The 130,370-nt window shown below is 40.9% G+C and overlaps 2 protein-coding genes across 2 annotated transcripts; one reads left to right on the top strand and one right to left on the bottom strand.

The window, feature by feature from the left end:
- Positions 1-24,451: 24,451 nt before the first annotated feature.
- Positions 24,452-52,031, bottom strand: kif18a (kinesin family member 18A). Its single transcript, XM_068317157.1, has 18 exons — positions 51,929-52,031; positions 50,958-51,297; positions 48,877-49,034; positions 48,539-48,643; positions 47,943-48,053; positions 47,606-47,803; positions 44,196-44,372; positions 44,015-44,089; positions 43,808-43,908; positions 39,203-39,365; positions 36,938-37,102; positions 35,359-35,480; positions 34,991-35,280; positions 34,112-34,168; positions 25,867-26,242; positions 25,639-25,731; positions 25,364-25,461; positions 24,452-25,096 (listed from the first exon to the last, which is right to left on the bottom strand). The coding sequence occupies exons 2-18, from the start codon at positions 51,265-51,267 to the stop codon at positions 24,960-24,962; spliced, it is 2,736 nt and encodes a 911-aa protein (XP_068173258.1). The 5' UTR covers positions 51,268-51,297; positions 51,929-52,031; the 3' UTR covers positions 24,452-24,959.
- Positions 52,032-52,202: 171 nt separating this feature from the next.
- mettl15 (methyltransferase 15, mitochondrial 12S rRNA N4-cytidine) lies at positions 52,203-119,648 on the top strand. The gene is made up of 6 exons (XM_068322906.1): positions 52,203-52,222; positions 55,075-55,347; positions 86,872-87,008; positions 103,457-103,648; positions 106,010-106,188; positions 113,816-119,648. The coding sequence occupies exons 2-6, from the start codon at positions 55,090-55,092 to the stop codon at positions 114,223-114,225; spliced, it is 1,176 nt and encodes a 391-aa protein (XP_068179007.1). The 5' UTR covers positions 52,203-52,222; positions 55,075-55,089; the 3' UTR covers positions 114,226-119,648.
- The last annotated feature ends 10,722 nt before the right edge of the window (positions 119,649-130,370 follow it).

The following is a 130,370-nucleotide window of genomic DNA, read 5'->3' as shown; positions in this document are numbered from 1 at the left end:
GGTGCGATACTTCACCTCCTTTGAGCGTACTCTCGGAAGTTTTAAGTATTTGAGTGAAATATTTTCTGGTGGAGGGAGTGTTATTAAAATGTCTAGCCAACGGGCTCAACCGGGGGATAAATATGAAGATGAGTTTTGTACCATTATGATCTTTGTGGTCTGTGAAAAAAAATCCCGAGATTTGTATCGATACTGATATTCATTAGAAGCAATAAACCCAGCAAAGAAGATGCATGATGTAAGAATAATAGCTGTAACAGTCGCAGTTCTGTTTTTTATTTGTTGGTTCATTTCCACTTGTTGTCATTTGGGGTGCAACTGTCTTCCCCCAAAAGCTGCAACCTTCCTTTAAGACACGATCGCATACGATTTAATCCCCTCCAGACAAGATGACAACAATGCCCAGCTTCAGCTTCTCAAATGACGACAGTTCAAAATGAATCACGCACAAAAGGTAGCGTTAAAGCCATTTTAACATAGTAGTCATCATACCTCCCTGTATACGTCTGGTAATTACATTTGGGCCCTGTTTGGTCTCTGGAATCATTACTAAAATGTAGTGTGCAAGCCTAAATTTTGAGTCTATCAGCACTTTCCCCCGCCTCGCTGTAATGACAACTATTAAGCGAAGATGCGTATCATTATTCTGTCTTAATCTCTGCTCCATAAATATTGATAACAAGAGTCCCACGTCATGTGTTACTAGTACGAGCTGTTAAAAATAGAAGGTCGGCTGATGGCAGGTTATCTCTTACTGTCAGATCCCAATGTACACCCCCCACCCCACCCCCACCCCCCCACCGCCACTGCCACATCATGTATCTACAGGAAGTTGAGCAGACGAAAACAACAAATACTCTAATTATATGGCAGTAAATCAAGCCTCCATACCTCATGGCGCTTTAATTCCCCCTTTAACAGTCCAATAAAATGTAGTTTGCAAAAATAAATAAAGAAACCACATATATAATGTATTGATTCATGTCTTGATTCATAATTTCCTCTTTCTACATCTGTCTTTCCCTGGTGCAGTTTCGTAATATCTCTGTGGAATGTGGAATTAACTATCAAACTCTATCTGTGACTCAGAGCTTGGGTCTTCAGAAGGTATTGCAGCCCGTTAAGAATCATCCCACTGCCACCATACTTCAGTCTGACGGCGAGTGGGGCGTTTGTGCTAATTTCGCTGTTCTATGTATAGTTGTGACGGACAGGGTCAGGATGGATGGTATTTGGGTTGCCCCAGTGGCTTAGCAGACTGGAATTGAACTGAATGTGCCGGTGGGATATCGAGGGTTTCTGTCTGGTTTTGCTGCGTGCAGAATCATCCATCTCTTTAAAGCAGTCATGTAAATTCTGCTTCGGTGCCCAAGGTAAAGAAACCTGGAGAGATGGGTGTGACATAAAAGAACAAATGTCCAAACTCCGTCTAACCCCCATCTGCTTGACAGCCGTTCACTACCTGACCTGCTTGGGCGAATTTATGGAATCTGGGTCTGCCACAAGAAGCAAAGAAAAAAAGGAGACTAATACACACAAGAAAATAGATTTAAAGTACCTATAACATTGTGGGGAAGTTTAATTTGTTGGTCAACAAGAAAAATGAACAGAGAAATATGTATCCGAAACTTGTCTCAGATCTAATATTGCCCCAGGACTGATTGGAATGATTGCGATACATTTTAATTCTGCAGAGTGGTGCACTGGAATGAGATTGTGTGCCAGTGTTTGTGTAAGCTTGAATGTCTATGGAGTGGTGCAAATTTGAATAGATGTATTTGCATCTTGTTGCTTAGCCAAAGGCATTATTGGTTCCCAGAGGTAGTGACCTGAAATTTTGCATGTACTGCAACTCTGCAAATGGTTGCCCCTTTATGCTAAGCCAAACATCGCTCAGTAGAACTATGAGGACTGACCTTTAGTGCAACACATGCACGCTATATGTAACACACTCTAATGGAAATGGTGGTGTTTGATGTTTGTCTCTCCTTCTTAACTCCAGGAGAAAGACAGTGTTGTCTGTCCTCATTTGGAGCATGATGGTTTAGGTTGTTTTGTGGTATTTTAGTCGTTTATCCAGTTTGCACCACAAGGAGAGCTAAAGGGTGCAAAATGCGATGCAACGACCAAAGAGATGAGTGAAATATCCAGTGCAGGGTGATTTTTTTTAATAGCATGCATTTGTACAGAAGTTATCGTGCAACAATGCAGCATGCAGACTTGGGATGTAGGTGTCAGATTGTGGGTTCAGATATTATGTATGAGTGCTCGGTCCAACGCCGCTGAGGTGGACTGAAGCGGCGCAGGCCATTGACCTCATACCAAATTTCAGAACTGGTCACCGAGCTGTCGGATTTCTTTTTCTTTGGAGACGAAATCACAGGTTTCATTAGTTCTGTCAGAGCATTTTGGAGTATACATTTCAAGCCTAACCTTGAGCCGTTGTTCATAAGTTGCTGTTAGTATCTGGTGTAAGACAACTTTAAATTATAAACTCAGAAAAGGTCACGGATGTTGCAAATACATCAGCCGCTGCTCAGGCTCTGATTTTTCAGTATTTTTCAATGGCAGCCATCCTTCTTGACCCCTAATCTCAAACGCCTAGAAGATGAATTCAGTCTTTATCTGCTTAAGTGCTTATTGGTGCACAGGAATTGATGGGGCAAGAGTTGTCAGTTACTTTCTGGTTTGTTTTTTTTGTTTTTTTGCTGCTTGTCTGATATAAAAGATAGCAACAGCAGCCTGCAGAGGAGACGGAGGCTTGTGACTTGGAAGCTGGCAGTTCAAATCCCTGGACTGACTGACGAAAGCTGTGTAGGGAAGCGACACTGTGCTCTGCCTCAACAGCAACTGTCAAAGTGCTGTTGCACAGAGCCACTGAAGTCCCACCGGTTCAGTAACAATGGTGAAAGACTGTGGCAGCTACGCTGGGAAGCTCCCAGGTGTGACTGTGTGAACTTTCTGTTCCCCTTGTCTGGTTAATTTACTGATTTTAATAATGTGGATGTTTGGATTTTCACTCAAAGGTTTGCTAAGAAAACACAAAGCAACATCTGGATGTTTGAATGGAAAGCCAAGTTATGTAAAAAAAAAAAAAAAAAGCTGGTGTTGTGGAAGTAAAACTATAACTTGAGGTGGAAATCTTTAAAGATTTAATCTACATATTGAGAAGCCGTTCTGGACGTTCTGATTACATCACAAAATCTTAATATGTTTAACAAATGCCTTAAAACTATATTTGAAGAAACAATATACTCTTAAGTGGGCCTTTTGTCAAGTATGTTTCTTCTGTTTTGACCTCAATCCATCAATTATTGATTTCAGATCACACAACGTCATTTCCTTTAACTTAGAAATAAATCCAGGAATGAAAAAAATGGATTGGAATATTCAAAATAATACTTGGTGGTTAATTTTTCTATGGGTTAAACTGAGAGGAGATATTTTATTTCTACTTCTTTTACTGTTTTAAAGAGCTTTTGATTAGAACACAGTGAACATATTGAATAAACTAATACATTTTCTGAATTTGAGAAATCAAACAATTTCCTGGCTCAAATGGAAAGTTGAATAATTCCCACAATCCACGGGGATAGCTAGACCATCTGGATTTATATCATCCTGAAAGTAGCCAAGATGATAGAAGCCTACTGTAGATATTGGTGTCAGAGTCGATGACAGCTAATAATTAGCAGCGCTACAGTCACTTTTGTGTAAACATAAATATCTTCAGATTAATTAATCTGAACCAGAACAACTTGACCTTATAAAGAGGAGGGGTTCAAAGCAAAAGTCAAACTTTCAGATCGATGTATCATCCACCTCTTTATTCTTTATCGAATTATTCTGATCACAAAACCTGGACAAACTGTCACGTGATCAGGTGACATTTTCTCATATCTGAACCCCACGCCCCCAACCAACGGCCATCAAAACACCTCATCTGCACAATAAAGTCTAGCGAGATTACTCAGACAGACAGTAGGCCCAAAATTAAGGTCTTAAAGGGGATAAAAGGTTTGCAGTGAATGGTGAGGGAATTGTTTAAGGTAACACAAAGGGGTTGCATATGTTGGCGAGGGACATATCCCCGCCAAAGTTCCTGTATACATCAAAGGGCTGTCTCAACTAAAAGCACACTTGTCAGAGGTGAACAAACTGCCTCCTTTGTGCCTTTTAGCAGCCAAAAGTCAGGCACACAAAGCCGTTGGATGTACGACACTGCAAAGAAGACACACTATTCAGATGACATGCTTGACTCTCTGGTGGTTTGCTGTGTGCTTTTGTCTGTCCTGACCAGGACAGATATATAATATCACTGGATCAAAATCCTTTCAGTTCCTTTTACTGCCTGTTAAAGACTCCCGTTACATTCCCTCCCCCATACACCCCACTATTCTTTCTTTTCTTAAACAAAGTCAACTTGATGAAGCCTGATAACACTTGCAGCCCCCAGGCCTAAATGACCAGAAATGAGTCTCGGGTTCGTTCAGGTTTTTGCACAGACAGGGGTCAAATGGACTGGATACGCTTTACTTTTGGCGTTCCTTTTCGTTAAACATCTGTCAGCTGCATCTTTTAAATTCCTGCAACATAAACCATTATTACTTGGGACAGTTTCTCCATTCCAACAAAATATAATAAAGTAGTTTTCTGCCCAGACATTGACCAAATGAAGACTCGTCAAACCTACATCATAATCATTCCATTGATGCTATAGAGGTTGCTTGTGTAATATACTAACTCTGTAACTAATTAAGATGCAGATCATTTCCTCTCTTTTGAGAAGAATTTATAAAATGAAAAACAGTGAAAAATGCCACTGTTTCCTATATTGGGAGTTGACATAAATTGCCTGTTTTGTCGAAACAACAGTCAATAAACCAAACACATTACATTAATTTTCACACAAAATCTGAAAAAAGAAGCAAATATTTTCATGTGAGGAGCTGGAAACAGTATATTTTGAAAATTGGAAGAAGAATCGACAATTTTTTCTGGATTATTTTCTGCTCTAATGTTTGATGATGGCTTTTTGTTCCAATGTTTTCATGAGCAATAAACACATCATTTACAGTGGTATTACATAATTCATAGTAGTACAACAGAATTCATGGTGATAAATTATTTACATCGGTAATTTACAAAGGAATTTACAAATTTACATCTACAAATTTACACAGGACGGGAACCCACAGGTTCCCGTCCTGTGGGTGAGGACCCCTTGAGAAACTGGTGGAGTAAATCTGATGGTCTCCTGACGAGAACGTTCTTAATCCATTCTCTGCCGCCTGATATCACATTAGAGCATCTCAGGCCAAAAACAAACAGCCACATTAGTCAAACTTCCCTCCATTAATTATGTTGATCTCCACAAACCCAACAGCTGCAGTGACAAAAAAGTATTTTTAACTTGAAGGTGGTCGTAAACGCAGTTCATTCAGATCAGGCAGAAACTAAATAAAAGTCACCAAAATGTCAGGGTTAGTATTTCCACTCTTTCACCAATCACAGACTCTGGTAAGGTTGCAATAAACCATTAATTCCCTTAGTTTTATGATTGCACTTTATTGCTCTGCATGCCGTTTTTCCCTAAAGTACATTAGTAACATATTCAGCTTGTTAAGGAGCTCTTTCTTTGACCTGCCAAGTGACGTAAATTGGTGTAATGCAATGATTAGTTTTTTAGCTATTCTTATAACGATACATTAAGTTTGATGGCTTCAGATGACTTTGAATTCCTTGAGTTGAACTCCTTGAGCGGCACGGTGCCATCGTGGTTCTACAATTGCTGTGTGGGAGGATCAGGCGGAGCAGATGGACAGAGTCGCTGCTTGGCGACTGACAGTTGTTAAAAGCTGGGGAGCTCTGGAGGAGAGAGCTGGGGCCAGAGCCAGAACTTCTGGAGGAATAAACACCATGGAGTTGTGCTGAAATGGTCTCCACTGTGACATGGAGTCCAGCACCAGCGGGAGGAGTGCTGAGGGTTTGTATTTTAAGTGTTTCACATCAGAAAGTGGATTTGTCATTTTAACTTCTCAACCTGTCTGCAGCATTATGATGTGCTGTTCGTTTTAACTGCTGACTAGAGGACAGTTTTGGGCAAGTTACTTGGAAACAGTGGTGAGCTAAGCTAGCAGTGACTGCACACTAAAGAAGGCTTTGCTACACAAAGAAAAATGTAATAAACTGGTGCTACGTTGAAGCTCATTTCTTTCGCTCTGAACAAAATGGTATCTCAATTATCAATAGTAAAACGTTCACTTAAACAGATAGCTGCATCCTCCACTCCAACTACCACGCCCCCAAAAAAGACCATCATATAATAAAGTACAAAAACAGGTACATGATGCAAGCATCATCCAACATCATCATCATCATCATCATCATCATCATCATCATCATCATCATCATCATCATCATCATCATCATCATCATCATCATCATCATCATCAGTGGTGTCCCTGCGCCCGACCTTCAGAAATGCTTGGGAGAAACTGGTTATGTAGACAACCACCCAACTTGATCAATAAAAGAATTGATCTGCTTATGAGGTGTTTTAGAAGAACCAGTGATGACCCCACCATGCTGCTGATAGAAGTAGTTCAACTCGTCAGAAAGAACCGAAGTGTGTGGTGAAAGCTAAGTTCAGTCAGAAGCCAGACAGAACACAAACACACAGGTGCACACAATCGCAGACACAGTTGGTACTTGCCATTGCTGGCTAGTTTACAGCTAATGTATAGGTATTCTGGGTATTCAGGGATGAGTAAAATCCACACAGTGAACCTCAAACAATTAATGGAAGGTAGAAAATTTGCTTCCTTTTCTGTCTGAACAAGCTATTAATCCTTATGAACACAGGGAGGAACAGCGGTTTCACAGGGAGGAACTCACATGCACTAGCATGCACAAGTGGCCAGATGGGCTATCAAAACAAAGAACAGCTAGCTCGGATTACAATACACACAGAGGGAGTGTGACTTTATCCTTAGCTCAGGACAACATTACTTCTCTATATCTTTACATGAGCAGTAATTATTTACTGCTGTCAAAAGAGTAGCTACAAGTTCCTGTTAATTTCAGTACAAAAAATACGGTTCAGACTGACGAAACTGATTTTTTTGTAAATATGCACTCATTCCGAACTTAAGCCTGCAACACAATTTCCAAAAAGTTGAGACAGGGCCATCCTCTGTCTTTCAACAAAACTGTCAAGAGTTTGACAAGTGACAACCTGAATTGTTTGAACTTGAGAACTTCTTGCTCGTTATAGCTTGATGTGCAATCTGGTTCCATTGCCATACTTGGCGCACTGTATATTTTCAGGGAAAAGACATACAGACCTCGTGCAGGTTTGTCTACTTGCCTGTTTTCTTTCAGAAACTGCACAGTCAGCATCTGTGCAGGATGTGGTTAGGTGCTACGTTATGATGCACAAGATATCCATGCAATGGGCACTATTACAGCCCTGCACCATCATAGACACTGATGAATGCTGTCTTAACACCAGCACGGACCAGTTACTGCTAGACTAGACTACCCATCATCCCTTCTACCACATCATGCTATCAATATTTTGAAGGCATCAACCAGTTTTAGGATTGACCGCATCGTCGTTCCTATTTCAGACGCAGATTCAGCTATTTTAACTGCTGACTGGACAGGATCAGTCCAACCAATGGGCCCTGCATCTGCAGCTAATTTTCACAGTGGGTTTTTGTTCATATGACATTTTGGACATCCAGATTCCAAGATCATAGACCTCTCTTCAAATCTGCAATCAGCGATTCTGACATTATTTTGCAGTTCAAGGAGCACCACTACATACCAATCATGTACTGTTAATGGTGTCCAACTTCAGTTTCAACCTGTTCAACAAGTACAGTAAGCACAAGTTGCTTTAAAGATTGCCATGAAGTTCAAGACGAGACTATCAGGACCTCCAAGAATTGTTGAAAATGAGTGAAATTGTAGACAGGACATTGGGAAAACTACATGAGAATGTTGTCAAGCATGTACATTCCCGACTACTGTCAGCAAAAATAGAAAGAGAACCACTTCAGTATTACACATCATCGAGGAACAAAGTCTACACTGGTAAAAGCAGCTCACCTGCCCACTAAGGTACGTACAATCCTGATCCACAGAAGCTGTGGTTTCAATGGTTTGCAGTTTTCTGTGCCTGATTCCTCACTTCCTAAACTGGATCCAGATGCATTTCCTCTGTCACTGAGTGGGGAGCTGAGAGGAGAGGCTGGTGTCATGCTAACTGGACTTTACTATGGCGCTGTGTACTGACAGGTAATGCATCAGGGGCATACTCTACACTAAGGGAAGGATTTGAATTGAAGCCCGTGGAATTCTGCCAGAGCTTTAGGTCTCGGGACTAATCTGTAAAACAGACATGCATGTAATTTGCCAGGGAGTTAGTCACTCATTTTAATGGTTAGTGCAATTCACTGGGAGTTCATACGTTTAATGATTTGTGTGATCTGATCGTTCTGGAGCAGTTCCTTTCCATATTGCCTGCTACATAAATGAATGCAAAGTGAAGACAGCTGCAGAGGCTGCTGCTCTGGCAGACCAGCATGTGTTAACACACTGAAGTGACTCTGATTACAAGACTCTGGATGGTACAGGTTACCAGGGAGATGGCGGTAAGTTCCATACAGCAGGTGAATGGTGGGGCAGACATGGAGCTCTGAACCATGGGAAGCCAGGATTCACTTTAAAGAATCGGCTGCAGTTTGATTCAAGTAGAATATGTAATTAAAAGGCAGGGGTCAATGGAAAACTCATTGTCTTCCTAAGAACTGTAACAAAAGTGGTTTTGCTGCTGCACAAGCAAAACCTGTTGCTGTTGCTGCTTCTATTAAAATGTTCTTACTGCCAGGTCTTGTGTCACTTCTGGCGGTTCTACTTCTCTCTATGAAGACGGAACCTGGAGCAGAGTGCAGTCTGGAGCAGTCTGGCTTTTCAGCTTTTGTGCTGGAAGGCCGTGTGTCGCCACTGGGCAGTGATGCAAAGATACCAGTACAAATCCAGAGGGATACATTGACTTTTGGGTGTTATACTGCAAGTTCTGTGTTACAATTTCCTCAGTCTTCAGGTATTAGCTCCTAAGTAATACCTGGTCCGGTTCCAGTGGTTTAGCTGAGGGGGAGGTGGAAATGGGAGCATGGTGTGAACTACCGATCCATAGTATGGACATCATTCTGGGGAATGACCTAGCTGCTAATGTGCCGCCTCCAACCTGTGGTATAAACAATGAGCAGCACTTCGCTGGTGTTTTCACTGCTTGTGCTGTGACATGGGTTATATGCTGTGTAGGAGCAGAACCTGAGCTGCACAGAGGTGAGGTTTTCTGTGTCATTGCCTGACCATCTCATATTTGTTTCTCACAGTGACTTACTTGGCTGCAGTGCTGTTAGGCAGCTGTTTGATCGAGTGTTTTCAGATATTGACAGGTAGAGTAACGTGAGAGGTTATGTGCTGCAGACCAAGGCGCAGGTGAGAAAATGGTTGTAACATGTCAAAATTTCATCTATCGAATTGTTGTTCTGTTGTTGTTCTTTCAAGAAGAGATGTTGAGGCGCAACCAGTCTGGGCATCTGGGTGTTCAAAGAAATGTGCAACTCTATTCTCCAGTACAACTTCTGGCTTCATGTAAAAAGAGATGTGTCTGGATGTATCAGACCATACCACATGTGACAGACAACTTGAAAACCCTAACAGACCACCAAACCTGCTCCTCTGGCCTCCACTCCAGCAATAACCCAACTGTGAGCACCCCTAGATTGGCCATGTTGATCCACCACCACTTTCAAAATCTGGAACTAATTATCAGCTTACAGAAATGTGTCAAGCAACAAGATATCTGACTGCCTATCCATGTCCTCGCAATACTGCTACGTCTGCGGTTAGAGCCTCGAAGCTTAATTTTTATCCATGGAATCCCAAAGGTGATCAAAAGTGATCGGGGTTTAAATTTCACTTTGCATTTGTTTGCTCAGGTTTTTTGAGCATGTGGCTGTGTTGCTCTAGTCTAGTAGATCCTATCTTGATGGCATAGAGATCATGTTTGACTGACTTCATGACTGTCTTCATACTTCCCAAAAGATTTGGTCAGGTTTATGCTTTTGAAAAACGTAAAACTGTCATGTGTTCACCTGATTCTTGTAGCTCCCAGCATGGACCATCCTTTTGTTCTGCAGGTGGATTCCAGGGATGTTGGTGCTGGCACAGTGCTGCTACAGCCGGACAGAAATGGTAAGGAGCATCCTGTACAATCAAGAAAAAGAGACCATAGCAATAGTCTTGCAGCAATTTGATGTATATGTTTACTCGGGTGTTCCATTGGTGGCTTATGCAGACCACAATCCACACACATTCCTCAGCTTATTGTTTTGCCCTAACCGCAGATTAACGAGATGGGCTTTGTTTTTGTAACCATACTATTTGGATATTCGCCACCTTTAGGGCTCCAAAAATGTTGTGGCGGACGCTTTGTCAAGGGCACCACGCCATTACGTAAGCCAATGTTTTCTGCGTAGATTTCCTACTCTCCTAATTCTTCATTCTGCTTCATTTAAAGTGTTTCTCCAGGTGCCGGGGTTGCTGGGTTACAGGGTGGACCTATGGGCTGATTTAGGGGGTCATTTCCAGTTGTGCTGCGGAGTATGTTTTTGAAGGAAATCATTTCGATATAAAATAAAATCAAAATAGGTAAAGTTAAACTGCATTTATGGAGAAATGATATATTTAATCCAATATAGAAATACAGTCCGCCCTCGTTACTCGCGGTTAATATGTTCCAGGAAACACACGCATTATAGCGACAAACTATGAACCCTCCCCATACTCATATTAAACCACTTTCTATCTGTATTACCTTTTCCCACACTCTTATCGACTGTTTAAAGCATTTTTGTGTCTCATGGAGGTGCGCTGCGTTTGAGACTCACAGAACGTAGCGCACTCCTGGATGCCGTCAGCCAATAGAATTAGCGTACGGTATCACGTGACTAACTACTAAAAATCCGTAATGAGCTGGAGTCGCATGTGTTGATGTGCGAATGCGCACGGGATTACTGTAGTTGTCTTCATTTTTTGTTTTTCATGTAATAAACTAATTAAGAGGCAGAACAGTTTTCTAAAATTTTGATTAAGAGAACTCTTGTGTTTAAAATTGTAGGTCAAACTATTGACTTAAAAAAATACCCCTAAATTAGACATAGTAGACCGTGAGTAGTTAATGACAGATGAAATTTGTGGCCTCAGGGTTTTGGAATAGGAAATTCAGAAATGTGGTTGAGGTAATATCAAGTTGACAAGGACAAAAACTAGAATTGTAGAACTCTCCTTAGGCTTCAATATGGTTGAAGGGATTTCCAGTCACCAGTGTGATATAAAGTTTCACGCCATTTATTTTGTGTATGAAATGTCAGAAAGAACGTTAACCATCTAGAATTTTTTTTTAGGATGTGAGTTTAGGTTTTTATTGCCCTTTTTTTAAAAAAAAAATCAGCATTTCTATGTTGACTGTTTCATTCACAATGTGACCCCACCCCCTTCTCACCCCGCCCCCCATCATATTTGCAATGGATGTGGGTGTTTTTAAATTACTTTTAAAAGTAATAGTTAATTACCATTCATCCTCTTTAGCAACTGAGGATACAAATGATTTTAGGGTTCACAATTCAACCTTTACCTAACACACCTTAAAAAATTCTATTTACACAAGAAACTAATTTCTGAGAAACTCTTGATTACTGACTAGCTGAAAATATCATATGAAGCTTTGATCACAGGAGAAGTGCAGGTATGTGTGCACAGCTGGGTAATCATAGTCTGACTTAAGTGGATTTGAATGATGATATGTGCTATTTTTTGCTTCACTTTTTTTTTTTCTATACCTTTGGAAAAAAATGTCACAGCACACCTAAACTCAGTCAGGAGCACAATGATAAAAACCGCTGCTTCACCTTGCCTTATGAGATTTTAGTGTGTTGGAATAAAGCAAATCTGAGTGAAGGCAATGACTCATCACCAGGGTCATTTGCCTTTCACTGAAAATGAGTGTGGGTGTCTGACGAACTTGCAATTATAAGCTGGTTATTGTTTTTTAATCACTGAAGAGAGAGAGAAAGGGTGAGAAAGAGAGACATAGTGTTTATGCTCATGCGTATTAAAAGTACAAGTGTGGGAGCATTTTGTGTATATATGTGTGTGGTGTGTGTGTGTGTGTGTGTGTGTGTGCGTGAGAGAGATAGAGAGAGAGACATTAGCCCACAGTGCAGTTTCCTGTCATTTGTGTGTAAGCTGTGGTGTTTGCTTCTATCCCACATACATTTAAGGGAGGAACACGCAAGTAGGCAGAGATATCATAAGTGTGGTGTACTGCGCATTTTTCCTGACTTCTTAAAGTTCACTCACTTTGTGAGGGCTGTTCTCAGTGGAAAATTTCACATCCACACAAAGCAGGTGTACGTTTGTGCAGGTTTTTAAAATTAAAGGCCGTGGTAGGCGGAAGGAAATTTAAGCTCTATCTACGGAAATCCAGCCCACATAGAGCTACAATTATATCCATGGTAATACAGTGGTACTTCTACTTACGAATGTCTCTACATATGAAATTTTCTACTTACGAAACGCCTCAACAGGAAAATATTGCCTCTAGTTACGAAATAAATTTTGTGTTAAGAAAGGTAAAAATACAATGTGAGCTGCTACTCGCAGCTCCCAAAGGTTCCTGAATGCAACATTCTTATAGCTGCTCTGCCATTGGCTGTTACCTATCATCTTCCTGACATCCCATTGGCTAAGAGGGACCTCTGTGTGTAGCTAGATAGGTGTCTATGCAGCGTCCTCGTCATTCGGCCCTCGACTCATGCGGTGTTCTGATAGTTTTACGTAAATATAATAACTTTTAGAGTATTCGCTATGGACCCCAAGAAAATGATGGAAAAAGACGAAAAGAAAAGAAGAAGAAAAGAGTTTTTTTGTGCATACAAACAAAGCAAGAGATCATAGAAAAGCATGAAAAAGGGATGCGTTTGGTCGATCTCGCCAAAGAATATGGCCGTAATGCATCTACAATCGCCACGTTATTAAAACAAAAGGAAGTTTAAGGAGTTTAAGGCATCTTGGAGAAGTTCAAAAGAAGGAGTGGAATTCACTCTTTTGTTCGGCATGGTGAGGCAAGAACGCATGAACCAAAGAGGGCAAAAAACAATGCGGGCAACAGTTAAAAGATAAATGACCGTCATTTTTATTCTTTACTGTGTTCTTTGTTTTTTACATTATGCACAACTCTCATTTATTGTGTAATAACCTAATTATAACATGTATTTGTTACATGTTATGATGGATTTCTATGCTTTATAAAACATTTATGTCTGAATTTTGGGGAGCATGGAACAGATTAGGGCATTTGCATAGAAAACGCATCTCTACTTACGAAAATTTTTACTTATGAAATTTCTTCCCGAACCAATTAATTTCGTAAGTAGAGGTAACACTGTACGTTATTTGAAGAAATGTGCATTGGATTTATATTACATGGCTATGAAAACCTGAAATTGATGAAAATGGATGCTTGTCAATTTTAACTTAATCAGGTTTTTTTTCCCCCGCAATTTATTTGGTTCTTAATTAAACAACTTGTAATTATAATTAGGGTATTGCAAAGTAGTTTTCGTGGAGGAGCTCTGTCAAATTCCTTAAGCTTTCAAGCAGCATTGTTCAACACGCATCTCTATAGTCTTTCTCTGCAAAACTGTAATTATTCACAAAAGTTTTCAATTTTTTATTAGTATCTGACTAAAATATAAGTAAGACTATTATTTATTTCTATCAGAATGAAGGAGACAAAATATCTCGCATGGGGTGTGTCCTGACGAAATCATATAAAAAAAGAATGACAATAATAGGACTAATGACATTTCATAAAGATTTGATGCTAAATCCTAGAACCACAACACAAAACCTTTGTGATCACTACCCGCAATCTCTAGAGCAACATAAGCTTGTGTTCGACTGACAAATCCCTCGACTGGCAACGGCATCTATTTTTTGACAGAGTAACCAAGTTGCTTTTTTAAAACTGTGACTGCAAATGTCACTGAACTTTAATGACGTCCAACAAAAACTGTGATTTTGTAGCAAATTTTGACCCAGACTGAAAAATTCAATCCAGTTTTTCAATGTTGTGAATTTGATATTCATGATTAGTTGTTGAGCCATACATATTTACTTATGTACGGCAGTACTGAGGGTAGTTTGTGACAGATGGCACAAAGTCAATAAAAATATTCACGCAGAATTGTTTTCATTGTTAAAGAACCTTCATAGCATGAATAAGACTGAATTGTTCACAGAATAAGTTATGTTGTAAAGTTTGACTAACTTAATATTTATGTTTATGGCTTCCTTCCTGACTCTGGATTTCTTTGAACATTCTTGGAAACATTTGGGATCATGTTAACACACATAACAAAAAAAGACCCAATTCTTACGGTACTCTTTCATGATCAGATTAATAGTGATGGCTTTGAATTATTTTGATCGTCACCTTGATTTGGAAGATTTCACTATCTTCCATTCTGGCACATTTGATATCCATCATTTCAACTGAAGGACTTGTTCTTTTCTTTCCGTTGCTTTGGTTGATTAGACATCAGCTCAGCCTAAGGTTGGATTGCGCTAAGCAGGGAAATAGGGTATCTTTGAAAAACTGTTTTTGGTCAAAAGAAAAATCACCACATAAAATGAGTAAAGGACTATAGCTATTTGTTTGAAAGAATGACCTTAGCCTGCGTTCATCAAAACACTGCATGCCGATAACAATTCACTGACCTTCGAAGTCTGCCGCCTGCCGTCATCATCCACATCATGTTTGTATTTTTATAAAAGACATCACTCACATCAAACCACTGTGTCAACGCCAACCTTTAAATATTGAACATGACAGAACAATCTAGCCATCCAGCAGACGTGTACTGTCCACCAGCCAACAGAGACCGGGTCCTCTTGTCAGTCAACGGGACTAAGTCATTCTTTTTTTGAGACTCTTGCGACTTACCCCAAGTGTCTCCCAGCTCAGTGGGGCCAAGGGTAACAACTCTCTATCCTTTTTTCTGCCTTCTCGGGTGTGAACAAAACCGTTCGTCCCGCCAACGCACTTCTAATCCTCTCATTTGCTCGTGCAAATCCTTCCCACTTCCTGTTTTTCATCCATTCAGAGGCTGAGCACTACACTGGATATTTGGACCCCTGAGGTGTTCCCTTGAACAGTGTTTACAAGTGTTGGAAGAGTAACCGTCTACACATTCCACAGGTAAGTACAGTATAGTGTTTATCAAAGGTTTGTCATCTAATAAGCTTCCCGGATGGTGTTAGTATTATAGCAAAGACCACCAGTGATTCCTAAACATCATTTGTTTCTAAAATGGGAAAAGGTCTTTGTACTGAATAGGGATGCTGCTCCCAATCCCTAACAACTCATTATCTATGTAAAGTATGTCATTGGATTGGATTCCGAAAGTTGTGATTGGGTGGGACGAAGTATAAGGATCAATTTGAAGGGAATTTTTGTCTATGGTTTAAATAAGGATACCAATTTCCTCTCTCTGTTTAGATAATCACCTCAGGAAATGTCATAAGGAAAAACTGCCCATCTCCTTAAGACAATCCTGAAAGCTTCCAGTTTGGAGTAACACACAAACACATGACATAGCCCATCGGAACAACAATGACACATGACATTGATCCTGTGTAACTACTGTGGCCAGCCTGGTTATTTTCTCCCCTTCTGTCCCCTTTATCCAAAATAGAGGGCTCAACAGTGATTGGAGGGGTCTAAATTTGCTGTACCCTCTCTATTACCCAATCCTTCAATCCCAAATCCAATCCCTTAACAACTGCATTCAGTTCACCACCTCGCTTCTCTGCAACCATGAATCCTTGCCTCTCCTCATTCCAGTGGATTCAGGACTATTTACAGCTGAGCTGACTGAATCCAACACTCTACCTTTACGGCCAGAGTTTATTTTAGAGTGGATAAGATAATTCCCTGTACTGCTGCATTGATTGTAGAGGCCTTAATGACAACACTGTTAAAAATAATGACTGTCTACATCTCATTGCCTCCACATTCAAGCTCCTGCATCAAGATATTGTATTTTCTGAATTGGACCTTTGCAATGCTTCCCATCTGATTGGACCTGGGAGAGGGACTTAGTGGAAAACCAAGTTTAATAACACTCTGGGAAACTCAGAATATTTGGTAAAGTCTTTCCACCTCGCTAACAACAAATTTTGTGCAGTGATATACTTCCAAACATGCTAAACTGATTTATGTACGTATTTATATCTGGATGACACCGTCATATTTTTCTGGAATGCTACGGTACCAACCCTGTGGGATTTGTCCTACAATTGCAATTGTAGAACAAATTGGTTGTCGAGGAAGTAAACTGCAAATTCCATGTGTTCTTTTTTGAATTCCCAGGGTATCATTAAAGAGCAGAGTACAGCGATGAAGATATCTAGACTGTAATGCAATAGTCCAGTTGCAGCCTCTGTGACAAAACTCATCTCTAATTTCAAAACTTAGTATTGCATCATACAATAGTAACTCAGGGTGCTCTATCTGGCCAACTGGAAATAGTTCTGCCCAAGCTTGATAATACTCTGCAAGGACTTACACCTTGATTGTGTTGTGTACCAGCTCAGTGGCCACAAGTGCCACATGCCTGCCTTAAGCGCTGCCTTTCAGGCACAGACACAGTCACTCCCACAAGTAACAGGTCTTACTTTATTGGACTACTCTTCTGGTCTGTCTGCTCTGGACCACTTTTTTTTGTGTTCCATGATCCTCACTTCCTTGTGAAAGGTTGCCTTGGAAGTAGATGTAAGTTAATTAATGGTTGGACTCATCTTCTCCATACAATAGAGGGTCATAGTTGAACCCCTGTGCATACTTCTCCATCTACATTTTTGCAGAGGAGGAAAACCTAAACTTGGGTGACCAGGAGCTTTTGATGATAATATTCCGACTTCAAGATGAATAAAAATTTATTATTTTTCTGTTTTGCAAATGACTTCAAATCCAACCAAACCAGACAAGCTTTGGATATTTTATTTTAACCTCAGCTATTATCCATGCAACGGAAATTTAAAACCAGACACATCATGTCTTGACAACTGGTCGGACAAGTTACCACTTAACAGCTGTTGACTGTTCTTCCTTTTTCGTATGGTGGCAGCAGCAACCTGAGCGTTGTAGACTCTAGTCTGGGAGGTGCGGCACTTCCAACACAATTCAATTTCCTTTTGCCTTTGCAAAGATGTTTCTCTTGTGCTGAGGACCACCAGCGCCTACTCGGCCAACCCACACCACTAAAGCCTATAGCCTCCAGCCTCTGTCAGTCTCTATCTCTAACTTCCTCTTCCTGATGATCTGCAGCTGTACCTGTAGATCCTCTGTCGAACAACACGAAACTAGCAGACCAAAGTATCCCACTCTAAAATAAATATATAGGAAAGGGTGTTCCCCCAAAACCTCTGCTTTTGAAATATCTGGGAACCTGGAATACAAGGACAACAAGGCAGTCGAGACTGCAACATCCCGTGAAGGGTAGGTCAGGGTACCCTGAAAGTAGTACCTGTAAAGTGCATAGCTTTGACCTTTCAGGATAGGTCAAAGCAATCCACTAACTTTAACCGTAGATCAAAGCTAGTGCATAAGTAGATCAAAGCATTATCTTTGATCTATGTTCTTACACTGGCCTTCTCCCTCGTCTTTCTATCTTATCCAGTTCCTGAGTGTTCAAAAGTTGAAATTTGACCTTGACCTAGCTTTCTCAAGGTCAAGGTCATCATCTCATTTTCATCCCCTTTGCTGGCTGAGTAATCTGCATTTTGTTTCATCTTTCTACCTGCAATGATTGCGAAGATATTTGGTGGACATTTGAACGAACGGACAAACACATGAACACAGACAATTACAATACAGTACATCACCTCTGTGAAGAGGGATGTAACGATACTTTCTTCCTTCCTGATAGCCAGTCTGAAACAGGACATTAAATACCAGGATTTATTGTCCAGTTGTCCAAGTCCAAGGATCAATACCATTAAATTATTGGGTTAAAATCTTCCAATATTTCTAACCACATTCTTGAAGCATAAATCAAAGAAAACTGGATCCAGTGTGCATATATTTGTGGAGCCAGTTTTGAGCTCCTACTAATGAAGCCTTACCGCTATTGCAGATTCAGTGAGAGAAATTATTGTTAATTGTTCAATGGTATAATGTTTTTGTACAGTTAATGATAGAACACCAACTTAACTGATCAAAGGTTAGGTTGTCAAGAACTTAGACCCTACATGCAATGGAAGCAATCTTGATATTAAAGGAACCAACTGATCCATGCATAGATGGATGGATGGATGGGGAGATGAATGGATGGATGGAGGGATGGATAAGATGGATGGATAGATGGATAGAGAAGATACGATCTGGCAGCCTTTCTTGAAGTTTGTAGAGGAAATGGAAGCAGAAATTTGACACAATAATCCACATACATTATTGAACTATCCTGTTTTTGTTTTATCTATTTGTGTGCGATAAAGGTTTGACTTTAATTTACTGGCAGGGGCAGATAGGTGAGTGGATTGGATGGATACTTGGGATTAGACTGTATGCAGTACACTGCTTGTATTTGCATGTTGTGAAACTTTTCAATAAACAGACCTTGATCAAAAAAAAGATTGCCACTTGTGAACTTGTCCGTGGGGTGGTGACATAGTAAAACACGTTACTTCGGAGATTTCGACCTCAAGGTGAGACTCGCTCGCCTGCGTTAAATAGCATCTCCTTCCCCTCTGTGTTGTGTTTGGGATTTTTTTTCATGCATGACTGCATTTCTACGAAAGCTGGTGAGCTGCTGTGAAGGAAGCTGTTTTATATAAAGTTTTCTTTTATTTTGATGTGAAGCATGTACACAGAGGTATTATGGTGAATTCATCTTTGGATTTCCATAGAAAACACTGATACAGATTCCAAAATGACTGGCGGGGGATGCTCCTTTTAGAACCCATTAATTGTCATTGTCTACCAGACAGGAGATCTGATCTGATTCAAATGAAAACATCTGTATGGGCAGATTATTTGCAACTGAACACTACGGTATTTTAAACAGGACTGATTAGGCTGTTGTGTGATCGTAGCGTTAAAAGGATGTCAGCACTGATCCAGGATCTATGATGCGGTTGAGGTTACACATTCTCCTACAGGTGGACTTCCTTCCTACTTACGTACCCCACTACCTGCCTACTGACCAATCTAACTTCTAAAAGCATTAAAATAAGGGAATCTCACAGAGTTTGACCAGCTTTTGGCTGTAACCTGTCAAACATTTGGATTACATGTGTGGTTCTAATTAATGAGTCACAGGCAGAATACACTTTATACAGGCATTAAATCTAAAGGCTAAAGTTCCTCCTACCATCCCCTACATCAGTTCATCTCCAGGCCACTGCCCAATGTCATTTACAAATAGTAAGAGTTTCAGGCATTTCATTGAAGCTTTTGTCCACATTGGGTGGTGAAATTAGAGTACTGTGAATGTAGACAGCAAATACAAACTGAAAACTGACAAAGGGAGGAAGTGCGGAGAAGTTTACGGAGAACAGGTGGGAAAGGCTGCCGGAAAACAAAAATCAAATCATTTGAATATCTGCATATTCCCTAACCATCCTAAAGAGGTGGAGCCACCCATCCACTCTGTTTCCTGGGAGTTGTGGTAAAGGGTAATGAGCACACACTCATGCACTGTACAACACCAGTGGGTTTGAGACTTAACCCCGTCTCCATGGCAGTTGGTGCGATAATGACAAATCTGCTCTTTCAATAAACAAAATAGCCAAAAAAAATCTGAAACCTGAAAACATATTACCGTTTCAGTCATCACATGTGGAGTACAGGAGGGACACAATATGATATTGTTAACACAGGAGGATATTCTATACTGTCGGCCTCACAGGTAGAATAAAATAGAGCTTGTTTGTCAGGATTTGTATTTGCGGTCTGTGGGTTCAGACTGTAAGTCAGAAAAGTACTTCAGTAATCTCTGCAAATCGTGAAATGTTTATTTGCAAGGCTACTTGCACCATACAGCTCATTCTCCCGAGGATGAGTCATCCACAGGCTACATACAGTACATCTGAGGTGGGCTTTGGATAAGCTCCTGCAGGAGACCAAGGGGCAGAGAACACTGCTGAGCCATCACAGCTGTACTGATTTTCTGTCACATTGTTTCACAACAGGAGACAATATTTGGTAAAGGAAACTGTAAATATCACCCATCCCCCCCCCCAACATAACTGGTGTACAAGGTCCTGCCAACCTGTTTTGATAAAGGGAGCCAGGTATTTGCTGTCATTGTTTCCTCACAAACACTCTGTGCTGAAGGAAATTTGTGGAGGGAGAACTGTGTTGTGCAGCGTTTCTGGAAACAAACAGCCAGATGAAGAAGTACGGCAAAGAATCAGACGCCTAGTTGTTATGTTGTGTCGCGAAATAAATCCATTCCTTACCCGTCCAAAGAAGGTACACACCTTGTAAGCTGTTGAATATATGTGATGCTCCAAACTGTAAATGTTCAGTGGTACCTCAAATCAGTGTTTGGACAACAGTAAACGCCCTTGTTGGCTTTGTCTGAGATTAAAATTTATGTTTAAACCACATAAGGCTTTGCCATTGACACAATTTATACTGTCTTTGTTTTCAAATAAGCATGCATTAATAACAGCTGATTTTACCTGCTAATTCATATATTTAAAACCCTTAAATGTGAATTGTTCAGTCCTAAAATATAAAGGAAGGAAAACATACTCATGACACTCACCTTAAGTGCCCATGAATACGTCCAAAATAACCTCTTAAAACATCTAGTCTGGTACAAAGAAGGAAATAAGACAGAGAGGCACTATGTTTTTCTTTAGTTTAAATCATTGTAATGGTCTCAAGCCATCAAGGCTTACCTTATTTAAAACTCTTGTTTGGCTGCTGTTTTGAGTTGTATCTCCAATTTTGTGGACAAAACACTTAATGTTTATTCCCTTGCTTCCGACTGTTGAATGTACCAGAGACAAACACATATCCAGCGTTGGCCCTGCTTTACTTACCAAATTCAGGGTGCATGCCAGGAATTTCCATAATCGACATTTAAATATTTGCATTTAGCATCACGGGTTGGGGAAATGAACAAATTCAACTCTTTTGAGCCTCACTCCAAAAGCCAAATTTTGGGATGAAAACTAAAATACTTGTAATTTTCTATGAGACTAAAGGGGACATATATTCTATAGTGATATAGTTATCCACGGATGAATCAATGTCCCCTGCAAGAGTTATGCAAAGGATCGTAAAAGACATCGTAAACAAATAACTATTAAATAAGAACTATTGCTCTTCGTGTTCCGTCATCACATTGACATGAGTTGTCTTAACTGTGTGCAAACATTCAGCATGCCTGAGAAGTTTCAGGTTATATAAACACATGATTTAGAGTAAAAGTCAATGACCAACGCTAAAAGTGGTGAAAGAACAGATGGTTCCAGTGTTCAGCTCTCGACCACCTATTTCCCTGTGATATATTGCTGTAGGATAACAGGTCTTCTAATTAGACAGGGGACTAGAAGTTCATCGCGGTGACGTGTTGCCTGGTGGGAGTCAGGAACAACGTAGGAGGGATTGTATGCTCACGTTTTCAATGCCGTAGTTTCTATGTGACTTCATTCAAATGCTGAATTCACCCAAATTCATTCAGGGTAACATTTTTTTTTTTCTGTTTTCCAAACCTAATTAAAATTGCTTCCGTTCTTTTCGCTGGGGTAACTATATGCAAGGGTGTGTGTGTTAAATGTGTGAAGGCTGACCTTTCCTTTACATTCGGAATTTCTACTTTTAGCAGCCTCTCTATTGAGTATGTTTATAACTACTCGTCTATGTCTGTGGGGTTCAAGCAAAAGGAATCATCACGAGATGCAGGTGAAAAGATTAATACAATGATACACTACTTCAAATTCAGGCAATGAAGATAAGGCATCTCCATGAGTTAACATGTGGGACCTGAGAGGGAAACGCTCCATTCAAATGTCACTCATCTTCTTAAAATGACAAATTAAGAGTTAGCAACTTTGTGAAAGACATGTTTTTACCAACAAATCACAACACATAGCATGCAATGCCTCTCAGGGAGGCAAGATAAAACAATGGGTCCAACATGATGTGAGATTCTACCTGCAGTTGCTAAGCAACACCCACCTCCAACCTCTCAATCTGTCCCATTGGTCAGCAGGAAAAACACACAAGGCATCCTATTGGCTAAGAGAAAGTTAATAAACTTTAGCCAAGACTTGCCTCCCTGGTGCGCACACACAGCTCTCTCTGTCTCTCTCTGTCTCTGTCTCTCTCTGTCTCTCTCAGTCTCTGTCTCTCTCCCTCTCTCTCCCTCTCTCTCTCTCTCTCTCTCTCACACACACACACACACACACACACACACACTGAAGAGATTCTTGTGAATGAGAGCATGAGAGGGTGTTAGTGCTTGCGCAGTACAGTGCTGATATATGCATTGAGCTCCTGAGCTAAAAATAAAGTTCACACTGAATGCTGTGCCATTGAAAGTTGCAAGACTGAATTCAAAGTGACAGTCTACTTCTCTCCAGACATAGCAATGAGGTCCCTCCCTCATCACAGATGCAGGAGGTATTTTTTGACATTTGTTTTTAGTATAGCATTCTAATAAAAGCTTGTTCAAAGCAGTTCTTCACCTCAGATCAGGCTAAAAATGCAACATAGGAATGCCTGAAAAACCTTTTGAGATACAATTCAAAAGCAGAATGCAGCAGTGGTTCCCGAATGTACCCCACAGTCCTACAGATGAACCAAATGCCCCTTCATCTGGAATTTTAGTGTGAGTTTATCAAGTCAACTGTTAATCCTTTTCAACTACATATTTAAGTCATTTATCTTCTCCATGTTCATCCACACAACTTCCACAGATCTATCACTTTAAAATAACTATCGTTGCTTCGGTAACAGCTTCAATCCTTAACCCATTATTCTTTAGCAGTTTCAACCATCTGTATTTTTCTCCTTACATCCTGTAAGGACAAATTATTATCAGTGTTTATTTGATAAGTTACTTGCACCATACTTGGGCCATTACTTTCACACCAGTATGTCAGGCATGCGAATATTTTCTACATAAAGGCATAATTCATTCTCGGTATCTTTGCACGGTCTTGCAAATACCCAAGATTTGCCAGTAGAAAGCCCAATTGTCACAAACTGGTATTAGCTGAAGTATTGAATTAAATGTCGGACAGCAGCGATTGAGTGGTGCCATCCTGTGAGGGACAGAACAGGAAGGCATGAGTCACAGGTGGATTTTTGAATTCAAGCCTTCATTTTGCCTCCCCTCAAAACATGAAAGAAATTAATCTGGCAATAAAAGAGGTGAAACCAAATAAATGTCCAACAGACCAGACCAATGAAACACAGAAATGGGTAACAGAAAACCTAAAACACACCATTAACCACCAATTTGTTTTTTTCAGTCAAACAATTTATCAACATCTGTGATCGCATGCGTCCCCTCCGTTAACTCGTTTGATCCAAGCAGATGCCTCACCTACCTCGAGTCTTCGTTCTACTTGAGGTTTCTGCCTGTTAAAAGCCACATTTTCCCTCCCCCACATCACAATCTCCTTGCTCACGGAGGGATTGTTTGAGTTGGTACAAACTCAACTCTACTTTTACAAAACTTTTTTGTTGCCATAGTAATAAAATTGACAACTGAACATGTAGAACACACAAAAACTGACTTAATGTTTGTGCTACACACACAGCTAACCTATATCTGATATAGGATATGTTGTACGAAACTGGGATTATTGAGATAATTTAGGTGTTTGTCAAAATATCATGTCATGGAAGCATATGGGTTCTCCAAATTCCTATGAGCCGTTTGGCTACAGACGCCTAACAGCGTTTTCAAAAGTGAATGTGGATGCAGTGTACCGTTAAATGGTTCAATACACTTGTCATTCAGAATCCCTGCGAGGCATCTGTAGAGACAAAAAGCATCCTATCAATCACTGCACTCAGAGGTTCACCTTTTCCTTCAGCCACATGAAACATGATTTTTCAACATGAAGAAAACAAGAAAGTTATCTTTGAGTTATTCTGCATGTCACTCTCAGGTCAATTCCATTTTTCTTGCCATTATATTTTTCACCTTCTCTGAGCCTGTCATAAACTACTAGATAATAGTTGGAACATCATGTAACATGCACTTAAATGGAAACCACAGCCAGACATAACATCAATAGCACAAAAATCCAAAAAATATATTTTAGACAAGACTTGATTTATTGAAAAACAGATTCTGTTACAGGCAGTTTCAAAATATCTACAGACCTATGTTATTAACAGTACAGAAGAAATTTATTACACATAACAAAAACAGCTAATTAAAGAGCACGTTCAGCTTTTTTTGTAAACTTTAACTTAAGGTCATGCATGGACTGCCTCTGATTTTAGCTGCCCTCATTGCTTAAGTGAAAGGTTGAAAATATAGATCTTAGAAAAACCATAGCATGTCATTCAATACATGAGAACACGTTATTTTTTCTGCTATTGTACATACGAGTTTCAAAATGCATTAAAAAGTGTCCAAGAAGGCATTAGAATATTAAACAAGTAACTATATATTTATTTACAGCCATGTTAAATGTCTTTGCAGTGTAACGGCAAATGAAGAACATAAAGTTGAATTTGAATGTTTCTTCTATTTACACAGGCATTTGTGTTGCACCATATTGGACGGATGAGGAAGGCTCCATCTGAAGACATTCACGACACAAAGTGGTGCGATGTTGTTTTACATCCGTTTGGTGACTAGTTTGATCTGTTGGGATGTTTTAAAGAAAATTGACTTGGATTTCTGAGGTTCGATCAGGCTGAGATTTCCTTCAGAAACGCTCCTTACAACTCGTCGAGGCTTGTTTTCCTCTGAACCTGAGGAAAGACAACAAAGAATAGTAACAAGTATGAACACAGGTATCCATTCCTGTTAGCTTGTGATGAAAACAAATGTCAAAGTCAGTTGGACTTCAAACACACTGAAACTTTGACTATGGTCCTTTCTTCAAGTACTGTTTTTTAATTGATTCAAACTTGGGCACAAACAAATATTCTAAAAATAGCATTAATATGATGTACTATTGTCAAAGTTTAGTGAAAGAATACCTTATACAACAGTAATTTCTCTGTATTGATACCTACCAGCATGGCGTCGCACCCTGAGAGGTCTCCGGGCCATTGAGGAATCTTTCTTCATACGTTTTGGGGCAGAAAACCCTTGTGCAAAGTCTTGGATGCTGCTAAAAATGCAAATAACAGATTTAAAATGCATATTCATTACCTATAACTTGATTGCCAACAGATAATGGTTTTATTTAGTCTAATAGCTCTGCATGGCTTTATTTTGGGTCGAAGTTATAAATAAGTTAAAGCAGAATGTTAAATGATTTACATGAATAAAAAAAGATCCACATTACCGATTCAGTTTACGTTTTCCTTGCGCAGCGGATGTCATGTCCATGTAGGTTGGGTTACCACGTCTTACTTCTTGTAAAGTCATGGTCTTCTCACTGTAGAACAAGTTTTACATTACCACAACAAGCAACATTTCCAGTTGAATTCAAAATATTTTCTTCAGACATTTATAAGGGAGAAAATAACTTATTAAACAACAGAAGACTAACAGTAGGGATTGTATTTTTAACCTTTTGGTAGGAATTTGGATCCCAGCATTGGCCTTTGGAGGATGGAGTAGCTGAGTAGGACCTGACAAACTGCTGGACTTGGAAGCCTGACAGGGGCTACCACCGCTTATTATAATGGTAGCATTATTCACAGTTTGGTCATCATTGTCCAGAATTTCAAAGGTCATGTTGGGATCCATGGTACTGCAGGAGCCCAGTGGCAGTGCATGAACAGTTCTTTGAGCAGGTTCTGGTGTGCACTGGAGTGGGAAAATTGCATCCTCGAACACTGGGGCCATGGCGACAGTCCTAGGACTTTGTGGTGGCAGTGACACACAAAGATTTCTCCTGATGGGCATCCTCGGCATTGGTTCCGTCTCAGTTTGATTTCCTTTACCTAAAAGAGAAATTCATCCATATTGAAAGAGCACATTTATGGATAACTTAAAAAGAAGCACTGTAGTCACAAACAGAGTTAATGCCATAAATGTCAAAGCAAGTTTAAGACAGGACAGTGTTGGATCTTTCATGTCAGATAATTCTGACATGAATTATCTGACATAGTCCAGACGATGGACCTTCAAACAGTAAAGCAACATTTTCATAAACCATTTTGCAAAGTCTATTTTGTTGTTTTACTAATTGAGATAATTGCAACACTGCATCTGCAGTACAGTGGATTGCATGAAATTCTATCAGCAGACATTAACCAGAAGGAAATTGGCATAAAGTCCACTTCAAGTCCCTTGTAGACTGATGAAATGTGTATTTGCACAGCCTTTAGCATTTCCGGTAATCCCAGGAACTCAACAACAATGTTTGCATGTCTGTGAAGACTGGGTATTTGGACTGTCTATTTGTTTTTCACACTGGTTTGAATTGGGTAGGATGGAGTAGGAAAAATGGAATGTCAGGATTCTTTCCTGCCCCGATCAGATTCCAGCATTCCTGGGCCAGAAATTGGGCTGGAAATGTGTTCAAATTACTCCATTTAGTCTGGCTGTAATTGTCCTGTTCTTTTTTCTGTCAGTTGCCTCAATTTTAACTTAAGAAGGATCTCGTGGGTTATGACTACTGGACTAGTATTTCCTTTAGAAACGGCTTGGCTCAAGTAAACTAGTGGCGGTAATACTTTATCATGTGACAACAGTGCCAGGTGGGCCCTGGAAGAATGGGAAGACACTGTCCTGTGGGAAACCACCTGAAGTGTTTTTGAACACACTATGTGACCTATAGTGAAAAAGGCCATCTTCCACAGGATAAGTCTATCATTTGGGTGAATAGTGAGATTCTCAGCCATCATGTGTGGATACAAGGTATTGAACGATGTCTGCCAACAGGAGTGTAGCTGTTGTGGTGGGTGATTTCAGATGCTTATTATGGTGTCTACAAAGAGTGTGCCTTCGTGCCTCTGCCTGTATATGACCATCGCCATAGCCTTCATCACATGAAAGACTGACAGAGTTGGGGCCCTTTACCACCTGGACAGTACTGTTTTTAGGTACAGGAGATGTCACAGCTGAGTGGGGGAGTGAGCTATTAGCTATTGAGCTCTTGATCATGAGCTGGAACATTCCCCCAGATGCTCAGGGCACTCCCTCTGGGTAATGCTACTCTAGGGTGCTGTGTTCCCTTTGCGGCATTAAAGCTCTTACCGCTTCCTCTGCGTTTATCATGAAGGCAGAACCACCAAGTCTAAGTGAGTATTCCCTCGCTTATTCGCGCTTCAAGATTGAAGGCTTCACTACATAACGAATTTTTTAGATTACAGTATTCCCTCACTTATTTGCGCTTCAAGATGCGTAGCTTCACTAAATTGCGGATTTTAAAAATTGTATGTATATATTGCATGTGGTCCTCGATAAGACGTGTTTCATCTCATCAAGGACAAAGGAGAGCAAGAGGCAAGGAGCAAGTGTCTCCCCATGAGCTGTAGTCACATGAGACCGTATGCCTATGCTATTGGCTGACAGCATCCCTGTGTGCACTGCGTTGTGAGACTCATGGTCTATATTAAACAGTCTATTGGAGTGTGGAAAAAGGTAATACAGATATATTACCTGACAGTCATTATACATAAATATTAAACTAAATATTTGGTCACTATATCGTGGATTTTCACCTTTCACAGGTGGTCCTGAAACGCATTATCCGCGAGTAACGAGGGCATACTGTAGATGGATTTATCTGTCTGGATGTTGTTGTCTGTCAGATGTAGAAGGAATTGAGGTCATTGGGGAGTAATGCTGGGCTGCTGTCTGCAACCTGAATGAGCTTATACAATAGGTGACAACTGTGTTCATTGCTAGCATGTTCTCAATACCTTGCCAAGTTTAGCAGAAGTTCACTTGTTTTAAATTTTGACTTCATATTTCCTTTAGGTAACTTGAATGGAGAACATGACCTCTTTCTTGTCAGAGATTTCCTTAACAAGAAAGTAATGTTTAGACATCCAAGATTCAACGGGGGTGGGCAAGACAAACTGTTTGATGATATTGTCCTCCCAGCATCTACGATGAGTCATTGTGAAGTTAATAATTGTTTTTGGATGAAGTTTAGAAGCTGTTCCAATCAAACATCCATGTCATTGACATGGCCTTCTAGTTGATGTTTTAATATCTGTCTTCAAGCAGTATGGTGTGGTGGATTTATTAGCTAAGCAATTGAAATAACTGGGTATAACTTTTGGATGTTTTCTCGACATCTTCTTTGGCAGTAGCTGAATTTGCTGTGGAATGAATGTGAACAAGAATGAAAATGAGCTATGGGAATTTCCTGTGGAGGTAAAAAGGATGCCAGAAAATGGTCAATCACTTTTCCCCGATGCCAACGGTTGAGCACTAGCATGGCAAGAAACAAATGCCACCTCCATGTTATTTGCCTGTGATCTCAATATTCTTCTCAAGCCTTAGAGAGGATCTGAGGCAATCTTCATTCAGACTGTCCTCAGCTTTCCTATGCAGCCTCATTTCAGTTTGTAGTTTTTAAGCTTTTAAGTATCGCAAAATGGATGGAGAGGTGTGTACATGGATAACTTTCTGACTGTGGTATCAGTGGTTAATCTGCTATACTTTTGCTATAAATTTGACAAATACAGTATCTCAGAATTGCATGGCTTCTCTTTTTGACTTGATTTCCAACAGAAATGCATCCACTCATTCAGTAGCAGTGGAAAAAATATGACGGCATAAAAGTAAGGATATAAATGCCAGTTGTGTTCTGTACAGCAATTTGTATACAAATAAATAGAAGTGATTCGCATAACAATTATTTAATAACTGCTTGCTTACCATGCATACACTTGACTACAAAGAAGGCGGACATGAAAATTAGGGGATTGCTAAAAGAACCTTGACAAATTATTGCAAATGAGAAGCAGAACATACAATATAATTATATGGTAGTGAACAAGCAAAATATGCATTTGTTATATAGTCAATCAAATGCTAACTGTATTAAAGTAACTACTGTACTCTCTGGACATCAAATAAGTTATGAGTCTGAATGAATTTCTCTAATTTGGTTGTGCATAGTTGAGGCATCAGTATCACCTCTCAATTATCATATATGACCCACAAGTGTGTGGCGGTATCTGCAGAAACACTGTCTGTGCTTGCACATACATATTATTTTTATTACTATTTTGTGTGCTGAGGGCTTGTCTATGTGTCAGTATTCATGCTGTGGGCTTTTAGCCCCCACCGAATAACACCGAAGGTTGGACGATGGTACAAAAGTGCAGTAACCAGGTTATATCCTCGTCTCCATCTCTCTCCGCAGCTCTGTCTGTGTCAGGGATGTATAAAGAGCTGCAGGTGCCTGTTTGACGTATGCTCGATCTGAATTTACATGAAAACCGGCAATGCGGTGCCATCCTGCAGGGTTGTGCGGAGGTGTGGCCATGTGTTTTTGTGCTATAAAATGCAGCGAAACAGTCAGGAATGATTCAGTATTTCGTTGTTGCCAATGCCGTTCTCTTTCTCTCCATTCATTGTCTACAGTGTTTGTTCCACTGCGACTTTCTCAAGCCAAGGACGTGGCGCCAACAAGCAACCAAATGCTACTTTCTGCGAAAAGTTTAAAAAATTTGTGAATCCAACCCGTTTCAAATCCACTCAGATATTTAACAGGCGTGCTCTAAATCTTTACCACATTCTTCTACAAAGTTTTATGAAACCTGGACTGGTGTTTCTTTGGTAGTCCTGCGGACGAACAGATAAACAATCATATTAGTCTTGTTACCCTGGCTTCAACTTCAAAATAAACATTCAGTCAAATAAATGAATCTGATGAAGAAGATGCATGGTCCCTGACTGGTTTTCAATTGTGTGTATGTCAAGCAAGTAGTGTTAGCAAGATATGAGTATGTTTAACATACAGTAGCATTTAAGTATTTTAAGGCCTGTATTTTTTCAATTGGATAAACGTTGCTGACATACTGTGAGACATTAATAAGAAGCAGGCCTGTCGCTCAAGCTGAAGCCAGAGTTTGGTACTGCGATTCAAATGACCCCAATGGAGCCAAAAATGTACTGTAATGCTCTCATTGCTGTTAAGTACCATCGGCCAAATATGCGTTTTCAGAGAGAAACGCTGCTCTGTAATATTTAGCTATTTTAAACTGCCAGTGAGGATTAAACCATTTTGTTGTTCAAAACGAAAAATAAAGCCAGAGAACTAGTAATAGTTTATCAATCCTCTGCCACATTTACTGTATGAAGCTGCTTAAGAGTTGAGTACTGACAGACGGCACACAGTAGAGGACAGTGAATAATATCTGGATATATTTGATAAACAACAACCAGAATGGTTGAACAGGCATTTATTAATGGCGGTTATTTCAAAGAGGAAAATTCTTTTGACATTCTTTTTTCAGGAAATGGGCAATGGAGCCATGCACAGTTAAATGCTTTCCATTAATTAATTTGAAAAAGTTAAATGAAATAATAATAAATCATATTTATAAGTATAAATGGAGATGAGAAATTTTATCCAGTGCTTTCTCAAATTGTCATGAGTCATTTACAAGTGACAGCTATGAATAATAATGCAGACCAGAATGAGGCTAAACCACGTTGTCTGCGTTACATTATGAACACAATTACAGTCATGGCATTTCTTGCAGAGGTGTGGTGAAGGTGACGGAGGAGGCTAAAAAAAGAAAAATACCAGCACATAAAGAAATTGCGAACATTAAATGCAAAGGTGAACGACTGATTTATACATTACCCAAAATATCCAATACAATATTTAGTTAATGTGAGTCAGACTTCAGACAGCACACTGAGTGAAGAGATGTATGAGTCTGTGGCAAAAGAGTTGTCCCTAGCAATAAATGGCAGCAGAGTTCCTTCAATCACATATTTTTGGCTTGTAGGGGATTAATACATGCATGAGTTGCTATTTCGGGTGGAAGCTGCACTGAATTAGGGTCGCCTGGTTGCTGCTGCCTGTTTTTTATAGTGCGCCTTTTCTGGTTGGTGGAGCAGGGGACTTTACGTCTGTTGACGTTCTTCCCTGCCCTGCTGTGGATCTGCATTTTCATGAATGAAGCTCAAGAGGGATTGGGAGGGTTAGACGCTAGACAGACAGAGAAAAACATTTGAGGATAGGAGAGAACGAAAGGCTGAATGGAGGAAGAAGCCAGACTATCATACATTTGAAGCAAAAGAGACAGCAAAATATAGGGAGGAAAAAGACATGGGAGAATGCAGAGTTATGAAATTGTACGGGGATATAAAAACACAATCAAACAGGCAGTGGGAGGAAGCTGGATGAAAAAATTCTGAAGCTGTTAATTAAAGAATGAGTGGAAGGGCTATAATCAATGCTAAATTGTGTAACCAGAAATATTGCTTCAGTGTGATCATTTCTGTGTCATTTGCTATTATTAAACAGTCCACAAATAGTTAATGCTCTCTCACAACCCCAACCCTCTCTAAAACCGGTGAATTCTGATTGGCTTTGCAAGATGCAGGGTGGAGTTATTTCTCATAACATGCTGCAGTGACTACCATTAACAGCTGAGGAAGCAGTAAGGGACTGACAAACAGCATCAGAAGAGGACCAGAGCAATGTGACCCAATGTTAATTTAAAATTTTATTCATTAAACACTGTGCTTTTATGCATTTTACTGCAGCTGAAAATCCTGCACACAACCAAGATGTGCATGTGTGCATTTATATATAACAACTACAATAGTGTGGAAGCTTTAGAATGAAATAAAAATGGTCAGGGTTGATTTCAAGACATGAGTTAGTGAATGCATCATGCATCAAATATAGGAATTTATTAAGAGATAAATGATATTGCTTTAATAACAATGCATGCATGCTGAATTAAAAGGTGATGCTTGTCTGGGACTTTCATAAAATGCTGCTCTGAGGTTGGATTACAAGCAATCATTTCACATTGTATTTAGATATTGACAAAATACTGAAACATTCATCTATTATATTTTACTTCCACTGGAGGTTGTGCAACATGACTCATACCCAGGTATTCATCATTTTCTATGCAGATAAATTTACACATTGCACATTCTCGGTAAATTTCAAGCATAAATTGTTTCAGTTATAGATGGGACTATTTGGTTGCATATACCGAATTATACTTTTGACAAATAAATACTTCGCAGGCATATCTGGCCATTTTTCTCCCTTACTTATAAGCCTAAAGTGGATTTTTAATTAAACCTAAAAATACTAATTATTGATGTATAAAGTATATTTACAAAGGATTGAACTTGTCTTTAGACTCTGCCTACTGTTGGACAAGAGTATTGTGTTGTTTGATTCTGCTGTGAAGACTGGTCTGTGGCTTCTCTGGTCCACGTCAGACCCTCCAGACACAAACCAGGTCCGTGTGATAAAAGCAGCCCCTCTTTTAGGTACCAGCCCCTGGTTTTTCTTTGTTGGCTGGATTCCCTCTTCTCTGAATTCCCTCATTCGGTGTCATGTTCACTTTCTTTCATGTTTGTTTGTGATTCTCTTGTGGAAATTTCCTGCTTGAATACATGCAAAGGACAGAATAAATGATAGAGAAATAGTGTTTTCAAATCACACAACCCTACTCTATTGTTCTCTGCTGTTGAAGGCATATTGTAATGGTTAATTAAAATATCTAGAATTCTTCATTCGCAGAAGGTTGCGCATTATTTACTGATTGAATATCCATGACTAATCTTGTAATTATTAAAATGGATTTAGTTGAACGTAAAACGCGTCCAGAAATGATTTTCAAACACAATATCAGAGCTCAGAGTTTGATGTAGGTGTGTCAAATGCTGCAAGAAAGTGATTCAAGGTTTGCCCTTTAGTTTTTTCTCCCCTTCATTTAAATATAAGAGGTCACCATAGTAATACAATTACAGCGAGTACAGGTGTTTGTGGAAAGATGACTGTAGACATATTGGCAAAGATAGCTTAGCTTATGAGGAAATAATAAATGTCAATTGAGCTTCACTGGTGTGTAATGCACAACGCAAGGCTGGAGGAAAGACCACACAGGAAAAAATGTGAAAACTCTATGAAAGAAGTTCACTTAATATAAGAAGTTGTGTGAGAAATTTAACGGCAGTGGTGACAAACTCCCCTGTGCTCTCAGGTTTCAGTTTTATGCAAGGAACTCTGGTCATCTGGCAGGAGTCGTTTTTTTCAAAGTTACATTTCCCACAATACGTTTCAATGAAATATAGACCACCTGCAGTAAACATCGTTACAGCCAATTTGAACTGCAGTATTTCACAAAGGTTTTTGTGTTACATTTCCCCAAGGCTTCCCTGTAGACATTTTTCCATCTGTAAAATTAGTTGTAAGTATTCACATCATTTCATTATTTGAGGTTTGGCTGGGACAGAATGTCTGCAGCACAACCATAAATCAAATTATATTACATGTCTGAGTTTTATTGTGTATTTTATATGTCTGAGTTCTATCGTGTATTTTACTATAAATAACAGTTATTAGTCTTAAAACTGCTAAATTGGTGTCAAGCAAATAAAAAGCAACATGGCAAATTAAATATTTAGGCTCATACAAAGTGACTGAAAATTGATATAACACGTTAAAAACAACTGAACACTTTGTGTTCCACTTCAACAAAACATGGAATAATCTCTTAAACCATGTTTGGGCAAGGGTGATGGATTGAGGTGTCAAAGAGGGAAAATTAGTGAATGATTGAGGGGGGGGTGGGGTGGATTATCAGGTAAGTAGAGGTTACCTGATAGTCACAGCCACACGGACAAGAGGAGAGGAGGTTTACCTTTTGGTGATGGAGCAACGTCATACAATGCAGCTCTTTTAGTGTGATCCTGTGCACCTAAGAATGACAAAACCTGTAAGTCTCAAAATCAAACATTACATTATCAAAAATGTACAAAAAGCTTGACCCACATCTGCTACCCTTACAACATTATGCTTCATTAATACTTTTTACATAACCTCCATGTTTTTAAAAAGAGCCAACTGCTTTTAATCGCGGGATTGGCATTTTAAAGTATGAAAAGTATTCCTTTGAAATTTTGATGAAAAGCTTCCTGGTATAAAAATTATGAAAAATGACTAAGGTGAAACACTTAAAAAAAGGCCCTGATTCATTGAGTTATCTTTAACAGACATTCAACTGGCTAAATTAATTAGGTTTCTATTTGGGCGGCGGCGGGGGGGTTCCTTAAAAGGATAAAGAAATCAAAATCTATTCAAAAGCCCAAGGATTATACATAGATGTGATTAAAGGTTTGTAGTAATAATCAGTTTCACAAAGGCCGAGACAACATGCGCTGCCTTCCACTGTGATGGCTACATTTTTCTAAGTTGTAGTGCATCATCTCTGGAGGCTGAAATGCTTGTTCAAGTAAACACATTTACTGTATATAATGAGAATGTAGTGAACTTTTTATAAAATTGGTAGCTAGCTGTCAACTAATAACTTGAAAGTTAGAGGGATAATTGTAAATAACAATTTTGAGAATTAATTTGATTTTGATATTGTCTAGAATAAACAGTAATTAAAATAGACATCTTCATTGATAAAGTAAATACTAATTAGCATAAGTAGTGTTTGCTAGCAAAATGAATGCAGACAAATAATTGCAAAGAAAGATAACAGAGAACAGAAGAGGATAAGACCATTATGACTTACTGCAGGGGCTACTCTGGTGGTAAAGTAGATGTGAGAAAGAGAGGACAGGTGCCAACTCGCCACGGGGCCTTGCAAATCCTGCTTCATTTGTGCCCTGCGATTCCTCTCCAGCCCCACCGCCTATGAGCTGCTGCCCCACCACTTCCTGGTCGGCCCAGACCACACCCCTCTCCCGAAACACAAGGTGCTCTAGTTCATGGTTTTCCTTCTCATCTGCTGCTGTGATCAACCCAGCCCCGTGTAGAACCAAGTAGTTTCGACTGTAAGCTGGTAACAAGATGTTCACCATTCTGAAATGGAAAGAAAAATATTATAAAACAACAACAAACTGCAGAACAAAACAACAGGCAAAATTATTGTCAACCTACTTTTGGATGCGCTTATTTTCCTGATCCTGTAGTGCGGTGAGTTTGACCATCTGAATGATGTGTTGTTTAAGATCATGTACCTGCAGATCTAGTCTGTGACATTGCAAATCCTTCTGCAACAACTGAACAAGGGGAGAAGTGAGGTCAGTGAGCATTAGTGATGAGGCAATAGGTATTCTAACCTAACGGCAGCCTGAATAACATCTCTGGTGGGCAGAACTTAAAACAGTAAAAGGTGGCTAGGGGTCAGGATACTAGCGAGACGATGCAAAGTTCTGTTTTCAGTCATGTTTCATCAGGAAACATGCCTGCTCAGGATAAGGGAGGAGAGGTAAAAAGAAGTCTGACGTAAAGAAACTACGAAACAACAGCGTAGAGAACATTTGACCGGTGGGTGCGTCACAGTTCTGGGTCAGTTCCTGGAAGAAAGGATAAAGAAGAAAAAATAACATGGCAATGGTTTTAGGTAACAGGCTGCTGTGTGAAGGATGAGTAAAGGGTATTGATTTATTCTCTTCAGTGATCCACGAGTGAGCTGGAGAAATAAAATGAGCACAGTTCTAATTACTGGAAGAACAGATGGGAAGAAAACAAAGACAGTCACGACACCAGTAGAGACTGCCCACCTTCCAAAATAAACAAACAAAAAAACACCAAGCAATGAGTTTTCAAGGATGCAACCCAAAACAAAGTTTTCATCCACATCTATTCAAACATATATATAACTCTGTCACAACGGTTAGGGCATGGCGTTTTAAGAACCTGTATCAACATACTTGCAGATGTTGGCTTAGCACAATTCTATGTCATTTAAAAACAAAAATGTTTCTACAAACAAATATTTATTTACTTTGAACTTACGTAAGGAATGAAATTCGTAACAACTTTTTCCAACATTTTTATATATCTTCCAGTTCTGGATATCTATATTGTTTAATAGAGAGTAGAACCCACTGATATGCGCTACTATATCGCTCTCCCCTTCAGTTTTGGCAAACCCATCTTTTTCAACTGATGAAAAATACATCACTGTGGCAAAGTCACCACAGACAGTAGCTTTAAAAGCTCTGGTATACCGCAAGATCTATCTGTTGGTGATAGGAGCAGACCTTTGTTCACAAGGAAAAAAACAACCGAACCCAAGTTTAAATCATGATGAATTATTATTCCAAATGTTTGAGTATATTTTGGTTCTACTCAATTCAAACACTTACCTGTTAGTATGGTTCATACTCACATTTGTTTTGATCAACTTGATTTCCTGTGTGCGTTTGTTTTCAGTAGTTTTGGAGGTAAGATATAAAAAAACATTGTCTGCATATAGTGATAATGTTAAGCATTCTCGAGCTATAATTATCCCATCTGTTTTTCTTGCCAGTGTTTCCACACATAGGAAATAAAAACTATTTTTCTGCCATTGTTGGAACCAAGTTTCTTTCCTGACACTCTACTAGTCATTTCCTCAAACACTATATGAGGGGTAAAAATCCCCACTTCTGCCAAACCTCTTCTGGTCCTTACGCAGAAAGGTTCACTGTTAAGCATCAGTAAGAGTGAAAGAGTCGGTTGTTATACTTACCACTGACGACTGATCATTCGACTTCAGCAACTTGATGTCATTCTCAACCCGATGAAGCCAACCATCATTGTCCAGGAATTGTGTTTCTGACTCCTTCAGACGTTTACAAATGTGTTGCTGCTGAGTACGCAAGCTGGCAATCTTCCTTTCGTGCTTACATGTGGCCTATTGAACGCAGAAACAACGGGTCATCCACAGGTCAACCTCAGTTTATACTACTGTATTATTTTCACTAACTATTCTATGCAAGCGGTTTAAAAAAATGCAAGAAAAGCCAATCACTAATTTTGTTACATCACACATATAGATGATCCTAATCTGAGTGTTTTTTGACTGTTGCACGAATTTATGGGTTGTACAGTCAATACAGGGCCTGATTGTTTTCCAGATTCTAGGAATTGGTAGGGTTAAGGAGGGCCACTATATACATATTGTATGTAGAGACTTGAAAATGTGTTTTTCATAATAGGACCTCTTTAAGCTAACAGCTCATTGTTGTAGACCTTCCATGTCTATTTAGCGTTCTGACTTAGATGGTTCAGTCCAGTGTACGCTGTTACAGTCAAATGAGTTTCCTTTGTCCTTTAGATGCAGTCAGACTGCTGAGCCCTGGCCTGAAAAGCTACCTCTCCTGTGTTGTGACTTGTTTGATTTCTCATCACAAAAACATGGTTGAAATGGGGAAGAAAACAATGTGATGTGTTCGCCAGTGTCTCCTATTGTAGCCAATCTTGAATGGAGAAAATGGAGAATTGGACTCCTACCTAGCCACTGGTTACTGAATATAGAACTGAAAGTTTTCATAGAACATCAAGCTCAATAGGGACGACGTTAGGGAAAATATACTTCCCTTTCTAAACTGCCAGAGATTGGGGCGATTGGAAGATTAAACATTAACTTTCATCAGAACCCTAAAACACAGATCGATATCTGCATTTTGACTCTTGTGATCGACTGGAACTATAAAACATTTTTTATTATTTTTTATATTGACTTTAATCCCCGAAGGGAAATTAGTGGCACACTCTAGTAAGTTAAAACATGCATATATATATGTCAGACCCTGAACACACAAACACACACTTGTACGCATACAGGGGGAGGTAGAGTGACGGGCAGCACCTTCGTGGTACGCCCAAATGAGCAACATGTAAGGGGGATGGCGCCTTGCTCAAGGGCGCCTCTGCAGTGCTCCTGAGGTGAGCTAACACCTCCCACTGTCAGCTCACACTCCGGGTGCTCTACCGCCCGCTCTACCACTGAGCTACTGCCGCCCCATTGGGCCAAGAAAAGCCGCGCGCTTCAAGAAAGAATTGAGTACACGTCGCTATCCAAAGAGGGTTTTAGGCAAGTCAGACACAAACCAGCAAAAGGACCAGCACAAAATCACAGTCATCCCACATTTGGTCATCCCACATTTGACTGCACTATCGGAGAAATTAAATGATTTAAACGTTTGCAAATGTGTTGCTGCTGAGTATGCAAGCTGGCAATCTTCCTTTTGTGCTTACATGTGGCCTATTGAACTCAGAAACAACAGGTCATCCACCATCATCCACAAGTTTCATCACAGCTTATACAGTGCACCCTCGCGCATTCGCGCATCAACGATTGCGAATCTACCTCATTGTGGATTTTTTGTAGGCAGTCACGTGATACCGTACGAGCATTCTATTGGCTGACGGCATCCGGAAGTGCGCTCAGTTCCGTCAGTCTCAGACTTTCGTGTAACAAAAAAGAGCTTTAAACAGTAAATGAGAGTGTGGGAAAAGGTAATACAGATAGAGGGTGGTTTAATATCAGTATGGGGAGGGTTCATAAACGTTTAAATTACTGTAAATAATAAGAGAAATAGATCGTGATCTCAATCACGGATTCCTCAATCCCGTGTGGTTCCTGGAACGCATTAACCACAAAGAACGAGGGAGCACCGTACTAATATTTTCACAAATTATTCTACGTAACAGTCTAAAAAAACACAAGAATATTTCATTGAACAAGTCATACAAACCAGGTATTTTATAAAGTTTTAAAACATATGCAGCAGTTTTAATGTCAGTTTTGGACTCTCAGATAAACAGCTCCTACAGTTTATACACTCAAACAACAGAGGCGGTCTGAATTGAGGAGCAGTGACTGTGTCCTGTGGTGGTGTAAATGAAAGGCTAAGACAACAATAGAGAACAGAAGTGGAATGATGACTCAGGAGCCGCTTTTCAATGGAGAATGATGGAACATGTGGATAGCAGCGTAAGCATCAGCTACCTTCTCTGTTTTTTCTTTGGCACAGAAGTATTGGACCAGCAGGTTGTCCTCCTCAGAGTAGCGCTGGCGCAGCTCATTCTCCTTCAGTTGCCTCTCCAGATCCAGCTGTTCTCGCCTGATTTGCGTCCGGCCCGAGAAGATTCGCTGCAGAGTATCCGACATCCTAGTGCAAGGGAGCGAGAAGGGCGAAGTTCAATTGTTGCAAACTTTATTGAAAAAGGAGCCCATTAGCAAATCTGAACAAAACTTAATTGTCAAATTTTACTGAAATTGCATCATGGATCTAAAAATGTGTACTGTAATTTATTTATTTATCTTACAGAACCCTGCATTCAACTCGAGCCAGGTTTGACATTGTAGTACAGTAGTTCTATTTTAGACAACAATACAATTTACAAGGTGCATTTAATTTGTACAGTGTATGTTCAGTCTGCTGTGGCTATCCGGCCATCCGTCCATATCTGGGGCCAGGTCGAGGAGGTAGTAGTCTTAGCAGGGGTGCCTATACGTCTCTCCCCTCAGACACTTCACCTAGCTCTTCAGAGGGGATAGATATTCAGTCTACTGTAGTCATGCACGAGAGAAAATATTTAACGCAGTTTGATTCAAACCAAATGTATAAGCAAACTTTTGTACAACATGTTAGGAGAACATGTATGTTGGTTGCTAGGCCAACAAATCTTTTGTTTAGATATTTAATACATCCTAAGCAGGACATGAGATGGATGCTAGCTGTATAGATACATTTAAATTGGCATTTCAGAGTTTAAAATAACACAATTCAAATTGAAGAGAATACCATACCAAGTAATTATACTATATTATATAACAATTATGTACCACAATTAACAAGTTATCGCTTGGATCAGTTAAAATGTAGAGCCATCTCAACCTTTAAATGACATTTAGAGCTTCCACAAGAATCCACATTGCAATAATCTAGATGCTGTTAGCTTTATGGTGAATATATGAATTGGGATAAGTTAAGGTGATGACTAGAATGAATGCAAGTGGATGTCTGCACAAGTCAAAAGCAGTAGGAGGGACGGCAGAGGCACGTTGGTAAATAAGAGCAGAGCTGTCGCTGAAATGTGACTGCACTCTTCAATGCAACTCCAGTGACGTAAGAGACATCGTGGTCTTGCTAGACTGCTGAATTTTTAATAGTATGAGACGCGTGCAGCCTCTATTCAGAGCCTCTCCCTGTGTGAGTTGTGAATTCTGATGACAGTGAATGAAATGTGTAGGAATGGGATTCATTCAGGATTTTCATTTCCCTAATCCCCAATCCAAATATCCAGTGAGATGCTACCGAGTTCCTTAACTCGACGGGATGTGACGAAAACAAAATACATTTGTGCGTATCATCTGAATAAAAATCAAAGCACAAAGACGCTGTTATCAAAATTAAATATGAAGTAACATCCGAATAAATAAGATGGTTTTACAGTAAAGTTCTACTATCTACTACACTGCATAATTGGGACAAACAAAAACAGATCATGAAGTTGAATTTTCCCCAAAAAACAAAGCCGACAATGGCAGCAGTTTTCAGTCTAGATCCTCGGGCCATGAAGCACATCTGTTTTTAATCTAAGAAGCAAAATAGTCACTTATTAAATACCCAGACTGAAAATGGGTAGTGCTTTCATTATATTTCAATTAAAGAATAATAAAATGTGTTCACAGACACAGGAGTCATTTACATCATTGCGAAAAATGTTTTACTAGATTCTCCATCATTCAGGCTGAGAACTAGTTATTTAAATACAAGCTGACTTCAACAACTGAGCAAATTTTGTGTCTACCTCTGAATGAGGACAATGCAACACACTTCTACCTTAGTGCTGGACATTAAGGTACCTCAGGGGAAACCCATCCCCCTCTACCCTTATCTGGATAAAATGGGGTGTTTTTACGCAGACGAGTTCTGGATATGTCAATTACTCCCGCCAATCACTTATTTTGTTGCATGACACATATAGCTGATCCTAATCTGAGCGTTTTTGGACTGTTGTATGAATTTATGAGTTGTACAGTCAATACGACGCCCTTTTGTTTTCCAGAGTCAAGGGGTTGGTAGGATTAGGGAGGAACACTACAATATACATAATGAATGAATGAATGAATGAGTGAACGAGTTAATTTATTTCCAATAACAAAAACAAAAATAACAATAATAAAGAATAATAAATACACTGGAAAGGTGTGAACACTGTCTGAAAGGGAGTAGGAAAAAGTGTAAACTTGTTAAGACCTGAAAATGTGTTTTTCATAATAGGACCTCTTTAAGCTAACAGCTCATTGTTGTAGACCCTCCATGTCTATTTATTGTTCTGACTTTGATGATTCAGTCTAGTGTACGCTGTTATAGTCAAATGAGTTTACTTTTTTGTCCTTTAGATGAAGGCGGACTGCTGAGCCCTGGCCTGAAAAGCTACCTCTCCTGTGTTCTGCCTTTTGATTGGGGGCTGTTTCATTTCTCATAACAAAAACATGGCTGACATGGGGAAGAAAACAATGCAATGTGTTCGCCAGTGTCTCCTATTATAGCCAATCTCTACAAGAAAATGGAGAATTGGACTCCTACCTGGCCACTGGTTATGTATTTTAATGACCCTAGAGGTGAAAGTTTACATAGAACATCAAGCTCAGTAGAGACGACGTTTGGGAAAATCTACTTCTCTTTCTAGACTGCTAGAGATTGATTTGATTGGAAGATTAAACATAAACTTTTATCAGAAATCTAAAACACAGATCGATACCTGCATTTTGACTCTTGCCAACCACTTTAACAAAAATCTGGAAGTTATTACAACCATATAACATTGAGCCAAGAATGTCAGGGCAAAGGGAAAATAAAAAGCCGTGCACCTCAAGAAAGCATTGAGGACACATGGCTACCCAAAGAAGGTTTTTGGCAAGTCAGACACAAACCTGCAAAAGGACCAGAGCAAAAACAGTCATCCCACATGTGGCCGCAGTATTGGAGAAATTAACTAGGATTTTCTTCAAGCACAACATCCCATTGCACTTCAAACCAAGCAACATACAGGGTGTGAAAGGGGGATGAACTTCAAATGTGTAACCCTAACAAATGCAGATGTGTTTGGTACCTCAGATGTGTTTAAATGCAGTATCTGCACTAGCCCGTTAGAACCAAAGAACCCTCCTGGGTGAGAGGCAAAAAGGCTTCGAACCCTGAACAGAAGTTCAGACGCTTCATATTCAAGCTCCAAAGTTTTACTAGAATAATACATTCTTCACCTGAAATTTGTCTGACAGTTCAGTAAATTATTGCCAAACTGTACCATCAATATTTTATTATCTGGCTGCTCTATGCAGGTTCACTGACACCGAAACAAATTCATACAATTATTTGACTTAAAAGTATATAAATTATGCACTATATATAAATTACAGAGCTGACACAAATACAATGTGTCCGAGCAACACACATAACAGACTCACAAAATAATTTGGTGAATAGATTTTTGTTTCTCTGTGAAGGTAATATTGTTTTTATTATGTGAAGCATTTCCTTCTGAAAGAGATACCGATGAACATTAGACTGTTATAGACAAAGGTAAATCAATGGGCTATAACAGGAGACAAAGGCAGTCTAGTCTGACAGAAAGGCAATGATGCTGCCAAAAAATCTATGATTGGTTCACCATTATGAAAGCGTATGACTTATATTAGTTTTCTGTATAAAAACAACAGACTGTCTTTCAGGTTGGGAACAAGTCGGTGCCGCATGTGAAGGACGTCAAATATCTTCAGTTCTTGTTTTTGAGTAAGTTGAAATCTAGGATTGACAGGTGGATTGCTGTATGTGACAGGGAGTAACGTGTTTGACCACTTCTAGAGTTTTGAGTACAAACAGAGGAAATGATATCATGGATACAAAGTATCAACATGTTTCATAGGGTGTTGGGGCCCTTAGGGCTCGGGTGAGGCTTCACACATCAGGACTGGTGTAGAACAGCCGTTACATTTAAAGGAGTCAGCTGAGGTGGTTAGGGTCTAAGGCAATTCTGCCAACAAAATAATACTTTATCTGCTAGAGTTTTGGGTCAAAATGGATTCATGTTCTGCTGATTCCACTGAGAATTGACACCAGACTCTGCTCTGTACCTTTGGAACTGTCAGGGAGTAATTTTTTGTTGCTTTCTTGTGTTTTAATGTTGCATGTAATCATGAACAACTATTAACACGCTTGTTGAATTGAAAAACTAAAGCCATAAGCCTTTAATTGAATTTCATTTTGGGCTTTTGTTAAACCATAAATTGTATGAAATACACTAAAGGTTAAATAACATTACAGGCAGAAAGGTCTCTTGAACTCTCAATATTGTTTATATGACTTGGACCACTAGACATAATTATGACCCCACAATATCTGTTCCAATCCATTATAAATGATTATGGATCTAAATATCTCAAGTCTCAGAAGCACTTTTAAAACCACACCACTGTAAATTACATCGCCAAATGCAGTTACATGCTCTTTCTGCATACAATCAAATTATCCACAACAAAAAAAGGACCTAACATTGAAATGTGTCTCACTTGAAACACAAAAACTTACTTAAGTATGCTTACCTTTTGAACTCTGCTTGTGTCTGGGAAGAGGTCGTGCTAGAAGTCCCAGGTACCACACTCTTATCCTCAAATGATTTTAATTTCAGCTTCAACTGCAGAATCTATAAGATGCAAAAGAACATTGGGAACATTAATCGGGTCATGTTCCTCAATTTCCTGGACATTATTTTTAACTGATGACTGTTTTTCCAGAGTATTTTAGTCTACCTCTTGACGTTGCTTCTCACATATTATTGCATACTGCCCAATGTGACTGTCCAGGCTTAAAACATTACTTTTCAGCTGAAAGATATGGAGAGTTAGAAAAGGCAATGACTTAAAAGGAATCTACATTTTTTTAGTTTAAAAAAAGTACTGTTAGCATCATAAAATAACAAAATATACTAACCGTGGACTTAATCTCCTTAGCCCTGTTGGCATATTTAAGAGTGTTTTGAGTGTCATCATATGACTTGCACGAGGGGCTAACATTGGCAATCATGACCGTCCTGCAGTTGCCACCCAAGCAGTCTTTAAGCAACCGTGTCAGCTTGCTGTCCCTATAAGGTATATGGGTTTTCTTGCTCTGAAACAAAGATATCAACATTAGCCCAACAGATAGAACATATAGATATTTGGATTCACCACAAGAGCACATAAACAAGACACACACACACAGACACACACACACAGACACACACACACACAGACACACACACACACACAGACACACACACACACACACACACACACACACACACACACACACACACACACACAATATGAATACGACTTGGTCCAATAATGTACAACTTCAATCAGCATTACACAAATCAACACGAAATATAGGAAAAACAGATTGCATTATCATACGACATGCAGAGGAGTTTAAATGCGAGGGGGAGCTTATCATGGGCCCATCACCGCTGGACACGTGCTTCAGAGAAATTTGGATAGAAAATGAAGAATGAAAGCGTTCCACTTAGAGTTAAAATGCTAACCTGGAGGCTAACTGAGTCTTTCTGCAATCTGTCTATAATAACGGCTTTGGTCATACTACAAATACTTGCATGGTTCACATTCACATTTCAGAAAAGATCACAATGAAGTTCAGTGACAAATGAGTGTAAAAGGATCTCTTTTGTGGAGTTCACATCCACATCTGCGTAGCTCCCTGGAAATACCCTAAACCTACATCTGGATTCACAGACCTCAGTTACAGAACTTGTCGGGTCCAGGGAGAGAAAATCTATTCTATCAGACTAGACGTTCATGCTAGTGTTGCTACAACTGGACAAAGAAAATTAGTTTTGATAATGGACCGATGATTGATAGATCTATTAACAAAACGTTTTTGTGAGTCTTCTTTGATTTTAGACAATAAATGAAGATTATTTGGATGCACTTCATTAGTATAAATATTTGAACAATGGCTGGAAATGCTAACAATGTAGCCGCAAGAGGACACAAGCCAGTGTCTTATTGTGCCGGTCCCAAGCCCGGATAAATACAGAGGGTTGCGTCAGGAAGGGCATCCGGCTGGAAATGCTAACCTATGGTTAGCTGAATGGTTACGAAAGGGCTTGAACAACGACAGGCATTAGATTTTTCTCTTCATTTCAATACAAACTGAGTGATGAGAAATGTTAAAAGGGCAAAACAGAAAGATAGCTTAACTTTGATGCAGGAAACCTGGTCATGTCTGAAAATAGTGACAAATTCATCAGAATAATGTATCTGAAATAGCTCAGCTATCTAGGTTCATTTGGATATGAATATGATTAAGCAAGGCTGGCATTATCAAATTTATCCATTTTACACAACTTTCTGAGAAAACCCCTTGTTGTGTGGGTGGGAAACGCTGGCCTTGCGTGGACGGAAGGCCAAAATGGAGAGAGAGGACGAGTCATCAAATATAAATCTATATTGCTAAAGGCCAATAACTTACAACAGAAACCTCTGTACAGCATAACACGAAGATGACACACTGAAAAGCCCAAATAGAAGTAGCAGACATACTTCTCATTGAAACGAATGGCATGTCAGCCCAACCACAAGCGGGGACATTCTTTTCTGTAAACAATGGCCACAATATGAACTGCCAACAGTCAGTACTGGAGCACCAAAAACCATGGGGAAAGGGTGGGGAAGGAGTGAAGATTAGTGGTGGGCGTTGTAGGTTGAGAACATCAAACTATGAGGAATGGTGGGCAGGGTATAAAACTAACTGGACAGTATCCATGAAAGAACACAGCTTAGCCCCCAAAATGAAGTAACTTGTTCAAGCAGTATCAGATGACAACATGGCTGCAACACATTTGCACAATACTTCCTAAAATCTATGTGGCTGCTTGCGCCTCATCCCTTGAGACTGTAAAATGAGAAGACTGCTTGACAGGTTAATGTATGCGACTGGAATGAAATAATACCCATATACTAAGCTGGCTCTTCACTTCCAAGGCTTTCTTTTACAAAAGGGGACTTGCGAAACCTTCATAGAGCTAGAAATTTCATAATCCTACGAATACACAACACCAATTTTCCATGTGTGTTGACTTGCTTCATACAGGCACAAAACTAAAATACAAAAACACAAAACAATTCATATGTTAGCCATTTGTGAAGTTTGGAAAGCTGTTCTCTGTATAAGCAATGCACTGCATCTGTGTACCTGTCTGGACACATCTGCAAGCAGTTATTTGTTGAAATGTGTTCAGACTGATAACAAGTGACAGCACATCATTATAAACAATTTTTTCATATTGTTGATAAGTATGTTACTCATGTCTCAAGCAATGCTACATTAAAGTAATGAATCGTTGATTTTACCTCATTTGTAAAGCAATGGTACAACAGTTTCAAAATAAATTTGTATTGTAATATTCTTCATTAGCAAGGGAACAAGATTGTTGTAACACACTGATCAAACACCGTTTAGTTTCTATTCTCAGTCACCTTCACTAAACAGGAAGTGTCTTCTTTGCATTCACAATTCTGGCTCTTACATCACTAGGCAAATAGCACAATTAAATTATTCATTTTTTTTGTCATCAGATCACTAATTTTGTATTCCACCTGTAAGTGAGACAGCCATTTGTTCCCTGCGAATAGAACGTGACATACTGCTTAATACAAAGGGAGGCCACATTTTCCACATTTGTTTTTTGCCCATGGTCTCATTATGATTAAGAAAATGAGTTCAAGGTTGAAAGATTTGCCAAGGTACCAGAAACTTAATAGTTTTCTAGGAATGACTAATCTCGGAAATTTTGAGCGTTTGCAACATAAGCCGGTCCTGTAAAACGTTGACATACATCCCTTGACTATTGGAGCAGTACATTGAACTTCTTGCCAAAATTACAGGGACATACTAAACCTTCATAACAATATGAATTCACAGGGGTGCTGTTCGTACTATACTTCTATATCGTTGCATGCATGACTCCATGGACACAATATGAGAAGTCTGATCTAAAGGAAAAGCTGTCTCCTTTCAGGCCCTCTTGGATCGAGCACAAAACTGGAAATGAGGAAGTGATAATCAAACATGAACTATAGCGTTCTATAGCAATTGGCCCAGTTTATTAGAACCCAGTATTTGCAACAGTCAAGCAGAAAAACAACTATAGCCAGAAATCTATTTTGCACATGCTATGATTTACCTAAAATTGATATATATAAAGTGTTCTTTCCTTAGATGGTGTATTACCATGATTAAAAATCATCTGTATTTGATTTTTCTGTGATTTTACTAATTAAAACTACACGGTTGTATCGGTAGCCCTGCAACACAATGTACTTTATATAATACATTCCTACCTTTGGGTCAGCAAGAGCATTGATAACATTTCCTAGGGCAAGGAGTGAGCGATTGATGTTAGCGCCTTCCCGCAAACGAGCCCCTTTAGCATTGGTGGTGCTAGCCCGCTCTGAGCCTGCCAGGTCAATCAGGCTCATTTTTGCGATGCAGACATGGGGATTGAGGCTGGCGGTTTTGTCCTGCTGTCTCAAGTATACCTGGAATAATGGATATGATACTGTCTTTCAAACTATTAGAAGGCAAACAGCGATAAATGTCACAAAAACTTAAATTCAAATTTTAGGGAAACACAAGACTTCAACATGTTTTTTTTTTTAAAGAAGTACAATACTGTACCTGAAAAACTGCATGGGAGCGGGAAGAGGTGGCGTTCATATCAGTTGGATGCTGTGTCCTATTGCGATTGCCGGAATCTAAAGCCTCCAGAATGTGCTCTGCAGATTTAGGCTATATAGGAGAAAGTGAAAAAGTAGATTGCATGTGACCCAGGAAAAGGCACAATTTAGAAACACAACAGGATGTCTGGCCATCATAGCAACAGAGCAATGAAGGGGACGACATTCAAGACTATAAATTAGATATTATAGATAGACCATGAAAGTACATTTTTAAAAATGTAATTTTACTGCAGCTTTGTGAATGTCATTAGTTACTGTAGAAGAAAACATCATAAAAATATAAATGCATCACAAACGTATGGTTTTACTAGGTTGATGGGTTGCTCGCTCTTTTTTTTGGTTCTTGTGGGATATACATGGTAAAATACATTTAGCTTAGTGGGTACAGCAGTGGAAAATGGTAAAAATGTTTTCTAAACTTTAAAACATGTAAACATAATCTTGTATACATGAAAAACACACTTATCAAACAAAAATGAGTATCTGGCCTCTTTAATACATTACACAGTGACAGAGGAATGTGTTGCTACATACCTGATGCAGTGTGAGGCCCTGAACAACCACTCCTTTAGAACTGTCCTCCCTGACTGCAAGAGGGCCTGCATTAGCCAGTAAGTCTCTGATCTGTTCATTGTAAACCTGTAAACAAACAACAAATAAAACTATGTAACAGCAGCAACTCTGTCAAAATCAGGGTCAAAACACAGGCAACATAAAGTGATTAGCACTAAAATGCCATAAAATGTAGTAATGTATCAATAGGAAAACAGAACAATATACCTTTTAAATGTGGCCATTGTAGAATTGTGTCAGTGCTGCATTCAATGCAGAAAACAAACAAATAAACAAACAATAAAGATTCGAATACTCACCTCAAGATATGAGACTGCAACTGCAAATTCTTTCTCCTCCTTGGCATCATCCATACGTTTGAAAAGCTCCTTCATTGTTTGGTACATGACCCCAGGTTCATTTTGTGAGCCCAACATCGTATGTGTCTTACCTGCTCCAGTAGCACCATATGCAAACACTGCAATTGAATTAAAAATGACTACAATTATTATAAAGCAACAATGGATTTATAACAGTACTTACTACAATTTAAAAAAAAATCAACATCCAAAACACAAGCACAAATAGCAATATGAGATTAGTGAAAATATCCTGGTTTAAGTGTGTATTACTGTTAATGAAACTACATTTTGGAAGAGCTGCAAGTTGTTGCGCTGTAGTATAACAGGTGTGCCTCTTATTTTATAAATCCCACTTAAATCAATGAGAATATACTAAACAATAGAAAGACGTCTCTTTCTTGTGCAAAATTATTAAAGCAACACCAACCACATTTTCCAAAACAACCACTGAAGGGGGAGTTGTAGCTGACATAGACCATTTTCAATGGGTCACAGATGACTCTAAAACCAAATCTTTTTTTTCCTTTCCATATTTGTATCAAGACAAGGCTATCATTTCTATCAAAGCTTGCTAATTGTGTTAACTTAAAACACTGGAACTGCAGGGCTGTGAGGAAGTGACTAGCAAATAAACCCTGGAGCTTACAATGTGAATTAACAGCTGCAAGAAGTTTCAATTAATGATTTGATAGAGTCGTCAAATCATGCAGAGGGAAGGAGAAAGAAAAAATACTTCAAGCTGGGTCTGTCTGCATATTTTGCTGGGGAGGTGGTCAAAATGACAAATGTTTACTTTCACAAAACACTTCTCTTTTTATTTCAGAGCCCCTGAAAGGGGATCCCTTTCCATTTTTACCCCCCCTTACCTCTGACCCTTAGAAGGCTGTACTAAAATGGATTATAACACAATATTAGTTATATTTCTCCTGATTCTCACCACTATGATTGAGCACCTCCTCAGCTGGGGTGGGTTTAGAAACACAGTTACACAGATAACTAGTGGAGCTTCAGCACCAGCTGGGGTAGTTCTCCACACTGTATGTCAACCAGTGCATTTAAAACAGCTGATTACAGCTGCTATTTATTATGCTATAGCCTTGGGATGGCGTAGGTACGATCAGTTTTGGAAGGTTGTAACACTTAATAATACAAGGGGTGTTTATATGCAGGAAAACAACAAGGCTGTGGTATCTTGTTAAAACATTTGTCATTTCGGAAGGAAGAAATGCAAGTTTAAATATCATATGGCTTGACATTGTTGTCTTTTTGGCTAATGCTAATTAGGCACCACAAAGAGTAGTCGCTGTAGAGCTACTATACCCATATGCTAGATTCCAAGCAATAACCACATCTACAGCTTTGAACTCAACCACTCACAGAGATACTTGATGCAAAAGAGCACCAAAGTGACTTCAAGACAACTCTGTTGGGCTACATAGAAAGAACACATGAAAGGTGACCTATTATTCATGCTATATTGTCTTAAAGAAGTCAGTCAACTGTTACGTGTTCTGCAGTTGTAATACTGAAGGAAGCATAAATATAATTTTAGAAATCAGCTCTGTGCGGAGTTCGCGTGCTCTCCCCGTGTCCGCGTGGGTTCTCTCCGGGTTGTCCGGCTTCCTATCACCTTCAAAAGCATGTGCTTCAGGGTGATTGGCCGGTCCCAAACTGCCCGTAGGAGTGAGTGTGTGTGTGCGTGTTTGTATATCTTTGTATGTGGCTCCGCGGTGCACCGGCGTCATGCCCGGAGTGTCCCCCGCCTCACGCCCTATGCCAGCTGGGATAGGCTCCAGCTCCCCGTGACACGCTACTGCGGATACAGCGGCGGTACATGAAAATGAATGAATGAATACTAAAGTACTAAGATAGGGTTTCAGCACAAATGTTTTGCATGGGATATCATAATTGTTATGTAAATCATCTTCAGTCACTTCTGGGCTATGGAGGCTCAGTTGTTGCTTTGCACTTCTATAAATTTCAATATATTTTTATGTCTGGTGCATATCTAATTTGTGTCACTTGTAATTAACTATTACCTGTGCAGTTAAATCCATTCATGACACTGTCCAACAATCCTTTAGTTGTGTTCTCAAAGACGTCAGCTTGAGTTGAGTTTTCACCAAAGACATGGTCAAAAACAAACTTAAGGTCTTTGTTAGCCTTCTTGTTGATATTACGATTCCTCTGTGACTTAAAGCATGATATGTCCTCTTCTTTGGGGTCAAATATGACCATGTGTGTATCAACAACCTGGACAACATTTCGACAGTTTTCACGTTTCTCGCTGTCACTGGCCGGCCTCACTCGGACAACCACCTTGACATGGCTGCACACATCCTTCGCCATTGTGGATCTACAGAAAAGACTTAAAGGTATCTAGAGGAAAAAACCCAGAAACAAATGTGTGTTATATCTTGCAAATACAAATACATTTCTTTAGTCGCCCTGAAACATTTATTTTACCTATGCTTGATGGATTTACCAATCAAGAGTCAAAAGCTCTTTATTAAATTATGAGACATACAAATGTTGTATATATGTAGACATACATATATGTATATACAAATACTGTACACACACATAAACATATCTACACTAAACCTATTGATAGAAATAATTCCAATTCAACACTGCAAAATGATAGTATAGTGGTTCACTAGTTTATTTTTTGCCGATATTGGGTGCTAGTTCTCAATCCTAGTGAATCAACTAGTAGGCTTCGATTGCAACAATGATTAGTGGTAAGCACCCATATTTTGCGGTTAATTACAAATTATTACTTTCCAGTCACAAAAAGTTACAAGTAATAAATAATGGAGGCACACTGTTGGCCAAATGCTAGCATAAACATTTTATATCACGTATACTTTACAATATGAGGGCTTAACGACTGACTTTGAAGTCGTTTTGCTAACGACTGCTAGCTAAATTAGCTGTCATATAATTTTCATTGTACGTTAGCATCCTTTTCTACACGTTGAATGCGTTGTATGTGATTGCGTCTTACCTTTTATTAGATGTGATTGTTTTTCATGTCATTAGTACGGTAGTGTTTTTGGATAAGACACGAGTAATTCGTGCCACAAAATGAATTCGGTAGCGAAGCTCTTTCACCCGAAGCTAACGCACCAAGCGCCAATATTTTCAAAAACAAGTCCTCTTCCTTTGTCGCATTAGATTGGATGTGGGCCGCCGGTTAGTGGGCGGGATTGTGTGACGTAAGTGACAAGTTATTGGGCGGAACTGTGTGACGTAAAGGACATGCTGCCGCAGAAGGCTGGGCGATGTCTGTTGGACTGCGGTAAGCTAGTGTTAAATGCCTGTGGTGTTGTACTGTTCTATTTCACACATCACATTAATTAAACCTTTTTTTAAAAATGTTTTTTCCCCCGCTCATTTAAAAGTAGTCGATGACAATTTGTGCCGCTTATATGGTTGCATAGCAACAACCTCATTCGATTGCTAGGTGTAAAATGTCCAGTCGAAGCGTTACTGCTAACTAGCATACACATGTGACGTAGAGCAACGAACACCCCACGGGTGTGCACGGGAGACCTGCTCGGACTCATGTGGTCGCTGGCACAGCCTGGTAGTGGAAGTTCACGTGTGCGAGTGATATCAGACCTAGCGTGAAACGTGAATTGTAATGCATTCACCATCACATTCTCCCACATTACCTCTGACGTCATAGAGGTGTGTTGAGCCAACTTGCTCCACATCAAAACAGCTTTCAAATGTAGTCAAGTTAGTTACCAGGGTGCCTATGTTTGGTTGCATGCCCTCAGTTAGGTTATTCACTTTTATTTATAGTTGGTAGTAAAATCAAATATGTAAAGTTAAGATGTAATCTGCTCACCCTCATTAGCTTAATGGCTAGTACACAAATTGGAAGACCTTTATTGTCAATTGCAGCAATGTTTATTGGCAATAAGTAGAGGATGTCTGTTTTAAGCTTAACCAAATGACAAGACAATATTTCAGCTGATCTTAGTAGATTTTTTTCCATCCACACCCAACATAAAACGCAACCCTGTTTTGATCTCAAAACATTGCCATTCATGAGAAAGCTAAATTTGGAATCATCAGTGGTCATTCCCAAAGGACAATGATCCCAGAACATACCTTAAAGCAAACTGGGACTTGGTTTCAAGAACACATAAAACCTTTTAGAGCAGCAGTTCCCAACCTTTTTGCGCCATGGACCGGTTTCATCGAAGACAATATTTTCACGGACCGGTCCTCATTTGCTCGATAATCGTTAATGACACCACGACAGCTGTAGTCTAATAATAAATCGTCCGCAGTGGTTTTATGTAAAATGCAGACATCAACAGACAATAAAGAAACTTTTTTTTCATAAAGTAATAACATCTCTGTAAACGAAATAATTTTAAGAAATAATTATATTAACTCAATTCAAGTGACTGCACTGATGAGGTTTATTTTGAAATATTGCAACTTACAATCAGTGCATTCAACGTAGGAGAAATTCTGATCATTTCCAATATAAGGGTGAACGAGTCAGTCAAATAATAATAATTACAATGATGAGAATTAGTGGTTGGGGACCGCTGATCTAGAGGTAACGGTAGACAATGACACCTGAAGTGTGTTGTGGACCTCAGGTCTACTCTGCAGTTTGGTTTTGTTTACGATCACTGCAGAAAATCCCGCTTCACAAAGACTGGAGGTTGGAAATGAAAGCAGGGTTTTTGATACTTTTTGGGCGATCTCAGGATAATCTGCCTTGACTTTAATCCAGAACACTGGCGCGGTTGTGGGTGCTTAATTGTGTGGGCTGATAACCTGTCACGTGACCGAGATCTGTCAAGCAGGACAGACGCGTGCATTCGTCTGTGTGTCATTCCGCACAGACACCACTTTTCAAAATAAAACATCTTTCAGACTCTGAAATGAAATGGATTTAACGTAAATTATTTTTTCCTTCTGTGCGGCCCGGAACCGAATGACCCACGTACCAGTACCGGTCTGCGGCCCGGGGGTTGGGGACCACTGCTCTAGAGTACAGTAACCAACACAGTTGCCTGACCTTGATTTCCATAGAAAATATGTAGTTTGATCTCACGAAGGTGAGTGAAGCAAATGAACCGTATGAATTTTCCTGTCCATGAGGAATGGGCTAAATTCCTCAAGATGAAATACTGTAGACCCATTTTTGGCTATTCATCATTCTTGCAGAGTATCGTAGGGGCAAAAAGTACAAGAGTTGCATGTCATAACTTTGGTATCGCCGTAAAAAAGTTGTATTTTATGTTCTACAGAGGAAAATACATTTACTGTATGGATGTATTTAAACTATTCTTGTATGATTTTTCTCATTTCAAAATGTTGACAAAATATTTCACTAAAGAATAGCTTACATTCCCTATTTTGTGTTTGATTTACAGTGTCAACAATATTTCATAATAGTATGCATTATGCTCTGTATGGAAACTTCAAAAGGCGTTACTTGCAGTATACTTTTTACTTAGTGCTATTGTGTGTGATTACTTTAAATGTTATTCCTGACAACAGTATAATAACTGCAAAATCATACAGTCTTTTGAGGCCCCGTCCACACCATGTCAGATTTTTTTAAAAACGCAACTTTTTAAAAACGCATCGAAAACAATTTGCGTCCACACGACTGCGTTTTCAAAAAAATCTCCGTCCCCACGTAAACGCAGCAGTGCGTTTTCGAAGACGGCTATAAGCATGCCAAACCATGTGGTGGTAGTATTGAGTCAACTTTTATCCAATAGGAATCCTCCGTGTTTTGTTGTCACTACACACAGGCCCATAAATATGACGTCACAGCGGTTTTCGTCGCAGGCAAGACGTCAGTGTTTTTAAAAAGTTGCAGATACGCCGTCCACACGACAACGCAGACCCAGCGTTTTTAAAAAAATCCACCTCGGCCAGCATTTTTAAAAAGTTGTGTTTTCGTTACGGATATCTGCGTTGTCGTGTAGACGGAAGGCGTAAAGGCAACAGAAAAGTTTTCAAAAAATCTGTCATCGTGTGGACGGGGCCTGAGATTAGCAGTTGTTTCATCTGATTTAGCTTCTGACAATTGCAAATCCTGCTTCTCTTAATTGGTTTAATTTACCTGTATTTCTGCTTATCTTGCTGCACAACTGTGTTTCTCCGTAGATCACTATAAGGACAATGATTTTCCATGTTGGTGTGCGATTCAACCCAACAACATATCTTGTTGTTCAGAGAGCATGGAAGGCATGTAAGTTAGGCATCCACTCTCCTGCAATTGGTGCATCATCCAGTCCTTTTCCTGGTCCTGGTCCTGGTCCTGATCCTGGTTCTACAGACAGATCTGAGGAGTTGTCATCTGTTTCAATTGAAAAACCTCCCCACACACCTGTCATGCTTAAAGAAGTGCTTCATTACTTAGACGTCCAAGTAGGTCAGGTGAGTTTGTATCCTTGTTATCTGTACAGGCCTCCTGTTGCCCTCAAAAGTTAATGTTTCCGTATTTAAATGTTCCTCCAAAAATGTCAGTAGTCACTCAGACCAAATGAAGGTCCAGATTAAGAATGCAAGGACCTCTGGGTAGAAACCTTTGTGGTCTCCAATTAATATAGATTAATAGATGAGGGCAACACAGTGGAGCAGTGGTTAGCTCTGTTGCCTCACATCAAGAAGCCTCCAAACGTTTCTTATTTGCGTGGTCTACCTCCAGTTGCGTCCTCAACGAGGGAATTTAATTTAGGAGAATTACTGAGTTTAAATTGCCCATACGCATGAATTGGAGAGTGTATGGTCTTTTTCATGATTGTTCCACCCATAGATGGAAATCTTTTGTCACCGTCTGTTTACACAAGAACAGCATTTTGAGGATTTAATGTGCAAAAGTTTGAAAATGGGCTCCTGAGAGAAAACTTTCCAAAATGCCACTGTACAGGTGCAGAACCCATCGGTTATCTTATTCCATAATATTGATTTTGAAAAGTTACTGCCTTGGCATGTCTCTGTTTTCATCCACACATTGTTGTGTCAACAGTAAGCGTCAAAATGGCGATGACCCGATTCTCTCTCCAGGAGAGCCTCACCCCAATTTCAGAATCGGCTGGGATTGGCTCCAGACTCTCCATAACTTTGTAGGAGAATACGATAGATGAATTGGTTAATAAACATGTTCCGTATGATCCGTACTATAAGGGGTCAATTTTAATACAACCATTATCCTTTTATTAAACTAAACAGTCTAAAAAAATTGTGACTTTAAATTATTCAGAGAATTAAAATAAGTTTGCTGAGGCTAAAATAATTAGTTAACACAGAATAGGAATATTCACAGGGAATACAAACACTGGTTTGTTCATTCACCCACAACAGTCTAATTACTACAAATTATGTATGTGGAAGCAATAATGACTATATCCACAGTCTGGTGTAAAGAAAACATTGGCTTCTGCATTGTCAGAGGAGCAGCAGCTAAAGTGACTTTTATACCTTCCTGGCATCTCTTTGAAGGGATTTTATGTCAAGAATATTTGTTTGCTATAACTGGCTGGTCGTTCACATTCATTGAATATTCATGACTTGCCTTTGTCATCCGGTGAAAGACGTACTGCAACCAGGTCTCTGACATCTGCCTTTGCATTGAGGTGGGCCTCAGCATTGTTTACAGGCTCAGGTGGAGATGCGTCTTCACTATGCTCTGGCTCTCTGGACCAAACTAACTTTATTTTTACATTATTTTTGTTACTCTTCCACTTCTATACTTACAGTTTGCTGCTCCACTAAGTAATGAAAAAAATTTCTATGATTATTTGCTATTCTTAATAACATTTATAATCTACCACTGGCACTTTCTTTATCTTTCTATTTCCTTGGACACTCGTGTCACCATCATCACCCTGATTGTCCATCCATCCATCCATCCATCCATCCATCCATCTTCCACCGCTTATCCGTAGTCGGGTCGTGGGGGCAGCAGCTTCAACAGGGAGCCCCAAACTTCCCTTTCTCCAGCCACATCCACCAGCTCTTACTGGGGGATCCCAAGGTGTTTCCAGGCCAGTGTTGAGATATAATCCCTTCACCTGGTCCTGGGTCTGCCCTGAGGTCTCCTCCCAGCTGGACGTGCCAGAAACACCTCCCTAGGGAGGCGTCCCAGAGGCATCCGCACCAGATGCCCAAACCACCTCAACTGACTCCTTTCAACACGAAGGAGCAGCGGCTCTACTCTGAGCCCCTCGCGAACAGCAGTGTTTCTCACCTTATCTCTAAGGGAGACACCAGCTATCCGCCTGAGAAAGCCCATTTCAGCCGCTTGTATCCGCGATCTCGTTCTTTCGGTCATGACCCATCGCTCATGACCGTAGGTGAGGGTAGGAATGAAGATCGAACGGTAGATGGAGAGCTTTGCCTCTTGGCTTAGCTCCCTCTCTGTGACAACAGTGCGGTAAAGCGACTGCAATACCGCTCCTGCTACCCCAATTCTCCGTCCAATCTCAAGCTCCATTGTTCCCTCACTCGTGAGGGAACTTAAACTCCTTCACTTGTGGAAGGACCTCATTCCTCACTCGGAGAAGGCCGTCCACTGGTTTCCTGCTGAGGACCATGGCCTCAAATTTGGAGGTGCTAATCCTCATCCCCGCCGCTTCACACTCGGCTGCAAACCGGACCAGTGAGTGCTGCAGGTCACAGGCTGATGACGCAAACAGGACCACATCATCTGCCAAAAGCAGCGATGCAATCCTCAGGCCACCAAACTGTAAAGCCTCCTCACCAAGACTACGCCTCGATATCCTGTCCATGAAAATCACAAACAGAATTGGTGATTAAGCGCAGCCCTGGCGAAGGCCCTACAGCTACTCGGAACAAGTCCGACTTACCGCAGAGAACCCGAACGCAGCTCTCACTTTGGGCGTACAGGGATAGGATGGCCCTGAGGAGAGGCCCCCTCACTCCATACTCCCGCAGTACTTCCTACAGTATATCCCTGGGGACCCGATCATATGCCTTCTCCAAGTCTACAAAACACATGTAGACTGGATGGGCATACTCCCAAGCCCCCTCTAGGATCCCTGTGAGAGTAAAATAGCTGGTCCGTTGTTCCACGACCAGGACGGAACCCACATTGTTCCTCCTCAATCTGAGGCTCGACAATCGGCCGGACCCTCCTTTCCAGCACCTTGGAGTAAACTTTCCCAGGGAGGCTGAGGAGTGTGATGCTCCTGTAGAGACCCAGAGCCTTCAGCATTTCCGGGCGAATCTCATCAACATCTGGGGCTTTGCCACCGTGAAGTTGTTCAACTACCTCGGTTACTTTGCCCTGAGAGATTGACTCGGATCCCCCATCATCCTCCAGCTCTGCCTCTGCAACAGAGATAGATAGATAGATAGATAGATAGATAGATAGATAGATAGATAGATAGATAGATAGATAGATACTTTAATAATCGCAGAGGAAATTGCACATATCCACTGCTCAGCCAAACACCAGGAAAAAACAAAAACAAAACAGGACATACCACAAGACATACACTACACTAACAGACACATGTAGCATTAACAGTACATATACTAAAAAAATTAAAATATAAACAGTATAAAATTAAAATATAAACAGTATTAAATTAAATCCAAATCCATTTAACCGCGTGCTGACCTCGCCACCTCCCCCCCGCTCCTCCTGAGAGAGTCATTGTATCCCCTGATGGCACGGGACACGAAGGAGGACCTCAACCGCTATGTGGAGGTGCTGTGTGACAGCAGTCTGTCGTTGAAGGTGCTCCTCTGCTGGGAGAAGGTGGTGTGCAGGGGGTGGCTGGTGTTGTTCATGATGGCCCTGAATTAAGACATGTTCCTGCTCCCTAGAACTGTCTTAACAGAGTCCAGGCTCAGCCCGACCACTGAGCCCGCTCTGCGGATGAGTCTGTTAAGACAGTCCATATCTCTTTTCCTGGCCCCACCACCCCAACACACAATGGCTTATGACAGTACACTGGAGACTACGGACTAGTAGAACATGAGAAGGAGCTTAGGACAGATGTTGAAGGAGGCCAGCCTCCTCAGGAAGTACATCCTGCTCTGCCCCTTCTTGTACACACAGTCCCAAGTTGAGTGACCAGTCCAGTCTGCTGTCTAGCTGCAGTTCCAGGTACTTATAGTTTCCTACCACCTCCACCTCACTGCCCTCGATGATCACTAGTTGTGGAGAGGGAGGTGCCCGCCGAAAATCCAGCACCATCTCGTTGGTCTTGGAGACGTTGAGCTGGAGCTGGTTCTGTTGGCACCACTCCACGAAGTCAGCCACCAATGCCCTGTACTCCCCCTCATCACCCTCCCGGATACATGCCACAATCGCAGTGTCATCGGAGTACTTCTGTATGTGGCATGTATCCGAGTTGTGCTTGAAGCCCGATGTGTAGAGGGTGAAGAGAATGGGGGAGAGCACGGTCCCCTGTGGCGCCCCCGTGCTGCTGGTCACCATAGAAGAAAAACAGTCCTGCATACGGACGTACTGTTGTCTGTCCGTTAGGTAGTCCGTGATCCAGCTCACGAGGTAGGGGTCCACAGCCATGGAGGTCAGTTTGTCCTGTAGGAGCCGGGGCTGGATGGTGTTGAAGGCGCTCGAAAAGTCAAAGAAGAGCACCCTGACAGCACAGCCCACGGTGTCCAGGTAGGAGAGCACACGGTGGAGGAGGTACAAGACAGCGTCGTCAACCCCAACCTTGGCCTGATAGGCAAACTGGAGAGGGTCCATTGCACCCTGCATCTGTGGACACATGAGCTCCAGGACCAGTCGCTCTAGGGTCTTCATTACGTGGGAGGTAAGAGTGACCGGTCGGTGGTCGTTGAGCTCAGTAGGGCATCTTAGTTTGGGTACCGGGACTATGCAGGAGGTCTTCCACAGTGACGAGACCCTCCCCAGCCGCAGACTGAGGTTGAACAATCGTTGCAGGGGGTCCCCTAGTTCCAGAACACAGGCTTGGAGGAGTCTTGGGGAGATCTTATCCAGTCCAGCCGCCTTATAGGGACGGAGCCTCCACTGCGTTGTCGTCACCAGGTCTGCAGTGATGACGGTCTCGGTCGTGGTGGGAGCAGGAAGTCGTGGCGAGGTTGGAAGTCCAGTGGTTGAGGTGGGGCCGTTGAGCTTCGCAGCTCTTGGAGTGGGCTCGGGAGAAGTGGTAGGGGCAGGGGTGGAAGGAGAAGTGGCAGGGGTGGAAGGAGAGGAAGCACAGGAGGAGGGAGCATCAGTGGAGAAGTCTGCAGGGCCGGGAGAGGCCTGGGACATGGAGCTGGGAGTGGTGGGGGAGGTGAACCGATTGAAAAAGCTGTTTCGTCCATTCGCTCGTTCAATATTCCCCTCCACAGTGCTGTGCCCTTTCCCGTGTTCGGTGATGGTTCTCATCCCATTCCAGACCTCCCGTACCTGGTTGCGCACCAGCTGCTTCTCCAGCTTCCTGCCGTACGCCTCCTTGGCCTCCCTCAGGCAGAGTCTCACTTCCTGCTGGGCCTTCTTCATCTCCTCCTCGTTCTTTCGAGGACGGGTCAGTTGGGGTAGTTGAATTCAGGAGTTCCTCAAAGTGTTCTTTCCACCGACCGAGAACCTCCTCAGTCGAGGTCAAGTGTCCCATCGTTGCTGTATACAGCTTGGATGGTCCCCCGTTTCCCCGTCCCGAGGTGTCGGACAGTCCTCCAGAACAACTTTGGTGCCGTCCGATAGTCCTTCTCCATGGCCTCTCCGAACTCCTCCCACACCCTCTGTTTTACCTCCATCCCAGCCGAGGCTGCAGTCCTTCTGGCCTGTCGGTACCCTGCAACTACTTCAGGAGTCCCCAGGGAAAACATGCCTCTGAAGGCCTCCTTCAGTCTGACGGCTTCCCTGACCACCGGGGTCCACCACAGTGTTCGAGGGTTACCGCCCCTTGAGGCACCCAAGACCTTGAGACCACAGCTCTCAGCTGCAGCTTCATCAATGGAAGCTTTGAACATCGGCCATTCAGGTTCAATAACCCCAGCCTCCACAGGGATGCACGAGAAGCTCCTACGAAGGTGTGAATTGAAGGCCTCGCGGACCGAGTCCTCCTCCAGACGTTCCCAGTTCACCCACACTACTCGTTTGGGCTTACCAGGTCTATCCAAAGGTTTCCTCCGCCAACGGACCCAACTCACTACCAGGTGGTGATCAGTTGACAGCTCTGCCCCTCTCTTCACCCGAGTGTCCAAAACACACGGTCGAAGGTCAGATGATACAATCACAAGATCGATCATTGACCTCCAACCCAGGTTGCTCTGGTACCAAGTACACTTATGAGTATCCTTTTGTTCGAACATGGTGTTAGTTATGAACAATCTGTGACTAGCACAGAAGTCCAACAACATCACACTGCTCAGGTTTAGGCCCCGTCCACACGATGACGGATTTTTAAAAAAACGCAACTTTTTAAAAACGCATCAAACGATTTGTGTCCACACGACAGCATTTTAAAAAAAATTTCCGTCCACATGTAAACGCACCAGTGAGTTTTCAAATACGGCTATAAGCATGCCAAACCATGTGGTGGCAGTATTGAGTCAAATTTTATCCAATAGGAATCCTCCGTGTTTCACAACACGCGGGCCCATAAATATGATGTCACAGCGGTTTTCGTCGCAGGCAAGGCGTCAGCGTTTTTAAAAAGTCCCGGGGATACACATGACAACGCAGACCCAGCGTTTTTTAAAAAACCACCTCAGCCAGCGTTTTTAAAAAGTTGCATTTTTTGTTCCAGATAACTGCGTTGTTGTGTGGACGGAAGGCGTAAACGCAACAAAAAAGTTGCGTTTTTTAAAAATCCGTTATCGTGTGGATGGGGCCTTAGATCAAGGAGGCCATTCCTCACTATCACGCCCCTCCAAGTGTCTCCATCATTGCCGACGTGTGCATGGAAGTCCCCCAGGAGAACAATAGAGTCTCCTGCAGGGATCCCATCAAGGACCCCATTTAGGGACCCCAAGAAGGCCGAATACTCTGAACTGATATTTGGTGCGTATGCACAAATAACAGTCAGAGTTTTCCCTCCCACAGTCTTAAGGCATAGGGAGGCAACCCTCTCATCCACCGGGGTACTCCAACACAGCGGCGCTCAGCCGGGGGCTTGTGAGTATCCCCACACCCGCCCTGCGCCTCACGCCTGACGCAACTCCGGAGTAAAACAAGGTCCAACCCCTATCCAACCCCTATGGCAGCGCACCCGACCTCATCGTTCTGCCCTGTGGGTGGTGGGTCCACAGGGGTGGGAAGAGTCCACGTTGCCTTTTCGGGCTGAGCCCGGCCGGGCCCTGTGGCAGACCCGGCCACCAGGTGCTCGCTGACGGGCCCTCCGTCCAGGCCTGTCTCTAGACATGGGCCCCGGGCTTCCTCCGGGCAGGGTCACATTTTTCCCTTTTCGATTTTTCATGGGATGTTTTGAACCATTCTTTGTCTGGCCCTTCACCTGAGACCTGTTTGCCTTGGGTGACCCTACCAGGAGTACAAGACTCCCGACAACATAGCTCCCAGGATCCTTAGGGCACACAAACCTCTCCACTACGATAAGGTGATGGTTCCTAGTCCTAAAGCTAATTCTAGCTTCAACTGCATGACCAAAACAACTGCAAGGCTTTTAACTAATTTGAAAAGACAAGATCACATTAAGCCTTTTACTCGTTTTCACGACGTTCCAATTCTGTTGCCTTTACTTTCACAAAGATTCTGAAGACTAATTTTTCTTCTTCTTTTCCTTTCGGCTTTTCCCTTCAGGGGTCGCCACAGCGAATCAATTTCCTCCATCTAGCCCTGTCCTTTGAATCCTCTTCTCTCACACCAACTATCTTCATGTCTTCCCTCATTACATCCATGAACCTCCTCTTTGGTCTTCCTCTAGGCCTCCTGCCTGGCAGTTCAAAACTCAGCATCCTTCTACCAATATGTTCACTATCTCTCCTCTGGACATGTCCAAACCATCTCAGTCTGGCCTCTCTGACTTTATCTCCAAAACCTCTAACATGTGCTGTCCCTCTGATGTACTCATTCCTGATCCTATCCTTCCTGGTCACTCCCAGAGAGAACCTCAGCATCTTCATCTCTGCTACCTCCAGCTCTGTCTCCTGTCTTTTCTTCAGTGACACTGTCTCTAGACCAAACAACATCGCTGGTCTCACCACAGTTTTGTACACCTTTCCCTTCATTTTAGCTGATACTCTTCTATCACACATCACACCTGACACTTTTCTCCACCCGTTCCATCCTGCCTGTACACGCTTCTTCACCTCTTTTCCACACTCTCCATTGCTCTGGACTGTTGACCCTAAGTACTTAAAATCCTCCACCTTCTTGATCTCTTCTCCCTGTAGCCTCACTCTTCCACTTGGGTCCCTCTCATTCACACACATGTACTCTGTCTTACTGCGGCTAACCCTCATTCCTCTCCTTTCCAGGACAAACCTCCACCTCTCTAGCTTCTCCTCCACCTGTTCCCTGCTCTCACTACAGATCACAATGTCATCTGCAAACATCATAGTCCATGGTGATTCCTGTCTAACCTCGTTTGTCAGCCTGTCCATCACCATAGCGAACAAGAAGGGGCTCAGAGCTGATCCCTGATGCAGTCCCACCTCCACCTTGAACTCCTCTGTCACACCTACAGCACACCTCACCACTGTCTTACAGTCCTCATACATGTCCTGCACTGCTCTAACATACTTCTCTGCCACTCCAGACTTCCTCATACAATACCACAGTTCCTCTCTGGGCACCCTGTCATAAGCTTTCTCCAGATCTACAAAAACACAATGCAGCTCCCTCTGGCCTTCTCTGTACTTCTCTATCAACATCCTCAGAGCAAATACTGCATCTGTAGTACTCTTTTTTGGCATGAAACCATACTGCTGCTCACAAATGCTCACTTCTGCCCTTAGTCTAGCTTCCACTACTCTCTCCCATAACTTCATTGTATGGCTCATCAGCTTTATTCCTCTGTAGTTGCCACAACTCTGCACATCTCCCTTGTTCTTAAAAATGGGCACCAGCACACTTCTCCTCCATTCCTCAGGCATCTTCTCACTATCTAAGATCCTGTTGAACAACCCAGTCAGAAACTCTACTGCCACCTCTCCTAGACACTTCCATACCTCTACAGGTATATCATCAGGACCAACTGCCTTTCCACTCTTCATCCTCTTCAATGCCCTCCTCACTTCATCCTGACTAATCTTTGCTACATCCTGGTCCACAACAGTCACCTCTTCTAGTCTTTGTTCTCTCTCACTGAAGACTAATTTTTAAATTTCTAAAAACACCTGCACAAAAGTAAACTGGACCTCCTCTACTTCTTAAACTGCAAACGGCCTAAATTAAGCGACAAGACTGAAATGAGACAAGATCATATTTATCTTATCTCTGCCTCTCTTTACGAGTTGGTACAGGCAGTTCCTGGTAAAATATGATACTTTGACTATTAACTATCTGGAGGGACACGCTATAAAAGATCTTGTAGTAAAGTGTATTGAAAATGAATGCAATTTTGCCACAAACCTGATAAGGTAAGGCAATGACTAAACTACTTCTAATGTCACTGTGAAATACTTTATTCCCCATCTGTGTTCTATCTTGCATCTAAAAATGCAAGAGAAAAAACATTGAGCGGTAGCAGCTGGCAGAGTGTTTTCTGGTCATCTGTCCACGGAACAGAGTGTCTCTTCATGTGTCCGAATTACAGTCATCCTAATAACCCAAATAACAGGGGAAGTGAAAAATGCTGCACACAACTAAGCCTGCTGTTCAAAGCCTTCACCAGCTACTGCACCTGTGATTTGCAGTTTTCCTGTTTTGCTGTATTTTTGTGCTAGATTTCCAGTGTCATCATGGGCCTAGCCTTGTTTTTTGCTATTTATGGTGTGTTAAGTTCCACAGCAGCGACCACCTGCTCTCTACATAAACTGGCATTAACGCTTCTGTTTCTTTCACGATGACCCAGTCGTGAAGATCCAAGTTTGGTGGTCCCACAAACAGTTTACCGTTTTCCAGCATTTCATACTAATGCCTTTGGATTAGATGAAAAAAGGTGTCCAAACATTTGTGTACTGTGCTTTAACATTATAGGAATTAGGCAACAATAATGACAGGGTGTAACGTGCACAATTTTACTTGACATTTACCATCATTACCTACACATCTTATAACATCAGTTGATGATGAATTAATCGAGCACTGAGTCCAGAAAGTATGTCAGCAGTTGTTACTCATCTAAACCTTGCTCGAAAACGAGTTAATTATGGAAAAATTCTGTTAATGATCCAAAAAAAGAAGGTTTCACACTCTTGGCCTTATTAAGTCCACAAGGGGTGTTTGAGACTAAAATGTAAAGGCAGCATGTTTCTCCTTCTACAACAGTGCAGGGTTTTTCCCCCGGACACCCAGCTGATGGCTCATTAATCTAGAGGAGGTCCCCTTCACAAGCAGCCTGCGTAAGGCTTTGTCTTTTTCTGCACTATTTTTTTATTACTCAGTAGAAGATTGGAGGGGGAAGCTGCACGAAAGTACACAGCTCAAATTAAGAGAACACTTAATCATCACAGTATAACAATAAGTCAGTTAAACTTCAGGGATACCAATCTCTCCGTTTAGGAAGCACAAGTGACTGTGAATCAAAATGTCTGCCAGATTTTCATTGTTTTTGATATAATGGGTTGAATCAATAAAAATCTGCTAATTAGATTGCTGTTTTATTTTTTATATGCTACTTTTTTGTGTTTTGGCAGAATATCTCTATTATAAAATAACTAAGATCAATATTTGGCTGGCAAAAATGAAGGGTCCTCTTTAGACATTTATTCGACATCATTCCGAGGATGTCTCTAGATTTTGGGTGACTTTGAAGAAATATGTCAGGTCCCAATAACAATGGTAAATCCTAAACTGAACAATCAGCATTCATCAACAGAATGCTTGTGGTTTGTGGGTAAAATTGCCTTCCTTGCAAGAAAAATTAAAGAACATTTCAATAGTCTAATTTAATTTCTGACATAATCGATACTATAATGGCACAAAATTAAGTAAAATCTGAGCCCTTTGTCAGAAAGTGGGAGAAAATATTTTTTTTTAGCCCCATTCCTTTAGAACTCCATCACAAGTGTTCACTTTTAGCAGAATGGGATTAATATGACAAAATTGAATTTTGACCCAGTTTTCTTTGCAGAAGCGCTCTAATGCAGCTCTATTGGAGACTTTGTGAGCATGAACTTTCAGATCCTGCCTCGGCATCTTATGATTTTCAGGTCCAAATTAGACTAGGCCACTCCAGAACTTTGATTTCATTCCTTTGGAGCCATTCAGAGGTGGACTTGCTTAATGCTTGGAAGCATTGTCTTGCAAGACATTTGGTTATGGCGCTTGCACCTCAACTCACTGACTGTTGACGCAATAGTACTTCAGAATGTTGTGATACAGAGTTGGAGAGTACCCAGACAGATTACCCAGACACACCATCTACATGTTTGACAGTGTTATGATGTGACAGTAACTAAAACTCAGTTAACAGAATATTTTTCCAAAAGGTCTGACGGTCATCAAGTGGTATTGTGACGAAGTTCAGAAGAGCCTTAGTGTTCTAGGTTAGCAGGGCTTTCATCTTTCCACTCTCACATAGATGCCATCTCAACCCGGTGTTTTTCAAATTCTGGAAGCATCAATGTTGACATATATTGAGGTGAAAGAGGTGCAGGTCCTTGGATGTTTTCTTTGGATTGTTATGACTTTATGAGTGAGCCTTCACAGTGCAGTTGAATAGCCTTGGAAGGTTGGCTGCTTCTGGCATGGTTCACTACTGTTCCATATCTTCTCCTTTTTTCCACATAGGAAAAGTTTCTATTAGATAAACTTTTGGTTCTATAAATACAATTGTCATTTAAAATTTGAATGTGTATTTATTTAAGTTGCCTTTGTTTTAGATTTATTTTTGCATGCAAAGATTAGAGACACTGGGAGGGGGTCCAACACTTCTGTACAACATTGGAAGTGCTAAGACATTTTACTCAAAGACAAAGACACTGAGGTATAGTGGATGAAAAAGTCACATTATCATAAAAGTCATTCAAATAAATCTGCTGGACAATCTAAATTGATGTACACATTTTTGTCTTGATCAATCTTGATGATGTTCAGATATGAAATAAAACCTGGTGTGCTACATGAAAACTCAAAGGCTCATCAATATCATTAGTCCCTGAGGGGAAAATGACATTGCTATCCTTATTCAATTTAGGTTTTAAAGGGGTCCTATTATGAAAATCACACTTTTTCAGGTCTCTACATATACATAGTGGTCCTCCCTAACCCGACCAACTCCGAGAATCTGGTAAAAAAACCACTTCCTGTATCAATAGATATTTGGAGTTTTAGGAATTCATGGCCCGAACTGAATCAAAACGATCGGATATTGCTAGAATGGCCATTTGTGACGTAAATTACGTCACAAGTGGTGCTCTGTGATTGGACAGAGTGACAATATAAATTGGTTGACATGTCCAAAGGAGTAGCAATCCCCGAGGGCGGTGTTTGTTCAGGCTATGGTAGCATTGTACAATAATGTCCTACGTCAGAGTTACACACTGAAAGTTCCTCACAAGCTGCTGAACTCAGTTAGCATTTGGCTAACTAGTTAGGTCGACTTCATTCGTGTGTGTGTGTGTGTGTGTGTGTGTGTGTGTGTGTGTGTGCGCATGTGTCTGTTCACCCGAGGCTATCCCCAGCATTACAGCTAACACATAACCTTTTGCACATTAATTAGTAATTCAGAACAATTGTCTTGTTTTTTGGTAAATGAAAGCAGCTTTAGCTCTTATAAGGGATCAAAGAGCTATGTGTACACACACACACACACACACACACACACGCGTGCGCGCGTGAGAATACAAGAGGGAAACTTGGTCTTACTGGTAAAATCCCATGTTTCATTAGTTTGCGTTAGCTTAGCTCCCGTGTTATCCACGATCTCTCATTGTCCACTACGATTTTCAGAAAACACAGTTTAATTATCTCACCGGCTGGTCTGATCATGTTTACACAATGAGCCACAAGTCTTTGTTCAGCAAAGACTGGGGAACATGAGAAAGCAGGTCCACGCTTAGCGCCGAAAAATCAACCATTATATCAAGAAAAACAAGAGTAGAAAACACGAGAAGAATTACAGCGAAATACGTAGCAGCGAAGTTACTGAAGGTTAAAAGAGGTCCAGACTATGCCGATCAATCGATCTGTAAGGTAGGCGCGTTCGAGTGGTACAAGTAAACAAACGTACGTGAACACATGGGGGAGGGAGGGGTTGATCGAGGCAGCTCAGGGGGGAGGGTGGAGGAGATAGGGAGCTGAGAGGTACGCCCCATTAAAACAGAGCGTTTGGGGGCAGAGGAGAATTTATATTCTAAGATATTGAGGACCATTGATCACTTTGGGGCAAGACATTGCAAATACAGTGTAGTTTGACATCTGGCAGTTGAATGACATGAATTAAAAAAAGCACAATATGGGACCTTTAAGTCCTGTTCTACTGAAGACCAATCACACCCAATAAGAACATGGAAGGTTGGGTTACGTTTTCTTCAGTGATTCTGCGATGATGGGGAAGAAACATGACAAACTCTCAATCTAGATTGTACCAACATGTTTGCCAAACTATGAAAATAGACTGTTGGCTACCGCAGTGAATTAGCTACCTGTGCACACATTTACAGCCAGACACCCTGTGTGGGAGATAGCAGGGCACTGAAAGGTTCCATTTGGGCACTCTTGTTTAAGTGTAGTATTTGCTCTGACACCAATCATTGCTTTAGTGCTCCTTTCATACACACGCTGCTTCGTTTGACAAAAGGAATTACATATTGGTGATTATTTCACAATAGCGTGTGAAAACATGAAGCTCACTGCCCTCAGTAATTGCTGTCCACATTTCTCTGATATTAAGGGTAGATTTTCTTCCGCACAGCAACTGATCTGTCAATGACACCATCACCATCACTTAACCACAAATTTCACTGCTTAAATGGCAGCTCTTCTGAGTCATGTCAGAATTCTGCATTGTGATTACTTGACTGACACTGGCTGAGAATGTGGCTGTGTCTACATTGTTATACAGTACTCAGAATTTATGGACATGTGCTATATGCCAGCGCCCTAATAAAGGCGCAGCTTTGGTTAACAGTCCTTTGCAGTGAAGCCGCGTTAAAAACACAAGCCCCAATTGTTATCGTACAACTTTTTCACAGAATGTCACAAAATCTATCAAACTGTTATTAGTAGCATCTGACGAGCAAGCTGTCTTGGGACAGTTGGCAAATGGGCGGACAGCGGAGGAGTTTAGAGGTGTTAAAGTTCAGACAGGAGCGACACAGCACCCTGTATCCTGCCAACAGCCTAACAGTGGCGCAATTACTGACTAAGTTATTGACCCATGGCCCCCAGCTGCCTTGGCCGTGTGTTATATGGGGGGGTCACTTCCCCACCTATGCTTGCCTGCAACACCAGAAGGCTTTTGACTCATGCCCATCTGTCCTAAAAGTACATATAATAAATTGAAGCCAAGCTAGAAGCACGTTGACCAATTTATGCGTGCCTTTTAATGCCAATGCATCTCGACAACAAGCATCTCGATAAGTTATCATTGAAGAAGACAAATTCTAAACTAGATTCTGAGCTGCCATGTTGTTCACTCTGTATATGTTACAAAACTAATAGAATCATAATCTACATATTTTATAGGTACTGTTATTTTTGGTGATGTTTAGGATAATTCCATGTCGTGTTGGAGAGGAGGACATTGTAAAAAAACTAAGGGCCATCTTGGACAATGAGTTCCACCCACTGTACAGGAAACTGATGGGACAAAGGGGTACCTTCAGTAGTAGGATGACACTCCCTAAATACATTACTGAACGTCATAGGCTACAATGTCTCACTTTAACATGCAGTGAAAGTGAAGGCAGTTACTGTTACTGTGTGTATCTGTATGTATGTTTATATTTAATCCTGTCTATTATTTCTTTTATTTATCTGCTCTTTTTAATTCCAATTTATTCTGCTCCTGTCTCACTTTTTTTATTTTGTTCTACTGAAGCGAAAAGAAATTTTTAATAAAGGGTTCTGATTCTGATTCATCAGTTGTGCAGTTCAATAAAAATGTAGTTGTGTTCTATCTAGTTGTATTACAATCAGGGTGAGGTGCAAGACGGGTGTGGGGATACTCAAGCCCCCGGCTGAGCGGTGCTGTGTTGGAGTTTACCCCGGTGGATGAGAGGGTCGCTTCCCTGTGCCTTAAGGCTGTGGGGGCGGGGACGGGACTCTGACTGTTATTTGTGCATACACACCAAATATCAGTTCAGAGTATTCAGCCTTCTTGGGGTCCCTAAATGGGGCCCTTGATGGGATCCCTGCAGGGGACTCCATTGTTCTCCTGGGGGACTTCAATGCACACGTTGGCAATGACGGCAATGCCGTCAGCGAGCACCTGGTGGCCGGGTCTGCCACGGGGCCCGGCCGGGCTCTGCCCGAAAAGGCAAGGTGGACTCTTCGCCCGGAAATGCTGAAGCCTCTGGGTGTTTAGGGGCTGTCTTGGATGACACGCCTCTTTAACATTGCGTGGACGTCTGGGACAGTGCCGAAAGAGTGGCAGACTGGGGTGGTGGTTCCTCTTTTTAAAAAGGGGGACCAGAGGGTGTGTGCCAACTACAGGGCATCACACTCCTCAGCCTCCCTGGAAATGTTTACTCCAAGGTGCTGGAAAGGAGGGTCCGGCCGATTGTCGAGCCTTAGATTGAGAAGGAACAATGTGGGTTCTGTCCTGGTCGTGTAACAACGGACCAGCTATTTTACTCTCACAGTGATCCTAGAGGGGGCTTGGGAGTATGCCCATCCAGTCTACATGTCTTTTGTAGACTTGGAGAAGGCGTACGATTGAGTCCCCAGGGCTATACTGTAGGAAGTACTGCAGGAGTATGGGGTGAGGGGGCCTCTCCTTAGGGCCATCCAATCCCTGTACGCCCAAAGTGAGAGCTGCGTTCAGGTTCTCGGCAGTAAGTCGGACTTCTTCCGAGTAGCTGTTGGCCTTCGCCAGGGCTGCGCTTAATCACCAATTCTGTTTGTGATTTTCATGGACAGGATATTGAGGAGGCGTTACAGTTTGGTGGCATGAGGATTGCATTGCTGCTTTTGGCAGATGATGTGGTCCTGTTTGCGTCATCGGCCTGTGACCTGCAGCACTCACTGGCCGGTTTGCAGCTGAGTGTGAAGCGGCGGGGGTGAGGATCAGCACCTCCAAATTTGAGGCCATGGTCCTCAGCAGGAAATCAGTGGACTGCCTTCTCCGAGTGGGGAATGAGGTCCTTCCACAAGTGAAGGAGTTTAAGTATCTTGGGGTCCTGTTCACGAGTGAGGGAACAATGGAGCTTGAGATTGGACGGAGAATTGGGGCAGCAGGAGCGGTATTGCAGTCGCTTTATTGCACTGTTGTCACAAAGAGGGAGCTAAGCCGAGAGGCAAAGCTCTCCATCTACCGTTCAATCTTCGTTCCTACCCTCACCTATGGTCATGAGCGATGGGTCATGTCCGAAAGAATGAGATCGCGGATACAAGCAGCTGAAATGGGCTTTCTCAGACGGATAACTGGTGTCTCCCTTAGAGATAATGTGAGAAACACTGCTGTTTGTGAGGGGCTCAGAGTAGAGCCGCTGCTCCTTCGCGTGGAAAGGAGTCAATTGAGGTGGTTTGGGCATCTGGTGCGGATGCCTCTGGGACGCCTCCCTAGGAAGGTGTTTCTGGCACGTCCAGCTGGGAGGAGACCTCGGGGCAGACCCAGGACCAGGTGGAGGGATTATATCTCAACACTGGCCTGGGAACACCTTGGGATCCCCCAGTCATAGCTGGTGGATGTGGCCGGGGAAAGGGAATCTCGGGAAGCTTGGGGCTCCCTGTTGAAGCTGCTGCCCCCGCGACCCGATTACGGATAAGCATTGGAAGATGGATGGATGGACTAGATATGATGTAGAAGGAAGTAATAAAACAGTAAATTCCAGAAGATGTTTTTACATACTTTGCAGAGAAAAAAATCTACTCCTTTGAAATGTTTTTTATATGAAGGTATTTAACCCTTTCAGTGTCTGAAAAGAGAATCCCTGCTTTTAGTTTTGTTGCTGTTCCAGTTGAACGTATGCATTTCATGAATGACCGTCATTTTCTGAAATGTAAACATTTTAATATGTATTTACGCTTCTATACGTTTTAGTGTAAGAGGACATGAAGGTAGTTGGTGTGAGAGAAGAGGATGCAGAAGACAGGGTTAGATGGAGGCAACTGATTCGCTGTGGCAACCCCTGAAGGGAAAAGCCGAAAGGAAAAGAAGAAGACATTTTATAAGGAACCTTTTGTTACAATCAGTTCTTTAATCTGATCTCACATGTTGATGGTGTTCTGTAGTCATCCTTGACTAAAATGGAACAAACTAGACAAGTAATGAGCAATGCACAGAATAACGGCCATCTTTATCTGGAACAAGCAACGTATTATTATCTCTCTACTAAATTTGTCACCACAACCTTTTTTGGGTCTTTAAGTTTTTTTCTTCCTTTTTTAATTTAAAGTCCTTTTTGGTCACCCTGAGTAGTGAAAGAGGAGGCTGTTAAATAATTAATACTTGTAATCAAACACTCCAGCCAGGGATGCTGGGGCTGATTGACGGCCAGATATTAGGCCCTTGTCTCGTAAGGTTGCAAGTTAAGTCTGAGGTTATCAGTGGCCAGAAGAGTCTTTCTCCCTCCCTGCCTCATTACTTTCATGAGTAGAACATTTCATAGTGGAGTGGTGGGTGGGGGTGTGGTGTGAAGACAGTCTGGGACTTCATTAGCCAAATGGGGTGCCTCAGCCTTTGCTGAGCAGGCAAACCGTTTTGTGGGTGAGTCGTCGTCGTTTTTGTTTGGCACATTTCTCTGCTTCCGGTTCATTTGAACTAAAAGTCTTCCTGTGTCTGTCAGATAGTGTCTGTCGTTGCTCAGCGTCATTGCTCCCTCCCTCCCACCCCCCAAATTATATTCAATCACATTTCCACTTTTTTCAAGTTGTTTTTTAAATGCTCCACATCCTACAGGATTTAATGAAACTTACAATGTCCCCTCAAATTAAATAGTTTCAGCAGTTTTGGATGTAATGCATTGACTGTGTGTGTTTGTGTTATAATGAGAAAGAAACAGGAAGGCAGGTAGACGATATTTTCATAACTACATGCACATAACATCAGCTAACGGTGCCGACATGGGAGAACATATTTCTGCGAAAGCATCAATTACGCAGTTATATATTTATGTAACTTAACAATTATTGTAATGATGTAACTCCATATTCACATGTATCCAACATTGCTAAAATGTGTAACAATAAACAGGAACCCCTCCTCCATGCTGACTTGATGTTATTATATCAGGTTTTTATTGCAATATTTGCATTTGTTGCTGGTGTGTGAGTGTGGGTATGCTAATCAGATGCATGCCCTGTGGACAGCTGAATTTAGATGACTCATTCCTGCAACACATCTTCAACTGGTGTTTGTGTTAGGTCCAACAGCTTTTTCTCAGTGGTCTTTCTTTAAAATATGTTCAGGATAATTAGGCAACAAAACATCTTATCATTTTGTCCTGTTTATCGCTGTCAGGATTTTTGTGTCATTTTTATTTATTCACTTAGTGTGATTTTATGTTTTTCAATTTTTTTCTATACTCATTTTGTCTACCGTCTTATCATGCACACATCTTGATGTTCTTTTTTCTTAGACAGAAAATAGAAGAAAAGAAGATTATGTTGCCATACACAAGATTGAAATTTAATGTTTGCAGCATTAACTGTTTTGGGGACACACTCGGTGCAGCCCTGGCGTGCCTATAGCTTACTGAAGTAAAGATGTTTGCACACACAGGCTCAACTACCAACACATCCTAATTACTAGAGATGTGTGGTGATGCCTGTGTAAGCACTGATGTACATTTAACTGTCCTGATCAACAGACACCAAACAACATGGACTTCCTTTCTGTCAATTATTGTCAAAGGTGTGGTCTAATGCTTAAATGTGTGCACACAAATCTCAAATAGTGGCATATGTGTTCCTGCTTGTATTTGAGGACCATCTAAATTAAAGCTGTAAATTGCATGTTGTGAAAATGGGTCAGATATATGGCACAATAAGTGTGCATTGTTATCCCGCTAGATTGTGTGTCAGTCAATTAGAGACTTCTTCTTTTCCCCTGATCATGAAGCCAAGTTGAAAATATTGTCATTGATTTTTCCAGGTGCAACTTCTCTCCAATCAGTATCAGAAAACATGTATCTTGTAGGCAGTTTTAAACAGAAGGTGATTTGCAAGGTGTCTTACTGATCTTCCTCAGCGTGTGTTCCTGCATCTAAATGATCTTTATTAAATTGCTGCTGCACCTTTTCTGGTAAAAATCCGTTGCAGTGACCTTATCTGTGTAACCAACATTATCAATATTCCTGGCAGCATTCAGATGAAATGCTGTTGTGCCCAGCTGGAGTGCTCCCACTCCTTTCCTCCTTTAGTTCTTGACTAATTTGGTTGGAAAGAGCAAGCCCGGTCTACACTACATGACACCGCTGACCTAAGCCAGTAACAGAAGTTTCCTCACTTATTTCTCACTGTTGCTTCAATATGTCCACCTCCACAGTTTAACCAGTGTCCCTGCTGGGGCTGCCTATAAATTTACATCCTAAATGCCTTCTTAGTTTCTTTTTTTGTGTGCACAATGACAGGCAAGATCCTAGCCCAAGCATTATAGGGAAGGCCCTTCCATTGCTTTAATCTCAATTTTAAAGCTTCACAGTGGTTTGGCTCATATCCACCTTTTGGTGATGAGTACCTGAAAATATATGTACAGTGGCAGCAGAGCTGGATGTGATAAATTGTAGCCTCACTGTGTTAGTGACATCCTACAGAGAGGCAGCCCTCTCACAAGATTATGTACCATCGAGGCAGCGTAAGACTCCAGAGGTTACCCAGTATCCCCCAAAGGCTAAAAAGACTTGTGTCAGAGACTGGAAGTCTGTAGCTACCCGATGGTCTTTTGTCTGAGTGACAGCTCAAAATGCGACCTTTGGTCGTTTCAGTGTCGGACAGATCAGTGCCACCCCCTACAAGCTTAGGAATGGTCTGTATACCATACATTGAGAATTCCTACAGTTATATGTCTTGTTGTAAATCTCTTCTTTGACTCAAACATCTCTGATCCTTCCATGACTCAACTTCTCCTCATGCCTCTATCTTTTGCACTGATTGAAAGTAAAGATGGTGGAATGGATATGTAATGCACTTCTTAATGTTTAGGTTATAACAATTCTACCTCACAAACACAAACCTGCTGACATGAACGTCATATCCATGTTGGATGGTGAAGCGAAACTAACTGCCCAGCTGCTAAGCTAACACTGAAAGTATGGTGGCCAGAAAAATACAAAGCCTTGACATACTCCTGGATTATATGTAGTTTTTTTTTCACCACATTAAATGTGATTCACGTCCTGGCCAAGATACCGCCTCCAACTCTGAACAGATCCAATGGTAATACCAATCGTATGGAATGGCTAGATGCATTTTCATCAGGACATAGCGCCAAACTATGAAGCTTCCCTCCCAGGTCACCCACTCACCCAAGCCACCTCCACTGCCCCCTCCCCATTCCCTACTTCCTTTCACTTCTTATTGTATTATCAACCCAGTCTTCAAACTACGGCGTGCATCTTCTTAAACGCCTCTAGATGTCTTTTCCGTATTACCATGCCTTCCACCATGAAGCCTTCATTTAGCCTGACTCCTCTTTCCACTCCCTAATGGACTTGGCCCTGTTCTTCTTTTGTCTTCTTTTAGTACCATGAAATTCACCTTCAGGTGGGAAAGCCATCTTTCCTGATGCTTCTTTACATTTTGTGAATATAGTTAGATGATCCCACCCCCTCTTTTCAGTTTCTCTTTTTCAGCTTTTCAGCTTCCTCTTGGGCTTTATATAGTTTGCATTGTTTCCCCGGCACACTGTATCGGCTATAGTGTCACACTTAAGATAAATCTTTGAAAGCAGTGAAGAAGAGCAATGAAGCACGTAATCATGGTGAATAGATTCACTGCATCATTTTTGACCTTAATTTTCATTTCCTGTTAAAACAAAAAAAATAGCCTTTTGGCATTTTTAGCGCAGTTTTGGTGTTTCCTATCCAATGAAAGCTACTGGTCCATATTTTGTATTCCAAAGTGGCCTGTGTTTACTTTCAGTGCCAAAATAGCAAGTTGTCATAAGAAGTGGTTTTTAATCTGATGTTTTCTTAAACTAGGTTTTTCTTTTAGTTGGCTTCACTGTCTCTGTGATGTAACATGTATTTTGTAATATCAATTAATGTATTTGGTGTCACACTGATTATAGCAGATGGTTAAGAGTAAGAGGTATGCAGACATTCATACAGCAAAGGTGTTTTTGTTATAATTGGATGTACATCAATGATGGATAGTTGGACAGTGACGGATCTTGTCATGCATCCATCCATATTAACACATTTAGACTTTACTGGTGTAGTCTTAATGGGCGACATCAACAATACTATAGTTACCGTACTTAAGATGACTTCCAGACATGTTTTAAGACAGAGAGATCTTTAACATGAACTCTGCCCCTTCTCTGTTGCAGTGCAAGTTTCACACTAGTGCCCAATTCAAACCCAAACAAGTTATGATTGCGATATTAATGATGTGTTACGATATAAGATGAAAGATGGTCTTCCACTTCTTGGAGATGATTACAAAAATAAACTTCTAGTGTCAGTCTGTGCACACACACACACACACACACACACACACACACACACACACACACACACACACACACACACACACACACACACACACACACACACACACACACACACACAAAATTCCACATCTTGAAGGTCAAACATCCAAGCAAAGTAACGAAGAAGCAGAACACAGTCTTGTGTGACGAACAACTTTAATACTGCAACACTAACTTTCACAATTTTGCCTATTTGTATTAACTAAAATAATTACGTAATGAGTCTGAAGCAATGCAAACATTTGCACGCGTTATAACCCTCATGTCCTCATTTTCAACCCCATAGCATTAATTTGATTATCATGTCTCTCACAGCTAAACAGTCGGTGCTGGTGTGAGAAGATGTAACCTGGAGCTACTGTGCTGAGTAAACAAAACAATGTGGATTAGTTAGATCCATTGATTCTTTTTTTATTTATATTAAATCTTTACAGTTTTTTGCCAGCCATATAGATACAAGAACACATTTAACTCAGTCTAGCAGAGTTACAGCAGACTCAGCAGCCTCCTGATACAAGGCTGTAATAATATACCTGCATATTAAACATCGACATTGTGTCTGCATTTAATTTTATAGAAATATTAGGGAGTAAATCTCCATCCTGCAAGACAAAACAGATAGTTTGACTGGGGGGATGGGGATGGAGAGTGATGACTCATGCACACAGTAGAGGTCCCTCCCTTCTCGTTTATTTCAGCTCTTCCTCAGCTGTCATTCATTGCCTTCAAATCAGATCCCCATAATGTTTTACTATCCCCTGTAAATCACTTTATTTAGAACATGCCAAGTTAATGAAAGCACCATTCACATCGTGTCATTGCACAGATTGCAGTAGGATAAGAGTGTGATGTCATTATCTCACTGTACAGATGACAGTCCTCTGAATCGAAGGTGTTTTTGTCATTAATTTCTCCCAAATTCAAATATTACCCACATGTGTGTTTTATAATGCTGCAGAATAGATTATAAAGGAGCTGCTTCCTGCATTCTGACTGATGTTTTTATTTCAAAGACCAATACTTGATTGATTCCTATTTTTTTTAAATCTAATTACCTTTATATTACTTTTTTTCAGAATGCAAGCAGCCTATAAACCGGTAGAAAGACTAATCGTTGCCTTGGGTTGCCCACATAGAGTAAATATTGAGTTATTGGCTCATAGTTTCAGAGAAGATTCAAGTGCCTGCTACCCCTGTTTCTCCAGGGATCTCCTCAGCACCAACATGGTGTTAGAGCCTGTCTCAAGACTCCTTGAAGTGGGCGGATGCTTGACATGGGCTTTATGAGCTTCATGGAGAGGAGGACGGGGACTAGGGTTTTTCTCTTTGCAGTTAGATTTTATTGAGAATTCTGAGAAATGAAACGGTAGAACAGAAGCCGAGCTTGTATCTCAAAGTGATGGTATGATGAGGAGGGATGGATATATCAGGGTGTTTGATGTGTCTTGAAGAGAGTAAAGTAAGATTACACTTTCACAGAGGTATTTCAGCTGCTCCTGTATGTATACGACTATGCCAAGTAGTGTCACTTCTCTCGATAATCATAACTTAATAGTTAACAGTATTTTTCCAGTGTGGCAAAGCTGAGTCCATGCTTGAATAGAATGGTTCACATGAACTGAAATATGATGAAATGGCACTGTTAAGTAATTTTTGATAGTGTGGATTTTTCACAGTTTATTTGCTGGCATTATTTAAGTGGACTTGCAAGCCTTGTTGACCAACTGATTGTGGTGGGCCACCACTGATTGTGGTGTCCCAATCCAGCCCTGTTTTTGGGATAATTTTTTCCCAAGATAACTCGATGAGCAGCTCGGGAAAAAAATCCTGTATCTCATATCTTCTGCTTCCATTCTGTGACAAAGGCTCCTCTTGAACTGTGAAAAACTGTATTAACTCGTCTATCTGTTTTCTCCTTGTCTTCATCTCTCCTGGACCTCTAAAGGTGTTTCATCCTGTCCACTGTTTTGTCCTGCCCCGGTAAGAAAAGATGCAATCTGAATACAACATCTAAAGTCCAACAAAAACTCCTACTTTTGACTTTTCAGTTTCGTTCTACAAAGGCAAAGTAAAGTCATTCCACTTGCTAAGGCACCATCACAATAACACAGAGAGGGACGGCTAGATAGACCAGTGGTTCTTAAACTGCGAGACATCACAGAGTGATTTGAATTTGGCAAGGTGTGCTTTTGAATTAAATCCATCCATCCATCCATCCATCCGCCTTCTTGTATGCTACTACCAGGGAAAAGACAATTACTAACTCTGGGGCAAAACCACAGACATTTACTGTAATGCAGATGACACTCTACTATTCCTTCCAGTAAAACATGAAGCCCCTGATAACTTTCTTGCACTGTTCCCTCCTCCCTAACTGAAATTCAATTTCCCTTCGGGGATCAAAACAGTATATTAAATAAATAAAAATAAAAAAATAAAAATTTAGATGTTCAGAAATTCTAAAGTCTCATAGCAACTTGATTGATTGATAACAACTTCATTGATTGATAGCAGAATTATTTACACACAAGCACATTTGATTAAAAAAACTTGCCCGTTATATGGGCTTTTTCTTAATTGTTAGAATTTCATATTAATCTATGAGATCTTACTCTATTCATTCTATTTGTTTTTGTAGCTAAGTGTGATATCTGTAACTAGTTGCATCACCCTCATTTTTTTTGGAAAATGAGGTTTTAAATAAAGCATAAATATACTTGAATAAAAATATGTAGTAACTAACTCTGTAATGTTGGGCCTTGAAAATACTTATTGCCTTAAGACGTGTATGAAATGACAAATGAGTTTTAGAACCGCTAATTTAAAGTGGTTAGCTAGCTAGAGACCCCACTTATTCTCCAACCTGATCTTGGAGATGGGAGGCGCTTTGTTGTCCTAACTCATCTGCTGCTACAGCAACAGAAGGGAATAATTCCTCCTGCTCCTCTGGCCTCGCCTCATTGCCACCTTCCCTTTTTCCTTTTGAAAAAGCTTAATCAAATCTCTGCTATTTGGGGCCCAACAGCAAATAAACTTGTGTACACATTTGAAAAAAAGTCGTTAGCCTATTCTCCAACTGTGTTCTTTGTGCGATGTAGATATGCTGTGTGCTTCTACATGCACCTAATTTCAGTAAAACTGACACCAAAGTCTGGCACCAAGTAGACTTGTGTTGTAATTAGGCTCCTAATATTGTATTACAATTTTATTTTTCTTCTGGAAATAAACTCAGGGGGCACTAAGTAACCCTTCACTGTCTAATATTAGCCAGTACAACTTTTCCAGCAGTTTAACAATGTATTGTTCAGGTTTTACTGTAATTCATATAAGTGCATTCCCTAAGCATTCAGTTTTATATAGTTAGCTGTGATTTAGTGCACTGCGATATTTAGAGATGTGCTTGTAATATGTTTTGGTAACTAGTCAATCTAATCTATGAGACATGATATTCTCCGTCATCGTCTGCGTCTTGGTTGTCAAAGGATCAGCACCTTGGACAGCGATTATGGCGCATTTATGTATAACATATAAAGAAAAATTATCCATCAGAGCCAAATGCACGAGGATGTATTGATATTCTAGAACCTTTATTCATATTATTATATTTAGACTAGTTGGGAAGTTTTATTTTTCTAGCATGTGGATGAAATTCAAGTGCCTCCACATCAACCAGAACATTGCTCATTTCACAGTAAAGTGACACATTCATGGTTGTAGGCCTTTTACAATAAATAGTGAAAGGGTTTCAATTGTTAAGCTTTTAGCTGAACAGTTATTTACACAAGGATAAATTGTTATTACTTAGAGGCTGCCACTGGTCTGCATGATGCTCTGTCCCCCTTACATTGGTATTCATACATCCAGGAGAGGGCAGTGATGAGTCATTTAATAAACATTTACAACAATGATCAATGCGGAATCGCAAATTCTCACTCGGTTTGTTTTTATCAGCTTCATCCACAGGCTCTCAGAAAACAAAAGTGACCCATAGCACTTTTGTTTTGTGGAAAACAACAGACACTTTCTGTGGAAAATGTTCGTTGTTTTTGCAATGCGCTTGGACGTTTCTGAAGGAGGTGGGGAATTATTTCTTTCCCCCTGAATAGGAAGACATATCCAAACTTCTGTCTTTTCAGACATTCAGCAGTTTAAGTTTTGCTATTAAATCATGTCTGCTACTCTGAAAACCATGGATAACTTATCATAAAGCAGCTAACAGTACATTATATACCTTTCATGTCACGTGTCATTTTTAGCATTGTACTGATATATAAACAATATTCATCGTCACAAATACTGTGTGACTTTCATGAACTTGGAGGATTTTTTTCCCTTGAGCTTTAAGCAAGGTGACATCAGGAGGAACGTAAAGACACTCCACCATTCCCATGTTTTTCATAACAGACAAGATTGTGCCTGAAATTTGCTATATATGGCATTGGGAGACACTAACAAACAGACTAGACAGCTTCCTGAAATTGTTTAGATAGTTTTCCAGTATGTCCTCAGCTTCTGCTGGTCTGGGGAACACACACATCTGTAGCCCAACAGCATATGGCCTGTCGCAGCCCATCCAAAAAAGGGATTTCTCTATGAAAAAAAAGAAAGAAAAGACAAAACAGTCACTGAATAGTTGACCCAAGATGACCTCTTCAATTTGTCTGTCTTTGTCAGCAGTTTTCTAAGGAGGGGAAAAAAACTGAAGCAAGTCCATCATTTAGATATTTCTCAAATGTTATACACATCAAAACTTTGATATTGGATATCTGAAAAGTCCTAGTTTTTTTGCAGCGTAAACAAGGTGTCTACATGGATATATGCTGCGATTTCTTTCCCTGGTCACATTTCCTTCTGGGGAAGATGCTTGACATGCAGTTGCTTTGTGGTGTTGCTTCTTTTACATCATCACTTTCTGCAGTGTTCTTGTGAATCATTGCTGTTACTGACTCATCAGAAATCAAACCGTGTGATCTGGGATAATTCAGTAGTCACTTTGGTCCAAAATGCAATTTGTTGTTTAATTGCTTTAAAATTTTGGTTTAATTATAATCCTATTACACTTTGTTTAAAACAAACTGGCAGAACAAAAGACGTCCCTTTTGGTCTGGTGTTTTCTCTGGAGTGTGATTTCTTGAATGAATCATTTAGTTGCAACTCTAGTCAAGTGTGAACCTCTCACAAATGTGTGTACACCCATCCATCAAATTCATATTGTATGTAGCATCGTGACCTTATTTGATTTGGCTTGATTCGCTCAAGTGTTAACCTTTGTCAGCCTCGTTACACCTGTATATACAGTACATGTCAAGCATTTTCAACATAACAAATACAGACTACCTGTTCTAAAAACATGAACAGAAACCAACAATAATCAGGATAAAAATGAATCAAGCATCATCAGACCTGAGGAATTAATAATCTTACTATCCTACAACCAACTCAGGAGCCGGAAGCTACTTAATGTCCTGGAGGTGAATCCATCTCGTTTAGTCCAAGTGACTCAACGAGTGAGACAGAATGTTTGAAGCTATAACTCTTAAACATATTTAATGCTACTATCATGTTGTCATTTGCATATGTGGGCATTAAGTGCTTTAACTAAGTGTGTGAATATGGACCACAGAACTAGAGTCAGATCATGACTAAATGGCCTCATGGTGAATCCGATTACTCTATGAAATAATAATAATAATTAATATTTAATATTTGTAATTTTTTTGCATGTGTACTACCTGTGTCTGATTAAAGATGCTTTCTTTAAGTGCCTCTGGATGGTATAGTAGACCCTCACTGCTTCATTCTCAAAATGACCTACAAACTACAAAAGAATGTTTTTGGAAGCCAATGACCGAGCGCCATCTTGACGCACACAGATGTCCTGTCCGAACTAGCTGACATACCTACTCAAGTACCTTTTATTTAAACTTGCGCCAGAAGAGTGCAAACAGCACTGAATAGATGAGGAATGAACGTATTTGTCGGAACTCTTCGGCATTCCTTGGACAAAAGGGAGCTTATCCTATGTGGAGAGGCATTCGGTGGCAAAAAGTTTTGTCAACATATTGGGGCTTCTGTATCTCTTGTTCACTCTCTGTGTTTTACTTGCCCTCAGACCCACAGGCGGTGTGTTTAGCTTAAATTTATGTAGGTGAGGCTAAAGGCCGTTTGCCTCTCAGACATGGCTGATCACTATCAACATTGACAGAGTAAATGCAGGAAGCTTTCATGCCTTTTGAGTTTGTCTGCTCTCACTGGCCATCTGTTTTATGCACCCCACCCCCACCGCCGCCTCCTGCCTACACCATCGAGGAACATGCCTATTACATTTGTTTAAATAGAGAGAGCAGAAACTTTATTGACGTCCTCTTTGGAGTTCAACCTGCAGCGGTGGATTTAATAATTTAATTGGAAGAGAATATCAGTCACATTTCGAAGTGCATTTTTGCATAGCCATGCAAGGAGCCACCCTCCTCCTCTCTGCAGTTTGTTAAAACCGGCATCAGAAGCCTGAATCGCAACCTCAATGTTCGTCTGTTCGTACAGACGAACCCTCGTGCTTGCAAACCTGTCTCAAATTTGTGCGCACCCATATCTCACCATGAACTTTGTGTGACAGAGAGAGAAATGCAAACCGGTTACCTCCACTCTTGCCATGGCAACGGACGCGACAAGAAAAGCGATCCTGTACCTGTGTATCTGTCTCCCTAATGGTCTGTGTGTTAGTGTAACAAGAGCTGTAAAAACTCCCCTCAATGACATTTTAGATCCCCCACTGTAACTGACCTGGGCTGGGGAGTCACAAGTAGGATTTAGGTGAGTACTCAGCCTTCTCTCAGGTTCCTGTTCCCCTTTTCCTAATGAATTCAACCATAAGAAGACTTGAGGTGATGCCCCTTTTTCCATATGGCCAAGGCTTTTTGTGGGGGTTTTTTTTGCTTGTGCTGTCTTATGTTGTAAAATCACATTCAAATCTGACTTTTCTCACATTTTAAGCATTTGTTAAGTGTCCCTTTTGCATGATTTTGATTTAATGTGTCAAAATAAAGTCTGTAATTTGTTGAAATGCACCCTTTGGGAGGAAAAGTTCTGACTGAGCAATCTGTGGGGTGTCCTGCATTATAGTACCTTGCAGTTTCGTTGTTGGACTGCACCATTCGGACCACTCCTAACTCTCCTGTTCCCTCTGCTGGGAAAGGCAGATATTGCACACCCTAAACAAACTACAATGCGTAGTCTTCAGTAATTACTTTTTAATTTTAAGTGCCATGTCTGTGTGAAGCCCGGGAGATGTGTTATGGCTTCCTTCCAGTCTGTTGCTATCTCTGGGAAAGCCTGGTCTAAATAAGAGCTTCGCTGACACCGCTCTGTCTGAAATATCATTGTGAATGACTCACTCCCAAGTTTGGTGTCAATCATCGTCGCAAATGGCAAAACCCATTATCACCAAGTCTTTTCGGGAAGTTTTTTTTTTTTTTTCAATTTGGTAGTAGGAGTACAAGGCAATGTCGTAACGGCAATCAGGGATTTTGAAATGAACAAAAAAGCTTATTTTCATCAGGGTGAGTGGTCTTTTAAATGACCTTGTAAACATCCATTTCTCTATTCTTGGCTCCTCAAACTAATTTAAAAAAGAAAAAGAAAAAAAATTGCCCTAGTGCTCAGTGTTGTGTGTCTGAGAGAGGGAGTGAGTTAAGGGAATGGAACTTGTATTAACACTAAGATGAATTCTGTGCAGTGAGGCAGTGACGAAATGCGGCTGAAAGTAATCTTTAATCAGAATAGGGAATGTCTGCCGCCAGTCTGCGTCGTTTGCACTGCAGACTTAAAACAAAAAATAAAATCTTTACCTTTTACTCATTTTGGCCAGAGCTTCCTAAAGATATGACAAAACATTGTTGTGACAAGTGCTGCACACTCCAGTAGAGGACAAGTTTATCCCCTGGTTGCTTCTGTCGACTGTCTCGATAAAAGCCAGCCTACTTTGGTGTTTGTTTTTCTTTTTTCATTTTCCTTTTTTGTATTGACTTGAACAGGCAAGTCCATTATGCCTGTGACTCATCCCACTAGCCCACACCCCCTCTCCATCTGCTGCTGTGCGCTGGAAAGGAGAGGGAACTGCCATTTATCACTTCTTCCCTCACACATGCACGCACACACCCCACCTTCAACGTCACTATCGATCGGCATGTTTAATGTTTTCTTTTTTTCCCAAGGAATAGCTGGAATTTCCTTTCTTGTCATTTTACATCTTTTCCCTAACATTTGTTGACATTCTAATGAATCAGAGTAGGAAATAAAAAAATATTAAAGTGCAGTCTAGCCAATTATTCAAATACTCCCAGACTGTAGTCAATGCAGTAGCTGCAAATATTTTCAGTCAGCCTGGGTTAACCTAAAGTTTTTCGACTATAGGTTAACCCATGAAGTTTACCTGACTGACAAAGATGCTCTAGCACAAACATTCATACTTGATGGCTTAGTAAATAGAGATAAAAAAATAAAAATAAAAATAAAATATATATAATATATATATATATATATATATATATATATATATATATATATATATAATCATGATATGAAATACAACAACACAAGTTTTCTTGTGATACTTTCTCGCATCTTGTAGGTCTTACCTCAAAGACACTTCTGCGGATATCATATGGTATTTCAGAGTTTTTTTTCTTTTTTCATTGATTTCCAACTGATGTGAAGAATTTATATTTGTTTGGTTTTCATGCAACTCTGTAATATAAATGCCAAGTTGGATATATTTGATAAATCATGACTCAGAAGTTGACATTGGTACAATGAAAGCTCCCAGTTCCACAGAGCCTTCATCACTAACAAAGGTTTAATCAGTGCTTCGTCCTCTTCCTGCTGAAAACAAAGACAGGTGATGGTCTTTGAAAACCAATGGGGGTTTCAGGAGGTGATCGTTTTCGTGTGTGTGTCCGTGTGTGTGTGTGTCCTAGGATAATTAAAAAAGGTTTTCAACAATGAACTTTTACCAGAAGGTGGGCCCTTCTAGGGGAGCAAGTGATTAGATTTTGAGACATGTACAAAATTGTGGCTCCGCCCCACCCTGCTTCTCCTTGGCTTGATGTGATGATGATATTTCTTATAGTAGGGTCCATCATGGCTTGTAAATTAGCCTGGCAAAGGCCTCTGAGCGCCCGTGGGGTCTCTGTGGGCTTAGATCGGTTTAATCTGTTTTGAAATATTGATTCTGGAAAAGTAAGCTTAGTTCTCCTGAAGGTTGACGCTCTCACACTCCACAAGCTTTTTGGTGATGAAACAAACGGCTCTGTCGTGTTTATCTTACCGATATTGCTTTGAAATTTATTTATTTTTGTTACTTGCTCGGTTTTCATGCATCACAAGGTTTTTCCAAAGCAAAGCGAAGAACAGAGTAACAACATGAAAATAATTTGTGTGGGGGATTCCAACCTTTGTTTGATTTCTCGTACAGGATGTTGAGCTGCTAAGCTGAATATCGGAACAATGTCTGCTGTTTAAAAAGACTGGAAATCTCTTTGATCATCAATCCAAGCATACATTTTATAGCAGTAGCTTTATAGCAATAAGCAGTCAGAATGCAAAAAAAATTAATAATGACTGGGAAAAATTGTAATCATACAAGATTAACTCTTGAATTATGAACATTCCTCTTCCATTTTTCAAGCTCACCGACAACCCTCTTAATCAAGTTAACCAGTCTTACATATTGAGGTAGTCTGCCTCAAACTTACTGACCTTTGTAAATTCAGTTTAGCTTGAATACTGACATGTTAGTGTCCAAGGACAAGACAAATTGAGACATATCTGTATTATATTTGTTAAAATAATGTTTCCTTATAAAAAAAAAGGTTGGGGTTGACATACAGTTATTAAAGTTTGTCTCAATCCTCTGTTGATTTTGGACCTCAGAGGTAATTATTAAAACTTGTTTCGCTGTGACCACAGCTCTTAAATAACAAAATAACATTGTCATGGTAAGATAACCATGATTAATAGCGCATGTGGAGTCCTGGTGTGAGAGGAACCTGTTGTTTTCTTGTTTTCTCACGTGTAGGTGGTCCTGGACATGACATTTGGAGGTGGTGGTCATACCAAAGCAATCCTGAACGCTGTCCCTGGAATCACAATCCTGGCCTTAGACCGAGATCCCACAGCCATCTCTCTGGCCGAGAAGTTAGCCAAGGAACACTCGTAAGTGATGTATTTAAAATAGCTATTTAAAGCTCATTACTTGTCCAGATAAATTGTTCTAACATCTTTTTTGACGTACATTTCGTAGCCCCAGAAGCCCTTGGTTTGTGGTTATTATTTCCTGAGAACATACTGTAGTTGTGATTCAGTCTTTCAGTTCTTCTTGTGTTTCTCACTTTTTTGCTTCAGCTTTATCAAATGCTGCTCGCCAAGATACAACCTCTGAGTTTCACTATCCAATCAAATCCTCTCCTCCGTCTAAACTTAAAGCTTTCCTCCACCCACGCAAAGCTAGTGGGCCCAGCATGTCATTTGTCAGAGTAAGGGCCCACGCCTGCAGTCTGAGGGAGATGCTGCCTCCCACGAAGGATCTATAGGATTTGAGAAGGGTTGGGGGGGAGGGGGTGAGGAGGAGACAAGAGCCCAGAGAAGTTGAAAGAGAGTGGGGAAAAAGGAAATGAAAAGAGTGAGAGAACAGGGAGACATGAGGACACAGTGCCAGAGTGAGAGGGAGTGTGTTTGTGTGCGTGCGTGTATTAGCGAAGCGTGGGAGGAAATTGAGATGTTTCTAAGACCATGGTGTGGGAAGGAATCCTTTTACGTAGATTCTGGGGATCCCTCTCTCAAGGGAATCTGCCAGACCAATGTGCCTGTGAGCGGGGAATGACAATTAAGAGAGAGAGAATGAGAATGCTATATTCTGTCATCAGCTATGTACCCTTGCTGTAAACTCTTCCACGCCCACTTGTGATGCAAGTTCAGAGGAGCTGGAGAAATCTAGCAATTAACCAATATTATCAGAAGCCTCAGTAAAAGACCCCGGCTGCCTACGCAGACTATCCACACGACGCTGTCAGAGGATTTTCTTTCTCCTCTGCACTCCCATGTCTTGAGGTAAAGTAGAACCTAATGCAAACTGTTGTTATTGAATGAATTTAAAATTACTTCACGTAACACAAAGATTCATTTTTTACCCCGTCTGCACATGAATAGAATAACACAGCTGAGAAAAGCGCCGCCGTGTTCCCTAAATGATATTCACCTACGTCTTTAATGCAGTTAGGCTCCTGCGTCTTGAGCCTCACCATTCTCTGGTTCTCACCGTTTATTTTGTTGCTGTGCTATCGCCATACCGTCCAAGCTCTGTAGTCCTTGTGCCCACAATAACTCTGGAAAGAAACCAAGTATTATTAATGGTCAAGGCAAACGCTGGATTCCCATGGATGCAAATGGGAATTCGATTTTCTGGAGCTATGCATTTACTCTAAAGGCATCTCTGTACAATTGTAAATTGTAAATTTATAATTTACAATTGTAAGTTGTAAATTTACAATCAGGTCCTTTCGAAACTAACAAAAAGAATATCTCAGCAGATTAACCAAGGTGATGTGTCTCACGCTAATGACCCTCATTAGTATGCAAAGGCTCGGTGAAACTCGCATTTCAACGACACCCCCTGGCACCCCCATCAACCATCGTTGAGGAGCCAGACGGGTTTCAACTACAGTCTTTGAAATGTGAATAGCACTGACCACTACCCAGTGTTTATAATCTGGGACAAGACCAGCCACCTTCAGAACTGACGAGGCCTTGTGGATGAGAGGCGGAACGTTTTCAAGAAATTTTCTTAGAGTCCAGTGGATTGATTTAAACAGCTTTGGATAACCACGACCTGGATAACTGAGAACCTACACAGACATCTTTTTTTTGTTATTGTTGTAGGCTCGTTTTGCTATTTTTGTCCACTGTCTGAACTAGCATAATTTAATGAGAACAACTGAACCAAAACTAACCTGGTGCAACCTAGCGAGATCACCACAGCAGAATTGTTTTCCTCAAACTGTGCACATAGTGCTGCTGTCCTCCTCTGACAGGCATCCACTGGAGAACATTACAAATGAGTTCTCGTAGTTTACGTTGCCAAATGTGAACACGTCGGGTGTTGTTCATAAAAGTTACTACGATTTCCTTTTCATACCAAATCAAGAACCTGCGTTTGTTTGGAGCCCTCTAGCATCTGAGATCAGGTTCTGGCGGTGGCTAAAGATGACATAGCTCCACTGATAGGTGGTCATTGGTCAGGTTGAACCAAAAGCTCGTATGAAACATTACAGTCCACTTATTGGTCAGTGACGTCCTTCTACCTTGAGGTGCTATCCTGTATTGAAAACCTGTAGAATAGTACGAGATACCAAGGCCAATTGGGCCTGTACCGCTGGCTTTAGGTGTGCCCTGTCACTTCCTGTCTAGCCACCCATCTTATAAGGAAGCAAGCAGTCTCACATGTTTTGCCTGCCTGTCATGTTGGAGCTTTGAGATACAGTAATCCCTTTATACTCATGGTTAATGCGTTCCAGGACCACCCGCAAATAACGGAATTCAGAGATAGAGCGACAAACTATTTTATTATTTACAGTAATGTAAATGTTTATGAACCCTCCCCATACCGATATTAAATCACGTTATTTCTCTATTAGTTTTCCCCACACTCTTATAGACTGTTTAAAGCACTTTTGTATAAAAGAAAAGTTGCAAGTGGAACCTTGAGTTGGAACGCAACACACACACGGATTAAGATTAAAGATTAAACACACTTTATTGTCCACACAAATGGGGAAATTATCTTTTACACTCTTTTGTTGTACATGCATAAACATATATATGTGTTAGTACCACAAACACTGTATACAGGGCCCTATAAACACAACGAACACTAGGGGCCTGCTGGCATGCAGTGAATCACATATGATTAATAACCACACATGACTGGGGGAGGCGGAGTGATGGGTCACGACTTCGGGGTGTGCCCCAATGAGCAGCTTGTGGGGGGACGGTGCCTTGCACAAGGGCGCCTCGGCAGTGGCTGGGAGGTGAGCTAAAGCCCCAAATGTCAGCTCACACTCCGAAGATGTCCGGTGGGAGCGGGATTCGAACCACTGATGGCTGGGCGATTTCTGGTCCTAAGACGTTTGCTCTACCGCTGAGCCACTGCTGCCCCCATGCTGCCAGCCAATAACTTGTGACGGTTTCAGGTGACTACCTACTAAAAATCGAGGGATTACTGTATACAAAAGAGATAAGCACATATTTAGGTTCTCTTCAGTGGGTTAGGATCGTTGATCTGGATTCCAGATCAATACCCGTGTTTTAATTATGGCTCTTTGGACTTTCTTTTCTCATACCAGTCCCTCATAACAGCCACATTTCCTCCATAAATGTGTACCTGCAATTGTTTATATTGAAAAATATTCTCGATCAGAAATTTTCTTATTTCCAAGGTAGCTGGCTACCGCTTTTGAGTTCCTGCAACAATTGACCAGTGACATAAAGAAGAGAAGATGAGGCAGCTCAAATTTTTGAACAAAGTATATTTTAAAGACTAGTATATGTTTCTTGATTTGCTGTAGCCTCTTTTTTTTTCTTCACTAGACGGTAGATATTTTCATCACTGTTCCCCTGCTGAAAGCAATCAATCAGCATATTGTCCTAGCCTTCAATGACGCAGGTAAAAGAAACGAGCTGGTCAACACAAGAGAGTATTTCAGACTTGAGTTGTGAAGTGGCAGCATCACATTGAATGAACATATAGTCAAACTGAGGATGTATGAAGGTTCCTGAAATCTTCACAAAGTGTCCTTGTATTCCAGATGACTCGGCAAGTAAAAAATGTCATTGGACAGTTTGTGAGGAAATACACAAATGCAGAGAAAACATATTTGATAAAACATAAGCAGTGCCCCACAGGAGTTTGGGACATCACCACTCTGAGGAGCTCTGAGAACATCTCCTAAAGTTGTCCTGTGTTTACATTTTAGTCTAAGTGTCTTGTATGTCATGTTATCCACAATCAGAATTAAAATTTCTCTGTCCTGGCCCACTCATACTGCAGATATATATCAGATATCATGTGTGTATAAGAGGTTCATAGATGAAACACAAACACTGGTATAAACATTTATATACCCTATCATTTACTTAAGGGTCCCATATTGTGCTTTTTACATCCTGCGAAGCAGTAATATATTGTAATTGTCAGTGTCCGTCCGTCTGTCCGTCCACCAAATATCTTCAGAACCGTTGCAGATAGATGAAAGAAAAAGCACATTACTCGGGCGACAAAGGGTATAAAAATGAGATTATGACCTTGAGAAAAATAGGTCAAGATAAAATTTCAATTTTTGTACTCATCGTGGATTTTTGGAAGGCAGTCACGTGATACCGTAATGTAGCCGCAAGAGGGCAAAAGCCAGTGTCTTATTGTGACGGTCCCAAGCCTGGATAAATACAGAGGGTTGTGTCAGGAAGGGTATCCGACAGAAAACTTTTGCCAAATTAAACATGCAAATCAAACCTATGACTTCCAGACTGGATCGGTCGAGACCCGAGTTAACAACGACCGCCATCGGTGCTGTTCACCTACAGAGTGCCAGTGGAAATTGACTACTGTTGATCGAAGGAGGACAGGAGGAAAGTGTGTTTGTAGGAAGAGAGGTTAGAAGTTTAGGAGCATGGTTTAAGTTGTTCTATCATGGTCTAGATAGGGAGAGAAATGGAGTAGGAGTTATCTTGAAGGAGGAGTATGTTAGGAATGTCCTGAAGGTAAAAAGAGTGTGAGATAGAATGATCAGTCTGAAGCTAGAAATCGAAGGTGTGATGCTCAATGCTGTTAATGGGTATGCTCCACAGGTAGGATGTAAACTGCAGGAGAAGGAGAAATTCTGGTTGGACTTTCATAAAGTGATGCAGAGCATACCTAGAAGTGAGAGAGTTTTCATTGGTGCAGACTTCAATGGACATGTTGGTGCAGGAAACAGAGGTGATGAGGAGTTGATGGGCAGGTTTGGTATCCAGGAGAGCAATGCATAAGGACAGATGGTGGTCGACTTTGATAAAAATATGGAAATGGCTATAGTGACTACTTTCTTCCAGAAGAGGCAGGAACATACAGTGACCTATAAGGCCCCGTTCAGACTGCAGGCATATCAGATTTCCTTCCATACCCGATTTTAAAGGATGACTGTTCACACTGTTTTTAGCAAGTGTCCAAATGCGATTTTGCTCTGTTCAGACTGGGCCACATTATCGGCCGATCTGCCAAGTTGTCATAGCAATGATGTCGGGCTCGAGTCGTCATTCAGTGCGCGTAATGTATGAGGTCATATAATTGCGGCAACAACAACGATTACGAACCAGAAGTTTTGTTACCTTAGCGTATTGGCGATATCACTGTCTGATAGAGGTGTACAAAATCACACACACACCAGACATCAATTTCTTCTTCCATGTTTTACCCCTCCTAAATGCGCGACGCTCTTCCTCCTGGCACCTTGCTCTCGCATCGCGAACATGACGTTTTGGTCTGCCGTATCCGATTGGAGTGTTTGGAGCTGTTCAGACTGCAGACGCCTCTTTCCCTATCTGACACAAAACTACGTCCTGCAAAAATCCGATTGGGACTGTTCAGACTTCATGAGATATGCGACATCAATCTGGATGGGCTAATAATCGGATATAGGCGACTAGTCTGAACAAGGCCTAAGAGTGGAGGTAGGAGCACACAGGTAGACTACATCTTGTGTAGACGCTGTAATCTGAAGGAGATCAGTGACTGCAAAGTAGTGGTAGGCCAGAGTGTAGCCAAACAGCATAGGATGGTGGTGTGCAGGATGACTATGGTGGTGAGGAAGATGAAAAGGGCAAAGGCACAGGACGAAATGGTGGAAGCTGAAAAAGGAATAGCGTTGCATAACTTTTAGTAAGGAGTTAAGACAGGCTCTGGGTGGTAAGGAGGTGCTTCCAGGTGACTAGACAACTACAGCTAATGTGATCAGGGAGACAGGTAGGAGAGTACTTGGTGTGTGATCTGGAAGGAAAGTAGATAAGGAGACTTGATGGTGGACTGAGGAGGTACAAGAGTGTATACAGAGAAAGAAGTTATCTAAGAAGAAGTGGCATACTGAGAGGACTGAGGAGAGTAGACAGGAGTACAGGGAGATGCAGCGTAAGGTGAAGGTAGAGGTAGAAAAGGCCAAACAAGGGGCTTATGATGACTTGTATGCTAGGTTGGACAGTAACGAGGGAGAGACTGATCTATACTGGTTGGCAAGACAGAGACAGAGATGGGAAAGACGTGCAGCAGGTTAGGGTGATTAAGGATAGGGACGGAAGTCTATTGACAGGTGCCAGTGGTGTGATGGAAAGATGGAAAGAGAACTTTAAAAGTTGATGAACGAGAAAAATGAGAGACAACAAAGACTAGCAGAGGTGGTCGTTGTGGACCAGGAAGAAAGCAACTATTAGTCAGGATGAAGTGAGGAGGGGATTGAAGAGGATGAAGAGTGGAAAGGCAGTCGGTCCTGACGATATACCTGTGGAGGTATTGAAGTGTCTAGGAGAGGTGGCAGTAGAGTACCTGACTGGGTTTTTCAACAGGATGTTAGATAGTGAGAAGATCCCTGAGGAATGGAGAAGTGTGCTGGTCCCCATTTTTAAGAACAAGGGAGATGTACAGAGTTGTGACAACTACAGAGGAATAAAGCTGATGAGCCATACAATGAAGTTATGGGAAAGAGTAGTTGAAGCTAGATCAAGGGCAGAAGTGAGCATTTGTGAGCAGCAGTATGGTTTCCAAAAAAGAGTACTACAGTTAAAGTATTTGCTTTGAGGATGTTGATAGAGAAGTACACAGAACGCAAGAGGGAACTGTATTGTGTCTTTGTAGATCTGGAGAAAGCTTATGACAGAGTGCCCAGAGAGGAACTGTGGTATTGTAGGAGGAAGTCTGGAGTGGCATAGAAGTATGCTAGAGCGGTGCAGGACATGTATGAGGACTGTAAGACAGTGGTGAGGTGTGTTTTAGGTGTCACAGAGGAGTTCAAGGTGGAGGTGGGACTGCATCAGGGATCAGCTCTGAGCCCCTTCTTGTTTGCTATGGTAATGGACAGGCTGACAGATGAAGTTAGACAGAAATCTCCTTAGACTATGATGTTTGCAGATGACATTGTGATCAGTAGTGAGAGCAGGGAACAGGTGGAGGACAAGCTAGAGAGGTGGAAGTTTGTCCTGGAAAGGAGAGGAATGAAGGTTAGCCGCAGTAAGAGTACAGTGCGCCCTTGGTCTTTGCGGTCAATGCGTTCCAGGAACCACACGCGATTGAGGAATCTGCGATCGAGATTGCGATCTATTTCTTATTATTGATGGTAATTTAAACATTTATGAACCCTCCCCATACTGATATTAAACCACCTTCTATCTGTATTACTTTTTCACACACTCTGCTAGAGTGTTCAAAGCACTTGTATGTCTCACGAAAGTCCGAGACTGACTGAACGAGCGCACTTCCAGATGCCATCAGCCAATCACAAAACAAAAAGCAACATTTTCAGGAATCTAGAGGCACAAAAATACGTATGTCACAAAAATGTTGAATTAAGGGCTTTTACAGGATGTTGCAGTCTCTGACTGCCTTGTTTTAATTCATGTCATTCAGCTGCCAGATGTCCCACTACACTGTATTTGAAATGTCTTGACCCTAATTGATCCATCGTCCTCAATATCTTTTATTGAGTATAGTTAAATCATTTCCATTCTGAAACACTCTGTGTTAATTGGTGTGCAAAGTTAGCTTTCAGTAACTTTGCTACCTATGTATTTCGCTCTTATTTTTCTCCTGTTTTTCACTCTTGTTTTTCATGATATAACTGTTGATTTTTCTACACTACGCATGGAGCTGCTTACGCAGTCATGTAACTTGTGGTTCATTGTGTAGACACAATGAGACCGGCTGGAAAACGAGCAGGATTTTTTTGGGGAAAAAAACACAATCTTAGCACATAGGACAGAAATTAGTGGACACCAGAGATGATTACGGACAAGACATACGTAATAAAAGCTGTGCTTCTCGACAATTGTTATCGTATTCTAATGAAACATGGGATGTTACCAAAGAGGTACGATAAAACATATTGTATTTGTGAAGTATACCTGTATTTATCTGTTGGCTTTTGGGCAAGGTCAAACTTTTATCTCCATCCACTAACCTACATCGCAGTGACAAGGAGGACGAATGTATCAATATAGCACTTTACTCCTAAGAAACTATAAGATAAAAAGGCTCTCTCTCTCTCTCTCTCTCTCTCTCTCTCTCTCTCTCTCTCTCTCTCTCTAAAACACTAACACAAGAAAGAATAAAGCGAAGAAAATTGCTAAAGAAACACCTGAGACACCTCCTGATACAAGTAGCTCTGAGAACGAAAATGACAACAGTCTAAAGAGGCCGTAACAGAAAAATATGATTTGCAAAATGTCTCTCTCTCGCTCTGATCTGAGAAGAGGAAGGAATGTGTTAACATTTCTGCGCATCTGCTCACTTAATTTTTAGCTATTTTATGCATTTCTACAAGTTTTTGTGCGCCAGAATTTGACCATGGCCACGTTTCAGGAGTTTGTGAGAGAAATAGACGAGAGTGTGGCGTCCATGTACATATTCACTCTGTCGTTTTCTGCTTTTTTGTGTACGTGCATCATCACTTTCAGTTAATGATGGTTCCTTCGCAGTTGGGTTGTCTGTGAGACCTTTGCGGAGATTAGGAGGCACTATGGTGGCCCCAAGATGGGCTACCGAGGAGGAGAAAGCCGCTCTGGTGAAGCTCACATGCCAGGATGGGATAAAGTTAACACCCCCCCCCAAATGCTCGGTGGGGTAGCATGTTGGTTACAACGGCGTTAAATCAGGCTCCTGAATGAACAAAGGGGTCGTAATTTTTCATGAGAAAATTGAAAAAGCGTACCAGGTGGTTGTGAATGGGGTGGTGATTAAGAATACCTTCATCCCCGTCCTCCCCCTGGCAAGCCTGATTAAAACGGTGATCATATCGGCCGCACCGCAATACCACAGCGACGTGCTCCTGGACAAGGAGCTGTCGCGACATGGTCGGCTCCTGGGTCCTATCAATATTTTCCCAGTAGGCAATACCACTCAGGCATGTTACAGCTTCCGGAGACAAGTTACGATGATCCCCAATCAGTCCGATGAAGAGCTGAATTTCACGCTCACGTTTAAAATTGATCACTTTGACCATCCGGTTTATATCACCAGTGAGAGCATGAAATGTTTCAAGTGCAGATGGGAGGGACATCTCATACGTGACTGTCCAAATGGAGAGGATAACTGCTGGCTGCCGCCTGCCACGGGGCAGGTGGCGGGTGTCATGGAGCCGGTAGTTGCAACTACTTACGCGGCTGTGATGGAGTCTGGCACTAGGGTCCGGGCTCCGGAGCCATGGGCTTGTGGGTTTCCGACTCCTTTACCCGCTGGGTCGACGACTGCCAAGCCGGAACCGCAGAATAACACGAAGGATACAGATGACAACGCAAAGGTTAAACAACCAGGGGCAGCAATCCCTCTGGTGTCTTCCAGTACTGCAGTCCTGATTTCACAATCGCAGCCTTGTGAGTTTCCAACTCCACCCCACTCGGAATCACCGGGTGTCAACCCAGAGGTCACAGGTTACAGCGCAAAGGCTAAACAGTCGCTGGTCATTAACCCGGAGCCAAAGAACAACACGGAGGCTGAGGGGGCAGGAGAAACAGCCACCAGGATGGTTAGACAGTCGCTGGCCGCCACCCTGGAATAACAGAATAACACAGAGGCTGAGGGGACTGGAAAGACAGCCGCCAGGATGGTTTAACAGTCGCTTGCCACCAACCCGGAGCCACAGAATGGCACGCAGGACACAGATAACAGCACAAAAGATGGACAGAGTGATTTGGTGAAGGCTGAAGGGGCTAGAGAGACAGCCGCCAGGGTGATAGAGTCTCTCCTGGAGAACTATGAGGAGGAGGAGGATGTTGTGATGGACGAGAAATTATTAAAGATTGCTCCTAAAAGGAAAAACACTAACACAAGAATGAATAAACTGAAGAAAATTGCGAAAGAAACACCTGAGATAACTCCTGATACAAGTAGTTCTGAGAACGAGAATGAAAACAGTTTGAAAGAGGTTGTAACAGAAAAATATGATTCGCAAAAGATAAAAGGGAAAAGGGCAAAAGTAGACTTTTTTTTTTCCTGACCTCAACATGTTTCTGGATAGCGTCAGCTTTCATCTGAAAAGTTTAACAAGAAGTTGTGAGCCAGTTTTTACAGACCAAGAGTTTTATAGTTTGAAAAAACTAAGGAAAAAAGTAAAAGACATGATTGTAGAAGAGATGAGTGTGGAGAACGGATAATTGTCTTTTTTTTCTCAATTTTGTCTGGTCTTTTTAGTTTGATAAATGTTAAAAGGTTAGATGTTTCTTTGTTCAGAAAACGCACAGTACTATTGAAAACGTATACGTATAAACGTATATAAACGTAACGTATACATCCACTCTCTTACAAGGCTGGGAATGAGTCATAAATTCACCTCTTGATTTCTGCCTGGATTGTTTCACATCCAGGGTTTATGTCAGTTGAACATAACCCTTGACTGGTGACAGTGAATATCAGGCTGTAAATAAAGGCTGAGGTTGTTTGTCAATGAGTGGTGTAGTCGCTTTGGATGCACACAGCTCTCATGAATACTTAGAAGGGATGAAACTGCTTTTTTCCCTCAAAAACCAGACAACAGTTCTGATTTAGTAGCGTAGCGTCTTCATCTACTATGAAACCGGTTAGGTGTTTGCTATGACGCTGAGGATAGGCCTTACACACACACACACACACACACACACACACACACACACACACACACACACACACACACACACACACACATACACACACACACCTGACTGAAGCGGAGATAACTAGTTAGCCAAATGCTAGCTGACTTCAACAGCTTGTGAGGAACTTTAAGTGTGTAGCTCTGAGCCAGGTCATTACCACACACTGCCACCGTAGCCTGGACACAAACTTCACATCGAGGATGACCACACCCTTATCCAGGTGTACGATCAAATATGACTCAGACTGGGTCAATCACTCTATCAATCTGGAGATGACGTCAGGTACAGGGCTGTGACAATATGTAGCTTTTTGGCCATAAATTTTGCATTTTTTTCTATTGATGCAGGAAACGTTTGTTTTCCAGGGTCTAGGATTTGGTAGGTTTAGGGGGTACCACTATTTACAGTATATATAGAGACCTGACAGAAATGTTTTTCATATTTAGACCCCTTTAAACACCTTTTAGTTGTTGCTCCTTTTTGTGGAAAGATAGGCTCAAGTAAAATCTTACCAACAGCTATGATCCAATCTCATTATGTTATAGTTTGTGTTAATAAATCTCATCACTCAACAACTGGGAAACTCTACAGTCATGATAGCTTTCAGGTCATCCTATGCTGACAAAGATGATTCCAATAAAAAAAACATTGCAAAATTAAATTCAATTTTTTTTTTGTATTTGATACACACACAATTGAAAGTCAAAAAATATATATTGAGGACAAAAAGAAAGGGAAAATTACCCCATTAACATTTTGTAAATGTTTCAACATTCATTGATCATTAAAAAAAAACCTTGTCTCCAGTTTTCTATTGAGAATGTACAATTGAAAAAAAGAGGCATTTGTCATTTTCTAATTTTTGTTTCAGAATAGCAGGTTTATTGGACCAAAGGTACATGTATTCAAATTTCATGGACACTTTATCATTTGTTGAAATGTGTAACACAATACAGCAATTTTCCACTTCATAGTGGTGCTACACAAAAGTCATCAAGTCCTTTGGGATTTGTCCTATGGCGTACCTGTGCCAATTTCTCAACGTTTCATGAAGAGAAGAGAGACCATTGCCGATGGTAATAATAATAGTTGAGGAATATTAAATGAATGAACAGTATGGACAATGGTGGTCCATTAAGCGATGATGAGACGTCAGTGGATGTTGTGATGAAGAGAATGCATACAGCACAAGATGAATGGTTCATCACGAGCGTTAACTCTTAATGTTGTCACTGCCCTATTCCATATTGTGTGATTCGATGTGCACAGCTCTGGCCTTTCTCTCTGTGAGCTTTTGGAAATTCGTTTTCAACATTGATTTAGCGAGATGCCAGAGTAACAAAATTTTGTATTATGTCAATGTTGTGTGGTGCTACAACTATAAATAACTCAAATCTCTTAAGCAATTATGAGCCCACACTTGGACCTCAGCACATACACCACTGAAACTTGTCCTCTTTAATAATACAAGATCTTACATAAGGCATTTATATCTCCAACTCTGTGTCTGAGGCACATAAAGAAGTTAATAATTTAAAAATGTTATGTAACTGTTTTGCATATTTTTAAATCCATCGGTGGCTTATAAAAACACGTAGAAGTCACAATGTGGAGTGGAATGTATGTTTGTGTGGGAAAACACAGCGGACTTCAGAAATGTCTTTACCAACACTTAAAAAGCAACTTGTAGCATTTGAGTTCTTATTCAAGGACTCGTATCGAACATTTTGTCTTTGCACCAACACCTGAAATATTTAAATGTCCACTGTAGTTCAAAAAAAATATTTGGAGTAAGTTTTTCTCTTTTTTTTGAAACATTCATACTCATGTCTCTGACTTAATAGCTGCTAGTGTAACTTTAGGTGAGTGAGCAACATTAAAAAAAACCAAACTGTAGTACACATGCCACCGCATTAGTTGGCAGTGTAACGTTTCAAAATCAGCACAATGGAATAAGATAGGAGTTTTCAAAAGGTTTCCACATTGTGAGGAAACTGCAGTGAGTTCGGATCTCTGGCCTTACTTAATGCTTTCGCTCCTCTTTTGCAAGTGGGTATTGTGACTGATGCCACAAAAATGTGGCACAGACAGTACTCTGCATAGATCAACTCGCATTCTTTCAGGAATTATAAAGTAAGGAATGCAGTACATTTAAAAAAAAATGTTGTTTGCAGTCTCTATAATTTTCATTTCAAAGGTTGTAGCCTCATCAGAGTGAGACCACGGGTCACTGGTGTGATTCACCTTAAGCCAATATCAGAATTTTTTTTTAAATTGTCATAATTCTTACCTATAAACTCTTAGTTTCCTCTACCTAAAATGTACAGGGGGGTGGATGGGCTTCTTTTTGTTATCACTATTTGGCAGCTCTGTTGAAAATGAAACATACTGTAATGAGAAGTTTTGCTTACTGATGTTATGAAAGACACGAAGAAAAAATAAACAGACGTTGAGAGTAGGCAGCATTTTTGATTGCAAATGCAAATAGTTTGATTTTGGTATAATAAAGAAATGTAGAAAATAATCCTTAGTTGTAGAGTATTACATTGCTTTGCTTTCTTGATTATTTACTCAATTGGAATTAACATTGTCAATATTTAGCACAGTAGATCCATCATAAGACTTTTTAGTTCAAGACAACGCAAACTTTTACCAGAAGCCTATGACTGGTATTTGCGCATATGGTCACATATACACAGGGATGGATGCTCATAGAATCAGTGACTGCTGTAGTCTACAACTGCTGGGATTAGCTGTCTAAACACTGTGGCAAGAAGGACACATTCCATGAATTCTTATTGTAGTTGTCAACATAGTGAGACACTGATTGTCGGACATTTTTTGTAATAACTTTCCAGAGAATCCAAAATTTTTCAGTACAGTAGAGCAGTAACACCTGCTCATGATGGCAAGTAAGCTACCAAGCAACAACTGAAAAAACGGCAATGGATGAAATATCATCATGTTCCAGGTCAACATGTTTTCTAAATCTTCTGTTCCATGCATGCAAGTGTATAGTCATAAAAAGACTATTTTTATAGTAATCGTGTGAGTCATGGGGCATACTGATCTCAAGCCACTGAACATTCTGAACAGGGTATTTCAGGACAAATATACATACAACTAAAATAAACAAGCCATCTTGGAGCTTCATGTGTTGAGGGCAATGACTCACTTTGCATGCACACATTTCTATTTGCTTGAGTGAGACATCGATATTACTGAGTTATTTGAAAATGCATTGCAGACTTTATTCTCACAGCTAACCAGTGTTAGCTAATGTTAACTTGTTTACCTTATCTCAATTAAAACTAATATTAACTAATATCTGTTTCTGCATGTAAAGCATCATTGAGTCTTTTGAAAAAGACTATGAAGTGTATAAAGTTTATGCTCTATAAAGTTTAATTTGTAAATCCCTTAATCCAAATGAATAAGAGTCATTATCATTATATAGAATTGGACACACCCATGCTATCAAAGGCTTGTTGCTACAATATTTGCTCAGTTGCATCTGATAATGACTTTTAACTAGATTGGAGGTGACACTGTCATGCTATTCTGAGTGTAAGAACATTTGCTAATCAAATGAGGAACTAATTAAAGTAACTGAAAAATGGAAAGTTTCCGTTATTTTTCCAATGATTACCCCTATCAGCTAGACGCTTAACAAAAACAGAATATGCAATATCTAACAGGATCTTTTGTTTTGCAAAGATAGCAAATATGTCATCATAAAGACAGGCTGGAGTGAAAAATTTTGTAGTCGTTATTTGATAGATAGATATCTGCTTTATTAATCCCAGAGGAAATTGTACATATCCACTGCTCAGGCATTACATAACGAATAAATACTGGATAAACACCTGGAGAAAAAGAAACACTGACATCACAGGACATACCACAAGACATACACTACACTAACAGACACATGCAGTATTAACAGGACTTATGTACTAAACAATAACTAAAATATAAACAGTATAAAATGATGCTTGTTTTGGCAGCAGCAAACTGAAAAAGGAATTCCATCAAATGGAGGATACCAATAGCTAAGCCAATAGGGTTCAAGTGGGATTAGACACCATGACTCCAGTGAATGTTTTGATTGTCCCAGACCCATGGCAACAACCATGTGTCTTTTGTTGGTCCTCACACGAGGTCTTAAATAAAATAGCTTTTAAAGGTTTTTAAAAATATATGTCAACCTCATGTTGCTTATCCATGGAGTGAGCTTGATAAGGAAGGTATAGCTTTTGCTTATCCATTGCAAATGGTCTGTTCTTTATGAAGTAGGTCTATATAAAAGGACAAGTAAATATTTTGACCATTGGTGTTTGTAGAATAACTTTACCAGCAACCTTTTTAAACCAAATGGTTGAAAAAGGCTGCAGAAGACCTTGTCTTTGTTATTTATCAGTGGCAAATACTGTTTCTCTTCTCTGCCACCATCTTTCTTCACACAATGTTAAAAGGTCATATGAAAAATGCATGAATGCGGCTGGACGATGTAACCGCTCGTGCATGAGGAAGTGACACAGAAGTTTGCCACCTTTCCAGTTAAGACATGATGCGACGGTCACACTACAGGATTGTCACCCTAACATTTCACCTCGTGTTAGCTCTTGGAGAACACCAAAATCCCAAATGGTTACATGATCACTATGCGGGAACTGTTCAAAGACAGAGTCTGAGTGGGTCGATGTTTTGCTGACACCCAAATGATGTCAAGAAGAATAAATGTTTCGTTTCCATGGGGATGGGTTGATGGCTCAACCAATGACCCTTACCCAATAAGAGCAGACAAGGGCAAAGTTAGTTGAAAAGTCAAGAAGTAGAGATTGAAGATCATCAGCCCACCAGCCAGAAACCTGCACTCTAGTCCTTGCACTTGCCCTTCAGTCAGCAAACAAGAAACTTGGACCACATGTTGGTCAACATTTATTTTAAAGGGAAAAAAATCTCACTCCTAGAATTATTATCTGAAGATACTGGACGTCTGTACATATTCAACCATTTCCAATGCCATTTTGTGACAAATCCTACTTTTGGTTGAGGATCTTTTGATGTGATCCTGTCACTGATCAGTAATGTATTGCACACCCCACAAGCCAAAAGATTACCAGTTCTGAATCAGAAAGTGGTACAGTGTAGAGAGAACAGCAGTTTGAAAACTTTGAAAGTCACATTGTGTCCAAGATGTAAAACAGTAATCTGCTTCAAAAGATATGTCAGATTGGCTTTGAGTGTTTAAAGTCAATAATATGTTAGGGTTTGAACATGTTGCCCAATATTCAACTTTGTTTATATATTGGGCTCCATCTTGCTGCCACGACGTGACAATGATAAGATGAGAACAAAACTTTGTATGTTTGTATACAAACATATATCTTAAATTTTTTTTGTCCACCTAATATTGATCTCATTCCAGAAAGATCAATATAATCAGTTTTATTTGACATTGGGTAGCTTTATCACAGCCTTGACTTACCTTAATATCTCCTTAGTGGTAATAGAAAATAGCCACATTGTAGTTTCAATTAAATAACTCCCATCTTCTTCCCTAATTGTGTTATTTTATGAAGGATAATTTACATTACCGTTTACATTGCCATTACACGGTAACTCAAGTTTTTATGATCTATGAATTAATAATTGGAGCTTGTTTTGTAGCATGTATTTTGTACACTTTGCACATTTCTAGATGCAATTTATGTTCCTTTACTCCATCCTTTTTTCAGTGGTCGTGTGAAACCCCTACTTGGCCGATTCAGTGAGCTTGAATCTCAGCTATCTAACATGAACATTAAGCCTGGAAGCATCGATGCTGTCTTGTTGGATGCCGGCTGCTCCTCCATGCAGATGGATGAGGCAGAAAGAGGCTTCTGCATCAGCAAAGATGGGCCCTTGGATATGAGAATGGATAGAGATAGGTAAGATATTTGCAACATACACTATTGAACATTAAAAAACACTACCGTTCATTTTCCTAATGAGGTCTACTGGGAGATGCTTGATAATCAAGGCCACTAGTGCCTTGAAATGTACTAAGTAGTCAGTGGAGTATTAATATAAAAAAATGCAATAAAAAAGGAGTGTCACCCAAATTGTCTTGTAATAACATTGTCCAGCAATGGCCTTACAGAGGAATTGTTTTTTTTTTCTTATACATTTGATAAAAAGGTAGGAAAAGTAAAATAAAACATAAAACAAAAATGATCAGGCATTCAACTACTGAAATCTTAATTTTTGGTTGTTTGTTCGTTTTAAAACAACTAATGCTTTCAAAATGAGAGAGGTGACTTTATGCAGCAGGAAAAACTCTTTGGGAAGCAAATGTCTGACTTAAAAAATGTGTGCCTTCGACACCAGTTCTATTCAATCTCTCACAAATACTTATCCTTGGGTTCTCCTAAGTATAAATGAGAATTCTTAGCAATGATCCCATCAGATGGAAGACTGAAATACCTGTATGCTGATGATGCAATCGTCTACCCACTTAACTAATACAAATCAGAAACAATGGGAGTTAGACAGTAAACTAAATGACTTAAAACTCTTGTCTACCTGTAATTCACTTACTGTGAGAATTATCTGATTTACTCATAACTTGGCATGTGAGTTGCTGAAGGCAACAATTGGGATATGCAACAAGTTCGATATTAATATAAACACTTTTCCAAAGACACTGTGACACTGGAAAACTTCCTATTATTTGCTAATTATTGAAACACCATGTTATTAAAAATAGGGCAAAGACAGCAATCATTTTGAATTTTGGCAAAAGAAACAAAAACTCAGCAAATCAAAGCAATAACTAGCTGGGAACAAGAAGAAAAAATTACAGTTTAATCAATTTGGTGCAATTACTCTCTGAAATTCTGTTACATTTCTTCAGAACACTTTTTGTCGAAGTAAAGTGCTCCAGGAAGGTGACATCAAACTGTTGGTAACTGTTGGTAAAAAAATCATATTTCTTCTACATGCCTTTTCTGGTATGATATGAAAATGAAATATATAAACAAGTAGACACATTCCAATGTGCATTTTTTAAAGACTCGGGCATTTATTTCCTGGGAAAACACCACTGCTGTTCTCTCAACAATCTGGTAAATACCTATTCAGAGTTTCTGCGAGTAGCAGCTCTTTAACAAATAACCAACTAGCAGCACCTCAGTTAAGTAAGTGGAAAGAAAAAATGACACATAGACTAGAGTTAATAAATCACAGGGTTTGAATCATATATCATTTTCATTTTAATCGTGGCTGAGTTATAAATCAATATTATGGGAGGATGACGAATAATCCCACCTAAGTGTGGCTACATTATCAAAAAGCTCTTTTAAGACACATTAACCAGAGTCATTCTGAGTCACTGATCAGTCACTGTCCAACTAATGTCACGCAAAGTGCTGAAAAAGTTACTGGCAACCATAATAGAAAGGTGTCAGAACACACAGTGCATCACAGTTTGATGCTTTAGAGGGTGCCTAGCTGCAGACTGGTCACAATGCCAACGCTCACCCTGATCCACCATAACAAGAGCCTACAATGGGCAAGTGACCGTCAGAGCTGGCCCATGGAACAGTGAAAGAAGGTGGCCTGGTCTGATGAATCATGTTTTATTTTTAATCATGTAGACGGCCTGGAGGGTGTGGGCTGTCTACCTCGGGAACAGACCGTACAAGGACTATGGGAAGAATGTAAGGCAGCGTAATGTTCTGGGCAATATCCAGTTGGGAAACCTTCATTCACGTGGTTGTACCACCTACACATTGTTATAGCTCAAAGCATGGCGACAGTAGTCTCTGATGGCAGCGCCCTCATTCAGCAGGGTAATGCATGAATGAATGGAGAGACATAACAAAAAGTCGTCCTTCAAATTTCCCAGAAGTCAGGCTGATTTAGCATCTGTGGGATGTACAATCCATTAAAACCCCGCCCTGTTTGCTGGGTGAGAGATTTTCTATTAATTATGCAATTTTAACAGTGTGGCTGATCATACTGGATATGTATGTGTACCTTTATTATTTTTTGCTCATGGACATGCGTGTATTTATTGAATTCAGAAATATTGTATACATAATCAGTCTCTTTCCAGTGTCAGCATAATGGGAAGAACAACCTCATCATAAGCTATTGCACAGGCTGCGTGTCTTTTTTCAATGCTTTTACAATAATTGTTTTCATAACTGTCAGTCATAAAGGTTTCCAGCTGTAGCTCAGAATTGTCATTCCCCACTGTCAGCAGGTCCGTGACGTTAAGCATCTTAATTGCGCTTCTCTGTGCGTAGGTACCCCGATATGTCCTCCGCTGCTGACGTTGTGAATACCTTAGATGAACAGGCCCTTACCTCCATCCTCAGTGCATACGGGGAAGAAAGACATGCCAGGAAAATAGCTTCAGCCATTGTAGAGGCACGCCGTGTCAACCCCATCACTCGGACACAGCAGCTGGCCAGCGTGGTGGCAGGTACTTCAACACTACCCAGGTTAATTTACCGCATCCTGGAGCCTGGAAGGGAAAATAAAACACGACTGGAGTTATTAAGGCCCTCTCCTAGTGGGACACATTTCGGTCTGAAAATTACATTGACTGCGACCTCAGCCATAATCATCTCTCCTGCCTGTGTTAGGGATCCTTTCCTTTAAAGTTGAGACCAATGCTTTGCTAGAGGTGAGCCTCCCATACAGCGACCTGTCTCAGTTACCCTCCACCTTGCTGTTTGTGCTGTATTTTTTCAACCCTGTTTGCCCATTTCTCTACTTCCAAATATTCACACACCCCCAGCACAAACATCCACACAGGCCCACACACATGACACAGTTGTGCACAAAGCCAGGATTAGCACAGTTTATCTTCACTGATTGTTTTTTAAGGCATATGCCCCCCGATTTGTGGTGGTGAAGGAGTGAGAGGTTGTTTCATTAGTTTTTGCACTGAGTAGGATGTGCGTCAGTGTCACCCTGGGAGAGCAAGTGTGAATAAGTAAGTGAGCAGCTGTTTAATCATTTTGAACAGAAAAGAAATTCACAGACAGCATTTAATTGAAAAAAAAAAATCAGATGTCCTGATTTAATCCAATGGGAAGTCTCTCTCACACATACCTATCATATCATATCATGTCTGTCTGTCTGTCTACCTGCTAGATAGATAGATAGATAGATAGATAGATAGATAGATAGATAGATAGATAGATAGATACTTTATTAATCCCGGAGGATGCTGATGCATATACTTGTTTAATGTACGTGATTCTTCCACTGAGCTCAGGTGTCGGAGGTTTCATGACAGTTTATCCCATACAGAACGATTTCGGAGCCAAATCAGTTCCTCAAATTTATTCGAAATTGTCACCTTGACAACGTCTTTTAAGGATTTGGTTATTTTATTGTGTTTCCAGTCATAGTTGTAGATGAGAGGGAACGAAATAAGGTACTCATGTCCCTGTGCAAGTACAATAACAAATCCAGGAAGATTCATTAATTTTCACAAACTCATCAGTTTCATCCGCTGTGGCAGGTTGCGGGGAGCTGGAGTCTATCCCAGCTGGCTTAGGGTGCACGCGCAAAGTCATACCTACAGTCAATTTGAGACCAGCCAATTAACCTGAAGCGCATGTTGTGGGAGGTGGGAGGAAGACGGAGAACCCGGAGAGAACCCACACAGACATGGGGAGAACATGCAAACTCAGCACAGAGCGAAACGCGAACCCGGAACCACCCTGCTGTGCAGCGACAGCGCTACCAACTGCACCACTGTTCCGTCCCATCCAGGAACATGAAAGCACATGATCAAGCACAAATACAAGAGTATTATCAATACATAATACAACGGAGACTTTATTTGGTTGTCATTTGGGATCGATGTCTATTTGGCAAATTTCCTCTTTAGTTGTTCATATTAGTTGATTTACATTCAGTGGGTATTCCCAAGCAGAAGGTACGGTGATGCTCACGTGTATTATCGGAGGAATAAATTAACCTGATGGGTGTGAATCACATTTATAAACCTTATTCAAATTCATTATTTTTATCTGCTTATTTTTTATCTTGATTGGCATTTTAGTCATGCATTTTATGTTCTTTTCACCTTTATCATTTATTGGGTAGCACTTTGAAAAGTCCTTTCACAAGTTCAATGAAATTGAACTTGTGAAATTGAACTATAAGGAATGAGATGTTTAACAAATGTAAACCGATCACAGATAAATTTCTAAAAAAACAGCCACAGCCACACGTTGAAGTGTCATTGAAGTGACATTTGCAACTTGTTTCAGGATGCAGCCTTGACATTGACATTGCTTTGTCTTTACCAATAGTGCATAAGCACAGTGTACACACAAATTTATTCAAGAAACTACAAGATGGTGTTTTGCTTTTTATGTACTATTGGAGTCAAGGAAGCTGCAAAATGGAAATTCTCCAAAATATTCAGCATTAAAATTAGTAAATTGACCCAGGTAACCATAGAAACATGTTTCATATAGACATGAAGGTGACAGAAAAGTCCCACTGTCAAATCTTATCAGGCCAACATGTCTCTTAGATCCTTCCACCATTGAACAGTGTGTTTTTCTTGTTCTCACACCTAAATGTTTCATTTTGTAAAATGATGTATATGCAGACACCCTGAGGCTGGTTTTTTTGTCATCTCCTGCATGTGTTAATGTTTGTGTATTTTTGTTGTTGTTGTTTGTGAGTAACCAGTGGGGAGGACTGAGATACATTGATTTACAATGGACAGCAAGCTGTTTCACATTTATTTCCACCCAGAGAAACAACTGTAAACGTGAAACATGTGGTTATTCCTCAAATTAATTCAACTTTAGCATATGTGCTCTCGCTGCCAATTTTAAATGCATTTGCAAAAACACAACGTGATGCAAATTTAACAATATGGGAACAGATGAATGCTGTTTCCAACGATTTATCAACAGTTTATTTTATGTAGATTCTTACTTGATGAACAGAAATGACGTAACCTAAACAAAGCTGCACACTATACCAATGTGCTTTGATAAGGTAATGTCACCTGATCACTGGTGTAGCAATTCTAACAGCAAACAGAGGAACAAATGTGTTTGCTCTGCTGGACCACTTCAATAAAAGAAACCTGCTCTACCACAATATAAACTGCTTGCCAAACAGATGTGCCACGCAAGCCATCATTAGACAGTTGTTTTAACGACTTGGCTTGATAAATTATCAACAGCCAGCAAACTAGCTTGGCGTGCTATTGTACCTGGATACCATCATGGACCAGCAGCTGGGGTACGAGCTACAGAAGCTGCTCCTACAAATAATTAATACATCGCCAACTTTCCAATCCCACCTTTGATGAGTCGTACACCGTGCAACTTTGTTGTGTGACAAAGCATTTAAGGCTGATTCATTCTCAACAGCTGAGTGATTCCCAAGCAAATAAATCATCTCATCTGTTATGCTACATCAAAGTGATAGTCGTGTTCCTCTATGCACTCCTGTTTAACCAGAAACAACAAAGCCTCAAACAGCATTGTTATCCACATAGGCAGTTTGGTCTTTCATCGCTCTCACCTCAACCATTAAATAATGGTTCGATGGATGAGATACACCAGGAAGATAAAGTCTACCAAGAGCTTTTCAATGCTATATCTGAATATTATGTCTAGTACATTCACAGTGTTGTGGTTCCTTCTTAACTTCTTGTTATCCCCATTATGTACACAGCATAATCTCTTCTTCCTGCATATATCTGTAGGACCTTTGAAAGATGAATTAGAGAAAGAGCATATGGCTTGGGCAGGACAGACTAGGCCCGTCCACGCTGTCCAGGCATTGTATTGATTGCAGTGTGAGTCACACCTTGGGAAGTTAAGTGCAGGAGGAGAGAAATGCCACATCACTCACATCTCTATTTATCGCAGTTTGTTTTTAGGTCTGTGTATGTGTCTGATTGTTCTTGTGTTGTCTTGTTGTGGTTGTTGTTGTCTTCCGCAAACACAGATTTATATAAAGCTAATGTGTTTTTATAATTGTAGTTTTTATCTCCTCAAAGGAGGTTGAGTGGTCAGTTCAGTCTGTCTGTCTCTGAGCAGGTAAAAAAACACCTCTCCCAAACTTGTAGGTTAAAGGAGGGAGGGCTTGGCACTGTGACTGTTCAGCATTCAGATGGCCTCGGGGGAAAAAAACCCCTCCTCCTCATCCTCTTTGTGTTAGCCCTCAGGCAGTGGTAACGTCTCCCTGAGGGCAGCAGAGAGAACAGTATGTTGTTAGGTTAACTGGGCCCTATGACAGTCCTCTTGGCCTTTAATCTGCATTGCTTACTGTAAATACCCTGCAGGATGTTAAAGATGGCTCTGAATGTTCACTTGATTGATTGGACCACCCTCCTCAGACCCAAGTGGTTCTGTTTGGTACTGCTTTTTATCCAGGTAATATTGCTCCTAGATAGAATGCTCTCTATAATACAGAGGTAAGAGTTCCTGAAATGGTAGAGATACTTTGTTCACCCATGTGCTGATGTGGCAAGAACACATTCAGTCCTGAGAGATGTTGACATGGAGACCATCTCCACCTGAGTGGTATTGGCGGTTTTCCTCTACTGCTTCCTGCCTAAGTCCACTATCAAATTATTGGTTAAACCTTCTCATTCAGTGTGAGATTGTTAACTTGGAACCAATGCTTTCTTAATTTCCCTTCGGGGATCAAACTAGTATATTAAAAATAGATAAATAAAAAATTACAACTGTTTCTACATGTGCCTCCCACTTTTTAAGGGACCAAATTGGACAAACCATACAATCATAAATGAAACTGTCACTTTTTAATATTTGGTTGCAAATCCTTTGCAGTCAATGACAGCCTGAAGTCTGGAATGCAGAGACATCACCAGACGCTGGGTCTGTTCCTGGTGATGCTCTGCTAGGCCTCCACTGCAACTGTCTTCAGTTCCTGCTTGTTCTTGGGGCATTTTCCCTTCAGTTTTCTCTTCAGCCAGTGAAATGCATGCTCAATTGGATTCAGGTCAGGTGATTGACTTGGCCATTCCATAACATTCCACTTCTTTGCCTTAAAAATCTTTTTGTTTGCTTTTGCAGTATGTTTCAGGTCATTGTCCATCTGCACTGTGAAGCTAGGTCCAATGAGTTCTGAAGCATTTGGCTGAATATGAGCAGATGATATTGCCCAAAACACTTCAGAATTCATCCTACTGCTTTTGTCAGCAGTCACATCATTAATAAATATAAGGAAACCAATTCCATTGGCAGCCATACATGCCCACACCGTAACACTACCACCACCTTGCTTCACTGATGAGGTGGGATATTTCCTTTTCCATACTCTTCCCATCATTCTGGTATGAGTTGATCTTTGTCTCATTTGTCCATGGGATGTTGTTCCAGAACTGCATTGGGTTTTTTAGATGTTTTTTGGCAAACTCCAATGTGGTCTTCCTGTTTTTGAGGCTCAACAGTGGTTTATATCTTATGCTGAAGCCTCTGTATTCACTCTGATGAAGTCTTATCTTGATTGTTGACTTTGACACAGACACCTCCTGGAGAGTGTTCTTGGTCTGGCCAACTGTTTTGAAGGGGTTTTCTTTCACCAGGGAAATAATTCTTTTGTCGTCCACCACAGTTGTTTTCCGTGGTCTTCCGGGTCTTTTGGTGTTGCTGAGCTCACCAGTGCATTCTTTCTTTTTAAGAATGTTCCAAACAGTTGATTTGGCCACACCTGATGTTTTTGCTATCTCTCTGATGGATTTGTTTTGCTTTTTCAGCCTAATGATGGCTTGCTTCACTGATAGTGACAGCTCTTTGGACCTCATATTGAGAGTTGACAGCAATCTGATTCCAAATACAAACTTCAAATTAACTCTAGACATTTTGTCCGCTTGTAAATGAGATACTGAGGGAATCACACACACCTGGCCATAGAACAGCTGAGCAGCCAATTGTCCAATTACTTTTGGTCTCTTAAAACGTGGGAGGCACATGTTGTAATTCCTACACCATTCACTTGATTTGGATGCAAATACCCTCAAATTAAAGCTGGGAGTCTGCTCTTGAAGCACGTATTGTTTGTGTCATTTGAAATCCATTGTGGTGGTGTACAGGGCCACAAAGATGAAAATAGTGTTCATGTTCAAATATTTATGGACCTGACTGTAATAAAGGCCCAACAGTCTAAACCTGAACAGACTGTATAAAGGGTGGTCGCCATTTTTTTGTCCTTTAGATGTCCATGTATTTTACGTCACACAGCCCTTCGAACTCACAATGAACTTGTGTCTTTGAAATGGAGGAGCCGGACAGACAGAGCCATCCAAATGTGCCCTAAATCGGAACAGGTGGAGAAAAGTTTCAGGTGTGATGTGTGATAGAAAAGTTTCAGCTAAAATGAAAGGAAAGCTGTACAAAACCGTGGTGAGACCAGTGATGTTGTTTAGTCTACAGACAGTGTCACTGAGAAAAAGACAGGAGACAGAGCTGGAGGTAGCAGAGATGAAGATGCTGAGGTTCTCCTTGGGAGTGATCAGGATAGGATAGGATCAGGAATGAGTACATCAGAGGGACAGCACATGTTAGAGGTTTTGGAGATAAAGTCAGAGAGGCCAGACTGAGATGGTTTGGACATGTCCAGAGGAGAGATAGTGAATATATTGGTAGAAGGATGCTGAGTTTTGAACTGCCAGGCAGGAGGCCTAGAGGAAGACCAAAGAGGAGGTTTATGGATGTAGTGAAAGAGGACATGAAGGTAGTTGGTGTGAGAGAAGAGGATGCAGAAGAGAGTGTTAGATAGAGGGAACGGATTCGCTGTGGCGACTCCTGAAGGGAAAGGCCAAAAGGAGAAGAAGAAGAAGTAATTCCTTGGAATTATCAAGGTACAGTTTATAAACTGTACAGTTTATAAGGTGAAAGAATTTCCATCTTAAAATGCTGTTGCCATAGCAACATCTACTGCCATGATGGAGCAAAAAGAGAGAAGCTAGAGAGAAAATACCCAAGATGATTCTTAGCATACAGTGTGTTAGCTGAAATGGCTAGCTATTTTAGCTGACGGCAGCAACCCAGCTAGCATCATGGGTATTCTACAGCGGTGTCTATTTTATGCAACAGGTAAACAAAAATATAGACAAACAGCCTTTGCTGAATGAGAGGTGGATCCCACCTCCTGTCTCAAACTGGATGGAAATTCAAGAATCTGACATTTTGTGTCAGATTTGTGTCAGAACTGTTGGAAGTGAGGGTGACAAGTGAAATTGTTAGAGGAAGCCAGTTATTCCTTCTCAGTGATGAATGGGGGGAAAAATCCAGTATGGCTGCACCTGCATTGTGTTGCTTGTTTATATAATTGTATGAATGCACTACTTACTAATAGTTTTTAACTTAAAATTCTCCACATTACCAATCTAAAGACAACTGTAACGTACAGTGTTAATTCAACAAATGAATTTCAGAATTCTAAAAAGCTGTAAATTTTTGGGTCCATTCATCAACATCATGTCTGGAGGAAAAAGAATGAAGCATACACTCTGCATACACTGAAACATGATGGTTCGGTTATAGGATGGGGCGTCTTTGTTTTGCCTGGAGAACTGCAGGGTGTACAGGATGAGATGGATTCTGTCAAGTATCATGAGATCCCAGAATCTGAAAGTTTATCCTCTGGACACAGACTCCAGACTGATCTCAAAGCCCACCAAAGCTTGATTTCAGAAGAAGTCTGGGCATGGCTAGAGTCACCATCACAACTGTCTGATTTGAATGCCATAGACATTTTCTGGTGTAACTTGAAGAAAGTGATTGCAGGACATAAATCCGGAAATACTGCCAAACGAAAGGTCTTTTCTCATGAGTACTTGGATAAGATTCCTCAAGATTATGGCCAGAACCTGGTCTCAGGTTTGCAGCAGGTCATAACATCAAAAAGTTCTGCAAGGTGCTACAGATGTTTGTCCCTGGTGTGGGGGTTGGGCAGTACAGATGCCTTGTAGAGACCCTAAAAGTTTGTGTCTCATGTAATTTGGTCTTTCAGTTTGCGTGCTCTATTTACAGTATTGTTGTGCATTAGACTAACAATCCAATCCACTCACTCACTTTCCGTGTTTCCAGGATCGTTTCCTGCTGCTGCCATCTATGCACGGAAAGATCGTCTCCACCGATCTGCACACGTGGCCACTAAGACTTTCCAAGCTCTGCGTATTTTCGTGAACGACGAGCTGAATGAACTCCATGCCGGCCTACGTGCTGCCCAGGTTGCACTCAGACCCGGAGGACGTCTATGTGTGATCAGCTTTCATTCCCTGGAAGACAGGCTCTTCAAACGTTTCCTCCGAGGAGAAGACTTGTCTAAGCTAGATCACTTCAGCCCAAGGAAGCAAGGCACCAGGAAGAAAAAACAGGGTGAAGAAAATGTCCATTGGCGCCTGCTGAAAAAGAAGGTCATCACCCCACAGAAGGACGACGTGGCGGATAACCCACGAGGACGCTCGGCAAAACTCAGGGCAGCACTGAGATGTTGATTATGAGAAAACAGATATTCTCTTTCCATCGAATATTTTGAACCTTTTTCCATTTGACAAAGAAGAGTTTATATATATTTTGTTGTCTTTGTACGTACTAGTGCTTTAGTGACTCCAACGGGTTGGTTGGGGACCTGCACGGCGTCGCGTGAACGTGTGTTACATGATGCTCGCTGGCGGGAGCCGAACAAACTTGTGTTTTCTTTGTTTTCGTTGGCAGTGAAAGAAGTGACAACGGGACTTTCCCAGAATGTATTAAACTGAAGTGACTCTTAAAGCTGGTGACATGGACTTTTTTATCTGATAAACACATGAATGATGAACTATTTCCAAAACTTCAGGAGTGGAGGGAGGTTAAAACTAACACAAGACTGCAGGTGTTCCAAAAATAATGGTATGATGAAATACTGCAGTATATTTACATAATAATAATTATATATTCTTCCCCGTCACTTGAACGGGAAACTAACTCTTCACTGATACCATATGTTTTATTTTCAGCATTTGGTTTGACCGACTTTTGCTCCTCTTACTTTTTTTTTGGTTACAAAAACTTTATTCATTGCTCTGTATGGTTATATATCTAGGACCTTTTTCGTCTTTTTTCCCTTACGCCTGACTCCGCATCCATTTTCTTCCTTGTGCCTCCTTAACCAGAGCCCCCACTTTTTCTTCCCAAATCATGTATCTGTCTATCCTCATCCTTGAACAGCTGTTCTCATCAGAGAATTTGAGGACTCGTCCACTCCCTGTGATCTAACAATCTTGAACCGGGCTCCATCTTGACCACACCTCTTCAAGTCAAGTTTAGCTCCTGCACCTAGTTTCTGGAACAATTCAAAGGAGTCCATGGCTGTAACAGCGTGGTCTGTCTTGATCCAGGCATGAATAATTATTGAACATCGTCTACCAGCAGCTTGGCTCAGGCATGACTAATCAACATCCGCATCGTCTACCGGCGACGAGCTGCTGGTAGACGATGCGGATGGTGATTACTCATGCTCCTCTTACATTTTGCCATGTTTGTCGTACATCAGATCCTCTGTAACCCAACCGGTTGAATTGCGTCAGACTAATGCCTCGTCACGGAAATGGCGACATTCTTATTTTCCCTTTTACCTGGTCTTTTTGTTGCTTTTTATAAAACAGACATGTCAACATGTTGGATGCTGAATTTTCTATTGGCTTTAAGTTGAAAAATGCCATACAACACAAATAAAATGGTGTGACTTTTGACTTGTTTTCAGTTTTATTCTAAAAGACACAAACTCCAAATTTACCTTACACTCTTTGGTTTTAAATGGATGTATTATTTGTCCAACAGCTATTGAATCCTTAACATAGAAGTCTTTTCAACAGTGCAGATGTTACAGCTTCTATTTCTAGCTTCTCTTTCAGTGTTTGAATTTCTTCTCATTGCTAATGTTGAATAGTATATTGAGAGATCTTCTTCTTTTCCTTTTGGCTTTTCCCTTGAGGGGTCGCCACAGCGAATCAATTGCCTCCATCTAGCATTGTTCTTTGCATCCTCTTCTCTCACACCAACTACCTTCATGTCCTCTTTCACTACATCCATAAACCTCCTCTTTGGTCTTCCTCTAGGCCTCCTGCCTGGCAGTTCAAAACTCAGCATCCTTCTACCAATATATTCACTATCTCTCCTCTGGACATGTCCAAACCATCTCAGTCTGGCCTCTCTGACTTTATCTCCAAAACCTCTAACATGTGCTGTCCCTCTGATGTACTCAATCCTGATCCTATCCTTCCTGGTCACTCCCAAAGAGAACCTCAGCATCTTCATCTCTGCTACCTCCAGCTCTGTCTCCTGTCTTTTCCTCAGTGACACTGTCTCTAGACCAAACAACATCGCTGGTCTCACCACAGTTTTGTACACCTTTCCTTTCATTTTAGCTGAAACTCTTCTATCACACATCACACCTGACACTTTTCTCCATCCATTCAATCCTGCCTGTACACGCTTCTTCACCTCTTTTCCAGACTCTCCATTGCTCTGGACTGTGACCCTAAGTACTTAAAACCCTCGACCTTCTTGATCTCTTCTCCCTGTAACCTCACTCTTCCACTTGGGTCCCTCTCATTCACACACATGTACTCTGTCTTACTGCGACTAACCTTCGTTCCTCTCCAGGACAGACCTCCACCTCTCTAGCTTCTCGTCCACCTCTTCTCTGCTCTCACTGCAGATCGCAATGTCGTCTGCAAACATCATAGTCCATGGAGATTCCTGTCTAACCTCTTGTCAACCTGTCCATCACCGTAGCGAACAAGAAGGGACTCAGAGCTGATCCCTGCTGATCCCACCCCCACCTTGAACTCCTCTGTCACACCTACAGCACACCTCACCACTGTCTTACAGTCTTCATACATTTCCTGCACCGCTCTAACATACTTCTCTGCCACTCCAGACTTCTTCATACAATACCACAGTTCCTCTCTGGGCACCCTGTCATAAGCTTTCTCCAGATCTACAAAAACACAATGCAGCTCCCTCTGGCCTTCTCTGTACTTCTCTATCAACATCCTCAAAGCAAATACTACATCTGTAGTACTCTTTTTTTGGCATGAAACCATACTGCTGCTCACAAATGTACACTTCTGCCCTTAGTCTAGCTTCCACTACTCTTTCCCATAACTTCATTGTATGGCTCATCAGCTTTATTCCTCTGTAGTTGCCACAACTCTGCACATTTCCCTTGTTCTTAAAAATGGGCACCAGCACACTTCTCCTCCATTCCTCAGGCATCATCTCACTATCTCAAGATCCTGTTGAACAACCCAGTCAGAAACTCTACTCCACCTCTCCTAGACACTTCCAAACTTCTACAGGTATATCATCGGGACCAACTGCCTTTCCACTCTTCATCCTCTTCAGTGCCCTCCTCACTTCATCCTGACTAATCTTTGCTACTTCCTGGTCCACAACAGTCACCTCTTCTAGTCTTTGTTCTCTCTCATTTTCCACATTCATCAACTCTTCAAAGTACTCTTTCCATCTTCCCATCACACTACTGGCACCTGTCAATAGACTTCCGTCCCTATCCTTAATCACCCTAACCTGCTGCACGTCCTTCCCATCTCTGTCTCTGTCTTGCCAGCCTGTATAGATCAGTCTCTCCCTCCTTACTGTCCAACCTAGCATACAAGTCATCATAAGCTTCTTGTTTGGCCTTTGCTACCTCTACCTTCACCTTATGCTGCATCTCCCTGTACTCCTGTCTACTCTCCTCAGTCCTCTCAGTGTCCAGCTTCCTCTTGGCTAACCTCTTTCTCTGTATACACTCCTGTACCTCCTCATTCCACCATCAAGTCTCCTTATCTACTTTCCTTCCAGATGACACACCAAGTACTCTCCTACCTGTCTCCCTGATCACATTAGCTGTATTTGTCCAGTCATCTGGAAGCACCTCCTTGCCACCCAGAGCCTGTCTTAACTCCTTCCTAAAAGTCATGCAACACTCTTCCTTTTTTAGCTTCCACCATTTCATCGTCTGCTCTGCCTTTGCCCTTTTCATCTTCCTCAGCACCAGAGTCATCCTGCACACCACCATCTTATGCTGTTTGGCTACATTCTCGCCTACCACTACTTTGCAGTCTAAATAGCTCAATCTAAAGATATATTTTTTCATTGACGTCTGAATTCCCCCTGAACCTCCCTTGATGATTAGCTGAAGTGTAACCTCTACTGTACCACGTGAATCAGTAATGTTACTAAATGCTGAATGACTCAAGTGTCGGAAGTGGTGCTGAATGAGCTGGGTGGTTGTTCTTGAGCATTCTCTCACCTTCAACTGTAAGTAGATGAGGTGTTTTGATCTGTACTGTTTGACTTTAATTGTAATTGCTTCCTCCAGATTATTAACACTTCTTTCTTCAGTGTCAGTTTAGAAAACTCTAAATTTACCCCTCTCGTTACTGTGGAAACTAAATGGCATAAGTAACATTAAACCATGTCTTAAAATCTATGTTGTTTCATCTAGAATAAGACGATGCATTGGGTGAGTTTAAATGTCCTTGCCTTTAAGACATCAGCGGACATCTATTAATGCAAGTCACTATCCATGAAAGCTAAACGGTTTGTAACTTGAGATGTATTTCTTACTGTTATGAATAAATTGCCAAGAATCACCTTCCCGGGATAAAAAATAGAAAAATTTCTCAGTGAGACTTTTTGGATTGTTTTTTTAAGATGAGATACATTTCTAGGGTCACAGAAAATGAGGCCAACATGCAGCATAAATAAACTCTTTGGATTTATTCCCAACCATCAGTGATTTGTGGTCCCTTTAATAAAACCCAGACCATTATTATGTGTAACCACATTTGAGGAAATGTTAACCTAGGTAACATCAGCAAAAATATTTGTCTCCTGGAATTTGCAGGGGTTTTTTTTTATTATTGAATTAATGCACTCAATAAAAATCAACCGCTATCACAGTTTCTGTAGAATTCTCTTTTCATGCCAACCTTTGGGCTCGAACCACTGGTATAAAAATTTTGAAATTGTCTTAACTATGTCTCAGGATGTGGCGAAGGTGAAGAGCAATACTCACAAAATCATTTTGCACTAATGGATGAGGTGTCCCTATAAATAGAAGTGAATAAAGACTCCAGAGATGTACAAGTTTCCAAGAGACTATTTCCTCAGTAATTTCAGAGAGTTTATTTTTGATATTTTCAAGCAGTCATTTATAAAGTCGGTATTTTATGTTTGTGTTTGTCTGAACATCATCCAACCATCAGCATGGATTGAGGTTCGCAGGACTTCATTTAAAGGAATATTTTGCCTGATGACTGTAAAATGTAAATGTATTCTTGATTTTAATGAGTCATGTGCTTACATTGCATTACATGTGGTAAAGGTCACACAGTGATCATCCCTCCTCATTTCTGCTGAAGGCGAGAAGCTCAAGGTTAGTCTACATTAGCCGTTACTAGCATTACACACCCGCCTCGTCTCTGACAGAAGTGTGGGCACTCAAGTTGCATTGTAATGTAGAAGCCTTGATTCAACAAAGACAAATGCGTGGCTTGAACAACAGTAATGTGTCTATTTATGCTGCACCGATTTTGTTCCTTTTCTTGTTTGACTGTTCTTTGTGGGGGCTGCCAGGCTAAATCAGTGGAATACTCTGAAATGCAAATTTCTTGTACCTCAATTTTCCTTGACTTAATATTTATAATCCGCGACATTTTAAAACTATCGTTGTCTTCCTGCTGCTTCTATAATGAGTATTTTTGCCCTGCTTTTGAAAAATGCAGTTACAGATGTGCTGCAGGATATTTTGTCATCACATTTCCCACTTTTATTGTGTCATTTTCAACAGATTAAACATGCTCACATGATAATTTCATCTGTTAAATATTTTGCATTTATTTATTAAGAGCCTCAGTAGCAGGGCAGTTCTACAGTATATCCAGTACTGGAGTGGATGATGGGTGTAAGTCCAGCAGAATCTGCTGTTTGCAGTTGTCCCCCGATTGTTTGGTGAAACATTGTTCAGTTTAATTCAAATATAAAACTGACATTTTTGACTAGATGGTGGAGAATACAATGCAGGAGCATCGGTGATCATAAATCACTGCTATGAGCATGTTCTACCCTGAGTTTTTTCATCTGTATTAAGATTGTTAAAATGTGTTTTATTGTTGTTTTATTATTGTTAGGAAGAACACAATGCTTTTATTTTGAAGGGTTAAAAAGTTAGCACCAACAGGAAATGGCAAACAGGAAGTAGGAAGTAGAGGAACACTGCAAATGGAGTAAATGAGCATGATGACGATCGTAGGGGTTACAACGTCAGAATCAAGTGCAATCCTCCATGCCAATCCTTCAGAAAGCTTTTCACTCCACCTCAATCAGTGCAGTTCAATGTGTCTTAGTGACTTAACCTGCTGTGAGAGAAGTCATTAAAGGAGTTTGGCTGGCTGTTTATTCATGTTAACACTTTGGAAATATAACACATGAAGAGAACAGTACAGTGAAAAGCCATAACATTAGAAGGATTCATACACCGCAGTCATGGAGGACCAGGAGAAAGAAGACGAAAGAGCATCCTTAGTCAGTTGATCACTGCACAGGTCCAAGCCCGCCTCTTCTTCTAAGTCTTCAGTAGCAAGCACTGCTGCTAAAGCTAGAGCCAGAGCTGGGGCTGCTCATACAGGGGTCACATTCGCAAAAAAGGAGTTAGAATTGAAAAAACCGAAAGCTAAAATTGGATGTGGAAAAGGCTCCATTAAAACAAGGTTTGGAAGTGAAGAAACAGAAAGCTAAATTGGATTTGGAAAAGGCTATGCCAGAAGCAGAACTCGGAGTTCTGGAAGAGGAAGTTCTGGAAGATGTTCCGTTTCTGGAACATCAAGCAGAAGTCACCTTTAAACCAGTTTTAAACTCCCAGATAGAGCCTCTCCTCAGAGACGGCATCATCGATAAATCGGGAAGTTTGCAAAGTAACCCCTGCATACTACTATGATGTCAAACCAGCAAAAGATACACAGCTAAAAGAAAGTACTTAGCAGTACCTGAGCAACAGACACATCTACTTCACTATCCAGATTCTCACTTTCAGCCTCCCAGCGCACATCCACAGAAACTCCAGTCTGCCTCTAGAACCTATCAGGAGCAGGGCCCCTCTTCATTCAGATGTGTAAGCTATCCAAATTATCCTTCAAGAAATAACACACAGAATTCTCCCAGTGCTCCAGCTAGTAACATAATAGACTTTACTAAGTGCCTCGCTCGTAAGGAGTCCTTCTTCCTTAATGCCACTCAAGACTTAGAATAACAGCCAGCGAGGAGTTGTATCTGCTTGTAAAATGGCTAGGGCTGTCCACATTGCCAACCCTCCTTCTATATTGGTAGAAGGATGCTGAATTTTAAACTGCCAGGCAGGAGGCCTAGAGGAAGACCAAAGAGAAGGTTTATGGATTTGGTGAAAGAGGACAAGAAGGTAGTTGGTGTGAGAGAAGAGGATGCAGAAGACAGGGTTAGATGGAGGCAATTGATTCGCTGTGGCGACCCCTGAAGGGAAAAGCTGAAAGGAAAAGAAGAAGACTCCAGAAGATAATGTTAAGAGAACTTTGTGGTGTTGCTCTTAGAACTACTCTCAGCCAAAGAAGACAGATACCTACCTGGATTGAGCTATCTTGACACACCACGAAGAATTAAACTCATTGTCGAAAAGCTGCCATTCAGCTTACAAGAAAAATGGCTGCCTGTCGGTTCACATTTCAAAGAGGAACATAGGGCTTCCTTTCCTCCTGTCTCCTTCTCCGCCGACTTTGTTAGATGACAGGCAAAAGCCGGAAATAATCCCAGTTTCATTTTTCTAAATATCAAATGCAGTCAATACCGCAATGAAAGGCCCACAGGTAAGTATAATGGTGTGAAGACAGCTACAGTATATCTGTACATAAGACAGATATGTCAGGAATTGCAGATTCAATTGCTGATAGCACAGAAAGCTGTGCCAAACAAGAAAATGGTACTAATTAATTTAAGCACTGTCCATTTCATAATAGGGCTGTCAGTTTAACGTGTTAATTAGATTAATTACGCCGCAAATTAACGTGCTATAAAAATTAACGCAATTAATCGTGAGTGGCAAGTCAATGCGCAAGCATTTTAAATTTGGCACATTGAGGGACCCGTAGGCTGCAGTGGCACCTCACTTCATACCTGCGCCACTAGTCGAAAGCAGGGTGACTGACAACAGCGATGGACGCGACACAGGGAGAGCAAGGCAAGCCCACTCGGACCTTTGGGCGGAAAGTTTATTTATAAAAAGAATAAACGCGGGACTATTGGGGCGGCAGTGGCTCAGCGGTAGAGCAATCATCTTCATGACGGATCACCCAGCCGTCGGTGGCTTGAGTCCCGCTCCCGCCAGGATGTCCATCGGAGCGTGAAAAATCTTTTCTTCCTGGTGTATTCCATTGATTAGTCATGCACTACAATTTAGTAATGTCCTAGAATTCAAATTCTGTATTTGGGGGCCTTTAGCAGGCATGAGATTAAAATGCGATTAATTAGATTAATTAATTACAAATCCTGTAATTAATTACATAATTTCTTTAATCGCCTGACAGCACAACTTCATAATAAACCTCACCCTTTAGAGATGAGGTTTATTATGAAGCCACTCATAGAACGCAAAAAATAGTAGTTTTTTTGCCTTGCAACAACAGATTTTCTCTTTAAAAGCCAATGTTTCAGGTGCTGTTCTACTACTCAGTGTGGCCAGAGAATGTCCAGTGGAGCTGAAACGCAATGAGCGATAGTAATCAACACTGTACAGCCATGTGTCCAGACAATATCATTCCACATGTGGTGTCTACTGCAACAGAGTCAGACACAGAGCAACAAATCAAGCATACTGTATCTTGTGAAAAGATATGCTTGGTGCGAGTTTTCCCACAAGGCCAAAGAGAACGCTTAGTCAGAATGTATGCCATCCTCGACGATTAGAGCAATTGCTCACTTGCAAGATCTGAATTTATTCCAGCTTTTCGTCATACGAGGCGGTTTCGTGCCTTATGTCATAAAAATTAGAAATGACTGGAAGAAAGGCAGTTGGCTTTTAGATCTAACCAATGAATGGTGGAGGTGTGTGGCATTTTCCATCCCAGAGATTGACCAGAAACCCAGATCTTAATCTTACTCCGGAGAGATCTCATAAATGCTCACAAGGTGAGACAGCAGATTAATGCGTCTCAATACGACCCTTTTGCCCAGCGTTTGGACATAGGGTGGGTGATAGTAGGGGTGGTTTGCATTCATCGTGCCCACTAGCCCATGGTATCTGTCCTCAAGACAAATTTCCCACAAAATGGACGTGCACATTTTCTGATGCCTTGTCAGAATCACAACTTTGTGTAAGAGTAAGCTACAGTGGGAAGCACTACCTCCCTACCCATCAGTCGAGTTATCCTGCTTCTGCTCTATCTGCTGAACTTGGACAAGGTGTATTTGTGAGAGAGGGAAGATAATAAACCTAACTTGTCTTTTGACGATGAGAAGTTTCTGGAGATTGAGATTATGCAGCCAGAGTTTCAGAGAGATGAGCAAAACATTTGGATCGTACGTTTACCGGTCAAATCACCCAGGCCACTCCTTCCGAATAATTGTACTTATGCCCCTTCCTGTCTCTATTCCTTGCAACATACGTTAAACAAAGATCCCCAAAATAAAGAACAGTTTGTTGCCTTCATTATAAGCTGTTGAAAACAGACACACAGAAGAAGGACCCCCTTTCCACGAAAAGGAGGAATGCTGGTACTTACCTATTTTTTGGGTGTACCATCTGCAAAAGCAAAGCCAAATACAAGTAGTGCTTGACTCGAGTTCCCAAGAAGAGGGTGTCTTCTTACTTTGAGGCACTGACCTAAACAATTCCCTACACAGTATTGGCTAGGTTTAGGAAGGACGATATTGCACTAACAACTGACATCCAACAAATGTTCTATGGTTTATTGGTGAGAAATGACCACCGAAACTTCTTAAGATTCCTCTGGCACAAGGATAACGACCTGTCCAAAGAAATAGCAAAGTGCTGAATGTGAGTACACATGTTTGGGAGCAGTCCCTCACCTGCAGTCGCTATGTATGGCCTTTGAAGAGCAGCCCAAGCAGGTGAACAGGAGTATGGATCTGACACACACTGCTTTGTCGACAGACACTTTGCCGTGGATGACAGGCCCATTTCCCTTCCATCTGAGACTGAGGCAGTTGATCTCCTTGAACATACTCAAGCTTTACTGGCAAAATCAAATCTGAAACTGCATAAAATGGCCTCAAATAGTGTCACAGTAATGCAAGCCTTTACACCTGGAGATCTGGCAGCAGGCCTCAAAGACTAAGGCCTTGATGAAGAAGCTCTTCCTATCCAAAGGAACCTCATCTTATTCTTAACTCTGACACCTTTACATTGAGAGTAGTAGTCAGCAACAAGCCATTCACCCAATGTGGAGTGCTATCCACAGTCAACGGTCTCTTTGACTCATCGGGCTTGGTGTCTCCATTGACCATCTGAGAATGAGCATTGCTCAGGGAACTTTCTGTTGACATTCAGGTCGGGACACAAAACTCTGCAGAGAAGTTTATCAAGTGAGAGAAATCGAAAGAATCACTACAGGATCCAAGCAGTCTCTATCTTCCTCACCCATATATGCATCAGCCCCTCTCCAGTTCTACACACACTGAGCTGTGTTTGTGCTCTGTGCCTGTAACTGGGCCATAGGAGCAGTAGCACACCTGAAAGTCATCTCCACAGATGGGCATATAGTTGGTTTTGTGCTCGGGAATGCTAAGGTAGCACCCCCAAATAGAACCCACTATCTCACGCCTCGAACTTTGTGGAGCCATACTGGCTGTTGAGATGGCCGAGTAAGATGCTCAAGCTTGACCTCAAGCCAGAACCTGTGAAGTTTTTCTGTGATAGCAAAGTTGTCCTTGGATACATTCATAACAACGCCATTCGATTCTTTGTTTATGTGCACAATCGTGTTAGCTGTATACGTCGGACTACCTCTGCACAGCAGTGGCATTACATGCCTACAGAACATAATCCAGACGATTTGGCCAACAGGTCAGTACCTGCATCACAGCTCACAGACACCATATGGTTCACAGGACCAGAGTTCCTTCATAAACCACTCCAGACTGAGACACATGAGTCATTTGAGCTAGTGGACCCTGAAACAAATGTGGATGTTAGACAGCAGCTGACCACTCTTGCCACTTGTTTAAAGGAAAGTAAGCTTACCTCAGAACGGTTCAACCTGGGAGTCTCTACTGAGAGCAGTTCCCTTCTTGATCCACCAGATTCGTTCACACAGATCCGATTCATCAATGTAAAGGGTAGCATTGGTGCAATAAACCTTGCACTCCAGAATAGCTGGAAGTTGCATAGCTGGTCATAATAAAGTATGGGATACTTATCCAGAGGAGTATGCTGCACTTCAAGAGGATAGACCAATCCCAAGATCAAGTGTGATTTTGGATCTCGACCCATTCATGTGTGATGGTCTCTTGCATACGGTTGGAAGCCTGAGACATGCATCAGATAACCAGGAGTTAAAAACCCCCATTATTCTCCCAAAACAAAGCCATGTCACAAGAATAATGGCTGTTCATTACCACCTATAAGTGAAACACCAGGGGAGACAATTCACGGAGGGGCAGTTAGGGCTGCTGGCTTGTGGATTTTTGCTGGCAAGAGATTGATAGATTCAGGTTTGCATCACCGGGTCACATGCCGCAAATTGAAAGGAAAACTCAAGACTCAAAAGATGCTGATGTCCTTCTGGAACATCTGAGCTCATCCCCACCATTCACGTATGTGGGCGTGGATGATTTTGGTCCATGGAATGTGGCCACCCGTCGCCTAAGAGGTGGAGCAGCTCAAAGCAAGAGGTGGGCCATTCTTTTCATATGCATGAGTACAGGGGCTGTACATGTAGAGGTTATAGAGTCCATGGACACTGCCAGTTGCATCAACGCCTTGCGCAGGTTCTTTGCAGTAGGGGGGCCAGCTAAGCAGTTGAGATCAGATAGAGGGACAAACTTTGTTGGAGCCGGCTCTGAATTGGACATGGAGCGAGGTAATCTTAGCCAATCCAAGCTCCTTCACGAGAGCGGTTGTACATGGGAATTCAACCCTCCTCATGCATCCCACATGTGAGGAGCCTGGGAAGGTCTGATTGATGTAACCTGAAAGATTCTTGACTCCATGCATACTCACCTGACTCATGATGTGCTCTGTACCTTGATGGCGGAGGTATCTGCTATCATCAACGCAAGGCCTCTAGTCCCTGTTTCCTCGGATCCCTCCTCTCCAGTGCTGCTAACGCCTGCCATGCTCTTAACTCAAAAGCCAGGTGTACCTGCTCCAGTTGGCAGCTTCAATGACAAGGATCTTCTTAAGTGTCAGTGGAAAAGGGTGCAGGTCCTAACAAATGAATTATGGTATTGAGAAACCAAATGTGGAGAAACAAATACCTTCACTCTCTCCAGCCAAGGCGCAAGTGGAACACAGTATTCCGGAATTTGCAGGCAGGAGACATAGTCCTACTTAAACAGGATCAACCACCTCAAAATGAGTCTTGTCACATCAACCCTTCCAAGCAGCGATGGACAGGTCTGCAAAATCTAGGTCAGAACAACATTGCAAGACAAAGTAAAAACATTCTTGAGGCTTATCTCTGATGTTGTCTTGCTACTGCCAAGCGGACGTCACAGTTCAAGTATGGACAGTTAAATCTCAAGTGGCATCATTAAATGCCATACGGGGAATGTTCTGTCCTGAATTTGTTAAACTGTATTAAGATTGTTAAAATGTGTTTTATTTTTGTTTAATTATCGTAAGAAAGATTGTGATGCTTTTATTTTGAAAGGTAAACTGTTAGCGCCAACAGGAAACGGCAAACAGGAAGTAGGAAGTTGAGTAACGATGCAGACGGAGTATATGAGCATGGTGAAAATTGTATGAGTTATAACGTCAGAATCAAGTGCAATCCTCCATGTCAATCCTACAGACAGCAGTGGCTTTTCACTCCAATTCAATCCAGATCAATCCAGTTCAATGTGTCATCATGACTTAACCTGCTGTGAGAGAAGTCATTAAAGGAGCAAGGACACTCATTTCCTCATTATAACAAATGAAGAAAATAGTACAGAGCGACTGCACTCAATCACCATGGAAACTAAGCTTAGATAATAGATAATCTACTGAACAACAATGCTATTATTTTAGACTTGGATCCATCCATAAATTGATTTCGCTAATTTCCAGTTGGAACACATCTCAGGACTGTAGGAAGATATGAAGGACATAATCTAATCTACTGCTGACAAACCTGCAGGTAGAAGATAGACGTGAATCTTTGGAAGGTTGGCCACATCTGGGGATGTTTATTTTTCCAAGTCTTCTCCGATGGAGAAAAAAATACTTCATTGAGGATCTGTGGCTCAATTTTGTGGTATAAACACTTTCCCTTTAAAATGCATATACAGTACTTGTGCTAAACCTTATACTGTACTCCTTTATTAAGCTAAGATGCTAACGTGCATTAAATGAGCGACATTTTCAGCGTAGGTCTTTAATGGTAATGCAGTTCTTTGTAGTGCTACTTAACTTTTTGCTCAATCAGTGTTTGTTAATTAATAATAAAATAATGAAAGTTGTTTTTCATAAATGTAATTTGTACAACTTTTAAAGGCTACATAAAAGCTGGAATCAAATTAAAACTGAGTGACTTTTTTGGAATTTAAATGTATTCAACCATGAGAAGTAATTAAACCAGTCATAATATCTTATCTCATAGTGTGATTTTTCAGCTGTTCATGCTATTCTGATAACTGTTTGTCATTTCTGAAGCAAATTAAGTGTTTCTGCTCCAGAATTTAGATTATTTTCTGCCTTTCCTAAAATAAGTCATTTTAAACAAAACAAAAAAAAAGACATAAATCCCTAAATTACCTTCCTTGCATTGGATAAATATGTTCAATTGTGCCAAAATTTTAATTATCGTATATATAAATATGTTGTAATGGTTTTCCTCTACCAATTTCATTTCAAAGTTGAAGCTGGTGGTCTGTGTGTTTCATTTCAAACCACTCTGCAAAATGCTTTACAGAAAAATAACTGACATCTTTCTTAGACGGTGGTAAAATAACAAAATAAGAGATGGAGAGAAAAACAACCTTCCAATCAAGTTGTTGGAGGGGAAACGGCAAAAATCTTGAAGCCAGGAGCTGCCTGTAATCAACACCAATGAGGCGATGTATTGGATGGTTCCCACAGAATAGCATCACCGCCCTCCATGTAGATGTATAGTATATAACTAAATCGTACCCCCCTCCACTTACTGCCATCATCCCACCGTAGGGAAAATTGCCTGTCTGGATACAACCCTGTAATATTCCAGCAGTAATCCATTTGGCTCTTACGGAGGCGCCGCTCTCTAGAATGACAGTGAAACTGAGGTCACACTCCGAACAGTCACCCCGGGGTTAAAATGATAGTTTGTGTGAGTGTAAATTACTCCATAACACAGAACATCTTCCACCTACTCTTTAGTGGTCTTGTTGAGCCCTGCTGCCTCATGGATTTTACACACAGGACCTCTATTGCTCACTCTGCATCAGAAACTGTGATGCATTGTCTTTTTCAGCTTGAGTAAGTCACACCACTGTGAATATGCTCAAAGGCTTGATGAAATATTTAGGTAAAATACTGAATATTACTCGAGCATTGAAGTTAATTTTGCTTGGCAGTTGGTAAACTTGTGATCCGCAGTTTGCCAAAAAAATAAATAAGTAAATACTCAAGCATCACTAAATCTACCTTTTTCTGCCAACAACAACCTGTTAGTGGAAAAACAGCTAGATCAAATCTGACAAAGCGGATCCATTCAAAGATGTGACGACACATAGTACTAAAAGTACTACTTGATATAAGTTTTTAGCCCCAAGAAATGTGACACCAAGACTACATTTTGCTCCTCTTAAGTGGTTGATGTGCTTTACTTTGTTAAATGTAGGATTTTCTGGTGTTCATGCTATTATTTCTACTGACCAAGGACAATGAATTCTTGTCACATAATTTGTGATGGAAGAATAAAACCGTATGTCCAAGATTATTAGACTTTGATTTTGACACCAAGATTTAAAAATTTGAACTTTATGTCCCTGTGTCATTATTTGACATAGACATTCCAAAGCTTGAAATCCTGAAGATAAATAAATATAATTAATGACATTTATGAGAATGAATAATAGACAAAAAAATGTTCAAAATAAAATTAACATAAAAGGAACTTTTATATCCTCTCTAACCACTGATGTATTTCACTCTGTTCATTAAAAAGTAGATTACTTTGAATTTAATTATTTTTTTGTATTTTTGTCATGCAATTTCCTCCGGGATTAATAAAGTATCTATCTATCTATCTATCTATCTATTAAAAAAGGGGATTTATTTTGAAAAACACATTTTTCAGGTCTCTAACACATACAGAATATTGTGGTCCTCCCTAACCTTACCAAATCCTAGAATCTGGAAAACAAATAAATATCTGAAGAAATGCAAAATCCACAGGGAAAAAGCTTGGATGAACAGCTTGGTTTATGATGTCACAAACCAAGTGATTGATGGAGTGATTGACATATCCTGAGTCATATTTGATTGTCCACCTGTATAAGTGAATTGTCATCCCCGAGGTGGAGTTCCTGTTCAGGCTAAGGTAGCAGTGTGTGGAAATGACCTGGCTCAGAGCTACACACTGAAAGTTCCTCACAAGCTGTTGAAGTCAGATAGCATTTGGCTCAACCTGACTCCAGTTTGTCGCCGTAACTGACTTGAGTGGATAAATGCTCCCTTACAATGCTCCCTTTTGGTTCAGTATAGATAAACATGTGGGAAATTTAATGTAATGTACGTACTCACTGACTTACTGCTACTGTAACACACACACACACACACACACACACACACACACACACACACACACACACACACACACACACACACACGTTTTTATCTTATTTACAGTTTCTTATGAGTATGAGTAAAGTGCTATATTGATACATTTGTCCTCCTTGTCACTGCGACTTAGGTAAGTGGTCCTCAAAGATATTGAGGACCACGGATCAGTTTGGGACAAGACATTTTAAATACAGTGAAGTTGGACATGAATTAAATTAATGTCCATTCTGCTTCAGTTAATTAAATTAACCAAACCAGAATGAAAAATACATTTAATATATGTCAATAACAATAACGCCTCCAAATAGCAACTTGTAAAGGGGACGGTGCCTTGCTCAAGGATGCCTCGGCAGTGCTCGGGAGGTGAGCTTACGCCTCCCCTGTCAGCTCACACTCTGAAGTGACTGGGTGGGAGTGGGAATCAAACCGCCAATCTTCGAACTTTGGACGACCCACTCTACTGCCTGCTCTACTGCTGAGCCACTGCCCCCACGATCCCGTAATTCATGTTGCTGGGTCGTTCTCCAATACTACAGAACAATGGTGAAGGCGATATGAGAAGGACAAATTCTGATCTCAAGACAGTGGTATTTATACTGTTGAAGACAGGCATGATGTCACATGACTCTTTTACAGAGATGT

Source organism: Antennarius striatus, chromosome 1, assembly GCF_040054535.1.
Source record: "Antennarius striatus isolate MH-2024 chromosome 1, ASM4005453v1, whole genome shotgun sequence".
Classification (NCBI taxonomy): domain Eukaryota; kingdom Metazoa; phylum Chordata; class Actinopteri; order Lophiiformes; family Antennariidae; genus Antennarius; species Antennarius striatus.
This window is presented reverse-complemented; position numbering and strand designations above follow the sequence as displayed.

Coding starts and splice junctions, on each gene's coding strand:
- mettl15 (XM_068322906.1), top strand. CDS start 55,090: ATGATTTTCCATGTTGGTGTGCGATTCAACCCAACAACATATCTTGTT. Junction 55,348..86,871: donor TAGACGTCCAAGTAGGTCAG/GTGAGTTTGTAT, acceptor TCTCACGTGTAG/GTGGTCCTGGACATGACATT. Junction 106,189..113,815: donor GCTGGCCAGCGTGGTGGCAG/GTACTTCAACAC, acceptor CCGTGTTTCCAG/GATCGTTTCCTGCTGCTGCC.
- kif18a (XM_068317157.1), bottom strand. CDS start 51,267: ATGGCGAAGGATGTGTGCAGCCATGTCAAGGTGGTTGTCCGAGTGAGG. Junction 39,366..43,807: donor ACACAAGCAGAGTTCAAAAG/GTAAGCATACTT, acceptor CCCTTGCACTAG/GATGTCGGATACTCTGCAGC. Junction 25,462..25,638: donor GGAAAACGTAAACTGAATCG/GTAATGTGGATC, acceptor TTGCATTTTTAG/CAGCATCCAAGACTTTGCAC.